A 114,123-nucleotide genomic window follows, 5' to 3' on the forward strand; every position below is an offset into this window, starting at 1 on the left:
ATAGTCTTTCATGTTAGTATGCAGGGAAATGGTATGCCCTGGCCAAGAAGGATCCGGAAGGCCTTTTCCTTCAGGACAACATCTCTGCTGAATACACCGTGGAGGAAGATGGCACAATGACAGCATCTTCCAAAGGCCGAGTGAAGCTTTTTGGGTGAGCTCTCTTGACTTTCAGCTCTAGCTGAGGTGCTAGAGTAGGGGGACATGGATGGTGATCTATCCTGAGCACACAACAGGATGGGTTTTCTTCATCAAAAAGGGAAGCTCAATCAAGGTAATATATTAGAAGCCAGAAGTTGTTAGACACTTTTGAGTCATGGGTTACTTCTCAGCCTGGCTTTGGTCTTTGTCCATCACAAACTACTGCATAAAGTCAATTATAAAGTTGAATTTTGAATGATAGAGCGGTTAGGTAAACGAATTGCAATGAATTCATGTGAGGAGCTAGTAAAGTGAGAGGAGCTAGTAAAGTGAGAGGAGCTAGCGAAGCCCGTCGGGCTGCGAGGGCAGGACAGCTGTCACTTCACTGAGCGGTTCAGCGGAAGGAGAGCAGTGTAAGTGAGCATTACTTTCACGGATCTTTCAACACAGTGTTGGATGGACTTCTGAGGAAAACATGTGGTTAACTCTTGGATGCCATTGCAACGCCTGAATAGACAGATGGAAGGAAGCTCAAGAGTTTTGCCTGTTGGTCATGGTTACTATAAGGAATTACAGCATGTAAAGGGATTAAATAGCTTTCTGGGTGTAGAAAAGAAAATCTGGGGCTTCCAGTAGGCTAGCACTAGTTCTGTTGTGCATTAACTACCAAAAACTGTCTAACTGCATGAATAATAGCGTAGAGCAGGTGGCTATGAACCTGTTAAGTCTTAACAGCATAGCACTCCAGGGTATTTTGGGATAGGGCAAATGAAGCTTTGCAGGCATGCCACTCAGTGCAGGTGGGAAGATTCCTGAAAGGACTTTTAGAAACCAAGTGAGGACTCAAGGCTCTGGGAATTTATTTCTGCAATGGCAGGGTAAAGGGGAAGCACAGCCTGTGCAAGGAAGGGAATGAAGACCCTTCCACTGTTTCACAAATCCAGGTAACACTTGACAAACTGTGCTAAGACGCAGGTGGTATTCAAAGCAAACAGATGCCAATCACAGAAGGGCATTAGAAGAAATGGATGATGAAGATAGGCTGTTCAGGCACCGACGGGGTTCCAACAGCCTGTGTGAAGGCCTTTAACTAGCTTGCACAGCAGACTGGCTGCAAATATTTCCGTGCTTGTAACAGAGGTCCTTGTGCCAATAGAGCTAGGAAGGGTTAGAGAGAGGAGAGCCAACTCCCTGCCTCCGCCTGGGGACACAGCAAATGGGCCCAAATGAGCCCAAATGCAGGTCAGCTTACTCTGCAAACTGCTAGCAGGGAGCCAAGAAATGACATCCATCATTTTGCTTGGTGGCTGTCTGCTTGTACAGAAATGGGTGGTAAAAAGCCCGCTGAGCTGAAGGAGGGTCAGGGCACTGCCCCAGCCACAGCACAGTTGGACAGCAGAGGGGGGGACCAGACAGCAGCACTGCACTGACAGTGATGGGGGAGGTGTCACAGATTTGCATTACTTAATGACAGACAGTGGCTTTGCATTAAGAAAGGCCCTGCCCATGCCTGAGGCAGTTGTGCTGAACCGCAACCTGGTTCTTGCCCGAGTCCTGAGTCAGGGGGGGACTCCCATTTGAAGCTCACGTGCCACAGGGTTTTATCTTCAGTCTCATGGATCTCGTTGCAGGTTCTGGGTGATCTGCGCTGACATGGCTGCTCAGTATACAGTACCTGACCCAACCACTCCAGCAAAAATGTACATGACCTACCAGGGCCTGGCCAGCTACCTCTCCAGCGGTGGTGAGCGAACTTCTCCAGCCCCCTGGTGCTGGTCGATAGCTTACAGCTGCCCAGATTTGTGTGTTTCAGTGTATGAGCAGGAAAAAAGTTCAGCTCAGATTGCTCCAAGTAGAGATAAAGCATCCTTTTTTGGGGGGATGCTTTATCCAAGCAGTGCTTTTTATCTCCACAGAAGGAGCAGGATCCGGAGACTCTCCAGAGACCCTACCTATCTACCATATATATTAACAGGGAGGGTGCAGCTTAGAGGCAATGGGCCACACACACAGATTTTGTACAGCCAAGTGGGGTGCTGAACCTAGGGAAGCAATACTTCCTGGGCCCCGCAGTGGAAATTATAAAGATGCTGAGAGTCAGTCGTCCTTGCACTCCTCGTAGCTAATAGGAGGCAACATGTGGACCCACACCTGCGCTCCAGCAGCAAGGCACAGTTCTCCTCAGACAGACACAGCTGGACTCAACAAAATGGAGCTGTTAACTGAAGTCCCCCTTGCAGAAACTGCTCATGCTGAACCTCAGTTATGCACCCTGCACACCTCATACTTTGTGCCTGAGTCTTCTACAGCTGTGGAACTCCAGCTGTGGAAGTGGGGCAGGACTTGGCCTGCTAACGTGTAAGAAGTACATTCACTTAGTACTGGCAGGTAAGCCATACCAAAACGCACTTAGCTGAGCAAGGCTGGAAAACAGGAGGCATGTTTTGCTGAGGCTTCTTGTATAGGAAATGTAATCTGTATGGCCAACATTTAATCTGTATGCCCCACCCACTAAGCTTGAGCGAGAAACATAAAGCTATTTTTTGTCGTTGAAAACCTGGAAAGCCCTAGTCCCCCTAATATTTCTAGCCTAAGAAACCGAAGGTGAAAATGCACTGAGCATCATGGGCAAGAGCATGGTCTCAAGATGCCCTGTGCTTGTCCCAGTTCCTCACTTCATGGTGTGGAGATAAGCTGGATGTGGGAGGTGACTATAGATCCTCTGGGAAGCTGTCCCTGCCATGTGCTGAAGTGAGGCATCTCCCTGTGAGATAACTAGGTCCACTTCTGCTCTGTTTTGCCCACCATGACAAACACGTGTGTTCTGATGTTTCAGGGGACAACTACTGGGTGATTGACACTGACTATGATAACTATGCCATTACCTATGCCTGCCGCAGTCTAAAGGAGGACGGCTCCTGTGATGATGGCTACTCTCTGATCTTCTCACGCAACCCCCGCGGCCTCCCCCCAGCCATTCAGCGCATTGTGCGTCAGAAGCAGGAAGAAATCTGCATGTCTGGCCAGTTCCAGCCCGTGCTTCAGTCAGGTACTTCGGGCTAATTAGCAAACTCACTGAAATGGCTGCGCTGGCAACTTGTAGAGTAGGTGATCGCATTTGCTGTAAACGCAACAGAACTGTAGCAAATTAAGTTGTACTGTTTTAGCAACTTTTAAAAAATGTTATATCTAATAAGAAAATAGCTCCAAAGGGAAGTCCATGCAAGAGAGAGAGCTTGTTACAGGGTGGTTCTGCAGCCTTAAGTTTGCCCTTATAGGAATCCTGTGTGCTGAAACTGGCACGCTACCAAAGATCAGCTTTGTTACTCTAATAGATAGGGATAGGGATGGGTGTAACAACCTGGTGTTTCTGCACTTGGGAATGCTTGTCTTGGCCACCTGGATAACAGCATCTTACCTTAGATCTGTGCACTGTCCTCCAGGAAAGGAGAAGAAGCTGCCTCCAGGAAGGAGCACCCTCACTCTTCTTAGCTCCACCATGGTTTCTGTCCTGGGCGGTCTGAGTCGCAGAGACGAGGGGCTCTGAGCAGCGGTTCTGACTGTGTCTACTGGCAGTGGGAGTCAGCAGTTGCGCCACATACATGCGAACAGAGCGTGTCTAAAGCCCATTTTGGGAGACCTTTCTTTCTGGAGGCATGGGAGCTGATCTTCTAGCTCATGTGCTGTCCATGAGATAGGCAGATAATGTTTTAGGGCTATGCTGGAGGCAGAAATTCCTCTTGTCGGCCCACACGCTTCACACGCACGCTGCCTTGCCTGGAGATTGGCCCTTTACTAAGCCAGGCCTGAGGAGTGGGGGGATTGTCTGAGGGGATTGCCACAGTAACAAATGTGTCCTGCACCGCTGGGCAAGAAATAGCCGCTAAAACCTTCTGAACGGCACATCGTTGCGTGAGCCAGTCCTCCACTACAGAGCAGCTGCTGGCATCGTCCAAGGTTATGGGACTGGTATGGGCATCCCTGCCCAATGCCTCTCTGCATTGCTCACTGCAGCAGAGGGAGGGCAGCGGCTTTGTGGGCTCATGCCTAGGTGCTCACCTAAGCTGAAAACTCATGGCTAGCTGGGACTAGCAAAGGCTGCGCAAGTGCTATGCCAACAGACACAGAGCGATGCAAACAGCAGCTTTTGCACCCCCCCATCCTAATCTTGGGACCGTGATTCAGAAGTACCCTGGGAAGGTTGTAGCTACAGCTTCACCAATGACCAAAAGGCTGTTAAAACACTTTGCAAATTTACTTACAAGGACTAAAGTTTACTTTTCTTTCTTTCCAGGGGCCTGCTAAAAGTACACTGCTGATCCTACCCTTAAGCACAGAAACCAGACCTCTTGGTCTTGAAGTTGCCGCTCAGCTAATAAAAAAAGAAAATCATAGTATGGACTAGTGTGTTTTTCCTGAAAAACACATGAAAATGTTGGGGTTTTTGTAAACTGTGCAATGAAGTATCGGTATTTGACTTTTCAAGGGAATACCTAACGTGGCATTTGTCAATAAATGTTTTTAAAAAAAACACCTTTGGAACTGCTTTTGTTACCTGCTGTCCTGTCGGGGAGCAGGAAGAGCGGGGCTGGTCACCGAGGGGAGGTGAGACGGCAGCCAAGGGTGGCCCCAGCACAGGCGCAGCAGTGTCCCTCCCCGGCACCGAGCAGGGGGAGCTGGGCAGGGGTGGTGACAGGGACAGGTCCCCTGACAGTGCTGATTGTCAGACAAATGCACGGTGACAGGGTGGGTCTGGGGTTCACCCGGGGAGTCCAGCTAGCAAGCGAGGGCAGCAAGGCACGGGGCAGGGCACAGGCATGCCTGCGAGGTGGCCCTGGCCAGAAACAGGACTGGAGAGTGGGTCAGAGGCAGAGCTGCCTGCAGCAAGGCTCCTGCGGGGGCAGGGGCCTGGGCTGAGCTGAAGAGGGTTTGTGGACCATGGGCAAGGGGTATGTGGGTGGAGGTCCCAGGTGAGCCCTTCTTGCGCAAGGCAACGAAGGCTTGTGGGTGCCTGCAGGGCCCTGGCATACACAACGTACCTCTCCCACCAACATTTCTATTTAAATTCTGAAGCTAAGAAATCCTCTGGAACAACAATTCTGAGATGAGGCCGATGCTGCCTGGTAGTATCTTCTTGTTATTTCTGGTACATGTGAATATTCAAAAGTCTGCACAGAGTATTTCTAATTAGCCCCTGAATTACAAATCCAATAAAGCAGATGTTCCTTTCAATAACACTGGAACATTGCTTTAAATGAGCAGCTACTTGCATTTCTAATGGCATAAGCAGTAATTTACTCCCCACTGCCTTCATAATCCAGCGTTCAGTATCTGAGAGGTATAGAACTGAAAGATACAGAACCGACAGGTTTTATGGCCAAGGATTTCATAGATGATAGTGGGAACCGAAAGAACAGTATCTACAACTCCATGTAGAAAAAGGGTAGCCTGAGTCAGCATTTTTGATATATATTTCCCTCTGCTCTTAGTAAAATCACATTCACTTTGAATGTTTCCTATGAATAAAACTACCAGAGAGCCCCAGCACTCTGCTGAACCCTGCAGTTTGTCCGCAACACAAATCTTTACAAGTCATGATTACCAAGCACAGAGATAAGACCAAGCTGAACAGCCCCTGCTCCTGAGGCTTTCAAAAGGTACGTGGCCAAGGTTGATACTGAGTGAAGACCTTCACAGCACTACACTATAAAACAGCTTCTGCAAGATGCTTGCACAGTCTTACCTACAGTATCCAGTGATTATCTACTGCACCTGCTGGAAGGAGCATAAAAACCACTGACTAAAGACTCTTCTCCAAGGCCAGAGACATTATCCCAAGGATGCAGGGAAGTCTCTCAAGCTTGCGTCTCCCAGGATATCCAGGCGGGACTCCTAAGGCTCTCAGTCAGCATCAAATTAAGGTGTTCTGTGCTGTTCTAGCCTAAGGAAAGCTTCCCTGATGGGGAACAAGATGGTGAACCATCTAAAGCTAAGGACAGAAACAGAAGAGCCACAGCAGGCAATCAAACAAAAGACCACATAGATAGAGACTATTGAGCGTTGAAAAAATATCAGCCTTTTGTGCTGGACTAAGTGCAAGGTCAGTGCATTGATTGCATGTTCACCACTTGCCCCCCATCTCCCGTGAGGAAGTATTGGGGTGGAGATCTGTGAACTTAGGACTTGTATGACAAGTGATTAGACAACGCTAACCCTTAGCTGAAGAAGCCTGGCCTTTGGCCAGGACATTCAGACCAATACTACCAGTTCTAGAGAAGTGGGATTTTTAATGTCTACGGTTATAATAACTGTACGACCAGAGCAGATGTGAGTTCTAGCAAGAAGGATCTGTAATGCAGGACCAAGTGCACCCTTATAGTGCTTGGTATAGTCTGTCCAGATGAGTTAAACAGTGAAATCCCTCCTCAGCCACACAAGGTTGTGCCTCCAGGTTCATAGGACGACAGTGGTGATTCTAGGAGAATATACCATGGAGCTATACATGCCCCAAGGAATCTGCCTTGTTCTTGGAGGAACTGGGTGAACACCTTCCCATCAGGACCGCATGCAGGCCCTCATCATATGATCTGGTGAGTTAATAAACAGATGGGAGTTAGCTCATATCCATTTCTCTCCACTGACTGCAGGAAATGTGAAAGACGAGGTAGGGTAGGGCGGGCAGCTATGAGTGTAGTTTGGTCTGATTTACACTTCTCTTGTTATTCCCTTGAGTTCAACATAAAACATCTAGGGTATGTCTAGAGGCAGACACACTTCTGTCTGCTGCTTGAGCCAGCTGATGAGAACCAGTCTATTATTCCTTTTTTTAAGTGCATGTGTAGGTCCCAAGTCATAATTTCTGTCCTGCACAAACCTTCCACTAACAAGAGAAAAGAAAAAGCTGCTTACAAATGAAAAGGACTGTTGTTTTGTCCTCAGGAGGTCCTTAGCGCTGGCAGAAAGGCTACGACTGTGCAACAGCAGGAGGAACCCTGCAAGGATATTGTCCTTTACACGCCAGTGAACCTCCTCCCAGCAAGGACACTGCAAGTCCTGAGATCTGACGCTACGATACCATGTTGAGTCAGACCAGTTTTCCCTGGGCTGTGGTAACTGAGGCGATCTATGCATTTAAGTTCCTACTTCAGCCTTGAAATTTCTTATGCTCACACTTCCTTCACGCTTCATTTTTATGTAATGTAGGAACTTGCACCAATCAAGCCATCTTTTATACCTCGAGAACAGGCTTTACTTCCCCAGACTGTTGTTGACACAAGAGTTTTGAGCAGTTTCCAAAACACAATGATCAGATCCTGTTTTTACAGGGTTCATGTGAAAGATTAAAACCTGGTTTTATTGGGTGGCACAAAAGATAGTAACAAATGCAGTATACACACAATTAGACAATATAAAACACTCCTTTGAAAGGTTTTTCCCTAGCATCCATTTTAACAAACAGTTGCAAAAGTGTTACATAGCCTCAGAAGCTTTTGCTTGAAAAGCAGGCAAACAATCTCATCTTGCAGTTGCGGTTATATTTTCCTATTTGGATTTATGGCCAGCAAGAGACATACCTGAGTGCTCTGGAGTCTTGCTTTGGTTCTGATGCTACAGAACTACTAAGCATCTGCTACTCGCACTTCGCGCTATGCACATCTGGCACTCCTGAAATCTGGGGGTGGGGGCTGATCACTGCCCGGTAACGGAGGAGATTAGTAGAATTAAACATGCAATTTTGGAAGCCCTATCAGACAGAGTCAGTGACAGATAGTTACAGAAAACTCAAGTTCCAAGTATTAAATAGCATTTTTCTGTAGACATTAAATTATAAAAAAGACAAGGGCAGCCCAAAACTTCCATACTTTGTTGGAAATAAGTTCAAGCATGGAAATATCAAATTCTCTTTTCTGTTGCAATTGTTTAGACTTGCTCATTGCCTAAAGGAGTAAGTTTATACCAAAGCAGCAAAGAAGATGAAGAAGAAAAAAACAATCTTGCTGAATATTAAAACTTGTTTCTGAACAAGACAGTGCACCATTTTTGGTTACCTCTGCTTTCCATGCATATTTGCCACTGCCAGGAAAACACCTGAAAATGCACTGCGCCTTCCACACTTTGGATGACGTTTAATGTAAAACCCCTAAAAGAGGGACTTAGTGACAGATTTTCAAAGTGGCTGGACTTGACCCTAAGAAACTGGATTTTATTTGCATCTACAACATGTTAAGCTCTGCCCTTGCAAATAACATTTCTGCTTTTTTGTGGCTTCAATAAGCAATACAATAATGCATAAAATTTTACCTTGAAACTTTAGAGAAAACAGCACTCTTACTTTGCTTTTTACAAGACAAAAAAAGTAAGCATGAGAATTACAAACCACTTCAAAGAGGCAGCTGCAAGCCTCACGTCTGCACTGCTGAGAAGCAGAAATCCTGGGCCAGCAGAACTAAAATCTTCTAATAGATGATAACTTGCCCTAAAGGAAATCACTTGCCATAGGGACAGACTTTAATACAGTGAAAAACTAAGTGAATTGCCATTCTCTGTTCTGCACTTTTGCAAAAGCCAAACATTCCACCAGGACTCATCAGCTCTGCATCATTTGCCTCATATATGCCATTACTGACCTCAATTGTGTGAGGTGTAATTTAAGTGTGCTAAATAAAGCAAGGCAGTGATTTTTGATCTTCTGTTTTTCATGATTTGCACACCTATACATTTTCTACTACATTCCTGCATAGCAAAATCAATACTCTTCAAGACAGCTATGCTTCATTTTTTTTTTCAAACACCTGTAACTAGTGCATGGTCCTTGGTTTGATAAAGATGCTATATTCTGATTGCCAGTGTGGGAAAATTTGAAAGCAGGCGGCTGCTCAAATAGGACATCCTAACAGGGTAAACTGTCCTCTCAAGCTCCTGTATCTTCCCCTGCTTCAATGCACTGAAATCTCTCACGGACTTATACTTAAACCTTTCTAAAAGTCATTTTTTCTGTGGTTCAACTTCATACTGGCAAAACAGTATGTCTTAACCACTAGATTTTATTTAACTGCGTATTCTGAGTCTTCACTTAGGGGCAGTTATAACAACTTTGAAATGTATTTTTACTATCTCCATCCAAGTAGAACTTCTCACTAACTTTTTTGAAAGGAATTTTCAGGAAACTGAGGAAGTTATCAATTAAGTAGACTCCAATGGCCCTTTTCTGTTCTGCACAAGCCTTTATGGGCAAGGAATTGGCAGATAAGGATGTGACAAGCGCTCCTTATTCGAACTTCAGTGAGGCAAGAAATATTTCATCTGAATTCTGCGACAAAATGAATCTTTTAAGGCTGACTTTCAGCATAAACACATGAACAAGTAACCAGAAGGTAAGGAGATACAAGGCCTCATCTCATATGTACTGACTTTTTGTGTATGTTTCTCTTCTGTGGTGTAAAAGTGAGGCCATTTGAGGTAGATCAGCTCTCCCCTACTGTGCAAACTTGTTTTTTTTGTCTGAGACCTGAATGTTTCATCAAATATGCAGTCTTTGTTGTTATGTTGGTGAGGCGGCTGATGTCAGCAAAGAGAGCAGTAGGGGATTTGTTTGTGTGACAAAGTTGCTCCTCTTATGGAAAACACTCCAGCTGTTTTCACTGGCATTATCCTTCCCTCTACAAGCATTTTAAAGGCACAGTTCAAACTGAGCCAGTTGTGAAAAGGGGAGAGTAAAAAAACACCCCTGCAATTTCGGGGAACTTTGCTGTTACATAAAGTGTTTGGCAGCTGCAAGGACAGCCAGAGGTGTTCTGTAGCCCATGATCTGGGGCTATCACACGCTTGTGCACGTGCTTTGCAAAGCACAGAAGCTCAAACTGTTCTTGGTTAATGGTTTTTAATTGTTAACTGGTTGTCAGTAGCAGCCCTGTTACATTCAAGAGTGTGCTCCCCCTGTAGTACGAAAACACAAAAGGCTCTAACTAGCATTTCAGCTTTCTCCTGGCCACCCAAAGCCAAGCCTCATGTCACTTACAGTCTGAAAGGGGAGGCACGCTGGGGAGAGATGTTAGCTGTAAGGGCTGTAGAAGGCCAGGCTAGGTGACAGCAGTGGAGAGGAAGAGGGGCTTTCAGGGTTAGAGCCTCCACCACAAAGAGGCAGCGGCTGATGGCCACAGTGCCCCTTTGAGGAAGAGCTGCTACCCCTTCCTCTGCTTCTGTGAGGGGGATGGCTCCGGCATCGAAATAACAGCCACAAATGCTCTGAAATAACCCACTGGAGCACGTGTGACTAACTGGCGGGGAAGGAGGGATCCTTCACTTCGGATGCGTCTGGTTGCTGTGCGCTTTTCAATCAAACCATTATGTCAAGACAGCCTGGCAGCTGAGGCAGACAGTTCGCTCTCAGTCAGGTCCTCGTTGTGCCTTTGCTGCCATCCTCACTCATGCAGTGAAGCGATGGTTCTGTTCCTGCTGCAGTTTGTGACCTCTATAAATCTTCGGTTTGTCCTGGCCATTAGCTCAGTGTAAAATAGGGAATAATAAATATTTGTTCCCAGAATTCCTAGTTACCAGGCTGAATCCCAGTCCTACAGCCTCCTACAGTTGTACCAGTTGGGTTGTCAGTTGTGGCTGTTTGATAACGCTGTCTTTTGAGCTCTGAAGAGTTAATAGGGACAGTTGCTTCTAACTTGCATTCCTAACTTGCTTCATCAGGTCCTTTCGATACTCCCTCCTCAGCCTGGGAGGAGTTTATCTTTCTGGGGAGTTGTCACTTGCAGGGCGCATACACCACTCAGTCACCAAGCCAGGCACCACTCTTCGGAGTCACTTGAAAGCTTCAACATACTCCACAGGAAGAGAGGACAGGCCTGCCTTCCCCCAGTAGTCAATGGCACGCACTCTGTAAAAGCCGGAGACTGAGCTTCCTGCAAATGAAAAGGTTAGAAATGGTCACTGTCAAAGGCTGACACCTGTGGTGCTTGGACAATGTGGAGCAGGCACTACTCCTATAAAATGTAGGTTTGTGCAATCGGCTGGGGAAGTGGTGAAATCAGTTTTGCACCCTATGTAAACGTGTCTGTGCCTGTCTAACTAAAAATTATTATAAATTCCTCATGGCCAAGTACTGGCTCTTTTTCTTCGTTGCACTCAGGACCTCCTCTCTCCTCATTAGGATTTGCAAGTACAGCTACAGGACTGCTCTCCCAGCAGTCCCTCTGGAAGAAGGTTATGACATCTTCTGCAACCCACAACTAGTAATTTCCTTTCTTCTGACTTACTTTTCTGCCTGAATTGTGCCTTTGGAACAGGTTATGTGGGGACAGGATCAACGAAGAAGCAGAACAAGAAGCATGCAGGCTGACTGAAAACCCTCTGCTCAACTCAGGAAGCAGCACCACTTGCTCCAAAGGTATGTGAGTTGATGTTCTGTGGCTCTACTGGTTTTCATCCTTGATCCAGTTTGAAGAACACAGCCTTCACTAGCAGAGTCTTTAACCTCACAAGCAATATAAATGTGTTTTCTCATCTATTTACTTGATTTTTATGTGTGCTTTAGTATTTAATTTTTTTGTCTAAAAGAAAAAGAATGCTAAAAATAATGAGTGAGAAGGAACTACCTAGCAATAAAGGCTGCTGAGATGTGAGATTTTTTCAAGCAGTCTTGTTTTTTTTGTTTCTGAAACAAACAATTAAATCTGGTAGGTTCCCCAGATGTTAGGTTATAATGAATCCTAATTTCAGAGATTTGCCTTAGCCATGATTTACAGTCTTTGCTTACATGTGTAGCCTTTACATTGCAATAATAGCTCTGAACTTTATTACGCACCCACTGCTGATGCTAAGCCTTTCTCAGGCTAAGATAAGCTTATGTTTCTGGCAAAAACCTCTCTGAATTGTTCTTTATTAGTATCACTCTGAGGCAAGGTCTGTCTGTTTCACACAGCTCTGATCAGTGCTTATTAGCAACACTTTTTGGACAGTCACATTGCGGATTAGACCACATTTGGTTAAAAAAGCCAAAAAACCCAACAAAAAAACACCCAAAGAAAACATCACTGCCTTCTTTCAGCATTTTTTGTTTGTACTGCATCTAGGCTGTACTTGAGGAGAAATGAAAAAAAAGCTTGCCTCTTGACAAAGATGAAACTCGCTGCCCTCTAATGTGAAACATCTAAAAGCTAAGCAGCTAGTCAGGGCTGAAGAGAAAGCTCTAGGAAACAGCAAAGAGAGGGGTCTCTCCTTGGCTAGGTGTTCAGACAGCTAGGACAAACTGCCCTACAGGAGGACCTCTTCTGTTCTTACAAGGGAGCACCTTTATAGCTTAAGATTGCCAAGCCATAAAAGAGTATGTGAACAGTGACAGGTGATCACGATGAGAGCAGAATTGCAACCTTCCCCTGGAGCACCTCAGAACATGATAAATGCAAGACAAACAACTGCTCCATGAAAGGCGGACGTGACCTCCCACTTATTTGTGTGTTTATGCCAAATCCTTAGGCAGTCTGACACCTCAAGACTCAGTGGTACAAAACAAGTGTTACCAAGGCAGTTTGCTCCTACTGCCCTACCCCAAGAGCATTGAACAAATTTAGGCAAAGGCATGGCCAATACCTGTGGAACTGAGCCCAAACCTAGACTTGCCTTGCTGTGAGTCTACTAGCAAAAGCACAACACCAAGCTCTGGTCATGTGGAGCAATTTTTTTGTTCTCATTTTTGCATGCTTCTACACCAGCTACAAATAGAGACAAAAGTGCTGCTTTGCCTTTGCGGGAGCTTGCCAGGCCCACAGCTGGGTGACTTTGGTTTCTGTGACAAGGAATTTACTCACGGCAATACTCCTAATAGTGTCCTCATGACTACTTGTCAATTAGTGCTTGTCCTGGAGAATAAGGCTTTCACTGAGAACGTGGTCCTAAAGGAAGGGACGTGCTCTTATTTGTGATGGGAGTGTATGTCACTAGCAAGCTATGTACCTTCCGTAGTTACTAAATGATGTTTCACACGCTCATGAGTGGCACTATTAACATGACAGATTACATAATATGCATATTCTTGCCTTACCTGGACTGTAGACCCAGAGAGTGAATATTGTGTCTTTGGCATTAATCCGCTGATATGCTTTTCCATCTGGTGAGAACTCCACTTCAAATGTCTTTATACATCTAGAAAAGAAAACCAGACAGCTCAGTAAATACAACTGATAATGCGGTGAGCAATCAAATCCTAATCTCAGGACCATTTCAGCAAAGAAGGCCAAAAATAGGAAATATTCAGTTGACTCACTCCTACCAAATGTGGGATGGCATGAATTGTCAGTATTAGGAAGAACCATGGCTCCAGCAGCCCACAGGAGAACACCCAGACTGACTTATATTGGATACTTGCAGCATCACAACTGTTACGCTCCTTTCACCCCCAACCCAGGGTTGTCAAGGCTGAAGAGTCTAGGGAGACTGGCCTGAAAAGGAACTAAGTCAGTGCTTCCTGAGGGAGCCTGGATGTATACTGGATCGCCTCTGACAGTTCACCTACAGAGGGTTTCCAGACTAGTACAGCTTGCTGGAGCAAGGAACTGGAGGATTTCTCTTCCAGCTCACATCCCTTAACAGGGATGTGCAAGATCCCACCTAGGCACCTGCTGCTAATATAACTTTTATCATGGATCTTGCTGTCTGCTATGGTGAAGGCAAGTCCCTCAAAGATGCCATTGGACGCTGGTGAGCAACACGCAGATTCCTTTGCTCAGACCGCAAATTAGTCAGGAGTTGCTCTCCGTAGTTGCTGCATGTAGGTCCTTACAGTTCATTTTGTCAGACAAATGCACTGTAGCATCTCTCAAGGAGCAAGTAGTCATTACTTTGTGAACTCGTCTAACTTTGTAGGACTGGTGGCAACTTAGGGAGTAATATGCTGGTAACTTGGTTATATCCATTTTATTTTAAAAGCTACTTACTTTGAATTTACACAGCCATCGTCCCACAACACAATGACCTGCCCCTTTGTGAGAGGGATCAAACGAACACCTGTTACCTGTCCAAAGACACATGCCCATGTAAGAAAACTGTACAAACCAATCAGCTAGGTCAGATTTCTGCATTCATTCTGCCTTGCTAATTATTTGCTTTGATTCTTTCCATTGAGACTGGGGGAAAAATAAAATTCCTGACTCTGTGGCTTTGTGGCCTATGTCTCCAAACTGTCAACCTTGCAGAGGACCTTCAGAGGCTCTGGGCACCATTATGAACATGGGTGGGACTGAATGAGCAGATATAGATGTCTGATCTACAACAGCCACAATTCCATTTTATTTTTAGCTATCAATTATTAACTGGAGAGCTGTTGTCAAGGCTGGTAGCACATGATGTGATTTTAAAAAAGATACTGCACTTTCCAGTACTGTATTATTTTCCCACCATGGATAAACTTGCATTTATCTCAATGATGGCTCCTATCACTTGCTGTGGAATGCTTTTTCTTGAATTATGCCTTGGAGAGCCTTCTCATTAAGGGAGAGAAGAACGGTTTTAACAAATAATAGGCCCAAATGCTAGTCCAGCTCTTCTTAGTGAGACTTAAAGCAGGAAGCAGTTTCTAATTTGGTGAGTCTGACAGTAGAATACAACACATACTTGATCAGGAACAGATTTGGGTCTTGCACAGATGTGGATAAGAAAGACTGAGGGAACGGGAAAGTCTTGCTTCAGCGTCAGGATGCCACCTTCAGGAAATGGGAATGGGCCTGTTGCCACCGGGTCCTGTGGAGCCAAAGAGAAGTGTTGGAAGTAATCTTTCATTACAGCACCTAAAGGCCAACTGTTACAAAAGTGTAAAGTGACTGTGTATTTACTTTGGGACTATAAATTTCCAATAGAGTTGGTGCTGATAAGTGGCTTACAGCCATCAAAGTTCTTCAAGCTGGGAGACTTTTCTATCATCTCACCTGTTTTCCAGCCCTTCAGGAAACAGAAGGTTTGTCCATCTCACAAACTGGGTTAATCACAAATGTCCTTTAGGTGCAATCTGTCAATTCTAGTAACCTCCCACGCATGCCTTTCAGGCTAGTGGTCTTTTTAAAACTCACACCCGTCTCTCAGCTATGGATTCCCAGTATGCAGTGAAACCCAGTGTGCAGTGAAAGATATCGCTAGCTACAACAGCCACTCAGCTGGTCTTTGAGGATGAGGTTTCACCAGATGGCCAAGAATATCTAAAACCTTGCTGCTGCCCTATTGAAGGAAGATCTGATGGCTCCTATAGTATCCCACCTTAGCAATAGTGGGTTATGGTGACTGGAAAGAGAAGACATAGTACTGTACACCGAAGTCAGAAGGCAATACTGTCTGTGGCCCCAAAGGGGATAAAGGTGGCCTTCATTATTTTATCCCGTGGGTCTGAATGCATAGGGAAACTATGGGAGAGGGAGCTAAAGTGACAGGCTGCTCACATATTCTCACATACGGTAAGTAATCTGGGCATGGCTTTTCTCAGTAGGGAGGAGAGGAATCCTCAGAGAGGACCTACCCCCCAGTCCCCTCTGGGGTGTACTCAGAACTGGTGAGGATGAGGGGAAACCGCAGGACCCCCTGTGAGCCCCTGAGAGATGCCAAGTGTCTTCTGAACTTGCACTGGTAGTTTCCATCTCAGGGAGCTGGTTGTTTTCTGTTAGTGAGGGGGGTTCATTTCAATTCTCCAATGCAGCAATTTGGCCCTTCTGTAATATACACCGGGCCATGGACTTCTCTGGGGAGACAAAACAGAAAGGGTCTCAAAGCCCATTGAAGTTTCAGAGAAAAGGTGGAACTTGCTCTGGAGCAACTCCACCTCCTTAGTTTAAGGGTAGGCCAGTAGCAACGAAGTTGGTCATCTACATTTAATCTCTTGTATAATGTAAATGCAAAGGTATCAGTTGTGTATCAGCTACATTTCTCTGCGTGACTGCAAGTGCATTTTCATATATATATGAGATGCACGTGACTGTGGGCTAAGGAAATTTTTACTACCTGAGCTGATTTCTTCAGCTGTAGTTAACCAGTTCACAAGCACTTTACCCATACAACACTTCAAGTAAATACATGGTCATACCTCAGCGTCCCTTATTTGCTGGAACTGTTCTGGGGAAGGAAAGTCAGGGCTTCCCAGCTTTTTCCACTTCAGGTAGGGATTGGTTTGGTTGTTATCCAGGTAATATGTCACATACACCAGCTCTTTAGGAACACAAATAAAAGAGAGTAAACTCTTTACTTGGATTTAAAGATTAACAAGAATAAATTTAGCAGAAGTGTATCTTCTCAAAAGCGATTTCAGCACTTCAGACTCTGGCTTCTACTGGAAAGTCACAAGGCTAGCACTTTTACAAGGCTCTACAATTTATATTTGCCAAGTTCAAATTTCAAGCTATTACTTCCATAACCAGAATTGAAACCCTCTTATTTTTTGCACAGGTGCTGCACACATTTGTTGGACAACTGCATCGACTTTGTAATCATGTGGTCATGTTGGCTGTCTTGGAGTCATCCCAGTAAGGGAATTGTTGCCTGGCAACATTCAGCCAAGGACACTGAGATTAATAGCTTTCCAAAAAGGTAGCACTTGCAGCTGCCATTAAAGGCAGGGTCAAAGTGCAGGCATTAGGAAAGAGCCTTTCCTAGAAGAGCACCATCATATGTCAGAAAATCTGGGAGCGCCCAAAAGATGAAAGCTAGCAAATGAAACTCTGGCAACAAAAGGCAACATAGCAGAAGTGTTTCAGCAGATGTTCTAGCCTAAAGATCAATTATGTGAGCTGCCTACATGATTTTTGTTTACCTCTAAGTTTGGGGAAGTGGGTGGCGTTCACTGTAACAGTGCTGATGTTGGATGAAGTCCTGTTATCCTCACTTGAATACATCAGTAGAGTAGCTTGCCAACTGTCTGAGAGTTGCATCTCACTTGGGATGTGCACAGATGCCAGGACACCAATTGTGCTGTTCTGAGTGCTTTCGCCTTCACTGCTGTTCACTTCTGCAAAAATCTGCTTTTCTCCTTTAAAAAATGTGACAACTCTGTAAGCATCACCACCAGTCAGTCTTGTATCAGCTTCTGATACAGGAAGGGTCAAAACATGGGAATCTATAGGTTGAGCTATGTTCTAGCTTATTTTACCAGGTACAGCATTCAGTCAGGCTTATTTTGCAACAGCAGAGCATGCACATATTACAGCAGTTCTTATGCATAGCAGTTCAGCTAGCAACATCTCAGCATGTAACAGTGAATTAGGATCTCCCTTCAGTATGCTGCATAGGTCTTCCTGTGGGGATTTCTTGAAGACATTTGCAGCCTGATGTGATGGCACAAGAGGGAAGTACTAGTCAACAAAAAAGGAGTGGTTGGCATACAGAAGGTATAAACAAAGCAGTAAACTAAATCAAATGGATAACAGACTGTCAGGAGCATCTCCTGAGCTATTAATTTCTCAGAGGAAATGAAGTTTCATTTTCTTAACACAGCTGGTAAACAGAGGGTAGAAGAAATCTTGCTTTTATCAGTGGTGAGATGGCTGGAAAAATCTCTCTTAGGTACGAAGCTTCTAGGTAGAAGAGGTTATAGATGTGCTCTTTAATCAGTGGTTACTATACCTAGCAGTGCCAGCAAGCCCATGACAGTCAGCACTGGTTTCCGCACCATCTGGACATGAGGTGGCTTTGTATTGTTCATCTGAAAACGTGCTGTCAGAGTCCGCTGTGTGAAGTAATGGGGGTAGTAGCTCAAGAAGGCATTGTCATTACTCAGCAGTGTGTAGTTGATGGTGGTGTTGGCTTTGGAAATGAGCAGGTTTTGATGTTGGATGATTACCTGCAAAGTCATAGAGAAGATGGAACTTAACTTACTAATACTCTGCAAAAATTATGAATATAATTCCTTGGCTGCGGCACTACAAATAATGCTCCTCTCTCTTGGCTATTAAATTAGTAATCTGGATTTACCATCTGAATTAAATCTAAATGGTTCTCCAATTCTGCAGTTACTTTGTACCCATGAGTGTCTGGGAGCTGGTCCTGGATTCTGTTCCTCAATGAGTCATTTTACCCACTTGGGGCTAATGTGGAATTAGCACGCTAATTCCCGCTATTTCACTGGTTGCTGTGCTGCTTTCCTGCGAAATGTCAGAGCTCCCAAGCTCTCTGTTTACCAGATTGTGCCTAAGTACCAGAATCAAACAGAACTTCAGAAGGCTGACAACTGAAAAGGTCTCATAGTTGTGTGCCTGAAGGAACTCAGGGCTCCAGCTCCTACCCACCCAAGTATCAATTTTCCGTTGGAGGTGACTTTTTTTCTCCCTTCGTATCATCATGTCATTATAAACACTGTTGTTTGCTCTCACAAACTCCCTGCAATGCAGTCAGTGACTTGTTGCTTTGGAGAAGACTGCTTCTGTATGCAGCCTAAAGGAGCTGGGAGCCTTTGTCTCCACAGGAGCAGCTGATAAGACGTATCTTGTTTCCGGGTGACATACATGCTCCCAGGTTGGGAGTTACTACTTTGCACAGGAGCGCCTGGCCTCTGCATGCTGTATAAAGTAGTGGCTCACAGAGCTGCAGGCCTGCCGTGGGAACTATTGCTATGCAGGGGCAAGAGCTGAGCTTGGTCTGGGGCCAGGCTACAATTCCTGCAGGGGCAGGAATGCTGAGCATTCTCTTCTCCTTCTGCTTTTCTGATCAACAGCAGTAATTACTAGCAGTAATTAATAAGACCACGTGTACAGTCATTATCCAAAACCAAAGAATGGGCTTATGCTGAGAGCTCAAGGGACTTCTTAATTACACCTGATGTCTCTTGATGTGATCAGCTTACAAAGGAGCTGGGAAATAATGTCTCATGTAAATGAGGTGATAGCTAGCAGTAGCGAGATGATAGCAGTAGTATTACAGGGAGAGAGGATGTGTGGGTACAGTCTTATCAGGTGGATCTAACGGTGGGAATGTATACAATATCTGACACATTCTCCAACACATGGAAGGCTAGTTCTCAGCTGTTTTTTTTTTACAGGGAAGATGAAGAAAACTAATACAAACTAAATGAAACTAATGAAAATAGACTGTTCGGGGAAAACTCAACTATATCAATAGGGAGCTCTCCTTTTGTTAGATCTATTATTCTGAGTAGCTGCTTAAAAATTGACTGTACTTTTGCAACTGCATTAACGCATCAGAAGACCCTACTGTGACAAAACTGTCAAGGAACTGAGTTACCTTTACAACCATAGCTGCATAGGTCACATCAGCTCGCCACAGTTGTGGAACAGACCATCCAACCATTGGATCTGCTTCATCATTGTATATGGCAACAGAAGCAAAATTTGGAAACAGCTTCTGAATTTGTTCAACTGCTTCTACTTCTTGTTGCAAGATGTAGAGAGAACTCCCACCTCCCTGCAACAATATTTCATATCCGCTTAGTGAAAGAGAGCAAACAGTAATAAACACACAGACATAACATACAGACATAAACATATTCTGAAAACATGTTCTTGGAGTCCGTGAGGAGCTGTGGGCCAGACTGTATTAGTGTTTTTACCTAATCCATTACAGCATGTGCTGTTTGCATGAGCTCCTCCTAGAATATAAAATGGAGAAGAGGTAGAGGAGTTGTTTCCCCCTGGGAATTAGGCAAAGGCAAATTTGCAACTGAACATCTTCAAAGTTTCATTAGAATAGGTAGCCATGCTTCCTGCTATAAGCTGGACACTCACCTGGAAATCAACTTCATAAATCAGAACAAAATGTAACTTGGATTGAACTGATTAAAAAAATAGCCTTAAACTGAAATCTTGGACTGACCTTCTTATGGAGAGAGATGTAGTCTAGCCTTACACCAGTCTCCCCTGTGAAGAAGTTGGTTCCATTGTAGCAATGACACAGAAGACTCCAGCATATGGGTGACTTGGGTAAGGGGTGGAAGGAATCCCCAGGCCCTCCAAATTTTAGTAGAGGACTGGCTGCTCTTAATCCTTCTGAGCAAGCATCATAATAGTTGAGAAACCCTGAAGTCCAAGCAAATGCATACATCAAAGATGATAACTCAAAATAGAATCTTGATCTAAAACTACAGGGAGATGTTATAACTCTATTATTGCATTTATTGGCAGGACCTCCCAAAGCAGGGCTACTCTTTCCTATGCACTGACAACACGAGAAGACATCAAAACCTCAGCTGCATTCACAAGGTTCTTCCAAAGGTCTTGTGAGGACAGGTTCCCAAAGCACACATCTGTCAACGAACAGTTTTCCTCTTACTCCACCCTTCACCCCCTTGCCCCCAGTAACCTTTCTTTATACCCAAATAATGAACTGCGTCTTCTCTCTGTAACTCCTGTTTTGTTTTCCCTGTTCTACTATCCCTGTATGTAAACTGATGTCCAAGCAGGGAACGAAGTGTAGTCAGTAACACGACCTTAGCAAAACAAAGTAGGTATACATTTCACGTTCCTTATCTCTCCTACCGACCTTACTTCTTTGGCAGCATCTCTCCTTTCTCACTGACACCCCTCCACCCACCCCACACATCTGTCTCACTTTACTACACTAGTAAGTGCTCCAAAACGTGCTTACCTTTCACTGTCATAGACACATTGTCAAAGTCGTGGTGATCTGGTTCATTCCACGTTTCAAAATTCCATTTAGCAACATGCTCCAATCCATACCTATCTGTAGGAGAGGCCTCATTTATCAGTGAGCTGCGTATTCAGACGACCCTATCAATTAGTCACTAATCCAGACAATCCTATCAATTACGGCTGCAGGTGAGGTTCAGCACCCAGAGCTACAACAGGGCATAAATATTACTTATTCTTAATAGTGAGGGAAATGTGATTTTGGTAGTTTCAAAATGATCTCTCATTCTCGATGAAATGCAGCAATATTTGAAAAAGATGAAAGGTGAGAGGAAGGTGATGTGAATTACAGCCTTGTGGTTAGGGCACTCACCTAGCCTTAATTCAGGTTGAGGCTTTTGTCTCATTAGAGATATTTGAAGCTGGTATGTGGGAAGCATTCAGGTTATCATGTCCTAGTGCAAGCTGGTGGTTTACAACCACAACAACATAATGAAGTTAAAAGACCGTCCTCAGATGCAGGCCAAATGTCTACCCAGAACACACTACTCATTCAGGATGCTTCATGGATCAGCAAAAAAAGGGGCTATTATCCCACTGTCTGTTCTGGCATGGGTTTTTTCCCATTCTGTGCTGAAATTCAGGGTCTTGAAATTGATCACAATACACAGAACTTTCTGAGGTAGTTAAAAGGGATTAGAACAGAATAAATAACAGGGCTTTTTTCTTCTTTTTTTTTTTTTTTTTTTTTTAGAACTTACCTATGTATCTGCTGGCCAGAAGTGTAATTAAGTTTCTCCATCTTACTACCTGTTTTTTATCTTCAAAATCTGAAAAATATCCTGATGGATTCCCCATCAATTCAAATCCTAAAAAAGACACAAAAGATTGGTCTCTTTTTTTTGTGACTGCTATCTCCTTTTGATTTACGAAGTGGTTATTGCGTTATCTGAAACAAACTTGTGAATGAAGAAGCATCATTAAATGGGCTTTCCTTCCTGTTTCTACATGTCTCCACCAGGAATATTTCAGATTTGAGGTTGCTCACACCTGTTACTTGTCAATGACTATAGTAATCAATACTAATACTTACCATCATAAATTCAGAGCTCAGAGGGAACTTTAAACGGTGGTAGTTTGCAGAAATTCAGGGGAAACTATACCTTGAGTATCTACTTCTCTGGCCCTTTTAGGTACATGTTAATGGGCACAAAACTTTCTCCTCTTCAAGAGATCTCATTTCCCAATTCATACATCTCAAACTGTTGTTGAAAGCCATGTAAAACCATTTGTGTTGTCTTAATTGCCCTAATAGTGTTTTGCTCACACTGTTTACATTTACATGGACATGAGGTAAAGGCAAATAGGAAAAGAATGAATTTTTATCAAAATCAGCTTCGGCAAAACTCTCTAAGAATCTTCTTATGATTGCACAATATGGGCAAACAGATGTAGCAAGTTGTGGAGGTAGGGAGCTGCCCTTACCTGGAATTAGCTTATTCTCCCACAGGCGATCCATAAGGTTATCCAAGGCCGTAAAATTGTAATGAAGTTTCCCATTCAGCACTCTGAAGAACACAGGTAATAAAAAGTACAAATGTAAATATTAGCAAAGGTGGCACTTGGTGGCAGACAATGGGTCAGAGGGCTGCCTTCTTTTGGCTCTCAAAATTTACATGTAGGCTTCTTGGAATTGTACACAAATTTCCTTCCTCTAAAGCGACGGGTGTTCACCATAAGCAAGTCATGTTTCTTGTCCAATCCATGCCCTTTTCCTATTCCAGCAGCAGCAACAGAAGCAATATAATGAACTTGCTTGCTGGATTTTGAGTTTTTAACAGGATATTAAGATTTCTAATTCTTTCCTGAAATGAAATTTACCTAGACTTTTTTTGGTTAAGCTGTTTTTTGTTTCCATTTGATTACCTACTGATAGGCCAGCTGGTTTCCACCTTGTCTTATATGCAGTCTTTCTTAATGTTCTCTTAACTTGCAATATATATACTATAGCTTTCTTAGTAGCACTTCTTATGGGTTTAGGTTCAGCTGAGAAATAACTTTGTATCTTTCAAAGAATGCTGAATTTATGCACACAATGTCTGTAATTTTTACTTTATTGTTAGCATTTGCTTACTATTTCTCCTGTACTCCCAGGATCTCAGGCTGCAATCCTTTCACCCAGTTTTGAATACATGCGTTCAAAGAATAGGAGATAGCCCCATGACGCATCCCTTTGTATCAGTGAATCTTGCAGGAGCACAGGTAATAAAATTTGGGCATGCACCTGCATGGGAACACTAGAGTTCTTTTACCCAGGGGATGAAAACTGGCATTTGCAATTTATTTGTTTATTGAAGATATGCTTTAAATTCCTGAAAGACTTTTCTTGCCTGGTATCCAGTGAAAACAAATATAATGTAATATATAGGTCGCTGCATGATTTCCCATAACTTCTGAACTTGTAGCCTGATTTAACTGAAATCTGACAGGACAGGAGAAGTTTTGCCAGTATGAAGTGCCAAACAGGCATTAAAAATGAACTTCTATTGACAATATTCTGGTAGCGTGACTTACTGCCATTTGGCCCAAGCCACAGCCTTGGCCTGGTGCCCAAATTCTGACCCAGTATGCCCTGAGCAAAAGGCTTTGTAAGCATCTTTGAGAGAATTCCAGCCCTGCTCATACAGGAGGGCTGATCAGGGCCTTGCCAGCGCTTCTCAAAGCTGATTTCTCCAGCCTTGCCAGAGCACTACACCTAATTTCTCTGGTACAGTGCAGCCTGAGCTCTGCCTCTGCTGTCTTGCCTGCTCTTTCCTAGGCACCTGGCCCCTGCTTGGGTGCAAAGCTTTACAAGTGAACTGCAGATGCAATGTCCTAGATATGGCGGAAGGGGGAGAGACAATCACAGTTCCTGTAACTGATCTGTGCTAGCACGGCATGCTGGGCACACAGGATAAAAAGTGAGAATGAGGCAGTCAGCACATCTCTTAAACCATGACCATGCTGGGCTCTGTGCTGAGATTCACAACTTGTTTCTTTCTGTGCCTTCCCATGTATTTCCGAGCCTCTCAGATTGAGGCTCTTCCTCTGCGTTTCTTGCCAAGGGAAGGTTTCAGTGAAGAACCTGCAACAGCAATCCCGAAGTTGTCAGAGAATTAAGAAGGGCTGACAGAATTGCCTAGTGAATAAAGAAGGGAACCGTGCAACCTGAAGAGGACAAAGTGCCATCAGCATCTCTGACTATGATCTAGAAGAGGAAAACAGGACAGGCAAAACACATGTAGTATAAGCCATATCCACTGTACCAGCTCCTCCTGTGATGTAACCAAGCACACAATCTTAGCCCCAGCATGGTCACACTCTTTTACCAAAGACCTGAAGCTGGCTTTTCTCCTTTGAAGTATGACCTACCACCATGACAGAAATTGTCATGTCTGCAGCCACCGATGGGCTTCCAGTTCCTGCCAGAGTCAAATGGTGCAGCTGTGAAAGAAGCGAATAGCAGAAAGATATTTATTTACTTTAGTATCCATAAGAGCATTTTAGAAGTTACTGTTGAACTACAGAATGGCCATTTGGAACTAGGGGGTTTTTCTGGCTTAGACAGGGGTTAAAAAAAGTCTGACAGTCCTATTCCAAAGTTCAAAGACAAATATTTTGTTGCAGAAGGTAGCTCTGCTCCCTCAGATCCATTAACTATTTCCAGTTGTACCCTGTGTTCTATTGAAATATTTGCTTACATGCACACTTACAGTCAGTGAGCATAAGAATGATTAACTCTACTGTCCTGTAAAAACTTAATAACGCCATTTAAATAATAGCAAAGAAACTAGTGTCTTCCTGTCTCCAGTCTAAGGTCTATACAGTACTATGTGAAAACATATGGGTAAATAGGGCCTTTTATATGATGCATGTACACTTAAGATCCCAGCACATCTACATTTTTCCTCCTGTATCAATTAAGTAAAACATTTAAAACAGAGTGCCATTGCTAGTCATGACTGAAGTGACAGTACATGAGATCTGTAACACACTGTGTGTAGGTGTAGAGGCACTTCTTACATCCTTTTGCTGATCTGTCACTTTATGAGACTCTTTTCTTGCTTGCAAATGGATTAGGCAGTATGCTCCTATTAATAAAATGATTACTTGACTGATAGGATTGCCGCTTTCTCAGATCTTCATCTTATCCTTACCCATACTACTTTTCTGATGTGAAACCGATGCTTTTTTTTACAATCTCTACAGGATCACTAGAATTTGGGTTGCATGGTTGCATGCTATGCGGTGTCTGGAAGCCATGCTGACTGCCGCGCGTCAGGCACAGCAGGAATCTCACAAGCTGGTATTATTTACAAACATCCTGCATGGGGAAAATCGGTTCAACTGTCAGGCTGTTACCAGGAGTGCTATAAATATAATTTTAGGACACTGAATGCCAGATCAAAACTGTTACAGCATGTGACCAAGTAAATCCCTGACCCAGGCTAAATTCACTTGACATTGTCAAAGTTGTTCAAAACAGCTTTGTACATCTGACCTAGGACCTGCTGATGCAGCATCGCGTATCTATGACTGGGCCCTGGGTAGCAAGCTCACAGACTTTTACAGGCTTCTACCTTTTCTTTGCCTGCTCCTCTTCTGATCTCTCTGCCCTTAAGTCATGGTTTCTAGACACTGCTGTCTTCATTTATGAACACGCAGAAGGCTATGTCCTTGTCATTTCATTTGAGTACTTGCCAGACTGGGGATCGTTCATCGTTTGCTGTTGGGTATTTCTGATGTGACCACTGTCCTGTCTGTGCCTGGCTTTCAAATGTTCCTCAACTGGGCTTTTTGTGGGAGACTTGCCAGATAAGACCTTCCTCATCTTCAGTCATAACAAGCAACTACACTAAAGCATGTTTACTGGCATCCTGGCACCAATGTCCTTATAAGCCCCAGGCCTGAGGCTGCTATACTCCAGAGACCGCTGCCTGCTGGTGAGGTGTCTTTCCAGTCTTTGCCATGATCTGAGTTCCAGACGCATTTGTATGTGCTGCCTCTTGAGAGCAACAACCGTGCTGTGAACAGGAAGAGCTGTGATGAGTACAGAGGGGAGCCCGCCGGCTGTCACAAAATACTGTCGCTCCTTTCTTTGGAAAGGCTTGTTTTGTGGGCCATCCTTTGCTGAGTCAAAGGTTACAGGCCCATGTTAACAGCTTTCCACTGCCTCCCTTTACTGGAGTAAGGTTTTTCCAGTATGGAGGGAAATTATTTTCAGGTGCATAGGTAGCTACTGGATAGCTTGCCAAAGTGTTGTAAGATACTCATGTTGTGCTTCTTATCCATGCCACTTTCGGCCTACTCCCATTCACAAACTTAATTTCTTGGGCGGGCAGGGGTCAGCTAGTTTTGGCTGTCAACACCCTGCATCACAGCCAGATCTCCGCCAGTTAGCACAGCTGTGGATACTGCTCCTCAGCCTACAGCTACAGCTTCCCTCCTGTGCCCAGCATCTGCGGCTTCTCTCCTGCCCTGGGTTGATCCTGTCCAAGGATACAGTTGCGCACCCTAGAAAGCAAGTGCACACACAGACATTGGACCAAATATCTTATCTACAGAGAAGAGAGCAAGAAAAACACAGGCAGGGAGTGTTTCCATTCCGGGTAATCTTCAGCCAAGTATTGAATCTCTGATAACAGGTCAAGCTAACTTTATCAAACTTTATTGTAATATACTGAACAAAATTTCCCGGGATAGGAAGCCTGGTGGCTGACCCCTGTCAGTAGGTCACAGCCCGTTTAGGAACTCAAAGGTAACATGTAGCGTAACCATCAACAGAGCTATTCTATTGAAGAGAGCTTTGTCTGGCCTAGGGTTGACATGATCGGGAAATACCTGTATACCGGAGTGGTGCCTTTCTCATCCTGACATTCTCACTTAGCTGGTGTGGCCTCCCTTTGCATTTCTGGTGGACACAGTTACCACGCACATCAGAAGCTAACATAATCTGGCTTGCTTTCACCAATGTCTGAGAACAGCCTCTCTTCTGGTAGATTGGCCATAGCGGCTGGCTAACACTACTCCCAAGGCAGCAGCGCCTGCTTACATCCTCTCTGGGAGCTTCTGCTGGGAAAGATTGCTCACCTAGTGGCAAATGCAGCCAAGAAATAGGGACAGAAAACTGGCACAAGGTGTTGGCAGAAGAGAGGTGCAAATGACACCTTAACAGTAAACAAAATTTTTCAGCAGGGTATTGGCTGACCTCAGACTTGAAAAGCGCATTCCATGAGGGACCCACTTAAAAAAGACCCTGCTCTATGGCAGGTTTTCTGTGTTACAGTCTTAGAGAGAAGTGAAAGTGCAGTCTAAGATACTACCCTGCTATAGTGTCTGCTGAGGTAACGACCAAATTACATACCACCATTCGTTTGATAGAGGTGCTTAGCTGTGTGCCAGACCATCTTTGTCCGGCCTTGTAAGCCGGTTCCTGCAAACATACACTCCCTTGGCCATGGTGCCAGGATGTGGACCAATGGTAACACAGTTGCTGTTGTTCTGATGAGTGTAAATATGCACGATAATTAAATTCCCCCTCTCAAAAGTAGATCAAGAGTGAACAGTTATTGCAGTAGGTGACTACTATCAGAAGCATCCTTAGATATAGTGTCCCAGGGAATTGCTTATTGCCTTTCTAGAGTCCGTGATGCCATGTTAGGGATCATAAAACTCTAGAACAGAGACAAGTGCCCGTCTAACCTGGAGAGGAGCTCAGTGTCCAAAGCCAAGATGTTCACTGGAAAGATGTAGGAACAAACACTGATAAACTCTGCCAGTTCAAACTCTTGCTGCTACCAGATCTTCCAGAAGGACCAGTCTTGAATAAACTGTTCTATTTCTTTAGCCAGGAGAGCAGGTGAAGCACATAAGCTATGAGCACAGCATCTTCAAGATGAAGGTCAAAAGCTCTGGATAGGAAATGTCAGCAAGTTTATCTTTTCCAACAGGGCAACTTGTTGCCCTCCAAGTCCCTCTCACAACACAAAAGGATTCCGCGTCCTTGTTTTTTACTTACTTTTGCAGCTATGAGGAATGAAGTGAAGCCAGTTTAAAGTTCAGGCTGTTACAAAGACCTTGTTTGCTCCAAACCCACCAATTGTCTACATAAGCTTCCTGTTCTGCTGAGTACTTTAAAAAACTTCGGACCTTAAAAACAGGTCCTAAGGGAATGTGAGCACTATGGAAATGATACCTCAGAGTATATGAAGGGCAGAATAGCCCTCATTAGCATTCACCTTTCCAGAGGCTGCTTTCTCAGCAGTTATTGCTCCAGGTTTCCTCAATGTCAACCAAAAAACCCTACTAGATTGGTACTTCAGGTTTAAGCACAAAATCATTAATGAATAACAATGACATCAGCAGGCTCCTGGGTTATTCATAAACAACACTTCCCCCTTCTGAATTCAGTGGAAGCTGACAATACAGTACTCATTCACACCAGAGCTGCTTCTAGCATGTTCTTGCTCCACTCGTTCTTGCTTCCTGTGATCATTACAGGTACGGCAAATCGGCTCCCTTCCACGAAATCCCCATATCCCAAAATAACCACAATCACTTGACCTTTTGCAGGATCATGAACACTGATTCTTTCTTCCTGGCAGTCCCCAGGCAAAACATAGCCTGTGCTTTTCACACATGCTTTGCAGACCAAAAACCTTATTCAGAGGTTTTTTCAAAGATGCAAGGCCAAAGACTACCGCACCCACGCTAAAGAATTGGCATATTTTATCACTTCCGGGTTTATTTATTGCATTAATACTTCCCTGCATTTGCTTCTCAGCTGTATCATTTGTGTAAGCAGGGATTGAAAATTTGCTGGCTTTACAATTATGGCATAGCTTCTGCACAGAGGGACAACGCCGGCCGAAGACTTCAGTCCGTGCTGGGCCCATACTGTGCATAATTCACTCACCCTATAGCATGAATGAGTCAGCCCAGCAATAATGGGAGGATGCATTACAAAACCACACAGCCAGGCAGCATCCAGCCCTTGCTGATGTCACAGCCTGTCACAGCTAATCCATCCACACAACCAACCAGCACGATACATGCGCAAAAAGAAGGACGGGTATGAATCTTTGTGGTTTAGGAACAAACCGGCTTCAAAAATGCAAAATAAAACATCTGTTATTTATTGGAAATCACTGCCTCTTCTACAAGCCAGCCAGGAGGCTGCGCATTCAGCTGAATCTTTTTATTTTTTAAAATACATAAAAAGAGAATTGATTTGGATTTATATGGCATCTTAATTAGCTTCTTTCCTCTTTGAAACCAGCGTGATTTGACCTCTACCTTGCAAAGCAACTCACAAAATCCTTGTTGTGATCTGGCTAAAACTCACATGCAGAGAAGTGCAAGCAAACAATGAATGCTTTCAAGCTGATGCTAATCACAGCCTATGATTTTCCACTTCTTACTCAGCCTGCTTTTGTGAGCACAGCCTCAGTCGTTCTCTCAGCAATGAGCGTGCTGTGTGTGGGGGGAAGAGAGAGAGAGGCAGACAAAGCATCAACAGCTTCCTGTGCTGAGGTGAGTTAGCTTGCTAGGAAAATATTGCTAGACTGTTGTGTCTCTTCCCCCCACTTCCCCCTTTTTAAAACAAATTCAAGATGTAAGAGGGGAAACAGACTACGAAAGCATAGCAATTTAGGCAAGGGCATAAGATATTTTAGTATCTGGCCTCTCCAGACATGCAAACATACCCAATCAGATCATCTAGGCATGGATAATTTAGATTGTTATGAGACCTTGTTGTGATCCCTTTTTGAGATCTGTTGTGTCTACATTCATTTACAAAGGGAAGTAATCAAATAATGATACGGCGAATCCAGTAGCAGGAAATGCTTTTTGACTGATTCCTCACTATAAATTTAAAGGCTCAGTCAGTGACTGAAAGGTAGGTTCAGTCACTATATGTGAGCTGTGCTGCTAGAGGACACCTTTCTTTCTGATTGAGTTTGATGTATGGAAGTGATTTCCTCCTGCATAACACATGGCTACAAGTAAAATGTTCATTGTAGTTTAATGCTGTCCTTGATGATGGACCTCCAAATAATGTCATCTATAAGCAAAATTTTCGGAAAGTGGGGATAGGGAGACTACATCCATAATGAAGATTAAAGGGTGACTTGTCAGATGTACAACGAAAAGAAACGATGACCAAGTGCTAAAACTAGCTCACTTCAAGCACATAACTCCTTTTGGCACTGCCTGGGAAAGCTGTCACTGAATTTTTCTTTCCAAGCAGCAGCAGAACTGTTCTCTGTATGCATCCAGCATTCTAATTCAAGCACCCAGCCTAATACTGAACCTTCAGTAACGAGTCTCCATGGTACATATTCGACTGGCTGGTTTCATTTCACAGTACTTGTTATTGTCACTCCTTCATTTTCACATCTTTATTTTCTGTTTATGCTCCTACTCTTTTGCCTGTTAGCTGTACATGGAAATATAGTCCAAAAGTATGTGAATCCAACTATAGCACAGGACATAGCTTATTTATTGTTGTGTAATACCACAACAAGGAGTTGGAATGATTGCCCTCGCTGCTGCCAAATATGCAACAAGAACCAAATTCAACAATGCTCTACTTAGACTGCTCTGTACATCTTGCAAGCACTCAGGTCGCTCATAGCTTCCTCTCACATGCTGTAACTGGACCTGAAATTTTGCATTAATGCACAGTGTGTTACTTTTATCAGGCATTCAACTTTTTTCACCTTATGGTTCTCAAAACCCGTTTCCACTTGGTGAGATCTCTATTGAGGAGCATGTAATGGGACAACTAACAGTCAGTCTAAGAAAAGAAAAACATGGAGCTAAATACTGAAGGTGTGAAGATTTGCAGCTAGACTTCTCAGCTGATGTACTTCTCTAATGTCTGAAGTACAGATACTGGTGTCTGATGAAGTCCAGCTGCTCCTGGATCCGTCTGCATGGCAGATGTACTGTCAGGTGTGTCCTTCTGTATCAACCATTGCCTGCCCACAGGCAACTGTATGTCTAACTTGAATATATCACTTATTTGCAAAATGAAAAATAGAAGAGGTCCTCACTAAATGATACCGAGTTCATTTCCTAATTCACTGATGTTTAGTAACTTATGATGGTGAAAACGCATAATCTTAACCTTGCAGAATTTTTGTCATGGGTGGTTTCTGAATACTTCAGAACAGACAAATAAGCACTATAACCCAATCGGGAAAGAGCAGCTCTTTAAATGGCATACCAGTGTCTGCTCTTGGCTCTTGAATGTAAAATATAGAAAAACCTCTTACAATTAAGGAGGTAAAAAACAAACCAATTGCATTTATAGACAGTTTTCAATGAGACGAAAACCTACACGTCTCTCCAAACTGAGAGATGATAATTCTATTCTGATCCTGGTTTTGGCATTACAATTTAGGCTAGTGATGTATTATTAAATACAGTGATAGCTCTTCCACTCCATGGTCTTCACGTTCATGTATAACCTTTTTTTCTTCTTTCTTTCCCCATCCCAAACAACTTCCACTAATATGAAAAATACCTCCCTTTTCAGTATAAAAGTGCATTGTATTCTGTGCTTACGAAACATGAAAATTTACCTCACAATGCAGTAAGAAATCCTCTATTTTCTTTGCACACAGAAATGGGTTTTGAATATCCAGTTAAGATTACACATGAATGCAAAAAATGGGTGAAGAAGCTTTGATATTCCTGAAAGATTATCCTTGCTACAGTAAATTTGCCTCTAAGATTTACAAATATGAGTAGTAACGTTCATCCTATCAAACCAATCAATAAGCAGGCTTTGGTTCCACAGTTCTGGCTGTTTAGGGATGAAACAACAGGTAGTTTTGTTTATGAGGCAGACAAGCTCAGACATTTAGCACTCAATGGCAGCTGAAGTAATGTAAAGTCTTCCTAGACTTAAGATTTATTAGCCAAGTCCCCTCCATGATGTACTTTAATAAAAAACCTTTTTCAAAGGACACAACTCCATTAATGACCATGGACAGCTCTGTGTAAGGACAGTTCCACACACTGCCTACCCTAATCTGATTTAACACATTAGAGTATTTTTTTGTCTAATCGAAGTAAGCATACAAACCCCCTGAAACTGTTAAAACTAAGTCAGGACTGCATTTCTATTTGATCTCCGCATAGTGCAACTGGCTCTATTAAAACAGAATAGCAGGGGTGAGTAAGAAGGCAGAGATTACCAGCCCCTGTAATGTAATGATTTTAAGCTTATCTTCTACCTGTGATTACACTCTACAGGACAAAGATTTTCTCCAGTGCTACTATTTATTTATGTTATCTCACTGTAAACACCATTGTAATATCATTGGACAGACTCAAACTATATCATGACAGAGTTTCTAATCCACTCTTGTAGAAAGTTGTGCTCCTGAGGAACTGTGCTACTGTGTGCTGATAAGAAATCTGTTGTGGAACTACTGCAGCTACTTTGTGCCTTTGGTAAGTGCTAATCAATTGGTTCTATGTTTGTAGTGGGAAACAGAAGGAGGGATGCATAGTAAAGGACAGTCTTACTCAGTTTTGAATATATACATTTGCACTGAACTTTGCAGATCTCAGAGTTTCTCCTGCAGCAGGGACTATGGAAGATTTTTTTTTTTTTTAAAGATAATCAATAACATGTCTCTCTCCTCCCATAGACTCAACATTTTCAGCTGCACCGGCCACTTGCCACAGCTAGAGAAGGAATGTTAGGCGTAGCATATAGAGGCTTTTAGAAGAGTGGATGTTTATTTCTAGTGCTCCCATCTCCTATTAAATAGCAACCAAATGTGTGCTTTTTAGGCACATCACCTGGTTGCTATGGTATAAAGGTAAATTGAGACTAACTGAGGCTTGAGGGCATTTTAAATAATGCAGACATAAGGCTTAAGTGTTTTTTGTAATTCACTGAATTTATGAACTTCAATCACTTGCACAGAAGGAAGAATGAGGCTATTACATTTGCACTATGTACTTTTGAAGATTTGATGTTATTGATTGAAGCCCAGTAAATAAACACTTTTAACCTTCCTTGTATGACTAATTTAGCGTTATTTTTTCAAGTATGTAATTAGGTTGCCAGATATGAATTGTATGTAGGAATGCCGTGAATTGTTCTGAAATCTTCTGAAATCCTCAAGTAAATGTGTTAACAAAGCCAAATATATTTTATCTCTTTACAGCATTTATTTCATAAATACCCTCAGGTACTTTTAACCTTTTGCAATTCTTAATCCAGTTAATATTAGGCATTTGTTCATAAGGATAAATAGTAAGTCACACAAAGGAAAATCATCTGTAAATTCTCAATTACTGGTGAATAGTAATTTTTTTTTTTTAATGTCATTTCTATACTTAAAGATAGGTGTTTCATTGTAGCATGTCTTTTGGTTATTTTGGCCAATTACCATTTTTTCTTAAATACACAATTGAGCATTTGACATGGAAAGGCAATCCTTCTAGAACTTAGTCCTGCTTTGTTAGTGTCAGTGGAACTCAACCAGGATGCCAGGAGCTGCCCACTCAGAAATTATTGTTGCACTGAAACCTCGATGAATGGCTTCATGCTATGGCATGTGAACTAGCATCTCCATAATTCAAGCACTGATGAACCTTCTGCTGTCAGTACTTCTGTATGTTAAGTAAAGCTTGTTCACCATAAAATGTAGTTTCTTCAAAACTAGATTATTTTCACAACTCCTAGAGACAGAATAAGAGACTGCTTCATTTTGTCACTTTTTTCCCTACGTGGAATTGTCCTGTTCAGAGATATTTAGCCTCACTTGAATGGCGCTGTGCCTAAATAATGTTCACACATTTCAAAATTATAATTTCAAATTTCTTTCTTTTAAAATTTCAGGAAGTGTTATTTTTAGGCTAGCTTGAGGCAAAACAAAGTTACAACTGACTATATGGTAGGGGTCAAGTGATAACCTGAACATCCTGTAGTACTCTTAGGAACCTGATATTGGGAAAAGTGCTGTTGGAGAGAAATGCAGAGAGGTCTCTTTCAAAAAAATGTTAAGTGGGGCAAAATCCAATTATTCTGCAAATTCCAGAACTGCAAATACTAGAAGTTGCAGAGTTTCCAAATATTGTTAACATGTTGTAAAGCAGAAAAAAGTAGGCAAGCTTAGTTTGGTCCTGAAGCAGATGGCATGCACATTTTAAAAGCTCATTAGAGAAGATGACTCTTGCTTCTAAGAACTATGTAGTAAAATGGATGAAAGGACAAATTTGAGAGACTGAGTTTAAGTCACTTTATCTTCAAGAAAGAAATACCGCAGGCATGAAAAGAAATTAACAGAAGCAATAAACTATTCTGTGGTGCACAAGACCGAAGAGACCCACTATCTTACTGCTACCAGTGTGCAAAACTCATTATGCAGATTAAGTGCACTACTGCTTCCCTTTTATTCTAAGAGCTACCTTGGGAATAGCAAAGGGACAGGAATGCTTGACAAGACTTTCTACAGGAAAGGGGCAAGAAAGAGGATTTTACTAAGACTTAAATGACCTTCTTTAGCTTTTGGGATTCGAATGTCACAACTACTGTCACCAAGTTTGAGTTCTTGGTAACAGCCAGTAGTTTTAAGAAGCCATGACTAGTTTAGCATCACAGAGGTGAGATGTGCTTCCCTTTCTGTTCCACCCTCATGTTGGTGTTTTGACTTTTCATTTCCATAATTTTCATGTTTTCTTTTTATTTTTAAAGAGCAGCAAACAACTTTTTGCACTGGGATAAAAGATGATGTTGCAACCTGGCCCTCTGTAGACACGCTTGTGCACTGCACCCCCCTGCAAGCACTCCTGCGGGCAGGGAAGGAGGAACCATCTTCGGCTATTCAGCAACACAGCCTTTTTCAGGCCTCGCACCACCCGTCTCAGATTCTTATTGCATGTTCGTGTTCTCCCTTGGCTGAGAAACATACACATCTCCTCATCCCTTAGCTTGTAGGCCAACTGAATGCAGTTCCTGTGAGCCCTGGCCTTGTGCCCAATCTGTTAATCTACCCTTCTTAGTAACCATTAAACATTACCTATCATCTTTGTCAAGAGGAGGAGATGGATGATTATTTCTCTTTTGGATAGGTCTGCACCTATCCAGAGAGCTAAGGTAACCGAGAGGGGACTTGCCCATTTATATACCTCTCAAAGAATGAACAGAAAGTCAGTCTCTGTCCTGCTGATCTGCCAACATTTTACAGTCTTCGGTTTACACAGAAGCAACACAGATCTTTTGATCTGAATGCGCTGACGTGTAGGAATGGAACTCTGACCTCCAGCAGTCCCATCCTACGTGCTGAGCAGAACAGTACTTATTCCAGCCTGCAAAATGCACAAATCTCAGTCAAGACTGCAGTTCTATTCTTACATCTTGAATATGTAAAATCAAAAGCTAATGCTATATGAGGATGCATAAACCAGATCAAATCTCAGATGAGAAGCAGCTTCAAAGGTCAGGGATGTGCTAGCCTGAACTCAGCATAATTTTTGGATCAGCGTTAGTTAATTAATAATCTTACGCATTATTTAAACTCAAATCCTCAGCGAGTGCTGCATATATGTCCAAGAGTTCAGAGCGGTACAAGTGACAACACACTACCAAGCAGCAAGCTCAAGATTCCATAACTACTCATTCTTCCCTTGAGGAATATTTAGTTAATAATTATCCTTTATGCAAATAGAGCAATGCCTGACTGAAGACTTTCATTCATTCCAACGTGCAAAACCAGAGCTGAATATCCCTGTCAAACAGCTATCCAGGTAAGAGATTTGCCTCCCCTCCCACACCTCTGAACTCAGATTTTGTTTGTTCTTTGCCTGGTTTCAAAGGTGCAAAACTGCCTCTTTTCGGTTATTTTGCGCACTAGTGTTGCTTTTTAAGTTTTGTCATTATTCTGTTCTTCATAATATTGCTTATAAGGTAGATATTGGGCAAAGGTTTGTAAAACATGTAGTCAGCTGCAATTGGTGTGGAAGTTTCCTACAAACCCTGGTCTAAGAATTCAAGACTAGCCATTTGGCTAGTTTTTATTTGTACTTAAGAAAAGTGGCCTATATGAAGCTTACATGGTTCTCACAGTATTTTAAAACTGAGCATTTTCTTAGTGATTAAATATGAAAGAGGGTTTCCAAAATATTGTCCTTATTGCGTTGTAGTAAACCCAAGATACCAGGGAAGGCAACAGGAAAAAACATAAGAATGGGGTATCAATTTGGTTTTCTCTACAACAGCTTAGTGTGACTAAACAAAGTCCAGCAAAACCACACAGCAGAAAACAGAGCTTAGTGTTTAGCTTTGTGACTGATGACTAAGGTTTTGGAAAGCTCTCTTGAAAGATTTTTTTAAAAAACAGACTTTCACTTTGGAGCAGCTACCTTTCCAAAAGCAAGAAGTCTGATTTTTAAGAATGTTCTTTGACCTCACAGAAAATGTCTTTTTAGTGGTCATGCCCTAGGACTCTCCAGAAGAATAACGCTGTCTTGCCTTCGAGTGCATGCCAATACTTTGACCAGCACGTTCTGGAACCCCTGAACAAAACCAGTCCCTGGGGAACGAGTGAAACTGCTTGATCATTTATTTCCAAGGTCTGATCATTCCCAGGGATGATCTGATGTGCCAGCTTTAACAACAGCTGCTGGCTGACTGTGTGAGTTCTATTGTAGCCTGCTCATCACCTCTGGGATTGTTACATGTCAGTGGCTGTCATCTTACCCATTGAGACACTGGACTGGGAATCCTTGGGAAAATATGAATTGAATCACAGCTCCTGGTGAATGCAGGCATTTGAAAAAGAGCCTAACTTGCCTTGGAAATCCTAGATCAATGGAAGTAGAAGTTGTGAATTGGAGATTTTAATTAGAAATATACAAATCTAAAAGATTGCTTGACTCTCAGAATGATTCCTTAGTATAGCAGTGTTAATTTGTAGAGGACTTAGACTACTGTCCTGGCTTTCCTGACTTGTAGAGACCAATAAACTGTAATATTTTTTCCTCTTTCACTTTTGGATTAACATAATGTTGAAACTCAACAGGAAAATGCTTTGAAGCCACAATATTTTATCCAGATGTAGCAAAAACCTAACTGAGCCCATCAAGTTTTACATGATTTTCCTAAAAAGCACTGCTACGTTCTTTGCCTATAGCCTGAAAGCTTGCTAGGTCAGCGTTTAAATAAATGGTTTTGGTTGCTGGCACCTTGCTTAAGTCTGCTGCCAAGTACATCTAGGTCCCGGTGCTCTAAAGCTGAAAATACAATAGCTTATCCAAGACAGAGAGAAACATTCATTTCACTTTTTTGTTTTGTTACTTGATCCTTTCTAAAACTCACAGGTTATGTTGACATTTCTAAGTAATTCTGCACAACAAAAGCAGATTAATAAATCAAAGCAGTAGGTGCTGAAGCAGTATTATATTATATTACACGCATTTTAGGGGATTTTATCTGACTAGTCAGATCCCATGGACTAAATGTCCTCACCACATCTGTTCAAATCTGTCCAAAGAACTAATTGCTGGCTTGGGGTTTTATGCCACCACAAAGGGTCAGAGTGCACTGGGGCAGAGCTTCTGGGTACTTTCCTCTAAAAAAAGTCTGGTTTGCAAGCATAACACGCCTCTGTACATTGAATCTATGCATTGTAAATGAGGCTAACCAGGGATTTTTTTAAAAACTGTGTTAATGCTCAAAACCAGAACAGTAATGTAGTCATAGCCATCAGAGACCAAGAGAGGTTCCTTACAGGCAGAAAAGGTTGCTGATATGAAAGATGAGTCACATGAACAGTTTAACTCAACACCTACAATGTTTTAAATCAAATGCTTCGCTAAACTGATGTCTCTCATGTTTTTCTGTGATTTATGCAACAAAAATACAATGAAACTTCAGATGATAAATACAAAACCTGCTCTACCCAGATTAATTTTCAGCTGATTTGTCATAGTTCAAACATAGAGAAAACTGCAAGCATCACTTGGCTCAAGCTATATAAAGGGCTCTATCCTAACTTACATTTGCAATCACTATTTCAGCAAGAGCAAGCAATTCTACTATAGAGTTGTGATACACTGTCTGACTTCTGTCTCAAATACAGCATTTAAGAGATCTCCTTAGCATAGAGAGGCAGGCTCACCCTGCCTACTCCCTCTTGGGCTTTCTAGAGATACAGCTTCAGATTTTCTGATGGACAATCAGGATGGGGAGACAAAAGGATGCATCCGAATAAAGATTTTTTGCGTTGTGCTGTTTCACAAAGAACAACTCATCCAGCCAGAATGGTTATATATGTACCAACAGAAACTGCTTGCCAAGGAATCTGCAAAGAGAAATCCTACTGAACATGTTGTGATGAATGTTTCCTCACCTACAGACAGATTTTGTCAGGTCAGTGGCATGATGAAAAGACAGAAAGAAAGGTGGGACTAAGGTCAGTTGGAAAGTTGGCAGTTTGTTTGGCTTGAATGGTTCTTTGCTTTGTTTCTCTTTTTTCACACGACAAACTGAGTCAGTGCATTAAAGAATGAGTGGTTCAGTGGTTCTGCTTATGTAGGGAAAAAAAACGCACAACTTTTTGCTTTTGCTCATATGGTCAAAAACTTAACTGTGAAGATTTCAAACATCAAAATATAATTAAAAGTAACCAAGACTACTTTTCGTTGTAATGATGTGGATGATACATACATATCTGAATGTGCTCGCAAGTAACTTTCACTTGTATCAAACAGTTGAGAATGTTCGATACCAAAGTCAAATACAATGATAGACATGCTCTATGCTATATGCTGCTTCATCTGTGCATCTCCGCTAAGAACAGCTCTTTCAGCAAGTGATGGGAAGCCTTCACTTGAATAAAATGCAAACATTATGTTCTGTGAAGCTCTGGGGGGAAAGGGGGAGCCTGAAATAGGGGTTGCCCCTTTTCTCATAAACCACTTAGTATGGGCTGAGCTGAAAATGGGTCAGTTTGGCCAATCAGTAGAGGAATCTATTTACTGACACCCCTAGGGGTCCTGAATATTGCTTGAGTATTACCACTGTGGAAGGATGGTGTTGTATCTCAGTGCCAGAATCAGAAGGCCGGAGTCTACTCATGTGCACAGGAGTAGACAGATCTGCTCTCCACCCTCATGTCTTTGGAGAAGGCAAGAGCATTGGAAGCTCCCAGCTCTCTGCTAGGCTGCACAAATTTACAGCCGAGAGCATGCAGCCACGGTGGAATCCCATTTTTTTCAGGTGAAGCAACTAAGTTATTACTGAGCTACCAGCATCACAGACTGAGAATCCTTGGGTTACACAGCTGAAGAATGTTTCGCTGGTAACAACATCCGTTCCATTATTTGGTGTGGCCTTACTATGTTCTAAAAGTAACAACTAAACATTAACAGCTTCTGGAAACCAGTAACATCTTGGTTTAGAGCTGAGTGTTTCACAGCTAGCATGTTCATTTGACATGGATTCTGAAAATGTATCTAGCGGAATAAATGGTTATTTACAGAAAGGAAACCCTTATTTTCAGGAGAAAAAAGAATTGAAGAAAATTACTTCCTGTCAGCATTTGGCTGTGTTTTAGCTTAAACGTATTTATTCCACCAGGAAGGTTTTTTTGACCTTTGTCTAAAATGCATCAAAACTGCTGAAAAGATGCTTTACCATACTAGCTTTTTTTTTTGTTAGCTTTTACAAAAAGCTACTATTCTGATTATCCAGTAACGCAATAAGCTGAGATATATTACTAAATTATCATTCATACACAGGATCTCTTAACAGATTTCCAGAGAAATTATATTCCAGTAATCTTATGTATTAAAAACTATTATCATCCCTCAGGAAGCTGCACAAACAATGCATATGTGTGAATTTTAATGGAGTTTTTTTTGTAAATACAAATTTACTTGCAAGTAAATTGTGTGAGTTTAGAGAGACGGACACATAAACTATACAATTAAATATACGAGCCCAGTGTACGGAAGCCAATGCAATCTTTTTTATGTAGCCTATCAAAAGCACTCATTGAATATTGAACTGCCCACTAGCTTTTAAGTATGTAGAACAAGGGCACCGTATTTATTTCTTGGCTCTCTGAATTCACTTGGCTGTAAAAAGTGGGTGGCATTCGAACAGGACTTGCTGTCCTACACACAAGCCTCTCATTCTCCAAACTAATTTAGGTAAGACAGGAAGTGTTGGTTTTTTCCATCTTAAAAATGAGTGCCTTCATTACAGTTGCTAGCATTCTATATGTGGTAAACTTTAATCATATACTCCTAAGTATTTCTCTTGGTGGTGTAACTTCTTTTCTCTTTTCTCTCACCTTTGCATTCTAACAAAGATTAGATCCAACCTATTTCCTGTCCACGCAGATCTTGCCTAGCATAACCATGCAGTACGTTAGAGTCTAAAGTAGATTTGGCATTACTAACAAAAAATCGCCACCAATCTTTCTAAATAATTACATTAAATTGTAATTAGTTTTCCCTTATGATGGAAATAAATGTTACTTACAAACATAAAGAAACTTATACAGTGGGAGCTAAAATCTATTTAATGTAATTGGGATGGATGGAAATCTACTGATTTTTTAAAATACATTTAGACTACTATGCAGGTCATTTTCAACTTGGACAATCAGTCCACACATCTCTAAGAAGAATCTCTTTTCTGCCTTTTACCAAATTACTAATTATGTACCTGTAACACCTAAACAGCCTGTTTGAAGCTGTAGTTAAACTGTGCATGGCCTTAGAAATCAGACTGGGTCATTTAAAATAATACCTGGGAACTTGTTTTGCAGATACATATCTTCTTATTATTTTCAATTTGCTGCAAAAGGTATTTGTAAAAATCTTGAAAAAAATTTCTAAGCAGGCTAGACAGAGGACTTTATAATAAGCCACTCTCCATTTGGAGTGCTACAGATCAAAAGCTCACAGGCTGTTGGTAATCTATTCTTTTGCTTATCAGTTATGCTTCCAGTTGGACTCATAAGCCTTTTGTTTTTTCTCAGCTTGGAATTCTAAACTTTAAACTGGGTGTTACCAAACATTAAGAAACCAAAATACTCCTCTTAAAACAAAACAAAACAAGTATGAAATTCACACAGAGAATGATGACTTCTGCCACTAGAATCTAAACTTACCATTAACTGTTAAAACTATTAAAATATACCAACAGAATACTGCGCCAGTGAGTGTACTTCCAGTTTTAGGAAACTGACGGGTATGGCTTCTGTCCCTAGATACTGAAAGAGGAAAGAAACAGCTTTTACTCGTAAGTGAAGACAAGCTTTGACATTATATTGCAATGTCAAACCTGGCACCAAAAAGCTTTGCTTGCAGAGATTGTGGCTGTTTATGACATTGGGAAAGGCTGGGCTTGAGAAGTTCTTCTTTCCTAGAGATTCTGCGTACTGTTGTATTAGCACATACTCTCTTCTTCTAAGTCAGTATGAGTCATTCCTCCCAGTACTCATATATGGGCACCCACTCTTGGAAGTCTCTTCTTTCATTCCACTGCAAACCAGAAGACAAGATTTGCCACTTGGCATAATCTGTTTGACATTTTCCAGCTTCTTGCTCCTATTTTTGTTTTTAAACTGTTTATAGTAGGGGACTTGCATGTTATACTGTTTTGCCTCTCAGTCATGTCCCCACCTATGCCCAAACGATTTATGAATGCACTACGCTAATTTCAACTTAATTTGACAATTGAGCAAAAATGCAGAGATTGAGTTTGGTGAAAACAGTTGTGTTCACAGAGGCAAGAGACACCAAAAGCACCTCCATCTGGAGAATACCAATTTTCCCAGTCTTTATGTATCAGAAAACTGACGTACAAGAGAACCATAGGAAACACCGCTGTGTTTGTTCTGCTGCCCACAGAACTACTTGTTATCTCTTATTCCCTGGAGAGCAAAGCTAGCGTAACTGTGGGTTTAAACTTGAAAATACTAACATGTAGCACTCTTCTGAGATGGTAACAGATTCCATCATGGTGCATGGTCCATATGATGCCAAAGTGGTATTTGTGAGGAAATACTTATTAATGGAAGCTGCACATCAAAACAATCTACAATTCAACAGGTTCATGTCATGTAGCAGCTTCTAAGAGTCCATCAATGGTTTGTGTACAAATTTTTGCACAAGACTAAATTGTTGCTCTCCAGAAAACTCTGCTTTACAGGTTCTATTACCAAAATTTTTCTCCTGTGCATTGAGGACAACTGCAGTGACAGATCACTATACTACATGTGAGTTCCACATTAATGACTGCAAATGCATTGTTAGAAACACCATAGCCTACCTCACTAGTATATGTTTATTTCACACCATCAAGTGCTGCCTCTGATCAGAGAGACCTCTACGATGGAGCATTTGGAAGAGCTGATGGAAATATTTATTGGACAAAGAAATTACTAATTTAACTCAATTTTTCCTTAGTAAAACAAACTAGATTTAATCAAATGTACTCTTAAATGTCTGCAAGAAAGGGCTCAATCTGCACATTTATTTTTTAGTGTTATGTGTCACTGGAGCCCTATGGTGGCGTTCTTGTTGGGATGATGCTTCCTTAAAAGCACAATCAGGTGACAAACTTTCAGCGTTAAGCATCTGTGCTAAAAAAACTTCATGAACTGCAACTTAACAGCCATTTTCTTCACATTGCAGGAACACATACATGAAGTAAACACTGGGACAATGGAAAAACCACTTGAGGCTACCAGGGTGGAAAACACCACTTCTTCCTGCTTTCTCATGGAAAGAAAGACTCATGTCAAGATTAATAGGAAAGAAGTCATGCTAGCTAAGCTGAGGAGGAGCTGCTCCTGCACCCCAAAGAAGCTGAAGAACTTTGTCATGGACTTCCTTCCCGTTTTACGATGGCTTCCCAAGTACCAGTGCAAAGAGTACATTTGGGGAGATGTTATGTCTGGGTTAGTGATTGGGATCATTTTGGTGCCCCAAGCAATCGCATACTCACTGCTGGCAGGTCTGAAGCCCATTTATAGTCTTTACACATCATTCTTTGCCAACATCATCTATTTCTTAATGGGCACATCCCGTCATGTCTCAGTTGGCATTTTCAGCTTGATAAGCTTAATGGTAGGACAAGTTGTAGACCGAGAACTTCTCTTGGCTGGGTTTGACTTGAACGATGATGCCCCATCAGCCTTGGGTGATGGCTCTCTGCAGAATGACAGTCAGCCCAACACAACTGCCTTCAACCTTACAATTGCAGGGATGAATGCTGAGTGTGGGAAAGAATGCTACGCTATTGGCATTGCTACAGCCTTGACATTTGTGGCTGGAGTGTATCAGGTAAGTGGCTGCTGACATCCAGAGGCAAGGTATGAAGTTCCTAAAGCTTCTTTGCATGACCTAAGCTTTGGTTTGACTTTCTTTCAATGAAATATCCAGCATCAGTTTACTTGAATGACCTTGGACTGTTTTCTCCAGGAAGCCTAACTGTAGGTGACTCAGAGAAAGCATGAGGTAGGCAGTTTTCTTAGCTACTAGCAAGCACAGGTAAAACAAGAGTCTTCTGCAAGACCGTTAACATTGTTTTGATACTCTACTGTCTCTTGGCCTTGCTGCTTTCATGGCACCATGAATCCCATACAGATCTTACCATGAGGGAAATTCCTAGGTAGCTATGTACTTCAACAATGAAGAAATAATTCTGTTTCCCTAGATACTTTAATGGAAGTGCAGACCCACTCACCTACTTCTACACAGGTTCAGAATGTGCTGCAGTGTCTTGCTAGTGGCTACTATGTTCTACCAAACTCCTGTCCAAAGGTAATTCAGAAGCAGAAAGGACAAGGGGAGAAATAGATTGACTAACCTATTTTTCAGACAATGGCTGTGCTGGACCCTTTGAGACTTACCAACGTGCTGCCTGTCACAAGGATATCACGAGAACACAGATGGAAGCACAATGAACATACTTACCTATTAATTATATATATATATGAATTAAGAAAGAGCTAGCTATCTTCCTGTTTGCTAAGAAATTTCAGGTCACGTTTATGAACAACAAAATGCCCTTGTGAAGCTGTATTTTCCAAAGCCATCAAAGGAAGGAGAAGCAACTAGCTAAGGACAGTATCCTGGGATCTGGGAAAGTTTGTGAGCTCTTCTGCCACTTCTGTCCTTAGGCATGCCACAAAAGCTGTCTGTGCCCCACTTTCCCTTCTGTTCACAGGGCTGTTTAGTATAACAGTGCCTCTAAAGTAGGGATCTTAGCTGTTGTCATTCAAGTTCTGTTTACAAAGCAATGGCCGTAAGTTTTAACTTTATTCACTTTAAGACAGGAAAAAAGAAAATTGGTTTAGGTATAACAGAAGTATTTTTGAATCCACTGCTCTTTTGCATGGGAAGCGCAGTTCAGACAAGCCACTTCAGTGGAGTCACTTCAGACCAGTGTTTGACTGACCTTGTCTCAAACTCCTCATTCAGCTCTTGGGTTTGTAGTTCCCCACAACATTAAAAGGAATCACGTTTTAAAAGCAGACTGGAAACATCAAAGGATAATTCCTGTTTTAAGATTCAAATAGCCAAATACTATCTGCCTCCAGCTAGTTCTCTCCCATCTGTACTTAATTATTTGCAGCACCATTTAAGGCTCATCTTTTTTTTTCTTTTTTTTTCCCTGTGTCTCCTCAGGTTCTAATGGGAATCTTCCGTCTGGGTTTCGTATCTATGTACTTATCTGAGTCTGTACTAGATGGCTTTGCAACTGGTGCTTCCTTAACCATTTTAACAGCTCAAGTGAAGTATCTGATTGGAATAAAAATCCCACGTAGCCAAGGGCATGGGATGCTTGTTATTACCTGGATTAACATTTTCCGGAACATTTCTCAGGCTAACCTTTGTGATGTCATCACAAGTGCCATTTGTATCGTGGTGCTGGTCGCTGCTAAGGAATTGGGAGATCGGTATAAGCATAAGCTGAAATTTCCTCTTCCCACAGAGCTGGTAGTTATTGTTGTGGCAACACTGGTGTCACACTATGGAAAGTTAAATGAAGTGTATGCATCCAGTGTTTCTGGAGCTATTCCAACAGGATTTATTCCCCCCAAGGTACCACATTTCAACTTAATGCTCCGAGTTGCTGTAGATGCTTTGCCTCTTGCCATAGTCAGCTTTGTCTTCACTGTATCCCTTTCTGAAATGTGTGCAAAGAAATATGCTTACACCATCCGAGCCAATCAGGAAATGTTTGCTGTGGGGTTCTGCAACATCATTCCTTCTTTCTTCCACTCTTTTGCAACCAGTGCAGCTCTGGCAAAAACACTCGTGAAAACATCTACAGGATGCCAGACTCAAGTCTCTGGAGTAATTAGTGCAATGGTGGTTTTGCTGGTGCTGCTCTTCTTGGCACCTCTCTTCTACTCCTTGCAGAAGTGTGTCCTGGCTTGTATCATCATTGTCAGCCTCCGAGGAGCCCTGAGGAAGTTCCGAGATGTGCCAGCACGGTACCATGTGAATAAGGTGGACACACTTGTTTGGGTCATTACCATGTCTGCCTCTGCCTTGATCAGCACAGAAATAGGGCTGTTGGTTGGCATTGTTTTCTCCATGTTATGCATCGTAGTTCGGACACAGCGGCCGCGGACAGCCCTGCTTGGTCAGATCCAAGACACCAGCTTTTATGAGGATGACTTAGAATATGAAAATCTCTCTCCTGTTCCAAAGGTCAAAATATTCCGTTTTGAGGCCCCACTTTACTATGCAAACAGAAACTACTTCCTAAAGTCTCTGTACAGAATGACTAACTTAGATCCTAACCTAGAAGCTGCTAGAAGGAAGAAATATGAGAAGAAGGAAAAGCAGCATCTGAAAAAGGGAGATCACACAACTGCTAATGGACTGGGCATCGGAGAAACCAATCTGCAACTAGTTCCTAAGCAAATTGATTTCGAAGTGCTTGTTGTAGATTGCTCTTCCATCTCATTTTTGGACACCACCGGAGTTAATACTCTAAAGGAAATGCTGAAGGACTACAAGGACTTAAACATTTCTGTTCTCCTCGCTTGCTGCAATCCCTCAGTGATAGACTCTCTGAAAAGAGGAGGTTACTTTGGGAAAGATTTTGGAAGTATGCAGGAAATGCTGTTCTACAGTATACATAATGCTGTGCAGTTTGCAAAAGACCAAAAGCTTCCAGCAGATTGCTCGGTTTAATCCTGTGTCCTCCTTGACAACTCACTACAAAAGTGACAGGTGGGGAGAGGCAGTTTGCAATAATTAAACTATCAGACACACTGTTGGCTGTGTACAGCAATGGGCCTACAAGTCATTCTCCCCTGAAGAGCTCTGCTGTTTGTCAGATGCCACCTAGAACAGCCACTGGGGATGCAGTCCAGGACCAGGATGGAAGAGGTTGGATTATGACCTGCACCTTCACTTTAAAATGCAGGTGATGTGCAATAGGGCAGTTTGGGATTGACTTCCCCCTTGTGCCATGATCACGTGTGACCCAACATATACATCATGAAACCGTTGTGCTGGAAGGTCTGCCCAGCGTCAGCTGACTCTCCCAGTGGTTTAATGGCTGGTTTGTGTTAAGAGGGCTAAGCCATCTCCATGAAAATGCAATCAATCTAGCATCTTGGACACATAATGGTTTAAATTCTGGCTCACAAGGCCCTGCCCCTTCCATCATTCTAGGTGTGCTCCTAAACAACTCCCACTATTTGCATACAAATAAAACGTAGAAAATACTGTGGAATATAGCATGTCTCTCAATCTTGATTACATAGGCTTAATGACAGAACCTGCCACGGGAGAAGAAACCATGATCCATCACAGGTTCCTCTCAAAACCATAATTTCCAAAAATTACTGCTGGAGTCACCTGTGTTATTGGCTTCAATATGTGGTAATTAGTTACCAAAGGCTGTGATATCCTTAACGATGCTGGAAGAAATATGACTCTGATGCACAATTTTGTAAGTAGTAAGCGGATAAACAGGATTAAGAAAAATGAATGGCTTTAACTGGCAGTCACACAGTTACCCAGGTAGTTGTACCATCCTGTAAAAATAAGTTGCTTCTGGTAGGCAGATGCAACTCCAATTCAGGGACACATAAGGACCACCAAACATAAAACCTCAGAACTGTGATGCAGCACAGCACGTTATTCCTACCACTGCCTCCCTGGGTGCAAAGAGAAACAGGAGGGTAGGGTGGGAAGGTAAATCTGTGATCTGCCTAGAAGGGGAGTGATGGGTCAGTCAGAACTGCCTGGCTGGTCTTCTCTAATGCAGTGCGAAATGAAGCTTTACAGCAGTATAACTGGCGAAGTAAAGGGAGCAATGCTTTACAAGTTGTGTACCCCCATATGCTGGAAAAATTCCACCACTGTTTGTATATACTACAGACGTTTGGGGTTTTTTTTTGTCCTATCATGTTATTCTTTGATTTGAGGTCCACTAAACCATGTTTTCCATGGCTGGGTTACTTTCTATAATAATTTGCTTTAACTGCTGTTCATTCTGCTTTGTGTCAAATGATACCCCCAGAGTCAGTTGTGTTGTTACATATGCATGTTCTCTCTTTAAAAATAAGCATAGATTTAGATTTCAATTGTAACACAGTTAGTACTCGGTGTTTTGGCCCACGGCATTGGCAGAATATCCTCTCTATACTCAAGCTTATAATTACCTGCACGAAAGGTAGGACAGCAACCCTATCTTTCTCTCCTTATTCATGGTTGGTTCACACACAGCACTAAGCATGGAAAGAAATTTTGTCACAGCTGTGTCTCTTACAATTAGCAGACTCTAGAAATAGGTTCCATGTATGCAGAAGCCATTTCTCTGCTGTGCCGTTTTAAAAAAATAACGTCAGGTCAACACATCATGTGACTTGCTTATTTCAATGTTACAGGTCACTGAATGAAAGAACACTCAAACTGAGGTTCTCTATGTGCCCCAGAGGCTGTCTGGCTCTTAAGGACAAATATTTTGTTACGGGAAAAGCATGCATTCCCAAAAGACAAAATAAAAAATGTCTTCACAGGGACTGAGAATACCACAATATTAGGTAAATGACTCAATGCTAACATTTTCATGCACTCGTTATAAAAAAGCTTATCAGCTTGCACACGGTTAGTACTGCCAGAGCAGTAAAACCTAACACAAAAGTCTGTCAAGAGATTAAAGGATTGACCACTGGCAGCATTTTCCTGCCATAAAACAATTTAATTACATTATTCTTTAAATTGCTGACTTGGTATGGCTTTTCTTCTTTCGTCTTCATAAAAGCAAATGGGCAGAGCCCAAGGACAAAGTATTGCTTTGTGTCTGTTTTTATTTGTAACCATTTTTTGATCAGGGAATACCTCTTTTAAGGTCCTGCCAGGGCCTAGCTTGAGGAAGTGAGTTTACAGGAGTTACTGCCAAACAATATCAATATAGACACTCTTAGGCTGTTGTGCTAAAGAGAGCCGTCATTGGAAGTCAAATAAAATTGACAATAAAAACCCTTCTTAGCCATCTAGACTTCTTTCATCTTTATGGGTCAAGCTACCAGCCTAGAACATAAAGGAAAAAATGCAAAAATACCCGTAACTTTAGATGAATCTCATTTTAAAAGAGAAAAAAAAAAAGAGAGATTCCAGTGGAAGGTGTATCCTTGCAACAGTCTCTGGAGAAAAATGAAGAGAGGCTGCCCTTCTCTCATCCAGCAGGCTGAAAAACTAGGAGTCAGAAGTCTCTTTTTCATCATATTTATTGTAAGAATGGCACCAAAGAATATCTAAGCAAAGAAACCTGGCTACGTATAAGAGGGGGGGTAAGCTTTATGACTTTTACTAGGAAGAAACTATTGACCAGAAGAAACTATAAGAACAATTTTCTGTTTCAGTTTCATTGGCAGAGCTGGCTCACAATCAAGTTGTTGTGTTGGACAATGTCAAACACAGCAGGGAAACAGCTTTTAGTGCTATGGCATAGGGATGCTGGGAGACTGTAAATTATTTCTAAGGAGTACGTAAAAGGCAACTAAAGAAGCAAGCCTTTTGCTGGCATGTTTATGTTTGCTATAATGCATTATACCATGATTAAGAGTATGAAGATTGAAAATGTTAAAAACTGCCGATTCTTTTCTCTCCTATTCTACCAGGAATTAGGTACCGTGACTTGGAGAGAAGCTGGGGATGGGCTTGTAATTCCAACTAGGTTAATACTAATGTTGAAATAAAATCATTATATGTCTTTTAGGAAATGTAGATTGACTGTATTTTTGTTCACTGTGGTGCCTTGTATAAATCATGTATCCAACAAACTTCAGTACTGCTACAGAATAGGAAAGGGTTCTTAACTTGCGCACTGTGTGGGTCCCATGGAGCTGGGGAAAGAGCTGGGAATCTTCACCTCAAACTCTCCTGTTGACTAGTGCAGCATGGCCAGAATGTGTGGTCTAGGTGTCAAAATGGCTGTATTTACTGGCACTGGTAACTAACAACCAAATATGGGTTCCCCCATAACCATGAATATTCCTGTGTCACACGACCTTGAAACAAATGTGTGCTTTCGGTTGGAAAATAAAACTAGCAGTTCTTTGAAAACAGTTTGCCTCGTGGTATCCTTTCACGGGTGGTGAAATAACAGGATAACTTTGAATAAAGAAAAAGATAAGAGGTGGGTTTGCTGCCCTAGAGAAGTGTTAAAATACAGGGATGCACTTGGCATTGGGGGATTAGAAGACATGAGAAAGACCATTATAGAAGTGAGAAGGGGAAGGTGGCAGTCTTTTATTTGAGCACATCTGCTTCTTGGGAGGAACATTTAGGGCACCTTTTTACAGATGGCACAACTGTGAGGAAAAGAAATGCCCGTATCTGTTAGCCTTCCACAGTGGTGGTATCCCCTAGTCCTCTGTTTTCTGTAAGTGCTCTTCTCCAGTCAAGTACCTACCATTACCTTCCAAGAAGATTTCTCTACTCACCAACCCCATGACATAACACAGTTTTGCTGTTACAGAGTTCTTGCTCAAAAACTCTTTACGTCCTTCTGGAAATCACTGGTTCAGGAAGATAATTGTACATGCACAGAATTCAGCATCAACACTGAACTCCTCCTGTTTGGACTTGCATTCTTGCCTCTGTTGCTTCTTTCAATCCCAATGTTTGTCTGCAGGCTCCATGCTCTCTCCTTTTCCAAACCATTGCTGCCACTCAGTCCACTGGTTGGCCTTCCACAACGTAAGTGTCTTCTTGTCTTTGACAAATGCACATTTTTGCAAAATGACCAGTTTTAGCTTGGTTCTAAACAGAAGCGAAGTTTCTAATTTCTACATGTCAAAGCTGGGCTAATTATTGAGGCTAGTGGGTTAGAATCCTACCCTTGAGGCACTAGAGCTTTTCTGGGGTTTCTGGCTTGACTGCTAAGTTTCCATGCTCCTAGAATTTTGATTGTGCCGAGGATTGCGTCCCGCTTTGAAGGACTCTGTGCCTCACTCCCTACAAAGGCTGAGCAGAATCCATGACAAATGTATTCCTTTCCCTCAATCATTTGGAAAGCCCAATCCCACACATGGCACAGCTGAGATAGGTTGCCAGGAGGGATTTTGGCTTCTGAGGGTAGATGTGGCTACTTTCTTTCCAAAGATACTCACCGATTTTTCTATAAGTCAGTTGGTTACAGAAACCTGAAAGACCCAAGCCATCTCTCAGGAGAAACCTCTGAGATTTAAGACAGCGACTCCAGCCGTGGTGAGCAGTGACAGTCATCCTTGCCCCTGCTGAAGCTGGGTCACTGCAAGAGTGAGTACAAAACTCATAGCCCAGTAAGAGAGGGAGTGTCCCGGTTTCGGCTGGGATAGGGTTAAATTTCTTCCTAGTGCTGTGTTTTGGATTTAATATGAGAAGAATGTTGATAACACATTGATGTTTTCAGTTGTTGCTAAGTGCCCTCCTAGTCCAAGGACAGCTCCCGTGCCTACTGACTGAGCTAGGTACACAAGATGGGAGGGAACATAATCAGGACAGCCAGCCCAGCTGGCCAATGGGGTATTCCATACCATATGACGTCATGCTCAGTATATGAACAGTAGGCGTGATCCAGGAAGTACCGATTGCTACTTGGTTATCGGTCAGCGCGGGTGGTGAGCAATTGTATTGTGTATCGCTCATTTTGTATATTCTATCATTATTTATTATCATTATTCTCCCTTTTCTGTTCTATTAAACTGTCTTTATCTCAATCCACGAGTTTTTCTCACTCTTACCCTTCCGATTCTCTCCCCATCCCACTGCAGGGGTGGGGGGAGTGAGTGAGCGGCTGCGTGGTATTTGGCTGCCTGCCAGGTTAAACCACAACAGTCCCTTTTGGCGCCCAACGTGGGGCTCGAAGGGTTGAGATAACGATAGATCTGACTATAAATTCGTTATATTGATTGGTCACAATGTTGATGTATTGGCTGTCAAAGTTGCGGGGCTGGCTCTCAATGTTGGGTCATGTAATACCTTGCTTGCAGTATGTGTTCCTTTTTGTGTTATCATCAGTCGGAACTGGGCCAAGATTATCATTTTGCTGCTGTTTTATGAGGTGATAAGATCATTGGTCGTAAGTCTAAGCTGGTATCTGTACTCAATACTGCCGCCATTTCTGTACATCGGGAACCACCTCTTAGAAATTATTAGTAATTGCACTTTTTTCTCCTTGGAGAATGAATTTAAGGGGGAGACAGGATGGGACACTTTCTCCCACTTGTTCATCTTCCCTTCCATATTGTCAGAAACTCCTTTTTCTTCTATCCTCTTCACAAAGATGTCCACAATATTCCCTGAGAATTTTGAATATCCTTGGGATGTTCAAACAAGCATGTTCATATTGCTATGTATCCTGAATGTGGTTCAGGCCTTGTTTAGGGTTAAACAACTATTCAGGAATACTGTCCAGAGATCAACCCTCAGGAACAAGAAAAGAGGGAGGGCAAACGGTGTTCCCTCGTCGGGGCGGGCGGAGCAGCGAGTCTCAGGGGCAGTGGGCAGCCGGAGATCAACCCCAGCAACAGACACGGTGGCTACTCAAAACCCCAGGACAGATACTGCGGCTACTTCAACCCCCACGACAACCCCTGCGGCTACTCAAACCCCGGCAACAGTCACCGTAGCTTCTCCAACCCCTGCAACAGGCACTGCAGCCACTCAAACTCCGGCAACAGGCACTACAGTTACTCCAACCCCCATGATAAGCACTGCAGCTACCCAAACCCCAGCAACAGGCACTACAGCTGAACCAGAGGACCAAGCCTTGCTGGTATCCGTTGCCCCTGTACAGAAGAAGAAATCTTGGAAGCGGAGATCAGGTTGTTTAGAAAGGGATGATGAAAGAGGAGAGGAGGAGGAAGAGGAAGAACTCATAAACGAGACAGAAACCACCCGATCCCTATCCCTGAGTGAGCTGCGAGATATGTGGAAAGATTTCAGCCGTCGTCCAGGCGAGCATATTGTTACCTGGCTGCTCCGATGCCGGGATAATGGGGCCAGTAGCCTGGAATTAGAGGGGAAAGAAGCCAAACAGCTGGGATCCCTTGCTAGGGAAGGAGGCATTGACAAAGCAATTGGAAAAGGGACACAGGTCCTCAGCCTCTGGAGGCGACTGCTGTCAGGCGTGAAGGAAAGGTATCCCTTCAAGGAAGATGTTATATATTGCCCAAGCAAATGGACCCCTATGGAGAGAGGTATCCAGCACCTGAGAGAACTAGGCGTGCTGGAGGTGGTTTATAGTGACCTGGATGATGACCGAACACCCAAAGATCCAGATGAAGTCCAGTGCACGCGACCCATGTGGCGGAAATTAGTACGGAGCGCACCAGCGTCATATGCCAGTTCGTTGGCAGTACTGTGCTGGAAAGAGGAAGAAGCACCAACGGTGGATGAGGTGGTTAACAGACTTCGGGATTTCGAAGAAACTATCTCCTCCTCCCTTGTCTCGGCTGTAGAGAAACTATCCCGAGAGGTCCAGCAACTCAAAGAGGATAGGTCCTATTCTCCACCTGTACGGACCAGTATCTCAGCCATTAGGAGTCAGCGTTTTTCTGCTCAAGAGAGAGGATACAGAAAGTACACACCACGGGGCACCCTGTGGTTTTACCTGCGTGACCACGGAGAGGACATGAGGCAGTGGGATGGAAAACCTACCTTGACCCTAGAAGGACGTGTACGTGAGTTGCCAGGAAAAACAATCACACAAGGGGGTTCTCTCAGGAAAAATGCTGCTCCAGTTTTCAGGAAAGATCTGTCTCACAACGGTCCAGTTTCCAGTGAACAGTTCCCCAGACAGAGTAGGAGGGCTGATCTTACTTTGGACTGTAATGAAGGAATTCTTGATTCACGTTTGCAAGAAGTGAGAAGCGGATACTATGACCAGAATTAGAGGGGCCCTGCCTCCGGCCAGGTGGAGGAAAGGGACAACCGGGTTTACTGGACTGTGTGGATTCGATGGCCTGGCACATCAGAGCCACAGGAGTATAAGGCTCTCGTAGACACCGGTGCACAGTGTACCCTGATGCCATCAAGCTATAAAGGGGCAGAACCCATCTGTATTTCTGGAGTGACAGGGGGATCCCAAGAGTTAACTGTATTGGAGGCCAAAGTGAGCCTAAGCGGGAATGAGTGGCAGAAGCACCCCATTGTGACTGGCCCAGAGGCTCCGTGCATCCTTGGCATAGACTACCTCAGGAGAGGGTATTTCAAGGACCCAAAAGGGTACCGGTGGGCTTTTGGCATAGCTGCCCTGGGGACAGAGGAAACTAAACAGCTGTCCACCTTGCCTGGTCTCTCGGAGGACTCTTCTGTTGTGGGGTTGTTGAGGGTTGAAGAACAACAGGTACCAATCGCTACCACAACAGTGCACCGGCGACAATACCGCACCAACTGAGATTCCCTGATCCCTATCCATGAGCTGATTCGTCGCCCGGAGAGCCAAGGAGTGATCAGCAAGACTCGCTCACCCTTCAACAGTCCCATATGGCCAGTGCGAAAGTCCAATGGAGAGTGGAGACTAACAGTAGACTACCGTGGCCTGAACGAAGTCACGCCGCCACTGAGTGCTGCCGTGCCGGACATGCTAGAACTTCAATACGAACTGGAGTCAAAGGCAGCCAAGTGGTACGCCACCATTGACATTGCTAATGCCTTCTTCTCCATCCCTTTAGCGGCAGAGAGCAGGCCACAGTTTGCTTTCACTTGGAGGGGCGTCCAGTACACCTGGAACCGACTGCCCCAGGGGTGGAAACACAGCCCTACCATTTGCCATGGACTAATTCCCACCGCACTGGAACAGGGTGAGGCTCCCGAACACCTGCAATACATTGATGACATCATTGTGTGGGGCAACTCAGCAGAAGAAGTTTTTGAGAAAGGGGAGAGAATAATTCAAATCCTTCTGAAGGCCGGTTTTGCCATAAAACAAAGTAAGGTCAAGGGACCTGCACAGGAGATCCAGTTTTTAGGAATAAAATGGCAAGATGGACGTCGTCAGATCCCAATGGATGTGATCAATAAAATAACAGCCATATCACCACCAACTAGCAAAAGGGAAACACAAGCTTTCTTAGGCGTTGTGGGCTTTTGGAGAATGCATATTCCAGATTACAGTCTGATTGTAAGCCCCCTCTATCAAGTGACCAGGAAGAAGAACAATTTCAAATGGGGCCCTGAGCAACGACAAGCCTTTGAACAAATTAAACAGGAGATAGTTCAGGCAGTAGCCCTTGGGCCAGTCCAGGCAGGACAAGATGTAAAGAATGTGCTCTACACTGCAGCCGGGGAGAATGGCCCTACCTGGAGCCTCTGGCAGAAAGCACCAGGGGAGACTCGAGGTCGACCCTTAGGGTTCTGGAGTCGGGGATACAGAGGATCGGAGGCCCGCTACACTCCAACTGAGAAGGAGATATTGGCAGCATATGAAGGGGTTCAAGCTGCTTCGGAAGTGGTTGGCACTGAAGCACAGCTCCTCCTGGCACCCCGACTGCCGGTGCTGGGCTGGATGTTCAAAGGGAGTGTCCCCTCTACACATCATGCAGCCGATGCTACGTGGAGTAAGTGGGTCGCACTGGTCACACAACGGGCCCGAATAGGAAACCCCAGTCGCCCAGGAATCTTGGAAGTGATCACGAACTGGCCAGAAGGCAACGATTTCGGAATATCCCCGGAGGAGGAGGTGACACGTGCTGAAGAAGCCCCACTGTATAATAAACTACCAGAAAATGAGAAGCAATATGCCCTGTTCACTGATGGGTCCTGTCGTCTTGTGGGAAAGCATCGGAGATGAAAAGCTGCTGTATGGAGTCCTATACGCCAAGTTGCAGAAACTGCTGAAGGAGAAGGTGAATCGAGTCAGTTTGCAGAGGTGAAAGCCATCCAGCTGGCCTTGGCTATTGCCAACGAGAAAAATGGCCAGTACTTTATCTCTATACTGACTCATGGATGGTGGCAAATGCCCTGTGGGGGTGGTTGCAGCAGTGGAAGCAGAACAACTGGCAGCGCAGAGGTAAACCCATCTGGGCTGCCGCATTGTGGCAAGATATTGCTGCCTGAGTAGAGAACCTGGTTGTAAAAGTACGTCACGTAGATGCTCACGTACCCAAGAGTTGGGCCACTGAAGAACATCAAAACAACCAACAGGTGGACCAGGCTGCTAAGACTGAAGTGGCTCAGGTGGATCTGGACTGGCAACATAAGGGTGAATTATTTATCGCTCGGTGGGCCCATGACGCCTCAGGCCACCAAGGGAGAGATGCAACATATAGATGGGCTCGTGATCGAGGGGTGGACTTGACCATGGACGCTATTGCACAGGTTATCCATGAATGTGAAACATGCGCTGCAATCAAACAAGCCAAGCGAGTAAAGCCTCTTTGGTATGGAGGACGATGGCTGAAATATAAATATGGGGAGGCCTGGCAGATTGATTATATCACACTCCCACAAACCCATCACGGCAAGCGCTATGTGCTCACCATGGTGGAAGCAACCACCGGATGGCTAGAAACATACCCTGTGCCCCATGCCACTGCCCGGAACACCATCCTGGGCCTTGAAAAGCAAGTCCTATGGCGACATGGCACCCCAGAAAGAATTGAGTCAGACAACGGGACTCATTTCCGAAACACCCTCATAAACACCTAGGCCAAAGAGCATGGCATTGAGTGGGTCTATCACATCCCCTACCATGCACCAGCCTCCGGGAAAATCGAACGATACAACGGGCTGCTCAAGACAACACTGAGGGCAATGGGTGGTGGGACATTCAAGCATTGGGACACGCATTTAGCAAAAGCCACCTGGTTAGTCAACACTAGGGGGTCTGTTAATCGAGCTGGCCCTGCCCAGTCAAGACTCTTATGTACTGTAGATGGAGATAAAGTCCCTGTTGTGCACATAAGAAATATGCTGGGGAAGACAGTCTGGGTTACTCCTGCCTCTGGCAAGGGAAAACCCATCCGTGGGATTGCTTTTGCTCAAGGACCTGGGTGCACTTGGTGGGTGATGCGAAAGGATGGGGAAGTCCGGTGTGTACCTCAAGGGGATTTGATTCTGGGTGAAAATAGCCAATGAACTGAATTTTATGATGTCAATTGTTATATGATATTGTATACCATTATTTCTATGGTTGCTATCAATGGTATAGCAGTGAAATCACCCAGATTAACGAAGCATGAACTAACTCTGATGAAACCGAGCAAAGTGCAACAATGATAGAACTGAATGAGTGCAGCAGTAACGAAATGAGAACTGGCTTCAGGATGCAACAGCCCAACACCACACACCATCTCTCTGGCCCTGAAAGACTGTTATGACAGATGGAGCCCAAAGTTGTGGACTAAATGAACTCAATGTACATTTTAAAGAGATAGTCCATAGACTAAAGGAATTATATCTGTGTGTGCATATATATATATGTATATATAAAAAGAAAAATGTGAGACCTAAGCATAACGTAAATGGTGAGGAATAAGGGGTGGATACTGTCCCAGTTTCGGCTGGGATAGGGTTAAATTTCTTCCTAGTGCTGTGTTTTGGATTTAATATGAGAAGAATGTTGATAACACACTGATGTTTTCAGTTGTTGCTAAGTGCCCTCCTAGTCCAAGGACAGCTCCCGTGCCTACTGACTGAGCTAGGTACACAAGATGGGAGGGAACATAATCAGGACAGCCAGCCCAGCTGGCCAATGGGGTATTCCATACCATGTGACGTCATGCTCAGTATATGAACAGTAGGCGTGATCCAGGAAGTACCGATTGCTACTTGGTTATCGGTCAGCGCGGGTGGTGAGCAATTGTATTGTGTATCGCTCATTTTGTATATTCTATCATTATTTATTATCATTATTCTCCCTTTTCTGTTCTATTAAACTGTCTTTATCTCAACCCACGAGTTTTTCTCACTCTTACCCTTCCGATTCTCTCCCCCTCCCACTGCAGGGGTGGGGGGAGTGAGTGAGCAGCTGCGTGGTATTTGGCTACCTGCCAGGTTAAACCACGACAGGGAGATACAGCACAGGAAAGGGTGTTTACTGGGAAACTTCCACAGGGAAAGATGGAAGGGAGGAGCTGTGTTACCTGCCATATTCACAGATGGACTAACATACAGAGGCAGCTCTGGGGTACAGATGCAATACTCATCTGTGTGCAGGACCTCCGAACACCTTCCCAAACAAACCTACATACACAACCACACCCTAATACCTAGGCAGAACACTTCTCCTGTTCCTAATGTAGACTCTGAAACCCACTACTCCTCTGCTCACATCCCATTTCCAGTCTGAGCTCTCCTTCCCCTTGTTGCTTCCCCAAACTTACAACTTGTAAATTCCCACCCTCCTGTGTCTGGGACAGCAGATGCAGTAATGATATGGATTGTAAATATTTTCAGCTCAGCAACAGCCTGAACTAGGCAGCACTTTAAGAGCTATTACAACTTTGATGGCGTTTTTATGGGTTGTCTTTCCTCACAGACCAATCACGCCTGTTCTAGGCATTTGTATTCGGTTCTTTCCACTGGGCGTATTGGTATGAGTGTGTTTAAGCTGAGTTAAATGGGACTTGAAAGGCAAGGAATTCCAACATTGTCCTCCTAAAGTCTGACATGTATTTCCCTACAACTAGAAATGCTATTATGTATATGAATCCTTTTGGAAGAGGGTATTAACTGGTATTAAGTAAAGTCACCCTGTTTTAGTTGTCACTACTTGTTACTTGATGCAATGCACAGGTGGGTTCAGGATGCAAAAAGAAACTCCCAAGTTAAGTGGAAGGAAGATAAAAATAGTAATAAAATAGTGGCAGCTTTCATTTGGACCTCTCAATGAGTCAGGCTTGTTTTAATCTTCGTGGGACTTTTTTTGCTGTGTCACGTCTCCTGAATTAAAGAGACAGAAAAGTAAGCCATCTTTCTAGTCCCTCAGCGCTAGGGACTTAGAATGGCTAATGCACTTTAACAGGATGGGTGAGAAGTCTTGTTTGGAACAGTATTGCCACCTGAAATGCTTTGGTGAGGAATGGACTGAATTTATGCCTATCACTCTATTCCATTCCATTCCTAGCTTTCGCCAAAGACTGATCTAACCTGGAAAGAGAGCATAATACTGCAACCTGAACATCAAAAGCAGACCTACAGCCAGGAAGCGCTCTAGGTACACAGGCGGACAGCCGATATGCGGACAGGAACTCAACTCTTCAAAGTCTGCCTTCTCCCAGCAGTTCTTCACAGTACTGAGTCGTTGCTGGTGTTACTGCACTAAGACCAAACTCTGCTGGACTTGAAGGAATGGCAGTGATAACACCCAGTATGAGTCTTGAAAACAGTCAGAATGACCATTGCCTGGAATCCAGCTGAGCGCTCTCTCCATTGCACTGGGCGTAGATGCCCTGACTGCAAAGCAGAACTCTTCCTTGCTTAAGGAACCATTGGAGACTCCTCTAGAGCTCTCCTTCCAAGGTTGTGCCAAGCAGTATTTTAGAAAGGATGCACCCAGTTAAAAAAAGCTACACTAGAACCTTGTACATGCAATGGTCCATGAAACCCATTTCTGCTAGCCTAGGCCTCTCTGGAGGTCACGGTACAACTGGGAATCAAGATGCTGAGGTCTGGACATGGCTGCAGGGGAGACATGGAATGACAGTAGCATATGACCTGAGATGGTCTTGGTAAAACTTGACCAGCACACCCACAAGATTCTTCAGATGAAAGGAAACCTTAAACTGTTCCTTAACCTGTTGTTAGGATGTAATGCATGTAGGTTAGCCCCATCTTTCTCAATACGAGCTCTCTTTCCTAATCTCATACACCCCCAAATTGACTCCCCTCCATTGGCACTTACCTGACTTCCACGGAAGCAAAGACATGCCCAGCTTGCAATTATACCAAGATAAATATCAAAGTGAGCACCTGTTGGACACTTTAATGTGTCACATTTTTCCAGATTTTGACTTGAGGTGTTTGCTTACCTGAGAGCAACTAATTCCAGTAACCAGTGAATTCGAACTTGTTCAATGCCGCCATGAGGAACAGAAGAAATGTAGGCAAGGTTCATCTCTTGGTCTTTGCTCAGGTCAAATAGGTCAGCACGGCTGTGAGGTAAAGGAGGGCTTCAGGAAAGGAGGGACAGAAGAGAAACAACACATTGCAACATTAACTAGCAGCTCCACTGGGTATCCAAAGATCCCTATGCTAAGTCCCTATATCACCTAAGGAGATCCTCCCTGGCATGAGGAACACTGCCTAACATGAGATGAAAGCAAAATGGAGTTGCAGGTTATTTGGGGCTAACTGGCTACACATGTAGTTTGGCAAAGCGCAACACAACTCAGGTGCACCTCGTTGCCATGCTCAAAGGAAAGTATTACAAGCCGTCATTGCTGCACAGATAGCAATCTCAGGCAGCAACAGCCAGAAGAAGCCATACCATGGCAGTCATCTTGTCTCTGAGTAACTAATGATAAGGGAGCTCAGTGTCTTTTAGGCTTTGGAGTGGAAGTCAGATGTGCTGTGGTCTGTAGTAAGACAAATACGGGCTTGATCTTTCTGCTGAAGTCCATGCAATGACATCAACTCTTGCTCTGCTGTGGAAGCTACACTTGTTAGAAGCAGAACCAGACCCTCAGAGCCTCCACATTCTTTGGCCGTGTTCAACTCACCCCTAAGCATAAGGAAGCACAGGAGTATGTGGCTTGAGGTTTCTATGCTTGATGCTGCAAGCAGTTTAACCTGCTCATGGCTATACAGCAATAATCATGTTAACACGACTTTGGTGTCTACTTATTCTACTGAAATTAACATAACACTGGGGCAAATTTCTGCTGTCTCTATCTCCACAGATAAATAGCTGTGAGATGGAGGGAGATCTCACCCCCACCCTCCACAAGTCAGAAACTTAGAACGCTGCCCAGTTCACTGGATTTGGGCATGTCTCATTAAGTCTCCTGGTAATGTGCAAATTCTGAGTGATAAAGCATTCGTATTACAAGAAAGATAAAAAAACATTTTCCCCAAGGTTTGGTAAAATGCTTCCACATCTCTTCACATTGCAAGGAGAGATGACTTGTGCTCTAACTACAGACTGTATACTAACTGTGTAAGTGAAAAACTAACATAGTTTATGCTTTGCCTACCGTGATCTGTCTCCTCTGATGGGTGGATCAGCTCTGTGCTGACTGTTAACTATGCTGGGAAGAGTCATACTGTCATCCTCTTGTCCTCTGTCCCCCTCCACATATTCATCCCACCTCAAAGCACCCCACTGAATGAATCTGCTACTGTATAACCATCTGTGCACAAAGGGGGAAAAGCCTGACCCCACCTGGACAAGAACTTGATGCAATTTTTGTCCTAGCTAAGACACTGCCTATTACCCCATCTCCTGCATCCTTATTTGAAAGTACAATCTTCACACAGATTTCACCCTTGTGCTTCATGCAAAGCAGCCAGCACATGGGAGCTCCTCTGTGCAACTTCACCAGCGTACAAGGCACTTAAAAATCATCTCCCTGAAATTGCTTCAAGTCACACAAGTGAGACTGAGAAGTTACCAATTCCACTCTTACTAAAAATTTATCAGCTATTTGGGTCTTTTTAATTGTTCCAGTGGATAAAGGCCAGGTTAACGGCTTGTTTTTGAAGGAGTGCTTTACTAGTACTCTGAGATTCAAACCTGCTTCAGTCCAAGCAGCAGCAAAGATGGAAGTCAAGGCATAAAGCAGTCACATATTTTTGCTTAGTCCACGCTGAATAAATTGGATGAAATTCACACTCTGCTAGAGAGAAATCTAGCAGAAACCATGACAAGATATAAAAGAAAGCTGGCAGAACAGTGGGTTTTTTTAGTGGTAGTATCAGTATCCTCCTTTCCTGTTCTGAGTGGAAAGTACCCATTCAAGAGAATATCAAGCCTTGCAGTTTCCCAGGCTTTATCAACTACTGATCCACAACTGTGCATTTGCGCAACTGTCTGAAACTGTGATGTAGAAAAGAAGCTTTAACAACTGGAACCCAGCCCTGCCACAGTGTAAGCTTTCAAGGGAGCTGGGATCCTACAGCTTGAGAAATAGCAGTGTTGGCCAGGTGTTATAATCAAATAGCTCTGCCCCTGCTGTTGCTCCTCTGCCTTTCCCTCACATGCTTTTCATGTTTGCAGCTTCCCAAAGTTTATTTCACACAATTAAAATCATGGGTGCTTCTTGGGCTGCAGTTTAAATGGGCAAAACATACCATTTTTTAAGGTTTTTCCATAAATGTTTCTTAATATTGCAAGCAAAAATTAAAACAAAAAACGAAACAGCAAATTAAAAAAAAAATCTAGAAAGCCCAAACATTTCTTTTAATCAGAATGTAATTTAGGTTCTGTTCTGTTTTCCCATCAACATGGAAAACCAATTGAAAATTCCTCAAGTTTTGTCTTAGACTATCTTTATGCATTATACAAAAAAAGTGCACGAATTCCTTTTCGTCCAAAGCACACGCTGCTGATTCCATCCCTGTTGCAACTCTTTTTCCTACAACTGTTATTTATCCACTGCAAACCTAAACGCAGGAGGTCATAATCAGTTTAGAGTAAGATATGAACATGGCTGAGGAATGTACAGTCTCTTGCTTTTGAGCCTGCTAGAAGCCTTCACGAATCTCACAAAACTTGAAGGCTGTTCAACCCCAGTTAGCTCAGCAAGACTGGACTTTCTCTGAGAAGCAAAGCACTACCTGGATATGAAGCAGTGGAGCTGGGATTTATCCATGCTCCCACCCATCCCCCTGACTTAGAGCAACCGGACTCACGGGCCACGTCAGGAAGACGGTGCATGTTGAAAGCGTCTTGCAAGAAGAACAAACTCCTAGAACTGACAGGCTTTGCCTGGGCCTATTTACGGACTGTGACAATGGAAACACTGAAAAGGAAAGGGAATGAGCTCCGAGTATCCACGTATGTGCTGCGCTAGGGAAGAGGAAGGACTTCACACGTTCGAGGGCCCTGAGGCAGGGGAGCAAGTCAGAGAGGGGATGTCGCCTGGCCCCTTCTTGTGATCCGCTTTGTATACGTTAACTGGCCACTCCAGCTCCAGCCGGTAACACGCTAAGCAGCAAAGGGCAGCAAGGCGCCCTGATCCCACAGCAGCAGGCCCGGAAAAGCCCAGGGTCCTCCGGAAAGGCCGCCTCCTCACACCCTGGGGATCCTCTGCTCGAGGAGGGCGAGAGGCAGCGGCTCTCACCCCGGCTGCTTCCCGCCAGCGGTGGGTGGCCTACTACCGGGCGCCGGCCGCAGGGCTGTGCGCGCTTACCAGAAGCCAGTGCTTCTCCAGAAGTGCTCCAGGGGCCGCTCGGCTCGCCGGACATCCACGTACACCACGTACGCCGCGGAGCCCGCGCCCAGCTGCACCACCAGCCACAGCAGCAGCCCCATGGCGGCACCAGGAGCCGAGCCGAGCCGAGCCGAGCCCCGCCGAGCCGAGCCGAGCCGAGCCCCGCCGAGCCCCGCCGAGCCGAGCCCCGCCGAGCGACACCGGCGCCCGCTACCGACGCACCACGGACGCGACGCCAGGCGCACGCCCACGGGGCGACGGGAATGGCGGCTCCCATCCCCGAAGGCTGCTGGCGGCCCTGTGGTGATCGTGTTTAATCCGCTCCAGGAAGCGCAGCTCAGGTAATTGGGGTGGTAAGGTCTCCGTCTGAAGCCCAGGCGCCTCGTACTTTTGTTGTTGTGGCTCTCGTGGCGTAGCGAGGGAGCAGGAGTTACTTCCCCGAGGGTGCTGCACGGCTTGCGGGTGTTGCTGTTGCATTTCTCTTGCCTACCACATGAGGGAAGTATACTCTTACGCTATTGTTACGTCCTCATGCTCAGTGTTGACAAACCTGTGGGGAAGAGTAGTGTTATGTGGTCGTGCAGGTGATCAAAACAGCCGTTCCCGAAAGAACATATTAGCAGAACTGAAACGATGTCCGTTTTTTCAGTCTAAACATATTTATTCATCTCAGTATGGCAAAGAGCTTTAAATGAACTTTATAATAGAGAGGCTGTAGATTGACTTTCTAAATGCTTGTTTCTTACGACGTGTATCTGAGGACTGGGTTTTCTGTGGGGGTGGGACTCTCCTCCTTAGGATTCCCCTCTTTTATGTATTGTACTGCCATCGGGAATCTGGTCAAGCCTTGACAACTAGAAGAAAAATGTGGGTAATTGGGCTTCCCTTCCACATTCCCAAATACCATGGTAGCATCTCATTTTGTGTTCATTAGTTCTGATTAATTGGGTGAAAGGAGTACTCCAGTCTGATTTCCACTAGGGTCTTTGGATTTAGCAGGGGAAATCGTGGGCCCCTGCAGCAGTGCCCACACCACGGAAACTGCAGAGAGCTGCCAGGCAAAGAGCTGGGCCGCAGATGATCTCCAACAAGAGAATGAAGTGACAACTGTGTTTATGGAAATCAAGGCTATCAGTCCTAGTGGAGCAACCAAAATTTGCCACCCCAAAAGCTCTGGTATTTTGGCCCCTTTCACCAAAGGTCTCCCTGAAGCAGTTGTGCCGAAGATAGCGAGGAAGTTGGACAGACATTCGCTCCTCAGCTCAAGAATATTGCAACTAGGAAAAGGCTCTGCACGAGTAAGTTTATGCCATGTGTAGTCCTGTCTGAGCCAGGAGGTTCCCTGTCTCAGAGGAGTGGCAAACTGGGACCCATCTCTACGAAACTGCAAACTGGTTTGCTTCTGATTGCTGGTATGTTATTCCTCTGTTTGCAGCTTCGTCTGCCTCTTGAGGCCTTCAGTCTCTGTGGGACTTGTTGTGAGCTTACAAGGCTTACAACCAAAATTCCGGCAACAGCATTACATCCCATAGGCTCAGGTAGGAATGGCGATCTGGCATTATTACGTGACTCTGGCAAGCGGGATTTCCCTAAATTCCCCAGGGCTACTCACGCTGTGGCTCAGCTCCAGTACTCCAATGCCTTAGAAATGCAGCAAGGCCCAAGCTGAGCTCTGGCGAGGTTTCCATGCAGGATATTTAAGAGATTGCCTTTATCCTTACAGGAAATGCCAGTTTGGCAACCAGGGCTTCTGCTTGTTTCCTCCAAACTCTCTGTTTTCTGCAAAGACCTGAGGAAGGTGTTAAACAGGCAGTGGAAGTGCAAACTCAAGTGGGATCTGACAGCCGGGGGGCCAATAGGCAGGGAAGTTAGCCCTATGCTGCTAGCTGCACCCTGAGCTGGGGCAACCACTGCCTTTGGGGTGAGTGCTGCTGCCTGGGCTTCAGTGAGGGCTGCAGGCATTTTGCCAGCTGGAAAGGATGGTGCATGGGGGGAAGGACCTCACTGACGTTGCCTCTTTTGTTGGTTTCCCTTCCAGAGGGAGAGTCTGGAGAAGATGAGCCCCTGACTATCAAATGTCACACTGTGGTTTGTTGCTTATTAACAGCAACCCTGCATCTCGCTGCCTTTAAGTGTGGAGCATTCATTGCAGGGCAGGCACAGATACCAGCACCTCCAGCACCTAACTGCAATGGGTGTGGAAGCAATCCCTTGCAGAGGAGCCAAAAGCTCAGCCCCCAACCAAAGACCTACCAGCAAATTTCAGCAAAAAGATATTGACAAGGGAGAAACCACATGAACCCCCATGATTTCGTACCAAGACTGTCCCCATTGGCATCAGAAAGGCTTGAGCCCTGGAGACCGCCCTGACTTTCCCTGAGAGACTGCCAAAACAGAGCTGTTGCACTTCAGCTTGGCTGATTTCAAAGTCACATTTGGAAGACAAGGTGTCAAACCAAAACAATGTTCATTTGGGCCTTCTCAGACATGATATCAGGCATGTTGTAGAAACACAGGCATGTCCTGAAACACAACAGAGCCGTGGTTGCAGACAGCACTCTCTTAAGTGTGACGGGAATTTTAAAGAAGTGTCTGTCAGAGCTCAGGGAAAGACTCTTTCCCAGGAGTCTGACAAGACCATGATCTCCAGAGCATTTCCAAGAAGGTCCTTCTCAGAGATTGGGGTACTGGCTAAAAAGACTGTCTCCCTTGTTTTCTACAACTTCCCCCAAGGCATGGAGAAGTGCAACATCTAGCACATCAACCACATCAGACCAGAAGTTGGGAGACAAAAGATAAGACAAAACCCCTGCCAGAGGAGAGACAGAGAACTGGAGAGACATCTCTGCATCAGCCCCAAGTTTCTCTTCCCGTGCCTGAGAAAGCAGCTAGCAAGATTTTTCAAGGTACTTCTTCTGAAGAACTGCAATTCCCAGCAGAAAATCTTTCCTGCTCACTGCAGCTGCCCTGGTGCCTCCTGCCAGAGAAAGAAAATGCAGTAGAAAGAGTTGCCTGCCCCCTGTGAAGGAGCCTGATGTGCCTCTGTTCCCAAAACATCTGCAGGGATGCTGCAGGGAGAACAGCTGGGGACAAATGGTTTGCTTTTTCCCAACCAAGGTAGCCAACTGACCAGCGTGTCCCTGGAAGCATTTGCAGGATGCCAGGCTACACCAGTGAAATCCAGTGGCCTGCTCTGCAACTCTCCCAAACCTCTTCTCCCAGGGGCAGGGCAAATGCCAGGGTTACCACAGATGATCTCCAGCAAGCAGTTTCCCAGGTCTAAAAGTTTGATTCAGAGCTGAACACCTATGTCCAGCTTGCTATGAGCATAGTTCTGGAGACCATCAGGCAGAGCCCTGATAAAGACCCTAGCCAGGGGGAAGCTCCCCTATTGCCTTTGGCTTTCTGCTCATCCAAGGGCTGGGAAGTGCCCAGCGGGAGTTTTCTGTGGAGCGTTTTACCAGGGAGGTTTCCCACAGCTGACACTCCCCACCAAAGGACACTGGGGATTTTACAGCAGCCTCCTCCTGTCTCCCTGTGCAGACCGGGAGCTCCTCCTGTCCTGAGGCATTCCTGAGGAGGCACACGTGCACAGGAAATGGTGGGAGAATGGAAGTAGCAGGAGAGCAGCACTGTGAGCTGGCCCTTTCCAATATGCTGAGGTTGACCCTTCCCAGCTACCTGGCCAGCATAAAATCCTCCAGTGTCTCAAGCTGGGCAGATGAGAGATGTAAAACCTGTTACTCCTGAGTTGAGGCACTCCTCACAGAAAGGCTGTGCAAAGCATTTGGTCCCAGCTGCTCTCCCTGCAGCGTCCCTGCAGATGTTTTGGGAACAGAGACATATTGGGCTTCTTCAGGCATATCAGGAAGCCAGTAGTCTTCCTGCTGCGTTTTCTTTCTTTGTTAGGAGGTACCTGCACAATACGGAGGAAACCAGTGCACAGCAAATTTGGCAGAGGGGGGGCTTTTCTGTTCAGATGCCTCCAGCTCCTTCAGCACTTAATTGAATTACAAACTTGGCCTCAAAGAGCATCCCTGGAAATGCCAAGACTGTTTTGTCCCATAGCCATCTAATCATGCCACATGGCAGGAACAAGAATTTTGCTATAACGTATGGAACCTAAAGCCTAGAAAATCATCCAGAGCATGAGTTCTGCTCTTGGCCCTGGGAGGAAATGACAGACAAATATCTGGATATTTTTTATAATAACTAAGCACTAATAATGGTGAGGCATTCCAGGACTTAAGACAGCATATTGCAGACAGACATAATATCTGCTTCCTGGTGGTGATTGCCTTTGCTGGTGCTTGCTTTTCTCCAAAGCAGGAGTATCAGCCCCAGCTAGAAGTGGGATATGGTGCAGGTACACTGGTGTTCTCCTGAGAGGCATTTAAAGCTTGAAGGTGTCTGGGACATACCATCCTAAAGTTGCATGGTCACCACTTTGGGATTAGCAAGGGTTGATCAGTTGGGTTAGGAGAGAACAGGGTGCTTTACGCCTCTGTGTAGGGTGGGATGTGCCATTTCCTCCCAGGGGTTTCAGATTTTTCAGTGTCTGCTGCTTTCCTGCTGCCACACCATCATTTTTTTTCTGACCCCCACTTCTCGTCTAGAGATACAATTCTGCCAAGTTTTAGAAGTGTTTTATGGCTTTTGCAGTGTACTTTCTGGACTTCATAGCTAAGGTGCAGGTCCTCTGCACTCTGAAGAGATCAGTTGCTGATATACAATGTAGTCTGGGTAGATGCAAACAGCCAGACTCAGAGTGATGAAAACACTTCTCAGCCCTTCACAAGTGCTTTCCTTCTCATTATTTAGTTTACCTAAGATGTGATTTGGAGGTCTTGTTATCACCTCTGCAGAATACAACAAATTTAACAAGTATTATGGGGATGCTTGCAATTCTAGACACCATCCATGTGCATATCTCTTAATATCCCAAAGCTGAATACATTCACAGACAGGATTTGACATGTCCCTGCATTGGTGATACCTGTCATTCTGGAGTGAATGGAGTTAAATCCAGTTGGTGGCCAGTCACAAGTGGTGTTCCCCAGGGCTCGGTATTGGGGCCATTTCTGTTTAATATCTTTATCAATGATCTGGACGAGGGGATTGAGTGTTCCCTCAGTAAGTTTGCAGATGACACCAAGTTGATCTGCTCGAGGGTAGGAAGGCTCTCCAGAGGGATCTGGAAAGGCTGGATTTAAGGGCCGAGGCCAATTGTGAGGTTCCACAAGGCTAAGTGCTGGGTCCTGCACTTGGGTCACAACAACCCCGTGCAAAGCTACAGGCTTGGGGAAGAGTGGCTGGAAAGCTGCCCGGTGGACGAGGACCTGGGGGTGTTGGTAGGCAGCTGGCAGTGTGCCCAGGTGGCCAAGAAGGCCAATAGCATGCTGGCTTGTGTCAGAAATAGTGTGGCCAGCAGGACTAGGAAAGTGATTGTCCCCCTGTACTCAGCACTGGTGAGGCCACACCTTAAATACTGTGTTCAGTTTTGGGCCCCTCAGTACAAGAAGGACATGGAGGTGCTGGAGTGTGTCCAGAGAAGGGCAACGAAACTGGTGAAGGGTCTAGAGCACAAGTCTTACGAGGAGCGGCTGAGGGAACTGGGGTTGTTTAGCATGGAGGAAAGGAGGCTGAGGGGAGACCTTACGGCACTCTACAACTACCTGAAAGGAGGTTGTAGCGAGGTGGGGGTCATTCTCTTTTCCCAAGTAGCAAGTGATAGGACAAGAGGAAACAGGCTCAAGTTGCGCCAAGGGAGGTTTAGATTGGATATTAGGAAAAATTTCTTCACTGAAAGGGTTGTCAAGCAGTGGAACAGGCTGCCCAGCGAAGTGGTTGACTCACCATCCCTGGAGGTATTTAAAAGACGTGTAGATGTGGTGCTTAGGGACATGGTTTAGTGGTGGACTTGGCAGTGCTAGGTTAGTTGTTGGACTTGATGATCTTAAAGGTCTTTTCCAACCTAAACGATTCTATGATTCTGTGATTCAACATGACTTAAGGGGGTTGCTTTGCTGCAATTCAGCACTGTACATCTATTTTTGTCTTCAGATGTAACCTGGTACATGTAATTCTGTCATTAAAAATATTAGGCCAAGGGCTTTACATTAACCTGACAGTGTGTTGTCTCAGCGCTTGTCTTGGCCTGAGCTTGTTTTAGCTGTGGTAATGATTGTTCGGTGGTCGTGTGAGTGTTGCTTAAATTTTTTCAGCTTAGCTCGGTGAGTACCATCGAGGGTAAAATGGGTCAGGGCGCAGCAAGGGCCAGCTGCTCCCTGAAGCAGAGGCGGGGGGGCTAACAGGGCTGGCAGGGACCCCACCAGCCCCATCCCCTGCCTCTGAATTGAAGAGCAGGGCAGGTGCTGAAGTGGCAGATGTGGTCAGACCAGAGTCCAGATCATCAAATCTGGACCAGGCAAATTCATGGTGACAAGACAACTCTGAGGTCAAGCTGGGAAGTCAGTCTACAGATCAGGGTCCAGATCAACAAGGTCCATGGCCAGACACAGGCAATGCTGAGACCAGCATTTCTACAAAATAGCTGGGGTAGGGATTGAAGGCCCCGGGCTGAACTGAAATGGGGCTCCTGGCCCATGGACAGAGGCTGTAGGTGGGGACCTCAGGGGAGGCTGATCAGGGCCATTGAGGCTGGTTAGTGCACTCAGACCCTGAATAAACATCTGTCAATACAGACAGTCATTGCATAGTTCCTTATGGTAGCTGAAGTTGGGGGAGGTAGCTACCCTACAACCACCACTAGCCTAACTTTGGGGAAGAAATTGGCATGGCGAGGACTCGGTGTGATATCCGCTTTCTGCGTAGGGAGAGCTTATGTCCTCCCTGAGTCTTAGGACTCAGAAGGACAACGCCGGGCTAAACATAAGGCAGAGAAAAGGTATAGATATTAGGAATCTGATGTATATCTGTCTTGATCTTGTTTTCAGGATGTTGGTATTACTGTAACTGAACTGTAATGATAGCAATCTCCTGTATTTTAATTAGACTGTGAAGACCTTAATTAGACTAACGATAAATTCTGAGCTCTGCATATAATCTGTGTCCCCTTTTGCCCATACTAAAATTTGGTTTGTAATGTAGGGACAGCGTTGCATAGGTACCAGAAAGAATGTCATTGATGTTACATAGCAGTCACCTAGCATACATCTGTTACGACTGTGGTCATGTATAGGAGAGGCAGCACTGTGTTGGCTGGCTGAGGGTGATATACTGCCTTGCATCCTTCTCACAAGCCACCTTATCTCCTCATTTTCCTCTTTGGCTGCATCAGCTTCTCAGGGCAAAAATTACCATTTATTTGTGTGGCACCCCACATACTCACTTCTCTTTCAGCTCTTTTAGGTCCTCTGGTGGAATGAGGGTTTGCATGTATTTACCTATTGTCAGAGCATGTTCCATGTCTTGCTTTGAGGAAGAGAGGCTGAGTGTGGAGGAAAGAACAGATTTACTCCTCAAACCTCAGACAGTACTATCATTGCTCCTAGAACTGGCATCAGCACGCATGGTGGACAGGGGGTGGGGAGTTGATTTCCACAGCTCACTCTGCCAAAAGCATACAAAAAGAGCTGAAACATTGGAGGAATGTTTAGTGAACTTCTCCAAGCCTCATGCAGAGGTAAAAGATTTACCTTTTGTTGTAATCTCTATTTACAGGGCTTCCTTAGGAGAGCACGTTCAATGTCAGCTCCTGTTTCTTACTCATGTTCTCCTTGACTGGGAGCAGCTACAAGGCTTTTCCTCAAATTTGTGATGATCTAGCACATCTCAGGCATGTGAACATGTGTAGATGGTTCCTTCCCATGTCAGACATGACAATTTCCTGGGAAGCCGCCTGGGCAACATGGTCTTTTTTGAAACTGTCTCTGCTGGGTGTCACAAAGATGCAGCTGAAAGCAGGGCTCTGGCCTATTCTTTTTACTTCTCTTTTCTGCTCTGCTCAGCAAAGCTTACTCTGTACTTATGCACAAAGCCGTTGTAATGTTCATGCAGAGTAACCTTGAAGTTAGAAGGGGAAAAACACAACTCTCTCTCAGCATCACCCGTGCATTTGGATGGGCAGAAATATGAATGTCCAAAAGCAGATAGAGGGCCACGTGGCTTCAGAAGAGCACAACTGTCAGGAGCTCCGTTCTGAATCTGGGGAGGAAGACGTGCCTACCAGGATGGAAGAGAAAGGATTCATGCCTGTCTAAGAACCCTGTTGAGTTAGCTTTCACTGGAGACCTTGTGCTAGGGAACAGGGTAATTTTGGTAGCAGTGCAGCAGCAGAAGCTGCACGGTCTCAGAAGTGCCATGCAGAAGTGCCCGTCAGAAGTTTTGGGCGTAGTTGTAGGAGGAAACCACACTGTCTGCAACTCTCTGACTCCTCATCTGCACTGGGTCTGAACAGGGAGGGGTGGTGAATCTGTTTTATCCTCTGTCAGCACCTTTCTTCTGCATGAGTGGAAATAGCTAAAGACCAGAAGGGAAACTTTCAAATTCTATGGTCCAACAGTGGTGGTACAGTATGCTACCATTCAAAGAACGTTAACCTGTGGGCCTTTCACAGCATTGAATTGCGCTTCATGGCAAGTGGAGGTTGAGTCCAGCCACTGGTAGCTGGGCAAGAGCAAATTCTTGAGCTATGGTTACAGTTTCCAGGTGCTCCCAGTTGCTACAACATTTGTGTCAACTTCAGTTTTGCAGCTGATCTATTATTGATATATCTGTTCTTAATGGGTCAGTTAACTTATCATTTGTCATAACACGTGGTAAAAAGAATTCAACAGACACATTTTTTGCGAGAATTAGAATTAAAATTGTCTGTATTCAGTCTGACAGCAAGGTTTGGAAATCTGTGATGCTGGTTGCGTTAATATCAATGATAGCTCATGGTTTGAACTTTTAGTTCAGGTTAGATGCCAGTCAACGTATTAATTAATAGAGGTTTGGAACCCTGCCCCAAAAATGGGAAGGCAGAGGATTTACACATTCTCACTTGTTTGTTCTAGAGGACATGGATTGTAACTGACGTTTTGTGTGGGCTGTGGCGAGGCAGAGGCAAAAATAATAACAAATCACAAAGTCCTGTAGAAAAATCGGAATGACTGCTCTTTGAGTCCTTTGAAAAGCTTTCATTGGCTCATTTTATTTAAACAAGTCAACCCAACTGTACTCAATTAAAACTGTATCTCTGTTACAAAGGTATTTGCCGCTTTGACACCAAGTATAGCCTTAATTTCCATGTTAAACCTCCTGTGGCCATCACATGAGTTCATGAGGCAACCCATTAGAAGCTCTTCCAGTTAGGAACCATGTCAATAATTGAGAACCTAAGTACTCTCCCAGCACTGTGCTTGTGAAGCAGGTAAAGAAAACTAAGGGCATTGGGCCACTACCTCTTTCAAAACAAGCAATAAAGTTGTTTTCCTCTGCTGTATGATCTTCTCAGCTGTAGGTCTGTATTGCTCATAATGAGTCAAGAAACCAAAGTTCAGAAATAAATGCTCTGGCTTTCATTCTACCATTGCTACAGCAAACCTATGGTTTGTCTCTAATCCATTTTATATCCATCTTGTATAAGCCCTAATTAATGTTTAATTCCTTACCAAAGTCTTCTATTAGGGATTCACTTTATTTCTGGGAGGCATAGGGCCATCACAACTAACGTGTATCATTTCTTTGACAGTTTTATGGTTCAGTTGGAACAATTTGCAGAGCTGTCCATCAGTATCTTCCCCGCAGCTTTGCAGCCTTTCTATTTTAGTCATGAACTGCAGAACAGAGCAGAGTAACTAAGAGCCACTAAGTGATACTTAGAAACTGAAGGAATAAAGTTCAGAAAAGCAACTGGAAATACTTTGTCTAATGATTTATTAATTTGTTTTACTTTGTTTTGCAAAGGCTTAATGCTAGTGCATTGGAAGAGGAGCTGCACTTCAGAGACATCTCCTCAGCATGCAGGACTTGCAATATTTTTGTGTCATGGGTTTACACAGTTCTCCCCATCAAGTAGTAGCACTAACTGTCACTTCTCTGAATCTGTGTAGGGGTTGACAAACACCTGTGCTGTCTTAGCGTGGGCTTGACAGTGCACTGTGGAAGGCTGGTAAAAGCCTTTTTGCACTCTCCGAGTGTATGGGCATCATCTGGTAGGGCAACAGCAGGAGAGAAAGGAAGAGATACCAACTACTTCAGCTGTTGGGCAGCTCTGCAGGTGTATTGCCTTGCAAAACAGGAACAAGACTGTGCCCTTACCAGCTGTCTGTGAAACGGCTGTGCCTCTCCTCTATGCTCCCCAAAGGTCTCTTTCGGTACTTGCATACAATTCTCAGGCATATCACCTCCTCTATACTACCTGGCTTAGACTCATAACAGATCCTGCATCTTGACAGATACCTGTGGTAACAGCTGTACGCAAGCCATAAATAAATAGTGACAGCTTGCGATAACCTTCCCATTTCATTGCCATTCCACATGATAGTGCGGGATATTCATGCCAGCATTTCATACAGCTTCCCCAGGAAGTCCATCCTTCTTCTAAAAGAGCAATGACCAGTCTGAGGACAACAGCTTCTTGCCAGCTGCTCCATCATTTTATACAGTGCTCTCTAGAGGTTTTTTGTAATGGCAGGAGGAGCCTGCTAAAACACAGAGTGCACTCATGTGAAAAGAAAAGCTTGGGATTTGCACCTCAGACTTGTATTCATGCTTAGCCTGATACAGAATGAGAAAAACAAGTCCTGAAAAATATGTGTGCATAGTAGTACCCAGGCTAAAGCAAGATGGACTTGATGGGTTGCTTGAAAGATTGTTGCTGTGCTTGCCCACAGGTTTCAGTCCAAGGAGAAGGTGTAGGTTATACTTGTGGGTAGATAATTCGTGGGAAAACATCTCAGGCAAGGTTTTCCCATTTGCACAGTGGTGGAGTGGATATGCTCAAGTTAACTGAGTACTCATTTTCAAGGAACAGAATTCTTAAAATAATACATGTTAAAACTGGCAATTTTTGGAGTTGAAACAATATATTAAAACAGAACGCAAGGTTACCCAGCTTCAGGGGTTTGCAGATGCTTCCTAAATAGGCCTTGTGAATTCTTTTGCACAGTTAGGCTTCTCAGTTTTGCTACTTTCTGAAAATGAACTGGTAAACTCCTTGAACTGGAGCGCAGCTGCTATCCTCCAAAGTCCAAAGCACCTTTAGCAGCTCAACAGACATGAGTATTGCAGACTTATTTCGGATTTTATGGGCATATGCTTCTGCACCGTTACACACTGGGATGCAGCCTAATGTGGATACAGGATCATCAGAGGGTTTAGATTAGCACAGTACATCAGTTTCAGGTATGCCTTGCACTCCTAGGGCCTTCCCAACCTATCGAGAGGATTAGTAAAAATTTGTATGCATGTACATGCACAAACACACAAATACATATTCCCCTTATCAAGGGAGTCAACTCTCAATTTCTTGTCAATCAGAGGTTGCTCTCTGCAAACAGGTCTCCTTGGAGTGGTGACATCCTGTATTATCATTTTTCTATATGGTGGCTTCATTTTTCTTCATGGGGCATATTTTGCTGCTCACAGATTTCCATGTTACTCCTCACAGTTTCTCTCTGACCAAATGGCTGAGAAAGGATGATTTTTGGGGGGGAAAGGGGATGCAAAGGAGCAGCACTGGAATCTCTACTTTCCAAACCATATCCTCTTCTTTGGCTTGTATTTTGCAAACTTCAGCCATACTGATAAGAATTTCTTCAGTCATTGGAATTTTTGGGCTAAAGGTGGAAGGATGAAACAAACTATAGAAACGATAGAAACAAAATAGAACTCAGGAATCTCTTAGAGAGCTTTTTATGTGATAAGTAACAAAGTATTCTGTGGCTACCAAGGCAGTAAAATCTAGAGATGTTTATCAGACTGGCTTTAATTTTTTTTTCCCCCTCCCAAAATGAACCAGTTTCTTTTCAAGAGAAATCACTTTGAAAAGCACAAATTAGGATACATGAAAAATTTCTACTGGCCATAGAGGTGGCCAAGGAAAATGAGGTGTCTTTGCAAAAGATGTGTCTCTTCTTTCCATTTTTGCCTTCATTCAAACTCCGACCTTGTCTGAATTGCAAGGCTTCTAGCCATCTCTAAACTAGCGGGTCCTGTTGGCTGAGACGGCAACATTTTAGTTCCAGCAGATGTTAGCTGTCATTGCTGCTCACTCCTCATGGGTCTACTCAGGGAATTTCACCCTTTGCTCTTCCTTGTCAAGCTGCAGCTTGTTAATAATGTAAATATGTTAGACAAGCAGTGACACACTCTTGCCTGTCTTGGTGCTGATGTTTGACATGGCACCAACTTGCTGTGATGCCCAGTGGATCACGGTTGCCACTTTGTGTCACTTCTTGCTCTTCATCATGTTTTCCCTTAATCTTTGCATTCGTGGCCCTGGAACTTTACAGTTGAATTTGCACCCCTGAAGCCAAGGCGTGTCCTGCCAATTTATATTTACCTTCTTCACCACTTTTGATTCAAAACTGCTGCATCTTTTGTAGTGTGTATGAATGACAGTTGAAATCTGCCTGGCCTGCTCTGCACATTCCAGCTCAACACATGCTTCAGCTTCAATTGTGACTGCGTATTTACATTCCTCTTTATGCAGGTGATGCAGGCTGATTTAAGATGCTCTTAACAATGTGCTACTGGGTGCTCTGCCAAAAAGCAAATCACAATAGTTAGTTACAGCACTCTGCTGCCCAACTATATTGCTGATTACTATCATATGTTTTGCACCAATTTTCGTATGGATATTCATATAGATGTGTCATGAGCTCAAATACAATATATGTACAATATTATAGTTACAATGCCTTAAGGCACGTAGCACAGAAAGCTAACATGGGACCTGCTGCACAGCCTCTGGAGGCCTGCAAAGGAATTGTCATGTTTTTCCTCACTTCTGTCACCCAGTTTTCCCCTTAAAGAGAAGGAAATTCTTCTCATTGTTCATGTAAGCCTGCCCTAATTATTACCTATGTGAACATCTGCCTTGTTACTGCCTGCTTTGCGAATTTTAGAGGGTGTCAGGTGGTACAAGCATACAGCAAATGGAGAGTCTGTGCCAGTCTCCGAGTCTAGCGAAGATCTAAAAGGCAAAGCATTGTTAGCCTGTTGTGCCAGATGAAACAAGGGGAGGAAAAAGGGTGGGGTCTGGCCCAACCTAAGCTAGCCCTGAAGGCAGTTAGCTAGTCCCTGTAGAACAGGCTCTGAGATGTCCCTGTTCTACCTCAAGCTCTGCAGCAGCAAATCTTCTTCCACTGGTAACAAAGAAAGCCTTGAATGGACACCTCATTTCTGGGTAGCTAGAGTTAGATGGAATTGATTCCCCATTAAGGAGATTATCTACTTCTGCCTGAAGCAAAGGTAGGAATATCTCAGCTCTGTCTAAACCTAAGACTGCATCACAAAGACTGTGGCATGGCAACTGATCACCAAAGACTCCTGTCTAATCCCAAGACGATGCAGAAAATTTGAAGCCTGTCCCTTTCAGACATTGCCTTGCTCATAGTTAATAGTCAGTGCCAATACTTGTGTAACTAAAGCAGATGATGTTTTTAATTAATTTTTCCACTTCCTCTCTCAGTCACAATGCACATTATGAGGTTGCTGTTATTCTCTTTTCTTCCTTCCAAATGCTCTTTCAGGGCACAACAGAAAAGATGGTTTCTGACTATAATGACATCAGGCTTTCTCCTTACACTTTTTGGCCAGAGGCACAAGAAGTATTGATGGCTCAGTCTGTCCTAGAAATGTCTGAACTCATAAGGTTCACAAAACCATGCATTAACTGAAGTGTACAGATCTCTGTAGCTGTCAGACAGTCATTTAACAAAAATAAAGCAAAAATAAAACAAAAATGAAACTGCGTAAAGAAGAAAGTCAGTCAACTTTGCTGATGGCCTCCCTCACTAATAAGAAGGCATCCATAGGAGAGATGTACAAGTCCACCAACCTACCAAAAGCAATATCCTGCCACTTGGCTCTTGTTAACCTGAATGCACCCATTTGTGCTTTCACTTACTGTTTTCTCAGTGGGATTGCTCCTCACAGAGCAGAGGGTAGATTCTTCTTCTTTCTTTCTGAATTACCAGAAGATTTGGATCTTAATTTGTCATCCATTTAAATGGGAATGGGCAGCTAGTCTCCTTTGGCAGCTTTGAAGTGCTCTCCTTCCAGATGCAAACTTAGGCCGGCCCCAAAAGGTTAAAAAATCGTAACTCAGGCATCCCAAAGTTACAGGGACCAGTGAACAGCTCAGGACCACTGGAGCTTTGGTCACTTACTCTGCAGTGTCTTTGTTCTTTGCACCTCTGCAGTTGGTGGTTGATTTAAATTTTGTCAGTCCCACAGCTGTCTTTCTCAGTACACTTTGTTTGAGAGCCAGCAATTAAGTAATGAATGAAGTGGATTAAAAATATTTTCAGCTGAATTCTGGATTTTTGGCTAAGTGGTTCTGTTTGCAGAAGGATGGCACCATTTTCAGAGGGTAAAATAGTCCTCTCCCTTCCCATCATATCAATCAACTGAAAATTGAAATATTTGACATAGGAGGCATGTCATGATGAGATTTCATGGGAGGTGTCACTTGGCTGCTTGCTCTTCTGAGGCTGCTGTATGTTACTGCAGTCATAACATGCTCCTCCTCTCCTCACCAGGAGCTCTGTCGAGGAGTTTGGGTTTCGCCAAATACTTCTTTTCCTCATTTTTCTTTTTTTACCTAAAAGGAAATTAAAATGTCTTGTGAAAATGTACATGATTTTCTGACAAACTGTAGAAATGGCTCAGAAAAATAGCTCTGGGCTATTTAAAACAACACTGCTAAGACGTGTTGGCACAATCTGAGTACAAGTTCTGTGGCACAGTGCAGACTCAGTTTCAGCACTGAGGTAACAATTTTCTCTTTCAAAGAGGACGAAATTCACCAGAGACTTGCACCGGTTCCTTCTGGAGAAGAAGAATGTCCCCTGAGAAGAATTCTGTCCAAAGTTTTCAGCTGATGGGAAATCCTAGCGCACTTAATGTGCTTTATTGCATGTCAAGGATCTGACATCAGTGCTGCTCTAAACCTGCATACTTAGGTTTTCATAAGTCAAAAGAAGAACATTCACACAATTTCTCAGTTCTACATGGAGTTTTAACAGGACTATTGAGGTCTGACTGACTAAATTCTTGCCTGTTTCCATCATTCATTTTGCTCCAAAATTTTTCAAGATTTTATGTCTAGTTTTTGCCAGAAGGGCTCCTGCTGACTGATTTCCAGTGAAATCTGATGAAAAACAGAAATAGGGGCTTAGTTTCAGGTGAAATTATGATTGTGAATATGTCTGATTGTCCAGGAAGTATCCCTTTGTGGTTAGTGCCCTGAAGTCCACATTTTCCTGTCCAATTTTTGTTGACTCCTGTGATTGCTCAGTGCTTTGGCTGTTCCAGGTGTTCACGTGACCATTGAGATATTTTTCCTTCATCCGTTGTCTCCTATGCCAGTTGAGATACTGACTCCTTTGAAGATGGGCTGTCTCTCAGTGTGTTTGTTCAGAGCTCATGCAAAGTCAATCTTTTTGACTGGAATATTTGGCTGCCCCTGCATTACAAGGCTGCATCTTCACTGCCCACTGGCTTTGAGAAACCTTTAGTGACGGGTTGGGAAAATAGGTGGAGAGAGAAATACTGGGTTCTCTCAGACCCAAACATTTTTATTACTACTTTTGTTATTCCAGAGAAAGGGTATGCTCTTTAGGAGCAGAAGGGGAATAAGCCAGGTTAAAAAACTAACATTAGTACTTGCTAATCAGAAGGGGTCAAAACTACTCACAAAACTGAGCAGAGATAATCCCAAACAAGATAGTTTCTTCAAAAGCCACTGGACGCTAAGGATGAGAGCATCTCACAGATTCTGAAATGAACAGGATGATTTAACCCTCCCCAGCTCCCTGGCTCATTTTAACAAAGATGGGAGAGTGGAGTTCATAATTTTTTTATATTTTTGCTCAGCTATTTTCCATTCATTTGCACTGAATATGGCAAATTCCCACACAAACTTTTAGAGGTATGTCTTAAATATATTGAGCCCTTACAAAATACTGCAGCACATATCTTGCTTCCAGAAGGATATCCTTCTCTGTCTTCAAGACTCCCATTTACCATGTGCAAACACCCTTGCAGTGTCCATAAAAATGTTGTAATGACCTGGGAGATGTTTAGGGGCTAGACATGAAGAATTTTTAAGAGAAACTTTTGTAAATCATTCCAGTGTTCCAGAATAAGGAGTAAGGACTGAAGTCTTGACAACTTTCAGAAAAGTTTATGGCCTCTTTATGATCCATGGAGAAGCTCTGTCCTTCAACATTTTCATCACCTGGGAAGTATTTCAGATTTCAGGCAGAGGTATCATAGGTATTTTTAAAGGGGCGTTGGTTTAGTTTTATTACAGGGGAGATCTGAGAAGTGCATGTCAGAATTCCTGCTGTCTTGGATTTTTGACCTCATGCATTTACATGTTCTCTCAGATGGCACTTTTTTTGATATCGGCTGGGGTGCCAGCTGGGAGCTAGACTTTCAGTGTACCCAGTGCGTTGTTAAGACTTTCCTCCAACATCAGCAAGGTACAAGGGTTTGCTTAGGTGTCCAACCCGACAGAAGCTTTTCCCTCACTTAGCTTCTCTTCAGTTTCTGTCCTCTGACAGAATGTCAGAGGAACGTCAAGCTGCCTGGTCTAGATGTGGTGCATTTCTGAGGTTTCTATCCCAGGTGGAATCTGACATTTTATGAGACGTGAATGGATACGGTGTTTATCACCATGTAGTCAAGCATTTGTGATCTCTGCTGTATATGCACACGCGGTGGGCAGGAAGCTTCCAGGAGATGCACCTATGTTGAGAAGATTTATCCTGCATATCTCTCTTCCGCTTTGCCAAGTGATTGGTGTTCTTCCTACTTCAGATCTGGGGATGAAAATTGGGGAGGGTATTGTATTTTACTTATTTCCTGTCCCAGGGTTTTATTTTCTGTATATGTTGCTAATGGTTAGAAAAACTGTTCTTTTTTTCAGCCCAGCTTCCTGTTCAAACAATATTTATGTCGTCACATTTTTTTTGTCTACTCAGTGACGCCTCCAAAGGCCAATTTATAATGAATTTTAAAGATAATTAAGTTTCTGTAAATTTGATGTGAATCAAAAACTGCACAAAGGGAAGAATCCAAATGAGATTTTGACTTTGCCCCATCTGAAGGAGCAACAGACAGACTATATATCTCATTTGGAAGTAGCCACATGGTCAGTCAGCACATATACATTAGGCCACTAATCAGCATACCCATAGCTAGCTTCTACACATGCTGCTTTGTACCCCATAGGGTTCTAAAAGGAAGCAGGATGAAGGTTAAAGCTGTTGAGGTGTGGGAAGTTTAAAGAGAGACAGAAGATGCATGCACGAGAAAAAAGGTTTCATTAGTCCTCCAGCTCACTGACCAGCCCATTTCCCTTGTGATAACTATAATCATTTTTTTCAAGTATTAGTATTTTTTTCCACATTAATTAAGAGTTTAAGAACTCTTTTTTCTTTTTTTTTTTTCAGTTTCCAGCCACAAAGTTCCCCATGGATTTTATTTCTTTGGAACACACTCATGAATTTGCAAAAACACTTGTTAAGTTTGAAATCTCAGTCCGCCAGAATACAGCCTCAGAGAAGTTATTCAGCCAGCGTATGAGTGTATTCATGAATTGTCAGATCAGCAAGAGCACTGTTTGGTATGCTTTGTCTGCGTGGCTCTGTTCGCTTGAGTTACCTGCTCCTTGCAATGGTCTATTATTTAATGAATTTGTAAGGGCTAAAACTGGGCATTTGCATTGTCATTTTGAGCAGCCTAAACTTCAGTTCGTTCTTCCAAGAAAGAAATATGGATGAAGAGGAAATCTGGCTTGATGCCTATACACAGACAAAACCACATTGTCCCCCAGTAATTCTTTTCTAGGGTCATCACACTCCTCCCAATTTCCAAGCAACATTCCCTACTGTGCTAAACCCTCTAATATTCTTCTTTTCCTTCATCCCTCTTAGGCTAGGAAATTTCAGACCTTCAGTCTGGCACTCTTTACTGCAGTCATATTCCCATCACTCTCTTGCTCAATCTGACCCTGCACCTTTTGTTCTAAGATGCCTACCCTTTCCAGTCATCAGACTCATTGCTATCGTATTTTCCCTAACAATATTGCTACTATACCCATTATCCTCAGTACAGGAAGAGGACATTAGGAGAGCCCCCTACACTCACTGAATCCAACAATCCGTCGTTTCAGGGTATTATGTCATAGCATCCCTTTAAGCATTTCCGTTTACACTTCTTCTTGATTTGGTTTTTTCCCTACTTAGGAGATGCTAAATTTCTTAGAAGTAAAATGTTGGCTGTACTAGCATCCCTAGAGGCACTGCAGATGTCAATGTAGAATAAGGTGGCTTCCAAGAGATCCTACTCAAGCTTGTGTGGTCACTACGTTATTTATGTTATCACAACTATATGCATAAACAGAGATTGTCTGTTGGTCTATCTCCATTATATCCCTTCAGAGTTGCTTCAAAATGTGTCTTGATTTTCATTTTGGGATTAATGAGAAATGGCATCTGTGGCAAAGAGATCAAAAGAAGGTATAGAAACATCCAATCCAGTACATTCACACAGCTGGAAGGCTTAGTGGTAATTGGAATGTTTTCAACATGGGCAAATGCAAGGTGAAGAGGAGAGGGAGGAAAAGAAAGTGGGTGCAAGGGGGCAGGCAGAGGCGAGATCGCTGAGGGACGACACAGGAGATTAGGACAGTGCCACGATGAAGCGACAGAAGGACAACACAAGAAGGAGAACACTAAAAGGACTTAAAGGTGGAGAAGGTGAGAGGTGGAACTGCCACCTAAAGCCCATCAGACAAACATTTGCCTACTGAATTGAGGGAGGGGGGGTAGAGGTGGGGGAATGTAGTTCAGAAACAAAGAGCAGGAGTAACCAAGAGAAACAGCTGAGACAAAACACCTCCTGGATGATGTCAGAAGGGAGAATGTAGGGAGCAATGATTTGCTCTGCCTTAGTAATAGATAAACACTTGTTAGTGAAGGATAACCCTGACAACACAATTAATAGACTCTGAAGTTTTGCCTCCAGAAGGTATAAATCTTTGTGACCATCTTGCCCAACTACTTGTGTGAAAAATGCCTCTTGGTGATTTCCACTTCGAGCCCAGTGCTTGCTGAGATAGAGCACGTCTGACAGAGGGTTGTCCCAGAGATGTGTTCTTGCCTCCCTGCCTGAGGTCTGCAATGCCTTGAATGGTTAAAAAGCCTGCTTTATTTCTACAGTCAACTAGAGTTATGCCTGACAAGGGATGGCAGCTTAGCTTGAAAGACCTGAAAGGTGACAGTCTCCTGCCATGAATCAGAACAGAGCATTTTAATGTAAAATGTCAGTGTTCACAAGCAACTGAGCTTGCAGCTGTGTCCATGCAGCACAGGCACAGAAGAAGCACTAGTCCCAACAACCCCCACAAGCCAAACTATTCCTTCACCACTCAGAGCCTGCAATGCAGCTTCACGTCCCAGCCTTTAGAACTTGTTCTTCGTTTACCTGCTCAATTAAAGCATTTCCCACTCTCGGAAATCTCCCCTCTGTCTGTGAGCTTTACCAAGTTCCCTCTTTACCTTAATTTAGCTAATGCACAAGCTATCCAAGATTGACTACAGAACTGTCAGTAAGATGGTGGGATTTGATGCTTTCACTGTCCCATTACAGTTTCCTTCCTCTGGCATCATTTTTATTAGCAGTAGGTGTCCCATGCCCAGGCGAGCGCTGTGTGTGAACACCCAGATAGGAGTGAGCTGTAGCTCAGTTGATTGCTTCCTTAATAAGGTTGCCTGTGTGCTCTCTAACTCTTCCTGAAGGTACACACCCTGGTGCTACGGCAATCCTAATGACAGATCCTGACTTTAGGTCATAGACCTGGACTGTTAACATCATTCTAACAAACATTGCAACTTGGGAAAACCAGACACAAAGCAAAATGTTTTTTTTTTTTACTTTTTCTCCTTGGAAAATGTTGGCAAAATGGAAATTTACAAGAAAAATCACTTATGCTGAAACCCACATCTTCATCTTAAAATCATTTGTAAGGAGAATTTATATCTAACTTCAGCTTGGAGATGCCTCATAGCCGTGCCTTGTGATCTCCACTTACAACCGTGTTTGGTTTGCTGCTGCTTGTGAGAGTGCAGGATGACTCCCAGCCCCCCCAAACACTCTTGTGAGTGTTTTCTCATGTCTCTGCTCTAGGCTCCCTGACTCCAGTGAGCTCTGGAGTAGGGTTTCTGTTAGTAACCCTCCAAGACTGCCTTTTCATCCCTCAAAACTTGCCATGGGCAGCTTTGTCCGCTTCAGGTATCTTCTCTATGTAGGCAACTCATTCCTAAGTCTCCTTCTTCCAGACAGACCTCTTCCCTTCTACCCATATTTTAACAACTTGTGTAGAAGATAAATCGCTTTCTCATTCTGAGCTGCAGCATTGCCTCTGTGTTCTGAGTGTGAAGGGCATCCTTTTTCTGTTCATGGCTTTTCTCTTCTCACCGCACTTACACAACAATGTAACTGCCTGGAAATCAGCAGCATTTCTGTTTTGATCAAATCATTCATCCAGTCACTCAGACTTGTTCATGCTGGACTGAGCCCACATAAAGGAGATTCCCTGTCCAAGCTGCTTGCTGGGAGGCTGAGCGGCACCACGTAACCTGTGGTGCCTTCCACCCCTCTGCAGTTAAGCAGGGCCCTCAGTTTCTCAGACCCTTTGCCTACAGATTCTTTTCAGGCATTCCTGTTGCAAGGACGTGCATACTGAATGCTTGAGGAGTGAACACGCATTAATCTCAACAGGATCATGATCTCTGGTTTTCTAACTTCTGTGATTAAGAGTAACACTCTGTCCCAGTGAACTTGGCCTGTTAGGTACTTTTGTGACAGTGCCTGATGTTTTTCCTTTATTCTGCTACTCCATTTCCACACTAACAGGATACTTGCACAGGAATCACTACACACACACAAAAAAAAAAAGATAGAAGAATTGATGTTGTGAGCTGACTTGTCTGTCAGGAAAGAACCTAGCATGCTTAGTTGTTCCTGCCAGATGGCAATAATAAATCTACTTGCCTTGGATTTATTTACTCAGAATACTGTTATGCAATTCCATCACATGGTACTGTGCTTATTTCAAGGTTCGGATGTTTCTGATAGAAGTGTTAAAACCATATAGCATCCATTTCTCCTGCTGCAGAATTAGTCCTCAGCCAAGAACCTGAAGGTGTTTCATCTCTGCGTATTCTGACGGGCTCAGTCGGGTGAGCACCAGGCCATAGCTAAAGCAGCTGCTTTTGGATGACTGTTCTTTAACCAGTGGGTGGAGGGCTGAGTGAATTCCTCCCCCTGCTCCATGCTGGGCGCCCATTGTCTTGCCTTCCCTCTCTCTCCCGCACTCTTATACATTCCCCCAGAGGCAAGGGTGAGGGTGACTGGAAATGTGAAAAGTCACCTGATAGGATGCTGCCCGACTCCCTTCTCTCTGCACAGCATAAGCTCTCCTCGCCTGGTGATACTGGAAGCAACTCTGCAAGGCTTTGCTCTGCTCAGCAGACTGCAGTTTGCTGCAAATGCAAAGCTGAAATCCATCTTTGTACCGCCTACTTACCGTCCAGGGGGCTTGTATGTCTTCTTGCCTTCTGTTTCTTTCCCCAAACCTCTCTTCTCAAAAGGAAGCTTTATTCTGCTGCTAGCAATGCATCCTGAGAGGTGGCTATGTTGGTGTTACCCTGCATCTTGTGTGTGGGCATTCGTGTTCACATCCTTGATTAAAGGTAGGCTCTCTCTGATACTAGTCTTTAAAATATTTTCTAGTCACTGTCTCTGCTTCTGTTTTCCTGGAATGAATTCAATGTAGGTCTTCTACCAGCTATTTCTAACCTGAAATCCGTAATGTTTCAACAGTATTTTAAGAGAGCTTAAAGCAATACTAGTTTTCACACATAAAACTCTTAATGCTGGTTTGATAACTGATTGAGGAACTGTTTCTAGCAAAGAATGAAAATGAAATAGGAGTTCTAGTAATTTCATTTGGTGCTTGAATTTTCCAATTGCTTAAATAATGCAGGCTAAAGATGTGCATGTTCAGTACTCACACCTTCAAAAGTGAGAACTTTATATTTTTTGTTCACTGTTGTTTGTGATCTGTGGTTAAATATGCTGGAGTGATTTCCATGCACAAATCTCACTGAGCTTCAGCAGGATTTTTGCTTTTAAGACACTACATCTTTTTTGAAAGTCTCACTTCTGCTGATGACCAAGACATGTATGAATTACAGTGCTTGTGTTAGCAAGGCATAAGGCATTGTCTTAAAGCAGCACCAATGGGATAAGAATCTGTAACTGAAGTATAAAAATGAAAGGCGTAAATACCTGTCTGTTTCTGGTACTTTATTTTAAAATATGTGTCTGTTAAGAAGGCAGTAGGAAAATTTCAAATTAAACACGATTTTAGACTCACCGGCTTTAGTCATGAGACTGTGGTAAGAAACTCATATTCCCACAGTAGGATACTTCTAGTCACAGTGCGATGGATGATGATGAGGGAATCTGAAAAGGAAATTGCAATTTCCTTTTTAAATGGCACAATACGTGATGTATAAACATCCAAACTTTACAGACATTCATGTATCTTCTCTGGATGATGCCAAAAGGATGAAACAAAACATCAAGTCATGGAAGTTTTACTAGAATTTTCTTTCCATACATTTAAGTCATCAGTGACCAACATTTCAGCTTTTAATTGTGATAATCCCCTGAATCTGAGCGTGCTTTGTATCACCTTAGAAGCAGAAATGTCGTTTTTCTCAAAAACAGGGGAAGGATGGCCTAAGTATGAGAACAGTGCAGTATGCTGAAACTAAACATCTCCCTGTAGGACATCTGTGCAACTGCAGGCCCTTGTGTTCATTGAAGGAAATGTAAATTGAAAATTTATGTCCTATGCTGTGCCAGAGACCACGCTGCCTGACACGAACCCCTTCTATGTTTAATATTTGCAGTCATAGAGGCTTATTGTGATTGCTTTCCTGATGTGTTCTAGTGCAGTCTGGGACTAACGCAAAAACTTAGGACCATGTATCTAATTTTTCCTCAGTTGTGTCAGTAGTATCTTTGGCATCATCATATAGCTTTGATAACACAGCTGTGCTCAATATGAGGAGCAAGCTCTAAATCTTTGCCTTATCAAGTATTTTGAATTTGAGTGCTGAATTACAGTAGTGCATTGAAATAGCAAAGTTATTCAAGAACAGTATTTTTCTCAGCTAATGTCGCCAGAGTCCAAATGATTTAATCTTTCCTTTTGAAATCAAAGTCTGCAGCCTTTAGCACTGTGAAAATAACTATTTCAGGTTTGGGCTGTATGTTACAGATTAAGAACATTCTTCCTGACCCTGCAGTGAGGCCGCTCAGTGCCTGTCATATACCTTATTCCCGCTAAGCCATCCAGTCAGTCCCGCATTGCCTGGGGGTTACATCTGTGATCTGCTTGTTTCCAAAGAACGGCTCTGTATTACAAAGATGTGTGCTATTCTATAAGAAATTTTAATATTTCTACTTTTTTCCTCATAGAACTTAATAAACGAACTTCCTTCGGAGCAAAAATTGTGCTATCTAAAATAGCTGAAATAGCAAGCATGAGGATAAAATGTAGTCATAGACTAGGAGGCATCGTTATGATCACCTAATCAGAGTCCCTGACATAGATTTTGCATCAGTAGTTGCAGCCTCAAGCTTTTTATTTCTGAATAAGTAGCTATGCTTTTCCTCTCAGTTTTACCATAAAAACTTCTGCGGATGAAATCCAGCACATTTCTACTTTTTCTACTTCACACCCCCTTATTCTGCTGTGGTCTGGTATCAGGGTAGGCCAAATGGAGGCCCATAGGCTAGATCCAGTTTAGGAGACATTTCCACCTTACACTTGAGGAGACAGGGAGCAGTGGGCAATGTCCTGCGGGAGAACACTTTCAGCTGACAGCATGCTGGCAGCCTTCTTCTCTCCCTTCTCTCCCTGTCTTGATACAGGGTCGCAAGCACAGGATCCAGAAATACAGCATGGACTAGTATGTTATCCAGCACCTTCTTTCCCTCTTCCTTACCTCTGACATAGCTGTTCTTTATCTTTACCAACACAGATACCACAGCCTGCGAATCAGAGGAGCGCTTATTTCACAAACTCTTCTCCCAGTACAACCAGTTCATCAGGCCAGTGGAAAATGTGTCTGATCCTGTCACAGTGTATTTTGAAGTGGCCATTACCCAGCTTACAAATGTGGTAAGACTCATTACAGAATACTGCTGAGATCTGGCGATGGTTGCGAACACACGAAAATTGCTGAAGCAGCAGATGTAGTTGTGATGGTTGCACCTACAACTCTCATAGCTGACATATTGCCATGTGTGCATACGTCTACCTTTGCTGTTCTTTCTGTCAGCCGAGTCGCTCCAGTTGCTCGGACGAGCGGTTCGAACTACAGAGATTCATTTGCTTACTCTGTAGCTTCAAATCCCTCCACCCAGAGCAGCAGTACCAAATGTTCGAGTCCACCCTCCACAGGACTAGCCCGCTCCAGAGACACCTGGTTGTGTCCACATCGTGTAGCATGTGGCCTCGTTCTCCTGTAGGGAGAACTGTCCACTGTCATTGCCCAGTGGTCCTGAGAGATAAAATTTTCTTCTTTTTGCATGTTTTTTCAGTCTGTTTGTTTCAAAATAACGTAAGAGACATTCAGCCTGCAGAGTGGTGTTTAAAGCATGGAGCTGGGGACGAATGTTGGGTGTTCTGGGGTGCACTGATACAAGGGTGGGTGTGTCTGAGGTGGCAGACCTGCTGGGCAGGGCAGAGGAACTGTGGAATAAGCAAAACCTGACCTTAACCCTTGCTGAAGTCTGCTCTGTGAAGCGAATTATCCACAGGACAGAGGCTGAGTTTTGATTCTGAGGTACCTAGTTGAGTCCATAATGAAGTGATAGGCAAAGAGTGAGGAGCAACATTCCACAGCAGCTGAGGAGCTAAGTTATCTGAGAGCAGAAATGAAGGCATTGTAAGTCCTCATGGTGAGGGCAGAGAAGACCCTGAAAACAGAAAAATCTGGTATCAGTTAATGTGGAATTCTAGTTTCCATTTTTATCAGAATAAGTTTGTGCCATCTCAGGATACTGTAACTGATTTATGGAGTGAAGAGGTGCATGCCTGTGTTTCTTTCTAGGATGAAGTCAATCAGATTATGGAAACAAATTTGTGGCTAAGACACGTAAGTGACTGCATTGCATTTCTCATGCATTTTGCATTGATATGATTAAATGTGTGTTACCTTGTAAGCTACATCTATGGAGTAAGTGCTTGTTTAGTAACAAGGATTTTAAAGGTATGAATAAGGAGAAGCTCCATTAACCAAAGCCACATTTGAAAAAGTAATTTCTTTATTCTAATTTCCAAGAAATTACATCTCCCATCTTTCCTGTGTGGTATATTCTCCTCCAACTTCATGATGATTGATTTATCTGGTAAATCTAGCTGGATGTACCCATTAAAGACTGATTAAATATGCAGCTCTGCAGTCCTGGATCATCTCTACATTGAAGATTCCAACCAAAACATTTATTAGCCAAAGGAACGCGCCTCCGTTTTTCCTGATGGTTTCAGCATTTTTACATAGACAAAGATCTGTAGAGGACCTAAACTGCTGAGAAAAACAAGCCAACTTCCACCAGTTTCCTTCAGGCACTGATTGTGGTCCACACAAAGCTTTCTGTAAAAGACACTGTACTTATGATCAGGATCTTCAGGGTAGGCTGCAAGAGCGTGGAGCGTGGCCCCACGGTAGGGCACTAGACAGCAATGCAAGAGAGCTGCTGGGCATCCCTCGCTGCCCCGGCTTGGTAATTCGCCACCCCTGCGGAACCAATAGTGTCCCCTGGCAGCAGCTGCCTGTCAGTGTGCGTATGGACCTCCTTTCTCCTGAGGATGGTGGTCTCCTTTGGTGCTGGCCTCCTTTAACCTGCAGGGTGCACTCTCATGACAGCAGCAGCAGGGCCTGTGTTTCCTCTCTGCAGTGGGAGGTAACCTTGCACAGGTAAGGGTCTATCCTGATGTAGCAAGGCAGAGGAGAGATCTCAGCCTGTTGGCAATGGATAACAATTGGCATCCCATCCCCTCACAGAGGAGGGAGTAGCAAATCAATATGAGCAATATTCATATATGTCCAGTGTTTCTCCAGGTCATGTCCTTGTTGTCTTTCAGACCATTGTCCCCTTCTACACGTGCTGCTCTTTCAGTCTTTATCATAGCCTGTCATCTTACAGGAAGATCTGAGAAGCAGATATTTGCTGATAATACAAGGTTTTAAAATCCTTGTTCATTATTCTTTCAGATTTGGAATGACTACAAATTGCGATGGAATCCCAGAGAATACGATGGCATAGAATTTGTTCGGGTACCAGCAGATAAAATTTGGAAACCAGATATTGTTTTATATAATAAGTATGATGAACATTTTTCCATTTTACCCTTTCTCTCAAAAATATCCTCTTGCAGTGTCAATGAAAGACATTTTACTTTCCTGGTAATTTTATTTTCTTTGCCTCATTTGTCTTTCTAGTGCTGTGGGAGATTTTCAAGTTGAAGGCAAGACCAAAGCCCTTCTTCGCTATGATGGAATGATCACCTGGACTCCACCAGCTATTTTTAAAAGCTCCTGTCCTATGGATATTACCTTTTTCCCATTTGATCATCAGAACTGTTCACTGAAATTTGGCTCATGGACCTATGACAAAGCCAAAATTGACCTTCTGATCATTGGATCCAAAGTAGATATGAATGACTTTTGGGAAAATAGTGAATGGGAAATAGTTGATGCTTCTGGCTACAAACATGACATCAAATATAACTGCTGTGAAGAGATCTACACAGACATAACATACTCCTTTTATATTCGAAGGTTGCCAATGTTTTACACCATAAATCTGATCATTCCCTGTCTCTTCATCTCGTTCCTGACTGTGTTAGTTTTTTACCTGCCATCTGACTGTGGTGAGAAAGTGACTCTTTGCATCTCTGTGCTCCTTTCTTTGACTGTATTTTTACTGGTGATCACAGAAACAATCCCATCCACCTCTTTAGTAATTCCCCTGGTAGGTGAATATTTACTCTTCACTATGATATTTGTGACTCTGTCAATTGTCATCACAGTGTTTGTCCTGAATATACATTACAGGACTCCAACCACACACACAATGCCCAAATGGGTAAAAAACGTCTTTCTTAACCTGCTCCCCAAAGTCCTGTTGATGCAGAGGCCACTAGAACAGCAGAAAAAAACCATCTCCAGAAAAAACAAGAAAGGATCAGCCAATTTGTCAGGCCAGTCAAAGCACAACAAACACAAAGATACCAAATTACACAAGGAGCAGCGATGCAGTCACTGTCATAAGGCAACTGAACTCGCTACCACCAAAAGAAGACGACTGAGCCATCAGTCGCTGAAATGGATGGCAGAGCACATGGAGTATTCCCCAGAAGTGAAGGACGTCATTAGCAGCGTTCAGTTCATTGCAGAGAACATGAGGTCTCAAAATGAAACCAAAGAGGTAAGGGAGGTAACCACCCAGCTGGGCATGGGGCCACACTTGCAGCAAGTGAAAACATGGTCTACGAGGGCAGCCCAGAGCAACTGGAGTTGATGGGTCTAGAGAAGAAAATTTTGAGACCTGAAAATGGGTCAAAGTTTCCTACAGAAAGGGAGGAGTTAAATCATCCATTGGGGATGGAGCAAGAAGAGTGATCTCATCTGTTCTTCCTCTATCCCCAGTGGATAGTTTATTTTAGATTAGACATGAGGCTCACCCTTCAAAGCAAAAAAAGAGGAGCATTGCGGCCGTGAGGAATGAACTTTGATCAGCAGTGGTTCAGGCAGAGTTGATCCTGCCATGAGGCAGGGGATAGACTAGATGGGACTTTTCAAGGTCTCTTCCAACCCTACTTCTGTAGATCCTCAGAAGCAATCCTCTTCCACTGCTCACCAACTGCTCAGCCCTGATAAGCAGTGACATCTCAATACTAAGCATGCTATTTGCCAAGCAGGATGCTTTTCTGTGTTAGTAATGGAAGAAGCAAATTTGGGAACTGCTTTTTAAAGAACAGGGCTTGTCTAGCAGCGCAGTAGTTCATCTGGAGAAGAACTATTCTCAGCCACTGATAAATCTGGTAAAGATATTCCTTTCAGAATGCTGCTGTCTGTACTTCGTTTCAGTCTGGTGTGTTCTGATTTTTTTACAGTGATTTGACTAATTGTGGCTTCAGCAGTACAGTATTTTCAGCCATGACAAATATACATTGAAATAAATGTTGAGTTTTGGGGGAAGACAGCTGAAAAAAAACAGACAACAGATGAATAAGGACAGATTAAAAAAAAAGAGGCGGGGGTTTAAAAATGAGACTTGGCATTTGAACTAATGGATTTGCTTGTGTGAGATTATAAATCTTTCATCCTAACTGGGATTACTGTCATAGAAAATGATGCACATTGGAATTTAGAGAATGCTGGGGCCACATCCTCATGTGTAAACACGAGCAACTAAAAGCAGCTCCAAGAAAGATTATCTGACAACGCCCCCCACCCAGGCCTCACAAGGAATAGGAATTCTCTCACACATCAAGATGTTTTAAAAAAATGTTTAGAACCTGATGAAACATTTACCTTTGATCTGTCATGAAATGTTTGCTTTTGGTTTTGAAGTTTTTTAGATGCTCTATGATAGCAAAATCCATTTCAAAATTAAATACTCAAAAAAACACAAATACTTTGTGAGGGAGATGTTGAGAGGTATTCTTTCTGTCAGAATATTTTGTTGAAATTGGCACAAATTCATGCAACTTCTGTGCAACGCAAAAATTACTTTTTTTTGCCTTTTTTATATCTTGCAGAAGTTTCATCTGAAAACAAAGTCCATAATTTTCTGAATAAAGGGCTACAGTTAAAGCCTGGTGACTGAATTCATAGGATAAGCGGGTAATACATGCCAGCCCAAAGCAAAAGACAGGAATCTATCAGCACAGAGGAGGACAGGGACTGAGCTGAGCCTTGCTTAATACTTATGTCCTTAATGTTTTGCTTGACCCCAACATTTTAGCCCTCTCACTGCCACACCAGCTGCACAAAACATATCCATGTACCATATTCAGCTGATTTCTCCAATGCACTCCAAAAAAGAAGAGGCGTTGCGTGAAGCAGTCCGAACGACATGCCGCCTTGATTATACAGCTCATGATAAGTCTTCCGTTGCCAGTTTTGCTGATTCGCATTTTGCAAATCTCTCCTGCCACACGAAATTGTATTCTTAGTCTGGTGTGTGCATCAACAGCTCTGTATCTTACCTTTCAAAACATACTAGGGATGAGGAGCAGGATTTTTCATTTGAAAAAATCCTCTGGAGAAAAAAAGGGGTTTGTTCTCAGGCAAGCACTGAGGAAATGATTCTGCAGTCTGCTTCTGCTTCAGCCAGACGTACAAAGCCATATAGGTGATATCATGCACTAGTCCTGTATAAATAAGAGCCCTTTAAAAATTGTGGCAACATTTACAGCAGCTGGAGCTCTTGCTGCATTTTCTTTCACAAGAAGTACAGCAGCAACCTCTTGGAGGAAAACATCAAGAAATTTGGAAAACAAGCCTCAGCAGAGAGCTCTTAACCAGTCACTAGTTTTATATGAGTGAATGTTCTTCTGATGCGGTGGTCCTTGTATGTAGGTACAGTTCAAAGGGCAGCAACTTCATTGGATGTGGTTCTAAGGTATATCTCTCAGACATAAAAAATCCACTCTGGCCTGCTTAGCACATGACACTGTGGTTTGCTCAGTCAGGGCCCTTGCTTTGCTATAGTCCATGCGTCCAGATGTCCAGTTTGCTGAAATCACTGGGGCTTGATTGGAGTGACAGTGTGGCAAATCAGGCCAGAATAGCAAACTGTCTCTTGTGTGGGCTGTCAGGATAAATCCTTTGACAGGGTCTAGTGATGTGCAGCTATGGTGATTCTGCCTGCTGTTAAACCACCCCACTCTGCACCCACCACATGATGAGGTCCTATTTGTTAATGTCAGCGTCACAGCCATAGCTTGCCAACAGACTCGAATGTTTAGAAAAATTCAGCAGACTAGGACAGTGTTGAATATTCTCAGCCAAAAGTCATAAATACTATAGAAAATCAGCTCCCTCTAAAGACACTTGAAAACTGCAGCAACTGTAAGCATGACAAGCAACATTCTTGACTGCATGTATGTTCTTCCTCACATTCAAAAGCACAAGGGACATTTCCGCTGCATAATGTCAACTCACAATTGCATGTTACATTACATGTAGTTTATCCTTTTCGTTTTTTTTTTGTCTTGCAGGTGGAAGATGATTGGAAATACGTAGCTATGGTGATAGACAGAGTATTCCTCTGGGTATTTATAATCCTTTGTGTGTTTGGGACTGCAGGGCTCTTTATCCAGCCGCTAATAGCAGATACATAACTTGATCCACTGCTTTTTATCCACTTCTGTTCTTCTCTCATTTTCGGTTCAGAACCGTCCCCTGTATTTCTTTCCTCTTACATAACCGCTCTACTCATCGCCTCCTCAGCACCCAACCACAGAGGAGAGGAGAAAGAGGGGGAAGGGTGCTCTGAGAAAGCAAACAACCCAAACAGAATGAGAAGAGGACTGAAAATGGGAGATGAGCATGTGGTCTTTCTATGGTGGAACGCCTGGGATTTTCAGAGTGGCTGCTTGTCTTTCCGTCGGTGAGATCAGCAATAACAATCTCACTGAGGATCACAGGAGCAGATTGAAGTTATTGAGCTTTTCCCTTGGTTTCAGTACAGGGGGCTATTAGGACAGTTCAGGCACTTCTGAGTGCGTTGCCCAAAGAGGACTCTACCTGGCTTCGTTTTTCTCTCCTGATCGTAACTCTTCCTCTGCTTTGAATTAATTTACATTTCCTCTCTATTTCTCTCCTTGTACAACAGTAGTCTTTGGTATGGCACTTAGATGAGGTACCAGAGTCCTACTGACTGGACCAATGCTCTTTATTGTGTTCCTGTGTCGGGGCAGCCAATAATCAAAATAAAAGTACAATCAAACCAATTCCTTGACCCTGTAAGATTTTCAATACAATCTAAAATAAGGAGTCCCCATCTTCTGCAATGTATGTACACAAATGAGGGTCCCAGATCAACAAAGCACATGTTTACATTTACAGTTGAAGTCAGACAAGCCTTAAGCACTTAATCACACTTGAAGACAAACCGACTTGATATTTTGCAGTGCATGTAGCCTTGCTGACATCATTTGAAGCATCTTAGAGTCACTAAAGAGGAATAACCTGGATGCACTATGGAAAACCAGAAAAGATCTGAACTATCTGTGATTACCATGTAAGACATCCACATTTGAAATCTACGTGTTTCTAAGACCTTTAAAAACAGTTCATCTGCCACTTAACTTTGCATGTGACCAAAGTCCCCTTTACTTCCTGATAGTGAATACCAAGACCTTGGTGAGCTCCAGCAGGATTTCCAGGCCATATTTCTCTCGTCAGGTTAACAGTGGTCCCAGTCCACAGGTTCTGCACTGAAAACTCTTGCTTGCTCAGGCTCAGACATAAGCCCAACAGGGAAGGGTTTGTCCCTGGGTAGCTACTCATCACAGACAGAATTGGCTTGACAGCATTGGATGGATCTGAGTTTTCCTGTGTTTTTAAAACCCGAGACCAGCTTGGATTACGCACATCCCAGCAGGAGAAGGCTGGCTATGTGAATCCTATGCAAAGCTGGGCATCTTGGTCCGCACAGCTCTGCAGCAATTTTCCGTTTGCTGGCTCATCGTGGGTCAGTGCTGTGTGTGCAGACCTGTAACTGTAGGGACACTTCCTCTGGGGCTGAGGCTGCTGCTATGTAACCAGGTTCCCAATCCTGAAACATTTTATAGATGTGCACCAGATCTGGTTTCTATACTATGTGGACAGTTCACCCTCAGGTCCCTTGTCTGTTTAGATTCCTGTTGGTTTTGTGCTGAAGGATTAATCTCTAAAAGGCACCATTCCAATTGAAGCCAATGGCTTCAAGAGTATAAAGCCCTTCTCTTTTATGGGAGGCTCTAAATTTAACTGTACAGTGTCAGTGCAGTGTTTTCAGTGTCTGTCATGTATCAGTCTCTGCTTTGAACATGACCAATCCTTGGAAAGTATGACTCCCTGTTTCTGAAGTCCCTGACTGGCCTTTTACTCTTTTTTGATGCTCCAAAATGAAGGGAATAGGACTGAATAAATGTATATGTCGGAGATAAAGGTGGAATGACAAGAATATGACTGTCTTAATCCAGTAGTTGAAATATGTAAAGTCATGATTTTCCAGAAGAAAATCGGATTTTCTGTAATCCCCCTGAACTTTGCATGATTATGTAACAACTGACAGATGTACGAACAAGCATGGTTTGTTTTGTCAGCCTGTCAATTAAATATCACTCCTGGGATCTACTTTCTTGAAGAATTTGTATTTTTTAAAAATCTCCCTGCTGTACAGAGTGTTTAGAGATGCTACTAAATGACATTTGCTATACTGGCTCTTTAATCAGAGAGGAGGGGAGGGGAAAGAAAGGGAATTTGAAGAGGAGAGCTGCATTCTGAGCCCGAAAGCTTCATTTCTACAGGAGAGACATCTGACTGCCAGTGTAGACTGTTGCTGTCTATGACCATACAAACAGTGAAAATATTGTGGCTGAAGGTGTACTGCATTGGTGTCTTAGGCATGACAGCTACTACCCCACAGCCAGTAAGCTGACTTTAGCAAAATCCCTGGCTTTTTGTCAAAGCATTCACAATTTTACAGCTCCTCATCTCCAGTTAGGAGGCCTCCGTGCCCCAGCACCAGCTCCCTGTCTTTGTCATTTACAGTACTACACATCTCTCTGTCTTGCCTACCCAGCCAACACAGGGTTTGCACGGTTTAGCTCATCAGCCTGGTATCCTAAGAAAGTAAGATTTACAAAGTCATGTTCTGTCTCTTTCTGAGTGTACTATTTCCCCTTCCTTCCCCCCACCCAGTAACTTTTGGATCCTTCTTTTGCCATTTTCAGCTGTGTTTGGCACAGTCAAGACTGGGAGCCTTGTGTACTCCTGTCAGCTTTGTGAAAGTAGTTGGCTAATTAGAGAGAGTGGGGCGTGGAGGATGCGATAAGCATCTCATCTTGGAGAAAGCTGCAGTAGGGGCCCAACTCTGAGCAGACATGGAAGAACCCACACAAAAGAGACATTTTTGCTTGCCCCAACTCCTGTTGGGGGACCTTCTAACTGAAATACCAAGAAAAGTTTCAACCAGAGCTGGTGCCATCCGAGGCGCTGAGTTGGGTCGCACGCCACACACAGCCAGAAGAAAGGTACCCACGTTCATTGCAGGGCACACGGAGTGATGTGTCTATTCTCGCCCCATCAGCTCCAAAGCCACATCAGCAACACCCCTTATTCTATGTCCCAGTGATAAGTGTAGCACTGGCAGCAAGAAATCTCCTTCCCTTGAGAGTGTTGGCATCTGTGAATTAATTTTAAAAGCACAGAAGCAATTTGACAGCTCGACCAGCTCATTACATTCTCTTCCCAAGGGAGACCATTCTTCCACTTCCCCCCCACTAAAAGGCCCAGAGGAGTTTGTCATATTTGCCTCTTGGTGAATGGATGATACACGTCCTGCCAAGCAGTGCCAAAGCCCTGGCAAACCAGTGCCCAGAAATCAAGGCAGCACGTGTTGACCAGTAGTAAGGCTGTTTTTTTTTAAGATTTGCAATTTGCAGTGTTGTCATCCACAGGCAGAGCACATGGAGCAGAGGGAAGGAGCCGATCGGAGGGCTGTCTGCCCAAATGTCCTCCCTATGTGTGTTTTTTAGTGGCAGGCCAGATTGTGGAACATGCTGAATGCATTTGTGGGCCAGCGGCAAAGAGATTCAGGGAAGCTCAGAAACAGTCAACGCAAGGAAACAACGTAGTGAGACTACAGATGAGGCAGTCCCAGAGGCAATGTTAGGAAGACCAGAGGCCAAAAGCCATACCTGTGCAGTGTTCATACATCTCCCACTCCAAGGACCTGAGCCCTGCTGACCTTTACCAGCATAAGCCAGAAAAAGCAGCTTGGCATCAGACACAGCCACATGAGACACAGCCATGTGTTGCCTGCGGTGGGGCAAAGCGAGGACAGGACCATCTGCCAGCTAAACACCTGAAGCACTTGCCCAGGAGAGGATTTTGTTATCTGTCATGGCTAACAGGCAGCTGCCTGGCAGCGGTGCTCAGGGGGAAAAACCTATCACTGATCTCAAGAGTCTGTAAATGCTGAAAGAAGAGCTTCCTGGCTGTTTTCCTATGGATATTTCACAGTACTGGCCAGGGGAACAAACTGACTTAAACAATGCAAGAAAAGAGGAGTGGCTGATAGTAAAGTCAATGTGTAAGAGTTTTATACCAGTGTCTTATGTTAAGACATCTATCTGTATATGCTAAACTAAATGGGTCTGTTCTAGGTTCCTGCAATATAATAATCAGATCAGAATGCTCCCTCCTCAACTCACACACAAAGCTAAAAATTTGTGAGGACTTTCAAAGAACGAGACAACCCCTCTGTTTGAATAGATTTGAGACGAGGCTTTTAAAATGGGCTACAACAAAACAACAACAAAACCCAGCATATAAGCACTCTCACCCCGGGAATAATTTATTAAATACATCTTTATTAATAATGATTGCACAAGTGAACAGAACTTTCTGCAGTGACACAAGGTAGGATGATATTAAATCACAGAGGTCTGGTGTGCACGCATAATCCAAGCACAAAAATACCTCCGTGTATTTTTAACACCTTCTAACCTCCATCCCTAGGGAGAAAGTTTCAAGGCTAGCTAAAGCTTTAACACCAGATTCACATTTAGATTGTCGAAAATGGGATCTCCAAATCCCTTGCTAGCCTTGAAAACATCTACAAGTTCTGAATGGGATTTTTTAAAGCACTCCATGTTGGCAAAACACTGCCCCAGCAAAGGAGGTGAGAGCTTCACCTGTGTCTTTTCTGTCAGTCTCATTTACACTTTCAAGAGCTATTTCTAATCATGCAAAAGGATCCCATTTAAATGAATCAAAGGAATGAAATTGAATGAATTGCCATGGGAAACATGAACAAGCCAACACCCAAAGATGTATCTTCCCGGTAGCCAGCCCACCCCACAGTTCTCAGGAGAAACTCCACTTCTGCACCAACTACAAGTTTCATTTGCCGAAAACAGTACTCAGCTTCCCTCCAGCTGAACTGTTTAGGAATATCACTGTTGCCTTATGGAGTAGCATAGCCACCTTTCTCCGTGCGATATGCTTCAGGTGATCTTCCACTTGTCTTGTGAACAAGCAGGTGCAGGAATCATAGTTTCTAAATGGGGAGCATGGGGAAAATCCTTACTTGTTCAGCCTTTTGGTACATTACAGAGCAGCAGGTTAAAAATTGCAAATAATACTGAAAAATGGGTAACACCTCATAGCTTCCTTATGGCCAAGAGTGTGCATGCCATAAAGGCTGGTAGCATGTGGGCAGAGTGGTAAGTTCTGCCACTGTTGAGCTGATCCTGTAGCAAGGTGAGGCCACAGAGTTGAGGTTTCTATCATCCCACCTAAAAGGCATTTGTACTTTTTCTGGTGCACATGCTGTGCGATTGCCAGTTCTGACACATGCACAAAGCGATCTGTAGACACTATGTGGTTTTCACTTGGAAATGTAGATAAGCTGAGTACTGATTTGCGTTCCTACTATAACTTCTTTTATAAAGTAGCATTTGAACTGACAGATCTGCCTTTTAAGTATAATCATTGTGCCAGAAGTACTATTTCCAATTTTAACTAATAATCTTGACTTTTATTGTAATATATGTCCAAGCTACTAGTAAATACTTATAACCCAACTGTGCAACCCCAATTCACTTCAGGACTCAGCTGCGCACCAAGCCTTTCTCTGATCTCAGCCAAATCTGTAACTGGTAGAGTTGTATGAAGATAGAAAGCACTAGTCAATGCCCGCCGTTGCCATCACTTTCCCTCGTTCTTGCTGTTGCTTCCCATCCTGTACAATAGAGACCAAGCTCGAAGGCACCACCTGCCTTGGCATTTACTTGTTGTATGCTACTGTGGGAGCATTTTCTACAAAGTGCTGTTCAGCCACATCTGTAACGCAGGGGTGAAGATGAGAACTGAACCCATCACTGACACCACCAGAAATAACCACAGGAAGATCCGATCCAGGACTTGAGCTACAAATTTCCAGTCTTGGACAACCTGGGAAGGAGAGAGGGAGAACAAACAGAAACAGTAATGAGCCCAGTACTTTGTTGATATTGCTACATGTATTTCAGCTCCAAAAATCTGTTTTTAAAAGTTGTGGTGTGCTGTATCCTAAAACAGGCATGGATCACTTTTTCAGCACCCATAGCTGCGAGTCACTCAAAACACCAAAACAATTCCCTAGGTCTATGCACATGGTAATCAGGCTTCTTTCAACCTGTGCGAAAGCTTTTAGCTAAGTTTACAGTCTCATGCTTGAAGATGGCTTTATAATGAACTGGGTGTCTTTTCACAGAACTGCATTTCCCTTGAGGTGCCAGGCTCTAGCACAGCACTTCGACAGAGACATTGCTTCCAGTACAAGTGGTCCCATTGGCTTGGGTTTGCTTGAGTGCTCTGTTGGGTCACTTTGTGTGCATTCAGGAGGGGGATTTTGCATTGTGAGTACTAGCACAACCCCGCACACACAAAAGAGCTATTTATAAAAGCAATTCAAGGGACTTTCTTTATTAAAAATTATTTCAGCTTCAAACAGAAGGCTTCAGTCATGGACACTATATGCTCACATACGGCATGTTTGAATTACTGTTCATCTTTCCGCTGAAGTCCTCTAAGCACAGTTTGAACAAAGCCCTGGCTTTTGCTAGGAGGGTGCTTACAGAAGTTTTTCTCTTTCCATACGCTGCTAGGTGCATTGCTCTGCTGTCCTACCCTCGCATGAGATGCATTGTTTATGCACACAGTAATTTGCCATTTTAGTAGCCAGGTGGATTGTTGGGAGGAGGAGGAAGATGGTAGTTAGCGACTAATGTGAACTGATGTTAGTGAAAATGTAGAAAACCTCCACTCAAAACAGGGCAGCTACACTGTGTGTAGTTGCTGGGAGGCCAGGACTGAGACCTAGCAACTGTCATAGAGCCTGCCTGTAAGTGTTGTGAAAGATACGCTTTCAGAGCATGTGACAGTTCAGAGGTTTTCCAGATTCATGTCTATGTCCAACTTAAGCAGGACAAGGTTATTCAAGTAATTCCAAAACAGGAATTCCTCCAGGAGAGGCTGCTGTGGCCTCTTGCTTCTGTGAAGAACAGGGACTCTCACAGCACAATACAGTTCTCCTTGAAGCAATGCCTTTTCCCAAAAAACATATTATTTTATCAAGCAGGGGAAGCTCCCAGGACATGTCTCAGATGAGAGCAGGAGGAAGACGCACGCAGAAAAGATAAGAGCTTGGTAGCCATTGCTGTCAAGGAAACTGATCCCTCCTGGACCTCCCTTCACCTACCTGTCTGATGAAATGCTCCTTTTTAACATGCCTGGAAATGTATCGAATGGAGTCGGCTGCCTTTTCCAGAAAAGCAATAACAATTTTCTCTCCGTCTTTTGCTTGCTTGTGTTTCTGCTTCCCCGGAAACTTTGATTTCAAGGTGGTTTCCTTTTCTTCAGTCTCTGAGAAAGAGTAACGATCTACATGGCCCTTCATGCAGAGCAGCCGAGGCAATTTCTGGAGGAAGAGTCTTTTAACCCAGGGAGCCATGGGATGGTAAGTTGCCGAGGAGCGGTGGTGGACGTTGATAACAAACACAGTCACAATGATAGAGAGGGTCACAAAAATCATGATGAACAGCAGATACTCACCGATCAGAGGGATGACTTTGGAAGAAGAAGGGATTATTTCCTCAATCACTAAAAGGAAAACAGTGAGGGAGACTAGAACTGATGTAGACAACGAAAGCTTTTCTCCTTCATCTGAAGGCAGGTAAAACACCAGGACAGTTAGAAAAGACAATTCCAGGCAAGGGATTATTAAGAAAAGAGTGTAAAACAGTGGAAGGCGTCTCAACACAAAGGAGTAAGTGACAAATGGGTAAGAGTACAGCCCGTCCTTCCTGTTGCCTTTCATACCTTTGGCGTTTAAGATCTCCCACTCCCCATTATCAAAGAAGTCTTTCCTGTCTACATTTTCATCCACTAAAATCAAGTCCACCATACTGCCGTCATATGTCCACGACCCAAACTTCATGGAGCAGTTCTGCCTGTCGAAGGGGAAGAAGGTCACGTCCATTGTGCAGGAGCTCTTATAACTGGCCGGTGGCGTCCAGGTCACCAGTCCATTGTACTTCACTATGACTTTGGTCATCAGGGATCCTTCAAAACGTCCATCAGCACTGGGAGTTGGACAAGAAGAAACAGTACCAAGTTCAGGACTATGTTTGCCCCAGTCCTACCCCCTCACAGCTCTGCTTTCTACCATCATCTGGAGCACAAGGGAAGCCAACATTCATACTGCCTAAAGAAGCAGCCTTCTGACAGCACACGCAAGCTTCACATGTGCTTGGGCAAGGACATACCTTGCCCAAGCTCTGGCCTATGCCCGGAGCAAGGAGCCACGCTACTCACTTTTCAAACAAGACAATGTCGGGAAGCCACAAGGACTCAGAGGGGACACGGATAGCGGTGATCCCACCGTATTCCTCTGGATTCCAGGAGAGCTTGTGGTCGATCCATTCCTGTAACAAGCCAGCAGAGTCCTCTGCCCACTCATACACAACAGTCTCATTCCTCCTCCCACCACCTCCCTCGGAGGGACTGCATTGCACAGCACAATGAGCCGTCTTGGTGTAAGACTGCTCAGCTGCAGAGAGGATGCCAGGCAGGCACGGCTGGGAGATGTTAATCCCCACAAGCACTGTCCCTCCAGCCACAGGTGGGCCCCAGCAACCCATCCCTTTGCAGGCAACCTCAAGGCAGGCACTCCTGGAGAGCACTTGACTCTCACTTCACTCACCACCCTGCCCAGTCCACCTAAAGGTAGCCCAGAAGGAAGGTACCACTTCCTTTGGGTATGGCACCTCTTCTTCCCTCTGAGAACCAGTCCACAGTGGTTTTGGCTGGCACTGACCCCACAGAAGAGCCAGCTGGCATGGCACCCAAGTGACAAAGAGGTGGCCTTTAATTACTTTGCAGCAGAGACCTGGCTTTTTTCAGTGAATGGAATACAACACCTAATATCTGTACACTGCCTTTGCAACAAAGTCGTCATTCTTCCACCAGAAAGACCCGCATACTATTGCAGGAGAAATAATACGAAGCTATTGTAAAGCATTTGGTTACAATCCTGAAGAGATAACACTAAAAAAGCAAAAGTCTGTTTTCATCTTGCTGAACTCCAGAATAATTTTTCTCCCCTCTTTTTGTTTTTCAGATGGGGAGATCCTACCAAAGTGGCTCTAGCAGCCTGGAGATTTCCTCAGAGATGCAGTGGAAAAGCAACTCTCTGATGCCCATTCATTATTGATGGGGGGTTTCACTTGCCTACAGGAATAGCAGCAAGAGGAAGAAAGAGCTGTAGACTGTGGTCAATACCAAGAAGCGGAAGATGAACCACTTTCCATTAAGCTCCAGCACTAAGAGCTCCCTAGACATGTGGGGGCCTCAGCCTTCTCTGGGCATTTCTTCCATGACTTAAGGACGAACCAAAAAAGGAATATTCTCTGCTGCTTCTCCCACCATATTGTTCTCCTCTTACTTCTTCGATTCCACATGCTTTTCACAGCTATACCTACAGACACTTGTTATTGCAGTCCTTTACAGCGTGACAGCAACCCAGAGCCTCAGTAGAGACCTAAATATAGACAGTGAGAACAAGTGTCTTCCTCCTCCAGGTGCAAGGAGGGGATGGGGCCCAAGATCATGGGCAGGTGGCTGGTAGACCCCTCCTAAAATCTGGCCCAAGGCACAAGCAAACAAGACAGTTGCCCAGGGTGGTACCATGGCAGGATTCATGGCCCCACTAACTGCACCAGAAGAGATATGGACCCACTCTCTGAGCTGCCCGAATGGCTGGTGTCAGCTACCAGGCACAGCCCTCCACACCTGGCTCCTCCTGCTGCTGAAGGAGAGATGGGAACTGTTCAGCTGTGGAAAGAGAAGAGCGGTCTTATAGCCTCAGCAGCAGGGACAGAGCACACCACTTTTAATGTGAACTTTTCTCTGTGGATGGGTATCTACCAGATGTTTCCAGCAGCCTGGGCTGTTAGGTGGGCACAGACTCACATGCGTCCTGGACACCTCCTGCAATAGGTGCAAGGGCGCTTAGGCTGGAAACATACCTGTTATGCAAGGGGTAGTCAGGGCTGACAGCAGCAGCCAACACAGTCAGTTCATAGCCTGCACTAACACAACAGAAACAAACCCTGGAGTGTGGCTCACATCATCCCTCTGGAGTTGAATTGGAGCAGCCCCTTGGCCTGGGTTATTTCCTGCATCTGCAATACTCCTCCCTCCCCCCTATCCTGCATTGATTTCTCTCCCAGCTAAAGTGTTCTTTCATGTCTGCAAGGCAAATGGTTGTGTGTCTTCTTACTAGAGCAGAAAATAGATTGTGTGCAGACTTTGAAGATGAGCAGTTTAAAATGGGCATCTCCCTATGGGCTATGCTGACACAAACTGTAGCAGCAAATGCGAAGGGCCCTTTCCTCTCTTCTCCCTTTCTTCCAAGCTGCTCCAGACCCTCCCATTGCTCTCCCCTTCCTCCAGTTCTGCTAAATTCCTGTGTCTGGGCTGTCACTCAAGTGCTTAACCCACAGCAAGCGGCCCAAGAAACACTGGACCCAGATTCTCGACCCTTGCTAGTAGACTCCAAAGCTTGCCCGAACCCAGATACTTTCTCAGCAACCACTAAAAGCTCCTTTGCACTTTGCGTGTCTGCCTGCATGCACATCATCAAGTCGCACCGTCTTGAGCATCTGGATGTCTGAGGTAACAAAAAAAAGAAAACCCTTGCATTTAAGCTTTGCTCACCTAAGAAAAGCCAGACTCTTGCAGAGAAATTATGACTGTGATTCCCCCTCAACCTCACACACCCAGGGTAAGGACCAGACTTCCCTGACTTCCCCAGCTCCAGCAGAAGGACAGGGTCTGTGTCATTAGAGAGTTCTGGTTTGTTTTAGTGTTTTTCTCTTTTCCCTACCCGAAAGAAAAAACTATTTTAATTCTGCTTAGTTTTATGGACCTTTTCCTAGCTGTTGTGCTTACACACTCTAATAATCCCCCAAGTACTGGATTGCAGGTGGGACCAGTTCACACTAAGCCTATAGGAATGCATGACTCCCAAAGCAGGACACCTGGGTTAGGCCACAGGTATGTAGTGCTCAGCCTGGGGGCACCTGCATGTGTGAAAATCAGAGACTGTGTCTCGCTTATTTTCTGCTCCCTTTGCATTTCATTTGGACCTTGATGTTCTCAGCCCCTCTGATGGAGAAGGGGTATTAGAAACAGTGACAACTAGTAAGAGCCCAGCTCAGCAATTCTGAAAATCGGTGCTGAGTTACCCTAGGGAGCTGCCCTGGCTAAAATCTGAGCACAGTGTCCAAAGAAATCAGCATGTCAGTGCAGACTCCTGGGTAGGTCCTTCTTTTAGCCACAGCATGAGGCAGAAGGATAAGATAAAGTGGCTTCCCCCTCATCCTCCTCCTCCTCCACACCCAAGACTCAATAAGTGCATGGTGGCATGTCCCTACCTCCTGCAGCATGTTTGGAGTAACCTGCAGCAGAACCTGATTTCCCACAGCAAGAGTGGTGACACAGGCTCCAGGCTATGACTCTGGGGAGGTCAATGCTGCAATACAAACCGGGTGCTCAGCGTGGATGGGCTAACCCGAAACGTCCCCACACAGGTTCAAGCAGCAATAGAGAGAGGATCGGTAGGTGTCTGTCTGCATTAGCATCTCTGGCCTAATGCCCTCGGGCAGCCTGGACTTGCATTTGGCCTGCTAATGTGAGTCAATACTTCAGGTCCCTCTCTTCTGCAGTCACTCTAACCTGGGTGAAGGTGTCATCTAGCCAGAGGGATGAAGGGTGCCCCAGGGCGTAGGAGACTTTGCTGTCCTGGATGGAGCAAGCAGCCAAGTCTTCCCTAAGAAGACGGAGACGGTCAGACCCAGGAATATTCTGTCAAAGGCTGCAAAAGGCTGTAAAATCTTTTGGAGATGCTTGCAGGATCAGAGAGAATGAGGAGGGTGGAGTGGGTTGATTTCACACCTGCAGGGCTTGGACCTGCAGGGGGAGGTGGGTGCTGCAGCCTGCAAGAAGAGAGGGTGGGAACGGGGAGACGGGGGTTACCTTTCTAGGAGGGCTCTGCTGTCTGCCCAAGTGGCTACGCAAACAGAGTAGGGAAGCCAAGATCTGGCCCTGTGCACATGAGGGGCTCTGCAATTGCAGCTGAAGGTAGGGAAAATGTGACACCGCAGCTCTTTCAGGGCAGACTCTCAGCAGTTGGATTCGGATCAGCGGCAGATTTCCCCAGCAAAAGGGGAAATTCCTGTCCTCCCTGCAGCATGGGGAAGTCTGATCTTCTCCCTCTTAAAAGGAGAGACCATCTTTGCATATAATGTCCATATGGCCTTTAGGGGTCCTGCTCCACCCAGAAGCTCACACGCACTGCAGCACTACAGGTACCAGATTGAGAACAAAAACCGAGCCACATTTCTCCTCCACCAGCCCAGCGACCCCCGGGAACCACTTCCCATGGCATCATTTCAAGTACGGCTTGGGCTTATGTCCTCTGCCTAGGATCAGCTGACATGTTTATAGATACTCGCATGGCTGAGAGACTTAAAATAATTGTCACAAGGTCAATAAACTGGTGCAATGTAATCTAAACCAAATGCAGTGTTCTTCAGGTGTGAAGGAGAAAGGAGACCTAAGAGTTCAACTTGCACCTTTCCTCCATTTGTATAAATTATCATCACTTCCAGAAGCAATTGTGTTAGAGAGATCTGATTAATTTGCCACCAATTTTAATTTGGGGGGGGGGGGGGGGCAACATGCTGGCCTTTTCTTTCTCTTTGCTTATGCTGAAGAAGAAATATATCCGAGGCTCTTAGTTCAGGCAAGAGGGACAGGACTTGTGTGACCTCTAAGTCTGAGACAGGATAGTCCCTCAGGGCACACGCAGCATCCCAGGGACAGCCACTGCAGTATCAGGAGATGTTGCTTCCCTGAAATACAGCTGGCTTGAGTGCACAGCTGGGATGCAGGTCAGGAGAAGAGGGTACCCTGTTTCCTAAAGGCCCACCTGCCTGCCTTTCTGCCCCTTTATGCATTTGCTGAAGTGAGAGGAGTAAAGTAAAAGCTTCAGGCAAGGTAACATGGTGCTGCTTTTGTCTGGCCACTCGGTGTCACAAAAAGGGATGGATGGCGTGGTGGGCAGCAGGCTGGGATGGCCGCTCAGCTCAGCAGCCCCACACTGAAAGGGGAGGTCTGATTTGGTCTAACTTACCTGCTTCAGCCACACGTTGGTTGTCATCAGCTGATTCTTCTCATCCTAGGGTGACACAAGGTAGAGAGGATTGCAATACCAAAACAGCCAGCAGAAACAGACTCTACGCCTGCCGAGTCCAACCCTGTGCCGGGCAGAGGAGATCCCTATGGCTCTGTTTCCCCATGGGAAACTTCAGTCACTGGGCTCTTCAGTCACTGTTGGGGGGAAAGTGAACTGACTTTCTAGGTGCTGCCTCTGCTCTCGCTGGGAGCTCCTGAGGCTGGAAAACCAAGGTCTGGCACTTCACAGCAGCCCAAAGGAATTGGATGCCAAAGAGCAGGGAGGCAGCAGGGCTCAGCCAGCAAGTGGGGTCAAGGCACACATGGTTGTGGACTCACAGGATGGCTCATCTCCCCACACTGCTCGGCCTGGAGCGAGTTTGGGAAGATACAAGCTGGAACATTGTCCTGAATATGTAAATAAAGCACAAAATTAGAGCCTGCTTTTCACAACACAAGGGGAGGGCCCAGGGGATGCAAGGAGCACACTGTTGCGTGGGTACCTCTGGGCCCTGTGCAAATTCCACTGTGCGTTGCCGGGATGGAGGGGATAGGGAAGGGAAAATTTCCACACGGGCAAAAACATGGGATTGTCTGTTTTGCCTCTAGTGTCTTATCTGAGTGGCCAGCTGTGTCAAGACAGGAGCTGCCTTTGGCCTGGGTACAAGCTTGCTTAGAGTGAACAATGTCCAACCAGCTCTACCCTTCCTCACCCCTGTTCTGTAGCTAGCTTATCATTAAATTGCAAATGTAGGCAATGTCTGGCATGGACTGTTTGATTAACACCTGGTGCGATGAGGCCTTATTCCCTGAGAACAGCAGGGAAAAAAGGACCTTCAGGTTTGCTGCAAAACAAATGTGTCTTTCCTGCATGGGGCAGGAGGTCATATCACCAGCACTGCATCGCACTCAGCGTCTCGTTGCCTAACCATCACTTTGCATTTCATGTGTCAGGAGGCAAAAGCCAACAGCACCACCAGCCCTCCCAGGTGGATGCACAACTGTCTGTGAAAGAAGAGATGTTTTACCAAGCCCAACACAAACACTTACCACATCCACAAGTTGTGATATCTTTAATCCAAAAAGGACTTTGATGGTGTCGTTGGAGTTTTCCACAGGGCGGACCCATTTCTGGTAGCCTTGAAATAAGTGCTTGAGGAGCGCGTCCTCATTTTCAGCGATGGAACTGAAGGCAGCCACATCTGGAAGAGAGCAACAGAGCGTGGGAGCATGCCGGAAAGCAGACGTGGAGAATGGCATGACCTGAAGAAGTGAGGCAGAGCGATGATGTGAGACAAATTTGCCCCTGGGCAGCTCTTGTCAGTAAAATCTGTAAGAATTCAGATGCACAGAGCCAGGGCGAGGGGAGGGGAAGGCAAGACAGCCCAAGCCCAGCTCACACACAAAAAAATCATCAGACCAGAGCAGTGTTGACTTTGTACTGGGTTTCTGTTTCCTGTGGCCTTTATGTCTTCAGTCAACATACTTGCCCAGTCTTTCTTATTTATTATTCTTTAGAAGATCTGCACGCTCAGAGCATCAGGTGCTCTGTTTCACTCTTGAGTTGTAAATATCCAGCCTGATAAATGCCACCGTGAGAAAGAGTTCTGGTTTTTCAGATACCTGTGGCTGAGGGCACAGAGGAAATCTGATCACTAAGGGTCAATCCCTGCCTGGCTGGCTTGCAGCTAGAAACAGCAGCAATACACTGTGGGAATTTCGGGGCCCAGGGATTTCACTTGCACTTGGTCGGTTTCTGTGGCCTCTCTGAGACGGAGGCTGCCCTGCACAAGCATCGGGGTGGTAGGATTTCCTCACTGGAAGCTACAGAGCCTGTAAGCCAGATCTGAGGGAACCTCAAGCAGCACTTGGAAATGAATCCTCTGTCTGGGGTTAACCAGGGGATAGCAGCAAATTGTTGAGAAAGCTGAATTCTCCCAGTCGGGGGGTGGGTTGGGTGGGCAGCAGCATCGGCAAAGCAAAAAGTGAAAGGAGCTCATCTGGCAGCAGGAGAACATGGATGCAACCAAGCACGGAGCCATCATGGTCTGAACCTGCAAGAGTTGGGACCGCTCTGGTGCCTGCCACCATGCTCCCCCTTCCCCCTTCTACCATGAAAGGGAAAGGGCCGTTCAAACCCTCCATCCTTTCCCAAATGCCAGCCCCATTCTCCATGATGCTGAGGTCCTGACACGACCTCCACCTCTTCCCTTGTGCACGCACACAGCACCCAAGGGTGAGAAGGATTTCACCTCTCTTCAAAAGCACCATGGAGGAAAAAGGAGCTCGTGCTGATCGGCTCTGTGCCGCAGGGGTCACAGCCAATATTGCTGTGCCAGCAGCCAAAGGGCGCTGCCCGGGGCCCCAGCGTGAGCAGGACACCTGTGCCTGGGTTGCCAGCCATTAGGCGCAGGAGGGGGCTGTAGGCAGAGGGTCGCAGCTGAGGGACGGTGCAAGGACTGGACGAGGGGAGAGCCCTGGCAGGAGGGCACAGCTGAGGGGCTCACACATGCTGTGCAGCAAACATCAGAGGTAAGGCAGCCCCCAACAGGGTCTCCCCAGCCACGGGGAGAGAGGAAAGGGCATCCGAGCCCAGCAGTCCCTCCAGAGAGACAGTTGGAGGCAGGAGGTAATGCTCTGCCACATGCACGGAGGAAAGGTCGTGACCACAGACCACTATCCTTATCCATGTCCTCTTCCCCCAGCAGCTGCTGCCCATCTCCTGGGAAAGACAAGCCGAGTAGCCTCCTGTCGCTCGGCGGGGTCTATGTGAGGCCGTGGGCAGGAGGAGACCTGGCAGGAAGCGGCACAGCTGAAGGACTGCCTGAAGCAAAAACCTGCTCCCACGCCAGAGCTTCCCATTGGACAAAATCATTCCCTAATGCAGTCTGGATTCTCTCAGGATAGCACAAACTCCAAGCAGCACTGTCATCCTCCACCTCCAGCCACAGCAAATGCCCATTCCTCTTTGAGAAGCTGTAAACTCTGAAGCCTAATGATTGCCACTCACAGGGTAACAATTACTTTACTCTCAGATGTTCTAGCACGGGCTGTGCTTGTTCTCTATTGTTGGACATGCAGTTGTGGTGGGGTTACCAAACCCTGGGGAGGTAGAGGCCAGCTGGCCAGAGGGAGCTTTCACACTCCTTCCCACCTGCTCTGCACCACAGCCAGGGATGGGCTCATGCAGCTGTCAATACAGTTTATAGCAGCCTCTGCGGCCACCTTGTGTCTTGCCGCTTTGTCACAAGCCTTTGAGGTCTGCTAGTACCAACTGGGAAACCACAAATGCCCCTTCTGCTTGCTCCAGGGTTTATTCTCACGCCAGGGCTAACCCTAGCTCCACCACAGCAAATGGGGGAGAGAGTATGGGGTCTGTCCTAGGAAGCTGGATTGCCTGCCCAAACATGCCAGACAGGCATTGCATCCGCAACCAAAGGAAGAGAAAGAACATATGTCTCCCCCCTTACTACCCACAATCTCAGTGGTCCAATCCCCTGACACATATGAATCTCTCTAGAGATCCCAGCTCCCAGCCCTTTCACTTTCCCTTTAGGAGGTTCATAGGGGTGTGTGGCTGTTAAACACAGGAAATTTATTGGGAAAGCCATTGAATAGAAAAAATCCACAACCCCAAAACACGCAGGATCAAAACCAATCTTAATGCTGGAATACATTGCTCTGCGGTTTTTTCCCTGCACACACATACACAACCACACACCCCACGGGCACAGTGTCCGTGGCTGTGTATGAACTCCCTCATAGGAAAATGGTGCCGTTTCACAGCCCGTACCTCACATGAAGTCCAAGGGCCCTAATGCTCCAAGAGGGTATAGCAGAGAAGTGGTAAAGCTGGTTTGGGGGTTGGATGTGTTGATTCTCAGCTGCTGGGAAGCCACAGAAAAGAGTGAAAAAGACTTGAGAAGTCTCACAAAGAAGAAAGCCAGAAGGAACAAGATTGGTGCTTTTAAAAGACAGCCTCGGTACTTGCAGCAGGACAGTTTAAAAGCAGAAGTTTTTAATGAGAAGGAAGACATATCAAGCGGAAAAAATAGCCTAACAGCTCCTTTGATCAAGCCCCGTCTGATGATTAAGTTAGATAAAGCCATGGAGAAAACACTGAACAAAGTAGCACTGCCTTTGAAAAAACGGAGAAGCATCCGTAAGACAGATGCATCCCTGAATTTACCATACGGTGCACAGAGAAGGCAGAAGTTGGGGAGCTCCCTGGCTGGTTCAAGCATTGTTTGCAATCTCCCCTCTCCCCCCGGTGCCTGTTTCTCTCTGCAGTCCGTGCCAGCAGCAGCTCCCCACAGGCGCAGGAGCAGGAGTGCTGGGGCAGGGAGTCTGCTAAACAAACGTGCAAAACAGCCGAGAAATACAGACAGGACACTTAGCCTTTCATCAGCTTGCCTGAGGTATTTCACGTTTCCTCCTGGTGATGGAGATTCTCCCGTAACTCCCCTTAGCAGTGAGAACGGAGCTTAGGATTTTTTGGTTAACTTCTACGCAGCGACCACCCCCCCACCGCAGTTATTAAAACCTTGTTGCCAAACTGGCTGTGGTTGCAATCCAAAGGCAGTAGCTGACACAACCTTCTTTTGCTAGTTAGACAATGTTAAGAAGAGGACCAAGGAAAGCCGGCATCTACCTTGTCCCAGCAAGCAGCAGCTAACTGGCCAGCAGAAAAAAAATCTTGAACATCTGCAGTTTGGCTTGGAAGAAGAAGAAATCACACTTACCTGAGCGGCTCAGACACAGCGCAAAGAGCACTAGGCAAAGCATGGGCACCACCGTGGTTTTTCCTTTAAATCTGATCTTTTGTTTTCATAAGCAAATCGGTCTCATCTTAGTAGGGGACTAAAACAATCTAGTTAAAAATCAAGGCAGACAATTGAGTCCGCAAGGCAAGACAGCACCTTTCAAGCCGTATCTTGCCTCATTATGGCGCTCCGTAAATCACACTTCAATGATTTTCAGTCAGCTGTCACATCCCGTAAGCCTGAAACAAGTCTCTGGGTCCTAAACTCTGACTGATTTTTTTCGGTATTTGGGCGGCTATAGCCACTGCGGTCTAGGAGTAGAAGGGAGGCAAGGTTTTTAAGGAGGAGAAATGTCTTTTATTATAGTGCCAGTTACAGCTGGGGAAAAAAACAGGCTGCAGATGAGACCCAAAGAGAGATTACGTGCCTGAGAGATTGTCTGTTTGCTCCAGCTGTCTGGTTGGTCTAATAAAAGAGGCAGCCTCCCTACAGACCTAACTTAGCTTATTCATTTTTCATACTACACTTGCTATTTTACAGCTATAAAATGGATTTTGGGAGGAAAAAAACCAGTAAGATAAAGGTGGGAAAACAGGGCTGATTTCTAAATTTATATGTCGTCACTCATACACAAAATGTCACAGCCAACGGCACAGAAATGCTTGCACAGTACTATCTTCTGGCACAGCTGAGCAGAGCATGTTGCCCCAGGGCCTTGTCTTTAGCAATGAGAGTGATGGGGCCTTTGATTATTTAGCTAGCTCCTCTGTAGGTGTCACTCCTCCCCAGCAACACCTTGGCTAGGGCTCCTTTCAGAAGCCACCAGAAATTGCTGATATTAAACGGGACGTGGGTTCCTCCTTTCCTGTCTCCCCGCCACTCCTCTGCCAAGAGACCTCAGGATCTTCTCGTTTTCTTCCCCTATGAAAGTCACTTTGCCGTCTCTCTCCAAACAGGAGCCTTTTCTCTGAGTATTTCAAGTTCAAGGCAGAGTGATGCAAAACTCTTTTAGTTTGCACCCAGACCTGAAACTCTTCCTGATTTGATTTATTCCTTCTGGCTATTCTTTCTGTCTCTGTGCTGGCACAGTAATCCTACACATTTGCTGCAAACAAAACCATTCATGGCTATTAGCATATCCTCAGAGTTTGTCTTCATGGTAGACATTCATAACCTAGAGGAATTTAATTGCTTGCTGACTTTTATATGGGAAGCCTGTTTTTTTAAGCAACAGCTGGGCCCATTCCTTGCGGTGGCCCAGATTTTGGTACAGTCATAAGCTCTGCAATTCAGATTTGCCTTATCTAAGGTCCTTGCAGAGGATTGATAACTGGCAGCTGTAACCTTATCAGATTATTCAGCTTCCTGTAATGAAAAAGATGTCATTTCAGTGTGGTTCAAAGTCACGTTGCTGCTACAAATAACTTCCTTGTAGTGTCCTACCACCTTATTCAGGCTTCTGTGGACTTGCAGCCTGCCTCATCCGTAGCTCCCAGGCAGGCCACCAGCAGCAGCTCAGTGGGTTTGCCTTTTCCGCCCCTGTACTACACACGGGAAATCTGCAAGGGCCCTCGTTAGCTCCTTGGCTCTGCCAGTGTTCACCTGGCAGGGCTGGAGAAGCAGCTGGTTTCTTCCGCACCTTTCCTCATCCCAGCTGCAGAAAGCAACTCAAAACCAACAGTGCTATCAAGAGACTGGCTTAATGAAGTGTCTTGTTATCACCAGCTGCTGTCACTACCAGACTGCTCAGTTTGCCCATTAGATCCAGACCAAGCATAAGCACACGACTCGTCGAGGTGCACAGTAAGAGTCCTTTTTTTACGCTGGCATCAAGAGAACAACAGATGTCTGGCTGGAGCGGTGCGGACAGACAGTGCCACAACCTGCTATAAAGTTAGGCGTGGACTAAACACAATTATCCTGCCAGATGCAAATTTTTCTGCAACAAAGTACCCCTTTAAAATGTTCTGCGTAGACTACCCCATGCTTTCCAGCATGTTTCTGGTCCTGTACAGGGCTCAGCACCCTCGGGCATCATCCATCATTTTTGCTGAACCACAGCTTCATGACTGCAAGCCCCAGCCTTTGCCTATTGACACCTCTGATCGTGATTACTGCCTGAGATCGCGTCCAGGCACTGCTCTGTTAGACAATGCTATATCACAGACTAGAGAGAAACTTGTTTTCATAAGGCTTTAGCCTGCTGCCTTGAGATAATGAAGTTAATCTATTAGCTGGCTATAGGAGTAGGTATTTTGCTACTACATGGTAGTTGCCTGAAGGGAAATATGATGTATGCTTGCTTTACATTCCCTCCACCCACTGCCTAGATCATGACAGGCGGCAAAGACCTAGCTTGCCTGGTCTTTGGCTTCCAGAGTTATCTGGCAACCAGAGGAGGGTATTGGAGAAATGAATTCTGTTTGCTTGCTGATGACGCTTTCTGTTACAAGTCTTTATTCAGCCATGCTTTCCAACATTTTGGGAAGGGAGGAACCCATGAATACTCCATTTTAACAGCTGGGCCATGAAGCATAGGGAGCCTCCACCCTGAGGCAGCAAATGAATTCCTGGGTAAAACTTGAATCTCCTCTGTTGACAACCTGCCTTTGCTTTTCCACAGGTTTCATGGGATTTGTAACTGACATGAGGCTGCAATTCCAGGCTGCAAAAAGCCGAGAGCTGCCTGAGCACAAGCAACGCTGGAACTGCACCTCACTCTCTGGGCAGCTCAAACTCAAACTGGGGAAAAAAAAAAGAGAAATCCACCTAAGGGCACAAATCCATCAGTTTGAACCCACATAGTTAATATTAGGACCAGCTGAAAACTTGAAGTTATCATGGAGAATGCCAAGCCATGTTACTGAAGGCGTCTCGCAGCCGAGCATGGAAAACACATTTTCCAGGGAAAGGTAGCAGTGCTGGCTGGCGACCAGAGGGTGGGGAACATGGA

At 44.4% G+C, this 114,123-nt stretch overlaps 5 protein-coding genes across 9 annotated transcripts in view; 3 read left to right on the plus strand and 2 right to left on the minus strand.

Moving 5' to 3' along the window:
- LOC142075553 (purpurin) overlaps positions 1–3,204 on the plus strand; it is a 5,715-nt gene extending 2,511 nt beyond the window's left edge. Inside the window, exons 3-5 of the mRNA XM_075136993.1 lie at positions 18–154; positions 1,773–1,885; positions 2,978–3,204. Coding sequence (XP_074993094.1) covers positions 18–154; positions 1,773–1,885; positions 2,978–3,204 — 477 coding nt within the window. The remainder of the gene's footprint in view (positions 1–17; positions 155–1,772; positions 1,886–2,977) is intronic.
- Positions 3,205–7,468: 4,264 nt separating this feature from the next.
- IDUA (alpha-L-iduronidase) lies at positions 7,469–62,771 on the minus strand. Of its 2 annotated transcripts, XM_075138078.1 has the most exons (14): positions 62,555–62,771; positions 59,234–59,374; positions 22,203–22,285; positions 21,479–21,586; positions 20,716–20,811; positions 19,945–20,147; positions 19,357–19,536; positions 17,743–17,959; positions 16,934–17,149; positions 16,211–16,332; positions 14,758–14,883; positions 14,082–14,158; positions 13,190–13,290; positions 7,469–11,051 (listed from the first exon to the last, which is right to left on the minus strand). In XM_075138078.1, exons 1-14 carry the CDS (start codon positions 62,674–62,676, stop codon positions 10,951–10,953), a joined length of 1,893 nt encoding a protein of 630 aa, XP_074994179.1. In that variant the 5' UTR covers positions 62,677–62,771; the 3' UTR covers positions 7,469–10,950. The 2 variants fall into 2 exon arrangements, with proteins under 2 accessions (XP_074994179.1, XP_074994180.1); XM_075138079.1 differs by lacking the exons at positions 59,234–59,374; positions 62,555–62,771 and adding an exon at positions 24,129–24,217.
- On the plus strand, positions 34,439–46,162 carry SLC26A1 (solute carrier family 26 member 1). The gene is given in 4 exon segments (XM_075138081.1): positions 34,439–35,503; positions 35,506–35,531; positions 42,435–43,085; positions 44,433–46,162. Coding segments are annotated over 4 exon segments (2,259 nt in total). The 5' UTR covers positions 34,439–35,442; the 3' UTR covers positions 45,954–46,162.
- Positions 62,772–62,784: 13 nt separating the features above from the next.
- CHRNA6 (cholinergic receptor nicotinic alpha 6 subunit) lies at positions 62,785–95,250 on the plus strand. 4 transcript variants are annotated; one of them, XM_075138083.1, is made up of 6 exons: positions 62,785–62,916; positions 86,878–87,017; positions 87,952–87,996; positions 89,116–89,225; positions 89,344–90,331; positions 93,132–95,250. In XM_075138083.1, the coding sequence occupies exons 3-6, from the start codon at positions 87,970–87,972 to the stop codon at positions 93,252–93,254; spliced, it is 1,248 nt and encodes a 415-aa protein (XP_074994184.1). In that variant the 5' UTR covers positions 62,785–62,916; positions 86,878–87,017; positions 87,952–87,969; the 3' UTR covers positions 93,255–95,250. The 4 variants fall into 4 exon arrangements, with proteins under 4 accessions (XP_074994184.1, XP_074994185.1, XP_074994186.1 ...); XM_075138085.1 differs by lacking the exon at positions 62,785–62,916 and adding an exon at positions 64,014–64,113; XM_075138082.1 differs by lacking the exon at positions 62,785–62,916 and adding an exon at positions 84,406–84,513.
- Positions 95,251–98,803: 3,553 nt separating this feature from the next.
- CHRNB3 (cholinergic receptor nicotinic beta 3 subunit) lies at positions 98,804–111,192 on the minus strand. Its single transcript, XM_075138086.1, has 6 exons — positions 111,150–111,192; positions 107,458–107,609; positions 106,367–106,411; positions 101,485–101,594; positions 100,370–101,252; positions 98,804–99,081 (listed from the first exon to the last, which is right to left on the minus strand). The coding sequence occupies exons 1-6, from the start codon at positions 111,190–111,192 to the stop codon at positions 98,947–98,949; spliced, it is 1,368 nt and encodes a 455-aa protein (XP_074994187.1). The 3' UTR covers positions 98,804–98,946.
- Positions 111,193–114,123: the final 2,931 nt, after the last annotated feature.

Source organism: Calonectris borealis, chromosome Z (assembly GCF_964195595.1).
Source record: "Calonectris borealis chromosome Z, bCalBor7.hap1.2, whole genome shotgun sequence".
In the NCBI taxonomy this organism is placed as follows: domain Eukaryota; kingdom Metazoa; phylum Chordata; class Aves; order Procellariiformes; family Procellariidae; genus Calonectris; species Calonectris borealis.

Bases quoted from the DNA above. Each gene is read 5' to 3' on its own strand.
- CHRNA6 (XM_075138082.1), top strand. From the start codon at position 84,435: ATGCATCCTGAGAGGTGGCTATGTTGGTGTTACCCTGCATCTTGTGTG. The intron at 84,514-86,877 runs GTAGGCTCTCTC...TTACCAACACAG, and splicing joins GTTCACATCCTTGATTAAAG to ATACCACAGCCTGCGAATCA. The intron at 89,226-89,343 runs GTATGATGAACA...TTGTCTTTCTAG, and splicing joins GATATTGTTTTATATAATAA to TGCTGTGGGAGATTTTCAAG.
- CHRNB3 (XM_075138086.1), bottom strand. From the start codon at position 111,192: ATGCTTTGCCTAGTGCTCTTTGCGCTGTGTCTGAGCCGCTCAG. The intron at 107,610-111,149 runs GTAAGTGTGATT...GCTCTCTTCCAG, and splicing joins GCTGTGTCTGAGCCGCTCAG to ATGTGGCTGCCTTCAGTTCC. The intron at 101,253-101,484 runs GTGAGTAGCGTG...TCCAACTCCCAG, and splicing joins GACATTGTCTTGTTTGAAAA to TGCTGATGGACGTTTTGAAG.
- IDUA (XM_075138078.1), bottom strand. From the start codon at position 62,676: ATGGGGCTGCTGCTGTGGCTGGTGGTGCAGCTGGGCGCGGGCTCCGCG. The intron at 17,960-19,356 runs GTAACTCAGTTC...ATGACTTTGCAG, and splicing joins ATGCAGCTATGGTTGTAAAG to GTAATCATCCAACATCAAAA. The intron at 16,333-16,933 runs GTAAACAAAAAT...GTGTTCCTAAAG, and splicing joins CCACTTCCCCAAACTTAGAG to AGCTGGTGTATGTGACATAT.